This window comes from Syngnathus acus, chromosome 9 (assembly GCF_901709675.1).
Source record: "Syngnathus acus chromosome 9, fSynAcu1.2, whole genome shotgun sequence".
Lineage (NCBI taxonomy): Eukaryota > Metazoa > Chordata > Actinopteri > Syngnathiformes > Syngnathidae > Syngnathus > Syngnathus acus.
The window spans coordinates 19,216,753-19,322,203 of record NC_051094.1 but is presented as its reverse complement, the minus strand read 5'-3'; the positions used below and the strand labels follow the sequence as shown (position 1 = coordinate 19,322,203).

Sequence of the window (105,451 nt, the reverse complement as noted above, 5' to 3'; positions counted from 1 at the left end):
TGTTGTTAGCATCACGGCTGTGTACGTGCCTCCTAGCGCTAACACTAAAGAGGCCATGAGGGTTCTCTATCGGACGATCAGTGAGCTGCAATCCACGCACACAGAGGGGGTTTTCATCATTGCTGGGGACTTCAACCAGGCTAGCATGAAGACTATTCTCCCTCATTTTTACCAACACGTGGATTTTCCAACTCGGGGAGAGAACACTCTGGACTTGGTTTACACCAATATAAAGGATGCATTCAGAGCAGCCCCCCGCCCCCACCTCGGCTCTTCAGACCACCTATCTGTTATGCTAATCCCTGCATACAGGCCCCTGCTGATCAGAGCAAAACCCACAGTGAAGCAGGTGAGGGTGTGGTCTGAGGGGGCCATGGAGGCACTCCAGGACTGCTTTGAGTGCTCTGACTGGGACATGTTCAAATCAGCAGCAACATATGACAATCAGATCAACATTGATGAGTACGCCATGACTGTGTCAGCCTACATCAACAAATGCTCCGAGGACGTCAGCACCACTAAGAACATCATCACCCGAGCCAACCAACGACCCTGGATGACTGAGGATGTACGTCATATGCTACGAGCACGGAACTCAGCCTTCAAGTCTGGCGACAAGGAGGCACTGAGGACAGCGAGAGCCAACTTGAACCGTGCCATCAGGCTAGCGAAGCGAAGCCACAGTCGGAAAATTCAGGATTTTTTCCACGACGCCAATAACACCAGGAGTATGTGGCAAGGCATACGGGCGATCACGGACTACAACTCACCCTCCCCCCCGGTGGGTGAGGTTGATGCTGACTTCCTAAATGGTCTAAATAACTTCTTTGGGCGTTTTGAGGCACTAAACAGCACTCCGGCAGTTAAAACTGTTCCCCACCAGGAAGAGGAGGTCCTCTGCCTTGACTCAGCCGACGTGTGGAAGACTCTGAGAAGAGTCAACCCACGTAAGGCCCCAGGCCCCGACAACATACCTGGGCGGGTGTTCAAGGAATGTGCAGGCCAGCTGGCTGGTGTCATCACAGACATTTTTAACATCTCGCTGGACCAAGCCAAAGTGCCAGTGTGCTTCAAGGCTGCCTCCATCATTCCGGTGCCGAAGAAACCTCAAATCACCTCATGGAATGACTACAGACCTGTGGCACTGACTCCCATCATGATGAAGTGCTTCGAAAGGCTGCTCAAAGATCACATCGTCTCCAGACTCCCCCCAACATTCGATCCGTTCCAGTTTGCCTACCGGCAGAACCGCTCCACTGAGGATGCCATCTCCTCCGTTCTTCACCTGAGCCTGGCTCACCTGGAGGAGAGGAACACCCACGTGCGGTTGCTGTTCCTGGACTTCAGCTCAGCGTTTAATACCATCATTCCACAACATCTGGTGGAAAAACTGGAACACCTGGGCTTCAGCACCCCCCTTCGGAACTGGCTGCTAGACTTCCTCACCAACAGACCTCAGTCAGTCCGGGTCGGACAGAACACCTCCGATGTCATCACCCTCAGCACAGGCTCCCCTCAGGGCTGCGTCCTGAGCCCCCTGCTGTTCACCCTGATGACACACGACTGCGCCCCCAGGTTCACCACCAATCACATCGTGAAGTTTGCAGACGACACAACGGTGGTGGGCCTCATCAGGGACAACAACGACCTGGACTACAGAGAGGAGGTGGAGCAGTTGGTGGGCTGGTGCAGAGAAAATAGCCTGATCCTGAATGTGGAGAAGACGAAGGAGATCATCGTCGACTTCAGGAAGAACCAGCCTCACCACGCTCCACTGATCATCAACAGCTCAGCTGTGGAGGTGGTCAGCAGCACTAAATTCCTGGGAGTCCACATCACAGACGACCTCACCTGGACTGTGAACACCACAACACTGGTCAAGAGGGCACAGAAGCGCTTGTACTTCCTGCGGAGGATGAGGAGAGCCCACCTGCCCCCACCCATCATGAGGACGTTCTACCGAAGCACCATAGAGAGCATTCTGACAAGCTGTCTCTCGGTGTGGTGTGGAGGTTGCAGCGCCTCCGATTGGAAGAACCTGAGGAGAGTGGTGAGGACAGCAGAGAGGATCATCGGGGCTCCTCTTCCCTCCATTCAGGACTTGTCATCCCAGCGCTGCGTGTCCCGAGCCCGAAATATTATCAGTGACCCATCACACCCCCACCATGGACTGTTCTCCCTGCTGCCCTCTGGGAAGAGGTTTCGCAGCATCCGCTGCAGGTCCACCAGGTTCTGCAATAGTTTTTTCCCTGCTGTCGTCAGACTGCTGAACATTCAAACGTAGCATTCCTCTGCACACTTGTAAATACTGTTTTTGTCTCCTGCACTGTTCACATACTTTATCACTGCTGCACTTTGTACTTTATAATTATCTTATCTCATATTTTTATATAGAATGTCACTTTTTTTTTAACCAGCCGAAATACCTCTACATTGCTGAAAGCCGTATGCAACGAAATTTCGTTTTGTACACACCTAGTGTTGACAAAATGACAATAAAGTTCTGTCTAAGTCTAAGTCTAAGTCTAAGAAGCGAACGTGCAGCGATCTGATGTGCTCCATGACAAGCCGCTCAAAGCACTTCATGATGATGGGCGTCAGTGCCACGGGGCGGTAGTCATTGAAGCAGGACGGGGCAGGTTTCTTCGGCACAGGTACGATGATGGCAGCCTTGAAACACGAAGGGACGACGGCTTGCTGCAGGGAAATGTTGAAGATGTCCGTGAAGACACCCGTCAGCTCCCCAGCGCAGTCCTTCAGCGCTCGACCCGGGATGTTGTCAGGGCCCGCCGCCTTACGAGTGTTGATAGCGGCAAGCGCCCTCCTCACGCTATCAGCAGAGAGGCACAGGGGCTGCTCGTGTGGAGGGGGAGGGGCCTTCAGCGGGCAAGTGCTGTTCTGAGCGTCGAAGCGAGCAAAGAAGTGGTTAAGATCGTTGAGCAGACGGACGTCGCCCTCACAGCTCTGCGGCGCGGGCTTGTAGTCCGTGATGGTCTGAATGCCCTGCCAAAGGCTCCGTGCGTCCTTGCTGTCCTTGAAGTGGGCGGTAATCCTGCAAGAGAACGCCCTTTTCGCCTCCTTGATGACCCGGGACAGGTCGGCCCTCGCTGTCCTCAAGCCAGCCTCATCCCCCGCTCTGAAGGCTTTGTCCCTGGCCCTCAGCAGCCTGAGGACAGCCCCTGTCAGCCATGGCTTCCAGTTAGCCCGAGTGACGATGGATTTCGAGTGGGTCACATCATCAATGCACTTCGTGATGTAAGATGAAACAGAGTCAGTATACTCCTCTATGTCTGTCCGATCGTTGCAAGTGGCCGCCCGCTTAAACATGTCCCAGTCAGTAGTGCCAAAGCAGTCACGAAACGCATCAGAGGCACCCTCAGGCCACACCCGCTTGCGAACCGGCCTGGATGCTTTCACCATTTGTCTGTATGCGGGCAAAAGCATAACAGTGAGATGGCCAGAAAGTCCAAGATGGAGGAGGGGGGCGGCTTTGAAAGCTCCTTTATGTGTAGAGTAGACCAGGTCCAGGAAGCTGTCACTACGTGTTGGAAAATTAACATGCTGGTGAAGCCTCGGAAAAACAGTACCGTAATTTTCGGACTATAAGTCGCTCCGGAGTACAAGTCGCATCAGCCATAAAATGCCCAAAAAAGTGAAAAAAATATATATATAAGTCGCTCCGGAGTATAAGTCGCATTTTGGGGGGCAATTTATTCGACAAAATCCAACACCAAGAACAGTCATGAACGAGCAACAACAGGCTAAACGATAGGTATGCTAACGTGACATAAACACAAACTAAGAGCTGAGAACGGCCCTGACGTAAAATTCAGAGTTATTCAAAAAACTATTACATAAATAACACGTTAATAAAACCATCTGTGTCACTCCAATTCATTAAATCCATCAATCGTCCTTTGTCAACAATGGGTGCGCGCAGCTGACGCCGCTTGCACTTCAAAATATTCCACAGGCCCATATAACGATATATAAATCAGATATCAAATAACTATTGTATAAGCAATAGTATTATCAAGCCATCTGTGCACTCTAAATCATTAAATCCATCGATCAAATTCCTCGTCCTTCGTCAACAACGCCGCGCGTGCGCCCTGATGTCAGCCTCGTCGTTATTCCACAGATCTACTATATAACTATATTGTAGTGTTAACAAAGTTCAAGGAAAGACGTGGGTTTGGTAAACGGCTCTTTATTTAACAAAACAAACTTCCAGGCGTGTGGCGGCGTGGACTTCCAGCCACGGACGTGGAAGAGAGCTCCATAGAATAGGACCGGGCGTACGTAAAAGCCATGACCGAGCCCCATCCACCGTCCCCAGACAGCCACCCGGCCGAGCGCCGGCCCTCGACTTCCATCCACGGAGGTGAAAAAGAGCTCGGTAGAGTAGGACCGGGCGTGCGTAAAAGACATGTCCGAGCCCCATCCACCGTCCCTGGACAGCCACCCGGCCGAGCGCCAGCCCCCGACTTCAATCCACGGAGGTGAAAGAGAGCTCCGGAGAGTAGGACCGGGCGTGGGTAAAAGCCATAATAGTTTTTCAAACCTTCTGTGTCACTCCAAATCCTTAAATCCTTCAAACTCTTCGTCCGCCGTGTCACTTAGAAACAAAGCCGCTAATGATGCCGGTAGTACGTGGGGCCCTTCGTCATCTTCGTCATCCCGTGATCAATCTTTGTCCTTTATGTAAACAACCGCCGCGCCACGACGCGTCGCGCTGCTGACGTCACTCTATAGAAATTGTCAAGCCGTGAAAATTTGTGCCCCCCTCCAATTTTGAGAACGGTGAGTCCTGGACATCGACTGGCTTTTTTTCTATCTTCCCGGGGGTCTGTTCAGGTTGTGTGGCAAATTTGAACAGAATCCCTCATTCCCAGGCCAAATTACAGGGGGGAACACATCCTCACGGCTGCCCCGTGAGGATATGTTCCCCCCCCTTAGTTTGAGAACGGTGAGTGCTGGACTCCAGCTGTTTTTTTTCTGTCTTCCTGGGGGTCAGTTCAGGTAGTGTGGCAAATTTGAACAGGTTCCCTTATTCCTAGGCCAAATTACAGGGGGGAACACATCCTCACGGCTGCCCCGTGAGGATATGTTCCCCCCCTTATTTTGAGAACGGCGAGTGCTGGACTCCAGCGTTTTTTTTTCTGTCTTCCTGGGGGTCAGTTCAGGTAGTGTGGCAAATTTGAACAGGTTCCCTTATTCCTAGGCCAAATTATAGGGGGGGAACATATCCTCACGGCTGCCCCGTGAGGATATGTTCCCCCCCCTTATTTTGAGAACGGTGAGTGCTGGACTCCAGCTGTTTTTTTTCTGTCTTCCTGGGGGTCAGTTCAGGTAGTGTGGCAAATTTGAACAGGTTCCCTTATTTCTAGGCCAAATTACAGGGGGTGAACACATCCTCACGGCTGCCCCGTGAGAATATGTTCCCCCCCATTTAAAACGGTGTATATGTAAATAAATGATTTGTGCACTGATAACTATACAATATTGGATGTTAAATAAATAAATAAACAAATAGATAATGTTTTCTTTCCTTTGTTGGTCAAACAATATTGTCTTGAATTCAAACTTGTCACCAAAGCACCCATTTTACCCCACCTTGTAAGTGCGCACTTCGTGTCATTTCGCCATTGTTTTCTGACAACAATACGCTGCCGCACAATGGACCCAACTATTTACCAACAAATTATTGCCTACAAAACAAAACAAGAATACCCAAATGGTATTACGAAGAAGGAGAAGTACGTATTGAGAATAAAAGCTTCTTTTTACGACGTTGAGGGTAAGATACACAATGTACATAAATCAAGCAAATTAGATCCAGAGACGCACCAAACATTCACATTGCAGAACCTGCTCATTTCTACACTAACGTCAGAAACTCAAGTTTTAGAGTAATTACTCTATAAGACAAATAATTGACTTATAAAATGTTGGAAGCAATATATATAACACACCTCACTATGAAGGAAATTGTTGAATTTGTTGAGTACAACTCAAGCTATGTTTTTTTTTCAAGTAACTAGTATTTGTAGATCTATTGAGTACTGTAATTTTCGGACTATAAGTCGCTCCGGAGTATAAGTCGCATCAGCCATAAAATGCCCAAAAAAGTGAAAAAAAACATATATAAGTCGCTCCGGAGTATAAGTCGCATTTTGGGGGGCAATTTATTCGACAAAATCCAACACCAAGAACAGTCATGAACGAGCAACAACAGGCTAAACGATAGGTATGCTAACGTGACATAAACACAAACTAAGAGCTGAGAACGGCCCTGACGTAAAATTCAGAGTTATTCAAAAAACTATTACATAAATAACACGTTAATAAAACCATCTGTGTCACTCCAATTCATTAAATCCATCAATCGTCCTTTGTCAACAATGCGTGCGCGCCGCTGACGGCTCTTGCACTTCAAAATATTCCACAGGCCCATATATAACGATATATAAATTATATATCAAATAACTATTATATAAGCAATGATGTTATCAAACCATCTGTGCACTCTAAATCATTAAATCCATCGATCAAATTCCTCGTCCTTTGTCAACAACGCCGCGCGTGCGCCCTGACGTCAGCCTCGTCGTTATTCCACAGATCTACTATATAACTATATTGTAGCGTTAACAAAGTTCAAGGAAAGACGTGGGTTTGGTAAACGGCTCTTTATTTAACAAAACAAACTTACAGGCGTGTGGCGGCGTGGACTTCCAGCCACGGAGGTGGAAGAAAGATCCATAGAATAAGACCGGGCGTGCGTAAAAGCCATGACCGAGCCCAATCCAGCGTCCCCGGACAGCCACCCGGCCGAGCGCTGGCCCCCGACTTCCATCCACGGAGGTGAAAGACAGCTCGGTAGAGTAGGACTGGGCGTGCGTAAAAGCATTGTCCGAGCCCCATCCACCGTCCCTGGACAGCCACCCGGCCGAGCGCCGGCCCCCGACTTCTATCCACGGAGGTGAAAGAGACCTCCGTAGAGTAGGACCGGGCGTGCGTAAAAGCCATGTCCGAGCCCCATCCACCGTCCCTGGACAGCCACCCGGCCGAGCGCTGGCCCCCGACTTCAATCCACGGAAGTGAAAGAGAGCTCCGTCGAGTCAATCTTTGTCCTTTATGTAAACAACCGCCGCGCTGCTGACGCGACGTTGCGCTGCTGACGCGCGACCGCGACGTCGCGTCAGCAGCGCGGCGGTTGTTTACATAAAGGACAAAGATTGACTCGACGGAGCTGCTGCTGACGCGACGTCGCGCTGCTGACGTCACTTGAAATTCAAATTACAGTAATCCCTTGCTACATTGCGGTTCATTTATCGCGGTTTCACTTTTCTTTTTTTTTTTTTTTTTTTTTGAAAGTTTTTGAAAAAAAACATAAGTCGCTCCTTATTATAAGTCGCCCCCCCACCCAAACTATGAAAAAAAAACGCGACTTATAGTCCGAAAATTACGGTAAATATTTGATAACTTATCAAACTAAAGTAACATATTTGGTTGTAGACCCATTGAGTGAACATTTGATATATTATGAAACTAATGTTTTTCTTTTGTCCAAGTAGCAAATTTGCAATTAGGTGTATTGAGTGAGCACTTAATGAATTACCACAAGTATGGTGCTAATTCAACGTTTTATTTTTACTTCTACTCAGGAGGGGAGCTGTATTATTGCCGCCAAAAAGGCACAGACCAGGCAGTCCAAGTGAAGGTTGTCTGTGGTGCTGAAGAGGCAAATTACATTTTTAAGAGTTTTCATGCCAGCCCGGCAGGGGCACACACCGGGCAAAATAAAACAAGACAGCATCTCTCTGAGATATTACTGGCCAGCGATGTCTGTTGACATTAATGAGTGGGTATGTAAACAATACAAAAAGAGTATACTTGTTTGTTCATTTTTTTTAGCCTGCAAACGTAATGAATGAAACTATTCCTTTGTATCTTTTGCAAACAATTCAAAATGATTATCTAAGATCTTGCCCTTTTTGCATGCATTTATTAACAATGACTACTTTTCCACAAACCTTGTCATTGTCAGGTGTCCCAGTGCACCGAATGTCAGGCAGCCGGCATATCAATAAAAAGCCCAACAGAGGTCATGCCTATACAGGTCAGTTACCGTTTTTTTCCGTGTATGCGCCCCCCATGTATAATACGCACCCTAAAAATGGCATGTTGATGCTGGAAAAAAGCCTGTACCCATGTATAATACGCACCCAATTTTTTTTTTTTTTTCTTTTTTTTTTTTTTTAAGTCCCAATGATCGTCACACACGCAGGGAGGCAATGGGTCCCATTTTTATAGTCTTTGGTATGGTCTTAACTAGGCTGGATGTATTTTTTTTTGTTGCCGTTGATTTCTCCGACTGCCCGTAAAGGCACCACCGCGATCAGATGAAAAGAGAGGAAAGTGACGTGCGGACATGTGAAAAAGGCGGCTCTGTATGGGAGAGACGTTGAAGAGGAATAAAAACACCCTTGGAAACCAAAACTTGCCCCTCGTCGTGACTCGGAGCCGCAACAAATGTTTCGGATTTGTGTAGGGTACATTGTGACAGCAAACGAGCAGGTGATCGATCAAGCGTCTGATACGAGAGCATTGCGTTCGTATGGAGCGTGTTTGAAGTGAACAGCAGAGACGAAAGGAACAAGGCAAAGTGTTGTGAAATAAAATATTACCTGTAATACGCATTTTGTTATTTGCTGATTGTATTAAACTATCACATTCATTGTCAGTCAAGAAGAGAAGAGGACTATTATCCCTTCTTTGACGAAATGACCAGAGCACAGTACAAACACACTATTGTTCTTGTAACGTGTTTTGTATTTAAGTCCTGTCTGCCCCTCGCTCACCGTCGGATCATTGCATGTGTTACTGTCATGATGTCTGTTTGGTTTCTGTTCCTGTCTTTGGTAATGTCACCCTGTCTTTTTGTTCCACGTCTTTGTCGGTCAGTCCTGTTGTTGGTTTTGTTGTACCATGATTTTCTTAAAACAAAAACAAAAATTTAAAATTAAAAAAATAATAATAATAATTAAAAAAAAAAAAAAATTTAAAAATTTGTACCCATGTATAATGCGCACCACAGATTTTAGGACAACAAATTAGTTAAATTTTGCGTATTATACACAGAAAAAAACGGTAATCCAAATAATGTTCTCTATTTTGACCCAAGGTCTATATAGTATTTTGTATGTGGCATACTTTATATAACTATTTTTCTCAGCAACATCAGTTTAACACAATTTGTTTTTATAAATATTTATTTATTAGGTGTCTCAGCCATTCGAACTCTTGGGGATGGACCTCATTGGCAAACTGGCTCAGACAAAAGATGGATACCAATATATTTGCGTGATGGTCGATTATTTCACGAAATGGCCTCAAGCCTATCCATTGAGGTCGAAGTCTGCTGCTGATGTTACCGCCTGTATCCTAAAATTCGTCTACCAATTTGAGTCGCCAAAAAGGATCTTGACAGATCAAGGCAAATAATTTGTCAATGCAGTAAGTACAACAGTGTTTGGCAGAAATTATCTTCACCATAGCTGTCAAATACAAGTCCCTGAGGGCATATCTGGCCTGCAACTTTATTTTGTGTGGCCGATGAAAGCAACGAAAGGATGTCGAACTTCATAAAATAGCTGGAGTAAAATAAAAAATAAAATGTTTCTTACTGCTCATTGTATTTTGTCCGTGTTTTGTGACTGTTGCAGTTGTGGGTGTTGTATTTTCCTTCTGTGTATTTGTGATGCAAAGCCAGTATAGTGATGACTTTAAGCTCACATTCTCAAACACTATTTCTGTTAGAAAAATGTACATATATGTTATCATGCGTTCTCTAATCAATGCTTTCCCGCAATATTACTGCAATATATGCTTGCTGTTTGGCCTTGCTGTTTTTATGATGTACCACAGAAGAGAAAGGTTACGGCTGGGTCAGGAGAGAGGTTACAGCTGGGTCAGACAGGACGCAGCTGACAACTCAGCAAAAAGAAGACATCTACCGAGACAGTTCCTTTTTAACAAAGACCATTTTGAGAAACAACATGCCTCATCGCTGTCTTGCACCCCCGATGAACCTACAAGTGACCATCATTGTCAGGGTTTTCCAAACTATCTTGATCGGATGCTTATGTTGGTGCGTATCCAGTAATAAATAACCTAGCTTGTCCCATCCTACACAATGTTGTAAAACATCCCCTGCTATGTTTTGACTAGAGGTCAAGGGCTTTCTCTTCTCTATCCAGTCCACTCAAACTCCTCTTCCCACATGTTCTTATCAGTATGTAACACCTTGTGATTTTTGCTTACGAGGTAAAGCCCACGTGCTTTCCCCCTTCCCTTTAGGGGCTTTTGTCTCACGTTGTGGGTAGGGCTAATCCAAATAAAAAGAGCGGGAGTGCATACAGATATTTAGTGTAGTGAGATTGTTGTAAGCGATCTGTACTGCACTCCTCGCGAGAAAAGAATTAATATTCTGTCTCACTTGTGGTTTGTTTGCTGTTGCTCTTCTCTTAACAGTTATTCAGTCAGCGAATTAAACCTGACAATTTCACTGCAAAATTGCCCAACTCAATTACTTATTCTTTCCCCTGGCAACTGCAGATCAACAAGAGAGTATGTGAAATGCTTGACATAAAAAGAAGCCTTTGCTCACCATACCACCCTCAAACTAATGGGTTGGTGGAAAATTTAAATGGGACAATTCAAAGGTGAGTATACTTCGTTTACCCACATTAATCTTTGACAATTTCTTGTTATGATGTTGCTCGTGAGTTTGTTTTTGTTTTCAGGGCACTTTCAAAGTAAATAACATGCCTATAAAAACTGTTAGGTCAGAAAAAACACATTTTGGTTTAAAAATTGTTATTGGAGTCATTTATATACAATTCTCCAAAATTAATAAAAAAACAACAACACTGTCACCAGCGCAATTTTAAAACTGATTTTGTTTTTTAGAGCTCAGAGCAAAGTGGTTTGTCAGCATCCAGAAAGCTGGGATGAATATTTGGATGCAGTTATGTTTGGTCTGCGGACCAAAAAACAAATGACGACAAACTACTCGCCTTACTTTCTAATGTTCGGCAGAGAGGCATGCTACCCCATTCAAGTGCCAGAACACTACGAGGTAAGATTTTGGCACATCAAGATCCATGATCCATTACAAGGATATACAGTATCATGGAGAAGTTTTTATACGATCAAGGACAATTTGCTTGTTGAATTTGTTGAGTTACATCTTAATTGTAAAACACAAATATAAAACTAAAACTTGTTAACACTTTAATCATGACAGCAAATGTTTGCTTTTTCTGAAGGTTGATGGCACTGTGGAGGATGTGGTGGGGATGGAAGTTATGGCACAAGACCATAACGAACAAGACCAACTATTTGAGCAAGTTAGAGAGCACATTAGAAAAGCGCAGGAAAAAACAAGGCACCCAAAAACAACCTCAGGGACCACACCAACTGTACACATCGGAGATCTTGTTCTAAGACAAAATATCAGGTCTCAACAAAGAAAGGGAGGAAAATTGAACCCCAATTCTTTGGGGCCATACAAAATTGTGGCGATTGAGGGCAAGACAGCTGACCTCCAGGATGAGAATGGAGCCTTGGTCCCCAAAATAAACATTGACCACCTAAAACCATACAAAGAAAATAAACAAAGAGTGCCTCATAGGTATGAAAACAAAAAAGGAGCATCCTCCTGGATGACACAGTCACCATCCCCACCAGCCTCAGCTCCTCCAGCCTCTGCTCCTCCAGCCACTGCTCCTCCAGCCGCAGCTCCTCCAACCACCGCTCCCACTTCCACTGCTCCTCCAGCCTCAGCTCCTCCAAGCACCGCTCCCACTGCCACTGCTCCTCCAGCCTCAGCTCCTCCAGCCTCAGCTCCTCCAGCCACAGCTCCCTTTTCCCCTGCTCTTAATACCGCAACACCACCACGACTGTCTTTGACTTTTAGACAAACGAGGGAAAATGTGGACAAATGTAATTTTCACGGCTTGACAATTTTTATAGAGTTCCTGTTACAATTTTTATCCCCCCTCCCCACCACCTGTCACTTTCCTTGGGACAAAAGGAGCCTTCGGAACTGAAATTTCTTCTCAATTACCGTTTCTTTCCATGTATAATGCGCCCCCATGTATAATACGCACCCTAAAAATGGCATGTCGATGCTGGAAAAAAGCCTGTACCCATGTATAATACGCACCCAAATTTTGACTTTTTTTTTTTTTTTTTTTTTAAAGTCCCAATGATCGTCACACACGCATCTGGGTGTGGTGAAATTTGTCCTCTGCATTTGACCCATCCCCGTGTGATTTTGATCCATCCCCTGGGGGAGAGGGGAGCAGTGAGCAGCAGCGGTGCCGCGCTCGGGAATCATTTGGTGATCTAACCCCCCAATTCCAACCCTTAATGTTGAGTGCCAAGCAGGGAGGCAATGGGTCCCATTTTTATAGTCTTTGGTATGACCCGGCCGGGTTACTTAAGTCCGTAAACATAAAATTATTTCAGAAAAAGATCATCTTTGGGAACAACCGGCTCTTTATTTAACAAAACAAGAGTTCAACGAGCCAACAACTACTGAACTGTAACGATAAAAACATCTACAAGTTGCTACACGAAACAAAATATATCAAATAACTTTAACATAAATAGTTCACCACCACACGGCCCCAAGCACTGGCGTCAACTTCCAGGCGTGTGGCGGCGTGGACTTCCATCCCCGGAGGTGGCACTTCCAGCCACGGAGGTGGAAGAGAGCTCCATAGAATACCGTTTTTTTCCGTGTATAATGCGCCCCCATGTATAATACGCACCCTAAAAATGGCATGTTGATGCTGGAAAAAAGCCTGTACCCATGTATAATACGCACCCAATTTTTTTTATTTTTTTTATTTTATTTTTTTTTTAAGTCCCAATGATCGTCACACACGCAGGGAGGCAATGGGTCCCATTTTTATAGTCTTTGGTATGGTCTTAACTAGGCTGGATGTATTTTTTTTTGTTGGCGTTGATTTCTCCGACTGCCCATAAAGGCACCACCGCGATCAGATGAAAAGAGAGGAAAGTGACGTGCGGACATGTGAAAAAGGCGGCTCTGTATGGGAGAGACGTTGAAGAGGAATAAAAACACCCTTGGAAACCAAAACTTGCCCCTCGTCGTGACTCGGAGCCGCAACAAATGTTTCGGATTTGTGTAGGGTACATTGTGACAGCAAACGAGCAGGTGATCGAGCAAACGTCTGATACGAGAGCATTGTGTTCGTATGGAGCGTGTTTGAAGTGAACAGCAGAGAAGAAAGGAACAAGGCAAAGTGTTGTGAAATAAAATATTACCTGTAATACGCATTTAGGTAGAGAACTGAACTCTCGCTCTTTATATAGCTGACGTGTCAAAAAAAAAAAAAAATTAAAAACAAAATTTAAAAAAAATAGTACCCATGTATAATGCGCACCCCAGATTTTAGGACAATAAATTAGTTAAATTTTGCGCATTATACATGGAAAAAAAACGGTATGAATTTTACTGACTAAGTGTGTTGGGCAGGATGGCTGAATGCGATGCGCGATTGACAACAAACAAGAAAGGTGATTTCAAGTTTTATTTCGAGGGAGATTTGTCATGTCTCGTCCCCAGTTTTGCTATGTGTCTAGGTTGCCATAGTTTCTGTTCGCGTCGCCCTTCTCTTCCTGTGTCACCTCAATCAATGTAACCACGGTCACCTGCCTCGTGTTTCGTGTTTTGTATTTAAGTCCTGTCTGCCCCTCGCTCACCGTCGGATCATTGCATGTGTTACTGTCATGATGTCTGTTTGGTTGCTGTTCCTGTCTTTGGTAATGTCACCCTGTCTTTTTGTTCCACGTCTTTGTCGGTCAGTCCTGTTGTTGGTTTTGTTAGAGAGTTATGTTAGTTTACCAAGTCTGTGTTTTGAGTTCCTCCAATGAACCCTGGTCCAAGCTGCACTTGGTCGCCCTGCTCCTTTCCACACTCCATCCGTGACAAGATTTTCTTCAAAAATTGTTGTACCATGATTTTCTTAAAAAAATAAAAATAAAAAATAAAAAAAAATAAAAAAATTGTACCCATGTATAATGCGCACACCAGATTTTAGGACAATAAATTAGTTAAATTTTGCGCATTATACACGAAAAAAAAAACGGTATTCATTCAAATCAATTCACTCAAATCATTCTCGTTATGAAAGATTTGATCATAAAACGTGTGTGGCTTTTTCTTAAATGAACACGTTTGACATTGCTATAGTGTCAGCTTTTAATTATATGGCGCTGTCATTTTAAAGCAAATTAATAAATGCAACAATATTAATTTGCTTTGAAAATACCTGAGTAATAAAATGGATGGATGAATGATGATCACAATTAAGTAGAAAGTCTCCTTTGTAATATATACTCCTTGTAGCATGTAACGGTACCCAAAAAGAGGAGTTTCTTTGCATCGAGGTTTATGCAAAGAGCTCACGTAATTATATTGTTGCTTTTTGGTGAAGTGAATGCGTGTTCCGTCTGTACGACTGGTCTTTGAATGCACCCCGCTTCAATGGCAGAACGCGGATGAATTTAAAGACATCAAATGAGAATAATCCTTTCTAAAAATTAAAATTGACTGACCCAAACGTGAGTTCTTCATGTTTTTATTGAAAACAGCATAGTGCTGACGCCGTACGACATCGGTTTTTCGCTTTCCAAATAAGGCGTGCGCGCTCCCGCGGCAGGGGGAACAAAATCTCACGGGGGAACCAAATCTAGCACAACACCGGGCTAATAGAAGGATATGGTTTTTTATTTATTTATCATCATTATTATTATTAAGCATTTAGTCTGTAACTGCCGTATATCTTGTCACACCTTCGACCCAGCAACGCCCCATAGATTCGGAGGTATACTGCCAAAAAGCAGGAAAGAAGAAGAAGCAGCAGCAGAAGAAGAAGAAGAAGAACTGTCGATACAATAATATGCCTCGAATATTGAACGGTATTGTGGCAATGTGTCCAGATCTGGGAATAGGCAGAGACGGACATCTCCCATGGCACCCCACAAGACTAAAGTAAGTGGGAAAAAAAACTGTGCGGATCTTTGTAGTGTTAAAAACGTGTTCCCATGGCACCCCACAAGACTAAAGTGAAGGGAAAAAAAACTGCGGATCTTTGCAGTATTAAAAACGTGTTCACAGATTGAGTGAACGCGAGGAATGATGGTTGGTTTGAATGTATAAAAATGATTTCGAATTGACAACAAAAGACAAAGAAAGAAAGAAAGAAAATAGCCGTTTTAACGAGATAGTTTTCACGAGGCACGTGACGTAGCCGACCGCTCACCCCCTTTTTTGCAAGCTCGATGCACTTTGTTCCCATCGAAAAATGAGTGTCCGCTCCATGAATGATTTTCAGAAAGACAAATGAAATATTTAAACTAGTGCCGTAATAGTAAACGTAACACGTTTAATAAAGTTAATTTTATTAAAGTTTATTTATCGGGTATAATACAACCTGCATCCGAGCACTCTTGGGAAACCATGTTTCGTTTGCTTGAAGGGTGACTTGCATAAAATCCATGATACAAAAGTAGATACAAATATACTTATTGAGGAATAGGGAATGAGTGAATCTCCCAGCCTTAATGCTACCTTTTCTTCATATTTTTTGTGATATAACTATTCAAGATGAAAAGGTGCTTGCCTTCTAACAACAGCTCTGTTTCAAATGAGGGCGGCGCACGCACACACACACACACACACACACACACACACACACACACACACACACACACACACACACACACACACACACACACACACACACACACACACACACACACACACACACACACACACACACACACACATTCTATTTACTCACCTACTTGGACAGTGAGCAATTGTTTAACGCTTGCACTTGCTTCCGACTGGAACCATGGAGACAAAACTGACGACTTGCTTTGTTAATTTGTTTTAACCAGGGCTGTGGACTCGGTCGGATTTTTGCACCGAGTCCGAGTCCGGCCTCTTGACCACGAGTCCGAGTCCGGCTGTCCATTTTTTTCTGTTAATTCATGTGACTGCTTAGTCTTTATTCAAGGCTAATTTAGATCAAAATCTAAATAATTACAACAGTTTTGTGATGGCTTTGTCTTTATTAAACATATAAACAAATACAATAAACAGATACTTTCAAGTTTTACTCATTAATTACACCATTATAGCTCAGACATTTATCTAAACACAAATAATTAGTGACGACCCCACAACTATCGAAACACATCAATAATATAAGCTGGGTGACATAATCGTCCTTGACATTGGTACATAATGTAAACATTAGCCTAAGTGCAACTCAACGTGGCCGCATTGATTGTAACTTACGCTCGGTCTTGTACGTGCACGCACGCAGGCAGGCAGGCGCGGGCGCGCACGCAACAACTAAATTTGTCTTCATAACAAGCAAGCAGGGCTGTGGACAGTATTCCTACGCGCATTCTCAGCAGCATGATGAAAATAAAATTCAATAACGTCACTGAGGCATATTTTAACGAACTCCACTTCATTGTATGGCTTTTTAGCCCGTGCAATGTTCCAAGCCAGTTGAAACAATGCAAGTGTGACAGTCTCTGAGTGCTTCGTAATTTTTTTGAAAAACTGTACCTATTTTTCTGCCTGACTTTTCAAAGTCTCCAAACTTGTGCTTGCGAAATTCAGTCCCTTTTGCAAAGTCCTTATCGATATTGGCATGAAGTGAGCTGAAGTGGCGCTGACCATTTGAAGCTTTTAAATGCGCCAATGACGTCCGACATATCAGGCAGAATGGCTTGCCATAGCGTTCAACAAAAAACAACTTTAACTCTGTTAAAAACGTCCTGTGTTCATCGTCATATATTCGTTTAGCTGTGCATTTTTTCCTTGCCATTTTGGCAAGCGTCTTGTCAGCTTTTCTGGACCTAATGGGCCCCCGTAGTCACAGTCGCCATTCATTAAAAAGCCAGCAAAACCAATCGCTCTGTTTGTCCCTCCTCCTTTGCGGGATTTCCCCTCACGCGCATGCGCGTTTGACCGGTTGGCGAGGTGGCGGCCGACAAACGCCGGCGGCGCTCAATGCTGTCAAGTTCTTTTTCAAACTTGATCGTAAGCAGGGCTGTGGACAGTATTCCTACGCGCATTCTCAGCAGCATGATGAAAATAAAATTTAACGTATTTTTTTTTATTGTCGGACTCGGTGGAGTCAAAATCAGCACCGAGTCCGAGTCCGGCAAAAATGACCGAGTCCCCGAGTCCGAGTCCACAGCCCTGGTTTTAACTAATTTTATTGGAGCCCCAACCGCAGTCCAGGGAGCAGATTGAGTTGTTTGCGAATCTTGTATTTACTTTGCAGGTTGATGATTGCTGTCTGGGAGAGTTTTGTATCATGTCTGTAAAAATGTGTTAATGCTAACCCTTTGCTTTTTGTGAATGGGATGGTTTTCAGGCTCCAGTTTACAATTACTGTAATTTCACAACCATAGGGCGCACACCTTTAATTTTCTCAAAAAATGAAGGTGCGCCTTTTAAGAAGGTGCGCCTTTTGAGTGGACCAAATTAAAAAATCCGTAAAGTTGTTTTGTGTGGCTTCCGTAATATACAAGCGTAGACGTAGATCGGGACAAAAAAAACCATCAGAGGACTAGACGTAACACGTAGAGGAGTACGTACCTTTGCCGCCATTGTTTAGTGTGGCTTTCGCCACGTAGATCGGGACAAAAAAAACAATCACAGGGCTAGACGTGTCACGTAAAGGAGTACGTACCTTCGCCGCCATTGTTTTGTGTGGCTTCCGCCACACAGAGTCATAATATACAGGCATCCGATGAACCAATCAGAGGACATTACGTTTTACGTTGGTCGGGGCGGTAAACCAATCAGACGACTGGATGTAACACGTAGAGGAGTACATACCTCTGCCGCCATTGGCCTTTGCTTTACAGAGACGTGGTATACAGGCACCCGTTTGCTTACGTTTACGTTTGCTTACGAGGCACAATCAGAGGACTGGACGTGACACGTAGAGGAATACGTACCTCTGCATAGACAGAGACATGCTTACGAGGCACAATTCAAGGTTCCTGGAAAGCCGGGATCATTGCCGAAGAGCAACGTGACAACGACGAGATAATGACAAGGGAAATTGGTGCGCCCTATGTGTGTGAAATACAGTAATGACACATAATTGAGACTGCGCCTTTTAGTACGGTGCACCCTTTGGTTGTGAAATTACGGTAACTCTGATTGGATATGTTTGATGAGTGTCCTTATATAGGTTGTCTTTTGTGTAACATTGTAAATTTTACTAGTACACTTGTACCTCGATAGAACACGCTTCGATTCTTTGTGACTTTCTGATGTTCATTAAAAAAAAAAAATCCACTTCCATTGTGTCAGTATCCCACCGTACCAATAGCCCAATGTTACCAGGGCTGCCTTTTATTATTGGTTTTTAAAATAAGAAAAACTAAACTCGAAACCCTTTTATCAATAAGATGCTTTAGAAATTATGAAGGAAAGCATGTGGTTTATATGCAGAAGCTGGTGCAAGCTATGCACTTTGTTTTAAAAAAATGTGTTTGAATTAATATATATCTCCAATAAATGCTTTTCTCTTCCAGTGATGAATTCAAATACTTTCGGAAGATGACTGCCACGGCATCTGTGGAAGGTAACTATCGAAGTCTTCAAGTGTAAGGGAGGGCCCAAGGGATATGAACACGTAGAAGCAGAGAACAAAGAGAGAGGCGCTCGGTGCATTATAGCAGCCGAGGTCTCTTTAAATATTTTCTGAATCAGGCTGACGTGACAGCAGAAGTAACTACATTGTACCGTAATTTCCGGACTATAAGTCGCGTTTTTTTTTTTCTTCCATAGTTTGGGTGGGGGGGCGACTTATAATAAGGAGCGACTTATATGTGTTTTTTTTTCAAATATTTTCAAAAAAAAAAGTGAAACCGCGATAAACGAACCGCGATGTAGCAAGGGATTACTGTAATTTGAATTTCAAGTGACGTCAGCAGCGCGACGCGGCGTGGCGCGGCGGTTGTTTACATAAAGGACAAAGATTGATCACGGGATGACGAAGATGACGAAGGAGCTCTCTTTCACTTCCGTGGATTGAAGTCGGGGGCCGGCGCTCGGCCGGGTGGCTGTCCAGGGACGGTGGAAGGGGCTCGGACAATGCTTTTACGCACGCCCAGTCCTACTCTACCGAGCTGTCTTTCACCTCCGTGGATGGAAGTCGAGGGCCGGCGCTCGGCCGGGTGGCTGTCCGGGGACGGTGGATGGGGCTCGGTCATGGCTTTTACGCACGCCCGGTCCTATTCTATGGAGCTCTCTTCCACTTCCGTGGCTGGAAGTCCACGCCGCCACACGCCTGGAAGTTTGTTTTGTTAAATAAAGAGCCGTTTACCAAACCCACGTCTTTCCTTGAACTTTGTTAACACTACATTATAGTTATATAGTAGATCTGTGGAATAACGACGAGGCTGACGTCAGGGCGCACGCGCGGCGTTGTTGACGTAGGACGAGGAATTTGATCGATGGATTTAATGATTTAGAGTGCACAGATGGTTTGATAATCATCATCATCGGTTTAAAGTCCATGTTCCAGGCGCCGCTGGGTTGGACTGGATTCTCAGTATGGCTTTCTTCCACCGGGGACAGTCCATGGCCATCTCGTGGTTGAGAGTCCTATACCGAGAACATTTTTGGAGCAAAACATTTTACAGGCGGATGCCCTTCCTGACACCAACCCAAGGGGAAATTGATTTTCTGTAGGGGTTGACTCCCTTAGCCCATTCCTCTCCCGAGGAGCCCACTGGGCAGTGGTACTATTTAACCCATAGTTGGGGGCTGGTTCGTGGGCACCAGGGCGTGTCCACACACCGGTGGGCCTGCGTGCCGCACGTCTAGGGGCCAAACCTCCTCCGAGTCCCTTGTAGTTTAGCCTGGGTCCGTGTTGTACCCAGTTACCATGTGTCGCCGCGTGGAGGCACTACATAGGGCTTGCTGTTAGAGAGGCTTTGTACTGGCAGGGAGAGACTTACGCACTCGGCTCTCCCGTTCGCATACTGCTAGCCAGCGGTGAGGATTGACAGTGAGAAGTGACATGCACTGGGCACTCCACCAACACACTAGACGCATCATAACAACCCGACTTGGTCTTATGAAGTCAGACATTGATAATACTATTGCTTATATAATAGTTATTTGATATCTAATTTATATATCGTTATATGGGCCTGTGGAATATTTTGAAGTGCAAGCGCCGTCAGCTGCACGCACGCATTGTTGACAAAGGACGATCGATGGATTTAATGAATTGGAGTGACACAGATGGTTTTATTAATGTGTTATTTATGTAATAGTTATTTGAATAACTCTGAATTTGAGGTCAGGGCCGTTCTCAGCTCTTCGTTTGCGTTTATGTCACGTTAGCATACCTATCGTTTGGCCTGTTGTTGCTCGTTCATGACTGTTCTTGGTGTTGGATTTTGTCGAATAAATTGCCCCCCAAAATGCGACTTATACTCCGAAGCGACTTATATGTTTTTTTTCACATTTTTGGGCATTTTATGGCTGATGCGACTTGTACTCCGGAGCGACTTATAGTCCGAAAATTACGGTACATACAATATAATGGTATCATATATTATTATTTGTGTTTTCTGTGTGAATACAATGAAAATGGCAAAGCTAGTGATTGTATACCAGAGGTGTCTAAATGAATGAATCAATCAACAACTAATCTATTATCAAAATAATTGAGAACCATTGAACTATTTGAGTAATGGTTTAGACTCTTAACTTTAGATCCATAGTTTATTTTTAAATTTTCCAAATCCTCTGATTTTAGCCTCTCAACAGTAACAATTCTCAGATTCCTTTAGTCCTTCATAAAAATTGTCAATTGTCTTTTGTGTTTAATCACACCAAGACATTTATGCAATATTCACTTTTACTTTGGAAAACAATGACCAAACCTGTAAGTTGATATATTTCAGAAAGGCTGGAGTACAACACAAATCCCTCTTGTGTGATATTGCGTTTTGTTGTTTATCTGGTCTTGTTTGGTGATTAAAAACAACAACAACTAATTAACAGTAATCAGGAAAAGTGACTTGGTAATACATTTTGCCGAATAACATTTTATCAGATAATCCAATTAATTGTTGGAGTAATTGATAGGTGTCAATTAGTGGTGCTCACAGTTCAAAGTCAACACAGTGAGTGCGTGCGCACACACACAGGGGCCAGGCAAGACTAACAACCGATAGTCGAATAATTTAACCCAACACAGACACACACTATACAGTAATCCCTCGCTACTTCGCGCTTCACCTATCGTGGCCTCGCTCTATCGTGGATTTTTTTTTTTTTTAAGCAAATATTGCGGATAGATTCGGTGCATCGCGGAATTATATATATTTTTTTGGTTTGCCACTCTCACCCACACACACACGCACATTGTGTTTGTGGACATACCGTATTGGCCCGAATATAAGACGACCCGAGTATAAGACGACCCCCTCATTTTCAAGATTCAAGTTTGAAAAAGGACTTTTTGAACACCAATTTTAATTTTTCTACAGAAAATAATTACCGTAATTTTCCATGTATAATACGCCCCATGTATAATACGCACCCTAAAAATGGCATGTCGATGCTGGAAAAAAGCCTGTACCCATGTATAATACGCACCCAAATTTTGACTCCTACTTAAGTCCGTAAACGTAAAATTATTTCAGAAAAAAGATCATCTTTGGGAACAACCGGATGTTATTCTGCCGGTCAGTATCACTGCACATGCGCTAGCAAACTCGATAGCGAAGAAATATGTGAGACACTCAACGGGATCACTAATATTTGAGTGATGTTCCAGTTATTTATTATCTTTCTGTGTGTTCACAATTGTCATGGTGATCTTTCTGGTGATTTCTTAACTAGGCTGGATGTATTTTTTTTGTTGGCGTTGATTTCTCCGACTGCCCAGAAAGGCACCACCGCGATCAGTTAGGTTAAAATGAAAAGAGAGGAAAGGGACGTGCGGACATGTGAAAAAGGCGGCTCTGTATGGGAGAGAAGTTGAAGAGGAATAAAAACACCCTTGGAAACCATGATTTCAAAAAAAAAAAAAAATAATAAAATATTGTACCCATGTATAATGCGCACCCCAGATTTTAGGACAATAAATTAGTTAAATTTTGCGCATTATACCGTAATTTTCGGACTATAAGTCGCACCGGAGTGTAAGTCGCACCAGCCATAAAATGCCCAAAAAAAGTGAAAAAAAACATATATAAGTCGCTCCGGAGTATAAGTCGCATTTTGGGGGGCAATTTATTCGACAAAATCCAACACCAAGAACAGTCATGAACGAGCAACAACAGGCTAAACGATAGGTATGCTAACGTGACATAAACACAAACTAAGAGCTGAGAACGGCCCTGACGTAAAATTCAGAGTTATTCAAAAAACTATGACATAAATAACACGTTAATAAAACCATCTGTGTCACTCCAATTCATTAAATCCATCAATCGTCCTTTGTCAACAATGCGTGCGCGCCGCTGACGGCTCTTGCACTTCAAAATATTCCACAGGCCCATATAACGATATATAAATTATATATCAAATACCTATTATATAAGCAATAATGTTATCAAACCATCTGTGCACTCTAAATCATTAAATCCATCGATCAAATTCCTCGTCCTTTGTCAACAACGCCGCGCGTGCGTGCGCCCTGACGTCAGCCTCGTCGTTATTCCACAGATCTACTATATAACTATATTGTAGCGTTAACAAAGTTCAAGGAAAGACGTGGGTTTGGTAAACGGCTCTTCATTTAACAAAACAAACTTCCAGGCGTGTGGCGGCGTGGACTTCCAGCCACGGAAATGGAAGAGAGCTCCATAGAATAGGACCGGGCGTGCGTAAAAGCCATGACCGAGCCCCATCCACCGTGCCCGGACAGCCACCCGGCCGAGCGCCGGCCCTCGACTTCCATCCACGGAGGTGAAAGACAGCTCGGTAGAGTAGGACCGGGCGTGCGTAAAAGCATTGTCCGAGCCCCATCCACCGTCCCTGGACAGCCACCCGGCCGAGCGCCGGCCCCCGACTTCGATCCACGGAAGTGAAAGAGAGCTCCGTCGAGTCAATCTTTGTCCTTTATGTAAACAACGCCGCGTCGCGCTGCTGACATCGCGCTGCTGACGTCGCGCTGCTGACCGCGACGTCGCGCTGCTGACGTCACTTGAAATTCAAATTACAGTAATCCCTTGCTACATTGCGGTTCGTTTATCGCGGTTTCATTTTTTTTTTTTTTTTTTTTTTTGTTTTTGAAAGTCGCCCCCCCACCCAAACTATGAAAAAAACCGCGACTTATAGTCCGAAAATTACGGTACATGGAAAAAGACGGTACAGTACATCTGAAACAAATGATTATAACAATATATTCGAGAGAAAAAGCATGTTATTTTGCCTCATTCAAATCATGCAAAAACTGTCTATCACATCTTAATATCTGAACATTTAAATATGTAAACTAAAGTGCAATCTCATTTGTAAATGAATGGCTTCTGGGTTTTGAACTGTAAATGAACCAATCTACCGTGATAAAAAAACAAAATTGCAATAACTGCATTAACATCAAAGTGAAGTCTAACTGTAATTGTAGTCTTGAAACAAATCTGAATAAGGAAAAACATTGCAATAAAATAATGCAAACTGGTTTAAACTTGAGAGTAGCTGAGATCTGTCATGTCAGAACATTACTCCTCACAAACATCCTCTGCCTCGCTGTGCTCCAGTGTCACTGTCCACGTACGTGCACACCCTCCTGTCGAACTCTTGAAAGCGGCCGCTCTGAGGAACACGGAAAACTTTTCTCTGTGTGATTGTGAGCATTTCTTAGGCGGTCTTTTTGAGCTCTCTATCTCCATACATTACACTCTGTGACAGCATATTTCATAGCCGCTTTGCAATTGTTTGAAGACTCTGCCTCAATTATCACCATCATCTTGAAGTTTGCATCATAACTTCTCCTCAGCTGCCGGTTAACCTGGCCGATCTTCGACCCACTTTTCTCCCGATTGTTGCTACGTTTCTCCATTTTCTGTTATCTCTTCTCTGATTTTCTTCTTTTTTCTTTCTTACCGCTATTTTTTATTTTTCTTCTTCGTGCTATCGCTATTTTTATTTTTATTCTTCGTGACAGGGGTTCGCTTTGGCCTGGGGTGTTAAGTTCAGCATTCGCTTTAAAGATATCTGGCGCCATCTAGCGTTATGAATGGGTATAATGTCTAGACCCCGAATGTAAGACGACTCCCACTTTTTCAGTTTTATTTCAATGCGAAAAACACCGTCTTATATTCAGGCCAATACGGTATGTATATATATTAGATGATTATATTAGAGATAGATTTTGGTTGTTTTTTTGTCCTCTATAGTGTCCCACCTTCATAGATCTTTTATTTGACGATGCTCCAATGGTTCTCAATTTTAAGGTCAGGACATGAGATTATTATGTATTAACGTGCATGAAAACAATTTTGCTACAGATAGCACAGTTGTTTTTAGGTAGAAATTTGTCATTCAGAAACCCCACATACTTTAGAGAGGTAATTTTAACAAGGACGTCCAGACGTCCTCTTTTTTTTTTTTCCCGGACATGTCCTACTTTTGAGACCTAAAAAAATGTCAGAGGAGAATTTTTTGAAATTGTCCGGGATTTTCTTCGACTGCCACAAACATAATATATATGTACAGTACATTGTCAATAGGATTGCCACTTCGTTCCATTTCGCTCAATTCCAGGTTTCTCTGTATCATACGCAAATAAGTCACGCCCTTCTCCCCAAATCTAGTCACTTCCCTACGAAGTAGGGTGGGCTGGCCAGTCTACACCGAATGTTTACAAGCAATGCCGAAACCAAAATGCACGTTCACGGAGGAGTTGAATAAAAAATTCCGTGCCTTCGTCAGGGTCGTGATCCTTATGAAGGTGAGTGCTTGACATGTAAGGCAGGCACTTGCGTGTCTCTGGCAAATAAAGGTGCCACTTGCGTGTCTCTGGCAAATAAACGTACCAACGCACCCGCAAGAGGAGGACTGAAGAGGAGCCCTTTCTTCTTTTCTTTAAATGCTGCTGTCAGGTTTAATTCGCTGACTGAATAACTATTAAGAGAAGAGCATCAGCAAACAAACCACAAGTGAGACGGAATATTAGTTCTTTTCTCGCGAGGAGTGCAGTACAGATCGCTTACAACAATCTCACTACACTAAATATCTGTATGCACTCCTGCGCTTTTTATTTGGATTATCCCTACCCACAAAATGAGATAAAGCCCCTAAAGGGGAGGGGGAAAGCACGTGGGCTTTGTCTCGTAAGCAGAAAAATCACAAGGTGTTACATACTAAAAAGGAACAGTGTGATGAGGAGTATGAGTGATCAGCAACCATTCTTTGTGTCTGTGATGAAATCAGGAAACATGAGTGATCACTTGCAGGTTCATTGGGGGGTGCGAGATAGCGATGAGGCATGTTGTTGATCAGATCAAAAGGGTCTTTGTTAAAAAGGAACTGTCTTGGTAGATGTCTTCATTTTGCTGAGTTGTCCGCTGCGACCTGTCGGACCCAGCTGTAACCTCTCTCTTCTGTGGTACATCATAAAAACAGCAAGGCCAAACAGCAAGCATATATTGCAGTAATATTGCGGTAAAGCATCGATTAGAGAACGCATGATTACATATACCGTATTTTCCGCCCTAAAAGGCGCACCTAAAAACCTAAAATTTTCTCAAAAGCCGAAAAACCTTATAGGCCAGTGCGCCTTATATATGGATCAACTGATGAATTTGTTGATCCATACTGGTTGTACACAGTGCTCTGCCAAAATGTTTCAGTACGTTTTAGTACGACTAGTAAATTACAAGGTCGCATCGCTTCCCAGCATTACGGCAACTGTAGTCAGGGGGCGTCACCGAATAGCTGTTGTACCCGCGAGGCTATTTCATGTCAAAATAGGCTGCTCTGTTAATGTTTCGAGTAAATCTACGGATCGATATGGAAGGGAAACATAGGTAAGTAGTACCAATGCGTTAGATCGAACTTTAGTCAGTTCCGATCATTTTATGGGAGATCGTTTGAGAAACGCGATTGTTTACACTTTGCTGAGGCTCATGGGAGATTGCGAGCTGAGGCTCGTGAGACTTTGCGGATGGCTAATGCTATTGCGATAGCTGCTATACGTACCAGGCTATTTCATGTCAAAATAGGCTGCTCTGTTAATGTTTCGAGTAAATCTACGGATCGATATGGAAGGGAAACATAGGTAAGTAGTACCAATGCGTTAGATCGAACTTTAGTCAGTTCCGATCATTTTATAGGAGATCGTTTGAGAAACGCGATTGTTTACACTTCGCTGAGGCTCATGGGAGATTGCGAGCTGAGGCTCGTGAGACTTTGCGGATGGCTAATGCTATTGCGATAGCTGCTATACGTACCAGGCTATTTCATGTCAAAATAGGCTGCTCTGTTAATGTTTCGAGTAAATCTACGGATCGATATGGAAGGGAAACATAGGTAAGTAGTACCAATGCGTTAGATCGAACTTTAGTCAGTTCCGATCATTTTATAGGAGATTGTTTGAGAAACGCGATTGTTTACACTTTGCTGAGGCTCATGGGAGATTGCGAGCTGAGGCTCGTGAGACTTTGCGGATGGCTAATGCTATTGCGATAGCTGCTATACGTACCAGGCTATTTCATGTCAAAATAGGCTGCTCTGTTAATGTTTCGAGTAAATCTACGGATCGATATGGAAGGGAAACATAGGTAAGTAGTACCAATGCGTTAGATCGAACTTTAGTCAGTTCTGATCATTTTATAGGAGATCGTTTGAGAAACGCGATTGTTTACAGAGGGCTCGTTGGTTATTGGCTAGTGGATGCATACCGCAACCCTAGTCAACCTCAGTTTGATGCAGTATAGCTTCTATTTTATGCGCCTTATAATCCGGTGCGCCTTATATATGGACAAAGTTTTAAAATGGGCCGTTCATTGAAGGTGCGCCTTATAACCCGGTGCGCCTTTTAGGGCGGAAAATACGGTATATACATTTTTCTAACAGCTGCACTGATGGCCGTATTTTGTCTTTTTTTACTTAGTGTACCACTACAAAACTAAAAAATGTCAGTGTACATAGTATGTTTTTGTTAGTGTATTCGGCCCCCTTGAACCTTTCAACATTTCGCCACATTTCAGGCTTCAAACATAAAGATATAAAATTTTCATTTTTTGTCAAGAATCAACAAGTGGGACACAATCGTGAAGTGGAACGAAATTTATTGGATAATTTAAACTTTTTTAACAAATAAAAAACTGAAAAGTGGGGCGTGCAATATTATTCGGCCCCTTTACTTTCAGTGCAGCAAACTCACTCCAGAAGTTCAGTGAGGATCTTTGAATGATCCAATGTTGTCCTAAATGACTGATGATGATAAATAGAATGCTCCTGTGTGTAATCAAGTCTCCGTATAAATACACCTGCTCTTTGATAGTCTGAGGGTTCTGTTTAAAGCGCAGAGAGAACCATGAAGACAAAGGAACACACCAGGCAGGTCCGAGATACTGTTGTGGAGAAGTTTAAAGCCGGATTTGGATACAAAAAGATTTCCCAAGCTTTAAACATCTCAAGGAGCACTGTGCAAGCAATTATATTGAAATGGAAGGAGTATCAGACCACTGCAAATCTACCAAGACCCGGCCATCCCTCCAAACTTTCATCTCAAACAAGGAGAAGACTGATCAGAGATGCAGCCAAGAGGCCCATGATCACTCTGGATGAACTGCAGATAACTACAGCTGAGGTGGGAGAGTCTGTCCATAGGACAACAATCAGTCGTGCACTGCACAAATCTGGCCTTTATGGAAGAGTGGCAAGAAGAAAGCCATTTCTCAAAGATATCCATAAAAAGTCTCGTTTAAAGTTTGCCACAAGCCACCTGGGAGACACACCAAACATGTGGAAGAAGGTGCTCTGGTCAGATGAAACCAAAATCTAACTTTTTGGCCACAATGCAAAACGATATGTTCGGCGTAAAAGCAACACAGCTCATCACCCTGAACACACCATCCCCACTATCAAACATGGTGGTGGCAGCATCATGGTTTGGGCCTGCTTTTCTTCAGCAGGGACAGGGAAGATGGCTAAAATTGATGGTGTTAGGTCTAAATACCATCAGACATTAAACCATACGCTGGAAGGAAGAGGAGAAAAGAACCGGAACAGGTTTACTCGCGAGGAGAACGATAGAGAGAGAAAACTCAGTTACAATCTCCATCAATTCTGAGTTCTCACTTCACGTGCTCCTCTATTTAATGTTTTGGTTGCCCTGGTTACAGAGGCGTTGCTACACTAAAGGGAGGGGAGATAGTGTCTGTAGCAACGCTTATCAGCTAAGGAATGTAGTGTGGTGTGAATTAGCACTTCATTGTTGGCCCGTGACCCCCGCAGACTTCGTCCTCCTTCCTCAACCAGCTGTTCTTCTCATGGTTGGCTGATTTGTCCTCGAGTGGGATCAGATAACTTGAATTGCCGCTTTCCTGTGGAACAATGCAACTAAACCTTGGCTAACTTTATCTACTTGGTAAATTAACACACAATAATAATAAGTAACTTGTCCTAAACACTTCAACACACATTAAGTAAATGTAAGGTAACTGGTATGCAGTTCCTTAAACGAACATTGAGTAAATATAGGATAACTTGTACGCAACTACTTCAAACTGTATATAACACTTAACAAAGAAAAACAGTTCTGACCAACAACTACCTATGAACCAAACCTACAGTTAGATAAAAGGAATGAAGTTCCTCTGAACCAAATAAGAACATTTCGCCTATGCAAATAAGCTCGGCTCATTGTTAGTGAAAGCCTCCTACAGGAACAAAAACACACAGATAACATAAGGACAGGAAGGAGACATATGGCTGACAGGGATCAAAAGACATCCCTGTCACTTAAAAGGAAAAACCTAGATTAAAGGAAAGTCATAAACAGTAAAGACAAGGCCTCCAGGTCTGGCAGGCCAAGGCTTCACTTAAATTATCCCAACATTTCCCTCCTGTTTATCACATATTTGCTCAATTTTCACATCACCAAAAACAACCACTTCTCTCGATTTTCAGTTGTCGGATCACAAGTATGAGCACCAATATGTTTACACCAAAAAGGATAAATGTTGCGACATTATCATTCGGAAACACACAGATCTGGGAAGAAGTCTGTAAACTCAAGTGCAAAAATTGCATCATCATCATCATCGTTATCATCAACATGCTGGCGTTCAGACATTAGGCATACCCGGCCCATCTTGTCGTCCATGGGCGATATTGCTGTAGTGATGAGACGATTAAACAGAGCACGGAGACATGGAATATAACAACATCCACACAAGGTGAGTATAGCAGTAATTGAGGACACAAGGGCTTTATACTTCCCAAAAGCAGTCATCCACTCTTTCATCCTCGTGTTGAGGGATTGCAAGCTTGCAATCGCCTTCGTCAGGCTCCCATCAGGGGCGGTGTCGTTCTGGATGAAGGTGCAGCATTGTTCTCTGAACATTGCGCAGACCCTTCCTTTCTCAGACACCAACATAACAAGAGCATTGCGGTTCTGGATTGACATTAGGGAAGGCGTGGCTAGCTGTCCATGCACTGCCTCAAGTCCCGCTTGTGTCCGTTTGCCCAATTTCTGCATGTTGCAATGGATGTAATTTATCCTGTCAACGTTCTTGTTCATCGTATACCAGCAGCAAATGGAGGACTCCCATCGCGCTGCAATTTGGTCAATTGATTCTTATTAATCAGGAACTCCTCTGGGGACTCTAATTGCATCAATTTCAGTCAGATCATCGTCGCCTCTCAAATTTAAAGACATTTTGTTTGTTTGTTTTTTCAATTTCCAGCTTTTTCCCAGATCTTGGCATGTCGAAACATATACAATTTTGGTTGACTACATTCCCTAAAAGCAATGGTTTCTTTTCTTTCTTTCTTTTTGTTTTCCAACGGATATTATATAGAACACTGTCGCACATTTCACAATCAGCAGACGTGACAGATTTCACACAATCTTTGGTCAATGGTAATGGTACAACATAAAGAATCGATCGTAGACCCATACATATGGCATTCATTATTTATTTTTTCTTTTTTTTCTTTGCAGCTTGTTTTGCCATTAGCAATCAATTGCTTCTTTTACCAGTTACTCTTATAGTCAGCTGAAACAAACTATCCACATTCATTTTAGATATATATTAATTCCATTCTTTATCGTCTACAGCGGTTGTTGACAAAATATTATTTCTTTACATAACGTTTTTGCCACTGTTAAGGCATTCAGTCTTTATTTTGAATCCATTTTGAGAATGCATCTATTATGACCAGGCATTATAACCCTGTGGATTGTGTTTAGCACATGTTAAACAAGCTCTACAAATTGTTTTTGTTTATAAATGTTTTGAATATGAATCAAATCCATATGTTGTATAAAGCTGACTGACCTGCCCCATTATCCCTCCTCTTGAGCCATGCGACACACACCATGGCTCAATAGTGCTGCCCATTTGTATAGGTTTTTTCGTAGGATAGGTCAGTCTTCTGGTCATTTATAGATGCCATTCTCCACTCTTGCCCCTCTTTTCGTCCATAATTGAATTTCAGTCTATGGACTTTGTCGCTGCACATCTTTAAAAACGTTTCAGTAATTTAATCTGCTTCTTGTGTGTATAAAATTTGAAGCGTCTTTTACACTACAGCTATGCGGTTCCGTCTGCAAGCTTGTTACCTCTTGACACCTTATCAGTCTCGTGTGTGTGCCCTGCACACGTGCATCTGGCTATTTTTCGTGGCAATTAGACTGCTTCAACAACTAGCTTAGTTGTAGTTTCTTGTAGTTTCTTTAGTTACTTTTCAATCATTTCCTCATCGTTTATCACAAGAATCTTAGCAATTTGAATAAAAATCAATATGTATGTTTTATTTTACTCAATTGTACGATATAGAGAATCCATATGTAGTAAAATGTATTACTACATATGATTTCATCTTCATTTACTTTGACACACCTTTCAAAACGCTTCTCAGTGTCCCAGTGCACACGTTTTGCGTGTGTAACCGGTTGTCTCAACCCGTGTTCCTCATCCTAATTTTTCCTTCCTCAAGGTGTCAAACCAATCAAGACAAAAAGATAAAAACCAACAAAATAACCGTCAGTAAATTAATATAATAGTTAATTGATGTTGTTTCTTAACTTCAACTCAATCGCTCTCATTCTCAAATGTAAAAACTTGTATAGTCTTGACACAACCAATCGACTATTCACTTTAAATTTTGCTTCGAAATGTCGTTATTTCATAATTTTTCTTCATCCAATTCCAGAAAGCAAGTTCCTTTCATCTCTCAAATTTTGTTTCATCAAGGCTAGGCCTTAATGCAGTGTGGACCAGTTTCTGCCCATAAACAAATTGCTTGCTTTTTTTACTTCCTATTTTTACAAAATCGTTTTTGTTTTGCGGTGCAAATCAGATAGACTACAGTCTAAGAAATTCTTTTGTGCACCTATATTAGCCAATTTCATCCTTTTAACACATAACACTTACAGCACACAGACAACACAAAAACAGCAGAGACACAGCTCACAAACAATACCAACAAACAACGCTGCGCAAACGTCATCCTCTCTTTTGATGTTTTGGTTATACTTTTTTCTCTTTTTTTTTTCATCAGTGCCTTTTATCCTTCATGCAAATACTGTCACATCTTCCTTAAGCATCACCCTGCTTCAAATATTCAAACATTCTCTGAGAAACCCACACTTTCCCTGCTTCACCCGCAGCCATAGCACCCCCGTGCGAGGGGGGGCGCGGCATCAATGTTGATTGGTCACAGGCTGGCCATTTCCTGCAACAATCATGATGCCGGCCCACCGCCCACACGAGCATAGCAAAGGCCCAAGCGCACAGCCCCGCCCCACGACTACGCGCGAGCGCAGGCATGCTTATCAGTCTCACCCTCTCAAAGGGCAGGCCAACTTTGCTGTTGCCCCCTTCATCATGTTCACATTCGACATCTTTCACTGTCTTCTACACAACATTTGTTGTCTCTTATTCTCATCCTATCAAACCACCGTTCTAGTCACTTTCTGCCACACACGTCTTATTTTCTCTACTTCCACACACTGCTCATCTTAGTTTCTCCAACCAACTTAAACACATCATTGTCTACTTCTCAATTTCCCTATTATCGCTTCAACAGCCTCTTGAACATTCTCCATTACTGATTTCTTCCATAGGACACACATCTCACTCACACTCATACACACAACATTCATGAGGATCCTCTGCGCGCACACGCACACACACACACACACCAGCACAAAAGGATGACGCACAACATATAGAACACACATCGATCCCATTAACACACCTTTTTGTTCGTCTTACTTTTCTGATCTATTCACTATTTCACTTTTAGAAGCTATTTGTAATACTTTTCCATCTATTTAGCAAATTTTAACTTCAGTGTTTCTTTATCTTTATCCTAAATATCTCCTGTATACTTAAACTACTTTCTCTTTAATTTTTTGCAGCCAGGTTTCCACTTCATTACATGGAAATCTGATTTGATTTGATTTCGGCCTAGTCATAACTGTCTTTGTTCATTTGTGCAGTCACGTGCCATGTGACCGTTTTCCCCGCAACTCCAGCATTCTATTGGAGGTTGCACAACTCCTCTTCCTCGGCCTCTAAAGCCTTCTCTGTTGGACATTGCTCATCAGATGCCTTCTTTAATTTCTTTAAGATTTCTTTTTGTTGTTTCGTTTATGGCACCTCTAAGTCCTAATAATTTGTTTGTTTCTAGTTGTCTCTCAAATTTGCAATTTTTTAACCCATTTATCGAAATCTTTTTTAAGTCGGTTGGGATCCTGCCTTTCAATTATTTTCCAATCTTTACATTTTAGAGTATCTCGGATATTAGTTTTACTCTTCCCGTTCCCCATTTTAATCAATTTGGTCCCAACTGTAAAACCATAGGGGTTTCTAAAGTCGGGTGTTTCCAGTGGGATAACGAAAAGATCCTGTGGTGATTCTCACTTCTACCAGCGTTCTGGTGGAGAATCCTTGCCTATTGCGTCCACAGAACCACGTTATGTGTTCCCCACTGCTTTAATATGGAATACTATATCTAGTGATACGTATTCCCATTCACACTCTCAATCACACAGTTTTAGACGGACGTCTCCGTTCTGTACTTTTACTGTTACTGTTAGACGGAATTTACATTTTCAGCTTTTCTGTGGCTCCGCAACCTACTACTTGGACATCACTGTCCTACGCGGAATTTCAGTTATGCAGGGTCTGTGGACTTCCGTTGTCCTACTTACACACCTAGGTTTTTACAGGGCATGACGAGCCCTTGGCCGCACCACACTTTTTTACAAAAAAAAACTCACCCTCTGGTTCTCTTCACCTCTGCACCTCGGATTGCCTTCAACCTTCAGATCCCAGCTGACGGAGCGGACAGCCAGCCCTTAAAAAGGATTCTAGGACCCCACCTAGGGAGGTCCTGCCGCGCGCGGTCTTTCTGGATCTCCGCTGCCGCCCGCTGGAATCCTCAGGTGTATTGGCATCCGGCTCGAAGGACCAAAATGTTAGGTCTAAATACCATCAGACATTAAACCATACGCTGGAAGGAAGAGGAGAAAAGAACCGGAACAGGTTTACTCGCGAGGAGAACGATAGAGAGAGAAAACTCAGTTACAATCTCCATCAATTCTGAGTTCTCACTTCACGTGCTCCTCTATTTAATGTTTTGGTTGCCCTGGTTACAGAGGCGTTGCCACACTAAAGGGAGGGGAGATAGTGTCTGTAGCAACGCTTATCAGCTAAGGAATGTAGTGTGGTGTGAATTAGCACTTCATTGTCGGCCCGTGACCCCCGCAGACTTCGTCCTCCTTCCTCAACCAGCTGTTCTTCTCATGGTTGGCTGATTTGTCCTCGAGTGGGATCAGATAACTTGAATTGCCGCTTTCCTGTGGAACAATGCACCTAAACCTTGGCTAACTTTATCTACTTGGTAAATTAACACACAATAATAATAAGTAACTTGTCCTAAACACTTCAACACACATTAAGTAAATGTAAGGTAACTGGTATGCAGTTCCTTAAACGAACATTGAGTAAATATAGGATAACTTGTACGCAACTACTTCAAACTGTATATAACACTTAACAAAGAAAAACAGTTCTGACCAACAACTACCTATGAACCAAACCTACAGTTAGATAAAAGGAATGAAGTTCCTCTGAACCAAATAAGAACATTTCGCCTATGCAAATAAGCTCGGCTCATTGTTAGTGAAAGCCTCCTACAGGAACAAAAACACACAGATAACATAAGGACAGGAAGGAGACATATGGCTGACAGGGATCAAAAGACATCCCTGTCACTTAAAAGGAAAAACCTAGATTAAAGGAAAGTCATAAACAGTAAAGACAAGGCCTCCAGGTCTGGCAGGCCAAGGCTTCACTTAAATTATCCCAACAGATGGGAAGATGGATGGAGCCAAATACAGGACCATTCTCGAAGAAAACCTGTTGGAGTCTGCAAAAGACCTGAGACTGGGACGGAGATTTATCTTCCAACAGGACAATGATCCAAAACATAAAGCCAAATCTACAATGGAATGGTTCACAAATAGACGTATCCAGGTGTTAGAATGGCCAAGTCAAAGTCCAGACCTGAATCCAATCGAGAATCTGTGGAAAGAGCTGAAGACTGCTGTTCACAAACGCTCTCCATCCAACCTCACTGAGCTCGAGCTGTTTTGCAAGGAAGAATGGGCAAGAATTCCAGTCTCTCGATGTGCAAAACTGATAGAGACATACCCCAAGCGACTTGCAGCTGGAATTGCAGCAAAAGGTGGCGCTACAAAGTATTAGCGCAAGGGGGCCGAATAATATTGCACGCCCCACTTTTCAGTTTTTTATTTGTTGAAAAAGTTTCAATTATCCAATAAATTTCGTTCCACTTCACGATTGTGTCCCACTTGTTGATTTTTGACAAAAAATTTAAATTTTATATCTTTATGTTTGAAGCCTGAAATGTGGCGAAATGTTGAAAAGTTCAAGGGGGCCGAATACTTTCGCAAGGCACTGTATATACCATGTCATTTGTGTCATAACATCCACCGATACACCGATGAATCCCCCTGGCCCCCCAAAAAAGGTGTCCTATTTTTCAGAAACCCAAATCTTGTCAACCTATTTTAACACCTTCAGAGACTCTAATGGGGCTGACCATTTCTATCATGATTCAGGAGAGGATGATGGTTACAGCTTCAGATTGTACATTTTCATGCATGAAAATAATTTTGCAACAGAAAGCACGGTTTCTTATTTTTGTACCATGATATAAATTGGTCATTCAGAATCTCCACATATATACTTTAGAGAGGTTATTTTAACACTAAACTAAATACTAAAGCCTAAAGGGGATGACCATCTCGCTCCTCATGATTCCAGCCAAAAACTGGACCTCCTTTCTGATGTCGTAGCCCTGTTGAGACATGGTAGTAAGGACACCTACCAAGCATCCACCACTTCTTTCATTTGGACCATCCAGGGTTGCATGGCACTTAATGGTGAACAAGACAGTTCGGAAGTTAGTCTTCATGTATTTCTGGGCCCGCTGGAGTCACTTCTGTTTGCGAGCATTGGATAATGGTGGCCAAATAGAAGGTTCATGCTGTTTATGATGTTGATTTTTATTTTGTTCACGGGACTCCAGAGGCACCAGCAGCTTCAAACACCTAGCTGCCTTCTTAATCCAGTGCAATTGTCTGGCAGAAGCAGCTCTCATTTTTCATTTAGCTCGACGCACCTGTGCGTGTTCTAAATCAGCAACAAATAGCTTAATTGTACAATGAGCCTCCTTTAGTTTCTTTTTATTATCTATGGTTTCATACCTAACTTTTACTGCTTTTCAGCATCAGAGAAATCCTTTTTCTTTCCCATGTTGCTTTAAAATGGTGATCTGCTTAATACAGGACTGTCTCAGAAAATTAGAATATTGTGATAAAGTTCTTTATTTTCTGTAATGCAATTAAAAAACCAAAAATGTCATACATTCTGGATTCATTACAAATCAACTGAAATATTGCAAGCCTTTTATTATTTTAATATTGCTGATTATGGCATACAGGTTAAGAAAACTCAAATATCCTATCTCAAAATATTAGAATATCATGAATAAATAACTAGTAGGGTATTCAACTAATCACTTGAATGGTCTAATTAACTTGAAACACCTGCAAGGGTTTCCTGAGCCTTGAAAAACACTCAGCTTCGTTCAGTAAACTAAATCACAAGTATGGGGAAGACTGCTGATCTGACTGCTGTCCAGAGGACCATCATTAACACCCTCCATCAGGAGGGTAAGACACCAAAAGAAATTTCTCAAAGAGCAAGCTGTTCGCAGAGTGCAGTTTCAAAGCACATCCACAAAAAGTCTGTTGGAAGGGGGAAATGTGGCAGGAAACGCTGCACAACCAAGAGAGATGACTGCAGCCTTAACAGCATTGTGATGAAGAGTCGCTTTCAGAATTTGGGGGAGCTTCAAAGACAGTGGACTGAAGCTGGAGTCTAGGTATCAAAAGCCACTGTTCACAGACGTGTCCGGGAAATGGCCTACAATAGCCGTATTCCCATGGTCAAGCCACTTCTGAACTCAAGCCAACAGAAGAAGTGTCTGACTTGGGCTATGGAAAAGAAGCACTGGACAGTTGCAGAGTGGTCCAAAGTCCTCTTTTCAGACGAAAGCAAGTTTTGTATTTCATTTGGAAGTCAAGGCGCCAGAGTCTGGAGAAAGGCTGGAGAGGAGCAAAATCCAAGTTGCTTGAAATCCAGTGTGAAGTTCCCACAGTCAGCGATGGTTTGGGGAGCCATGTCAGCTGCTGGTGTTGGTCCACTGTGTTTCATCAAGTCCAGAGTAAATGCAGATTTTAAAGCACTACATGCTTCCTTCTGCTAAAAAGCTCTATGGAGATGATGATTTCATTTTCCAGCATGATCTGGCACCTGCCCACAGTGCCAAAACCACCAGTAAATGGTGTACTGACCATGGCATTACTGTCCTCGATTGGCCTGCCAATTCCCCTGACCTGAACCCCATTAGAGAATTTGTGGGGTATTGTGAAGAAGAAGCTGAAAGACACCAGACCCAACAATGCAAATGAGCTAAAGGATGCTATTGAAGCATCCTGGGCATCCATAACACCTCAGCAATGCCACAGGCGGATTGCCTCCATGCTACGCCGCATTGGTTGCAGTAATCAATGCAAAATGATTCCCAACCAAGTACTGAGTGCATTAATGGACATTTTCAAATGTTTGATTTTTGTTTTGCTGTTTTAAATCATTTTTGTTTTATTTGGTCTGAGGAAATATTCTAATATTTTGAGATAGGATATTCGTGTTTTCTTAAGCTGTATGCCATAATCAGCAATATTAAAATAATAAAAGGCTTGCAATATTTCAGTTGATTTGTAATGAATCCAGAATATGTGACATTTTTGTTTTTTTAATTGCATTACAGAAAATAAAGAACTTTATCACAATATTCTATTTTTCTGAGACAGTCCTGTAATGTGGAACAACCTTCTAAAGTACTTATTCCTTCATTTGTACTCACCTGGCAAAATAATTCGCTCAGGTGTCTCAGATTGATTTCAGTAAACCAAAGTGTAACTGACAAGATTTTACCTTTATGAACACAGTTTGTATTATAACTACGGACGCAGTGTAATTACAATGACATTTGAAGTCATGCCACAGAATTCTAAAAATATTTTGAAGGTTTATGAATGACAGACAGTGCTGTGTTGAAGTGTCTTTTCATAATCTGTTGTCTACTGCAGCTAAGAAAAATGTGGTGATAATGGGCAGGAAGACATGGTTTTCCATCCCAGAAAAAAACAGACCTTTAAACAAAAGGATCAACATCGTCCTCAGTCGACAACTGAAGTATGTTTTGCACGCACGCACACACACGCACAAATTTACCGTATTTTTCGGACCAAAAGTCGCTCCGGAGTACAAGTCGCATCAGCCATAAAATGCATAATAAAAAGGAAAAAAACATATATGTCGCACCGGAGTTTAAGTCGCATTTTGGGGGAAATTTATTTGACAAAATCCAACACCAAGAACAGACATGAACCAGCAACAACAGGCTAAACCATACGGTATGCTAACGTGACATAAACACAAACAAGGAACTGAGAGCGGGCCTGATGTAACATTAACAGTTATCCAAATAATTATAACAAATAACACCTTTATCGAACCATCTGTGTCACTCCAAATCATTAAATGCATCGATCAAATTCTTCATGCTTTATGTAAACAACACCGCGTGTGCGCCACGCCGCTGACGTCGAACTCGTCGTCAGTTGCTGTTCAAATTATTCCACAGGCCCATATAACAATATAGATACTAAATATCAAATAACTAATATATATAACACCATTATCAAACCATCTGTGTCACTCCGAATCATTAAATCCATCCATCCATCCATCCATCCATCCTCTTCCGCTTATCTGGGGTCGGGTCACGGGGGCAACAGCTTTAGGAGGGACTCCCAGACTTCCCTCTCCCCAGCCACTTCATCCAGCTCATCCCGGGGGATCCCAAGGCTTTCCCAGGCCAGTCAAGAGACATAGTCTCTCCAGCGCGTCCTGGGTCGTCCACGGGGTCTCCTGCCGGTGGGATATGCCCGGAACACCTCCCCAGGGAGGCGTCCAGGAGGCATCCTGATGAGATGTCCGAGCCACTTCAGCTGGCTCCTCTCAATGCGGAGGAGCAGCGGCTCTACTCCAAGTCCCTCCCGGATGACCGAGCTTCTCACCTTATCTCTAAGGGAGAGCCCGGACACCCTGCGGAGGAAAGCTCATTTCGGCCGCTTGTATCCGGGATCTTAAAGTTAAAAGTTAAAAAATTAAAGTCCCAATGATCGTCACACACACATCTGGGTGTGGTGAAATTTGTCCTCTGCATTTAACCCATCCCCGTGTGATTTTAATCCATCCCCTGGGGGAGAGGGGAGCAGTGAGCAGCAGCGGTGCCGTGCTCGGGAATCATTTGGTGATCTAACCCCCCAATTCCAACCCTTAATGCTGAGTGCCAAGCAGGGAGGCAATGGGTCCCATTTTTATAGTCTTTGGTATGACCCGGCCGGGGTTTGAACCCACAACCTTCCAGTCTCAGGGCGGACACTCTACCACTAGGCCACTGAGCTGGATCTTGTTCTTTCGGTCACGACCCATAGCACGTGACCATAGGTGAGGGTAGGAGCGTAGATCGACTGGTAAATTGAGAGCTTTGCCTTTTGGCTCAGCTCTCTCCTCACCACGACGGACCGGTACATAGTCTGCATTACTGCCGACGCTGCACCGATCCGCCTGTCGATCTCGCGATCCATCCTGCCCTCACTCGTGAACAAGACCCCAAGATACTTGAACTCCTCCACTTGGGGCAGGATCTCATCCTTGATCCGGAGAGGGCATTCCACCCTTGGCCTCGGATTTGGAGGTGCTGACCCTCATCCCGACCGCTTCACACTCGGCTGCGAACCACCCCAGTGAGAGCTGGAGATCACGGCTTGAAGACGCCAACAGCCACATCGTCTGCAAAAAGCAGAGACGCAATGCTGAGGTCCCCAATCAGGACACCCCCAACGCCTCGGCTGCGCCTAGAAATTCTGTCCATAAAAGTTATGAACAGAATCGGTGACAAAGGGCAGCTTTGGCGGAGTCCAACCCTCACTGGGAACAAATCCGACTTACTGCCGGAAATGCGGACCAAACTCTGGCATCGGTGATACAGGGACCGAACCGCCCTTATCAGTTGGCTCGGCACCCCGTACTCCCGAAGCACCCTCCACAGAACTTCCCGAGCGACACGGTCGAATGCCTTCTCCAAGTCCACAAAACACATGTGGACTGGTTGAGCGAACTCTCATGCCCCCTCGAGGATCCTGCCGAGGGTGTAGAGCTGGTCCACTCTTCCACGGCCAGGACGAAAGCCACACTGCTCCTCCTGAATCCGAGGTTCGACCTCCTGACGGACCCTCCTCTCCAGCACCCCTGAATAGACCTTACCAGGGAGGCTGAGGAGTGTGATTCCCCTATAGTTGAAACACACCCTTTGGTCCCCCTTCTTAAAGAGGGGAACCACTACCCCAGTCTGCCAATCCAGAGGCACCGTCCCCGATGTCCACGCAATGCTGTAGAGGCGTGTCAGCCATGACAACCCCACAACATCCAGAGCCTTTAAAAACTCTGGGCGGATCTCATCCACCCCCGGGGCCTTGCCCCCGAGGACTGTTTTAAATACCTCAGTGACTTCGACCCCAGAGATTGGAGAGTCCCCCTCAGAGTCTGCAGGCCCTGTTTCCACAACGGAAGGTGTGTCTGTGGAATTGAGGAGGTCTTCAAAGTACTCTCCCCACCTACTCACGACGTCCCGAGTCGAGGTCAGCAGCACGCCATCGCCACTGTTAACAGTGTTGACGGTGCACTGCTTCCCCCTCCTGAGACGCCGGATGGTGGACCAGAATTTCCTCGAAGCTGTCCGGAAGTCGTTCTCCATGGCCCCGCCAAACCCAGCAACCGCCGAAGCCGCGTTCCGCTTGGCCATCCAGTACCTGTCAGCTGCCTCCGGAGTCCCGCAGGCCAAAACGGCCCGATAGGACTCCTTCTTCAGCTTGACTGCATCCCTTACCGCCGGTGTCCACCTGCGGGTTCGGGGATTGCCGCCACGACAGGCACCAACCACCTTACGGCCACAGCTCTGGTCGGCTGCCTCAACAATGGAGGCACGGAACATGGTCCCCCGCATCCTCTGGAATGCGGGAAAAGCTCTGCCGGAGGTGGGAGTTGAAGCTCTTCCTGACAGGGGACTCTGCCAGACGTTCCCAGCAGACCCTCACAATACGTTTGGGCCTGCCAGGTCGGACCGGCATCTCCCCCCACCATCGGAGCCAACCCACCACCAGGTGGTGATCAGTTGACAGCTCCGCCCCTCTCTTCACCCGAGTGTCCAAAACATGCGGCCGCAAACCCGATGACACGGCTACAAAGTCGATCATCGAACTGCGGCCTAGTGTGTCCTGGTGCCAAGTGTACACATGGACACCCTTATGTTTGAACATGGTGTTCATTATTGACAATCCGTGTTGAGCACAGAAGTCCAATAATAGAGCACCGCTCAGGTTCAGATCACGGGGGCCATTCCTTCTAATCACGCCCTTCCAGGTCTCACTGTCATTGCCCACGTGAGCATTGAAGTCACCCAGTAGAACGATGGAGTCCCCAGAAGGAGCGCTCTCCAGCACTTCTTCCAAGGACTCCAAAAAGGGTGGGTACTCAGAGCTGCTGTTTGGTGCATAGACACAAACAACAGTCAGGACCCGTCCCCCAACCCGAAGGCGGAGGGAGGCTACCCTCTCGTTCACCGGGGTGAACCCCAATGTGCAGGCGCCCAGCCGGGGGGCAATAAGTATACCCACACCTGCTTGACGCCTCTCACCGTGGGCAACTCTAGAGTGGAAGAGTGTCCAGCCCCTCTCGAGAGGGCTTGTACCGGAACCCAAACTGTGTTTGGAGGCAAGTCCGACTATATCTAGTCAGAACATTTCTGCCTTCCACACCAGCTCAGGCTCCTTTCCAGCCAGAGAGGTGACATTCCATGTCCCAAGAGCCAGCTTCTGCAGCCGGGGATCGGACCGCCAAGGTCCCTGCCTTTGGCGGCTGCCCAGCTTACACTGCACCCAAACCCTTTGGCCCCTCTCACAGGTGGTGAGCCCATGGGAAGGGGGACCCACGTTTCCTTTTCGGACTGTGCCCGCCCGGGCCCCATGGGCGAAGGCCCGGCCACCAGACGCTCGCCTTCGAGCCCCACCTCCAGGCCTGGCTCCAGAGGGGGGCCCCGGTGACCTGCGTCTGGGCGAGGGAAAACGAAGTCCATTTATGTTTTTCTTCATAAGGGGCTTCTGTGAGCCGTGCTTTGCCTGGCCCCACACATAGGACCCTTTTGCCATGAATGACCATACCAGGGCATGAAGCCCCAGACAACATGGCTCCTAGGATCATTGGGGCGCGCAAACCCCTCCACCACGATAAGGTCACGACTCACGGAGGGGATTATTAATTCTTCGTCCTTTATGTAAACAACGCCGCGTGTGCGCCACGCCGCTGACGTCGAACTCGTCGTCAGTTGCTGTTCAAATTATTCCACAGGCCCATATAACAATATAGATACTAAATATCAAATAACTAATATATATAACACCATTATCAAACCATCTGTGTCACTCCGAATCATTAAATCCATCCATCCATCCATCCATCCATCCATCCATCCATCCTCTTCCGCTTATCTGGGGTCGGGTCACGGGGGCAACAGCTTTAGGAGGGACTCCCAGACTTCCCTCTCCCCAGCCACTTCATCCAGCTCATCCCGGGGGATCCCAAGGCTTTCCCAGGCCAGTCAAGAGACATAGTCTCTCCAGCGCGTCCTGGGTCGTCCACGGGGTCTCCTGCCGGTGGGACATGCCCGGAACACCTCCCCAGGGAGGCGTCCAGGAGGCATCCTGATGAGATGTCCGAGCCACTTCAGCTGGCTCCTCTCAATGCGGAGGAGCAGCGGCTCTACTCCAAGTCCCTCCCGGATGACCGAGCTTCTCACCTTATCTCTAAGGGAGAGCCCGGACACCCTGCGGAGGAAAGCTCATTTCGGCCGCTTGTATCCGGGATCTTAAAGTTAAAAGTTAAAAAATTAAAGTCCCAATGATCGTCACACACACATCTGGGTGTGGTGAAATTTGTCCTCTGCATTTAACCCATCCCCGTGTGATTTTAATCCATCCCCTGGGGGAGAGGGGAGCAGTGAGCAGCAGCGGTGCCGTGCTCGGGAATCATTTGGTGATCTAACCCCCCAATTCCAACCCTTAATGCTGAGTGCCAAGCAGGGAGGCAATGGGTCCCATTTTTATAGTCTTTGGTATGACCCGGCCGGGGTTTGAACCCACAACCTTCCAGTCTCAGGGCGGACACTCTACCACTAGGCCACTGAGCTGGATCTTGTTCTTTCGGTCACGACCCATAGCACGTGACCATAGGTGAGGGTAGGAGCGTAGATCGACTGGTAAATTGAGAGCTTTGCCTTTTGGCTCAGCTCTCTCCTCACCACGACGGACCGGTACATAGTCTGCATTACTGCCGACGCTGCACCGATCCGCCTGTCGATCTCGCGATCCATCCTGCCCTCACTCGTGAACAAGACCCCAAGATACTTGAACTCCTCCACTTGGGGCAGGATCTCATCCTTGATCCGGAGAGGGCATTCCACCCTTGGCCTCGGATTTGGAGGTGCTGACCCTCATCCCGACCGCTTCACACTCGGCTGCGAACCACCCCAGTGAGAGCTGGAGATCACGGCTTGAAGACGCCAACAGCCACATCGTCTGCAAAAAGCAGAGACGCAATGCTGAGGTCCCCAATCAGGACACCCCCAACGCCTCGGCTGCGCCTAGAAATTCTGTCCATAAAAGTTATGAACAGAATCGGTGACAAAGGGCAGCTTTGGCGGAGTCCAACCCTCACTGGGAACAAATCCGACTTACTGCCGGAAATGCGGACCAAACTCTGGCATCGGTGATACAGGGACCGAACCGCCCTTATCAGTTGGCTCGGCACCCCGTACTCCCGAAGCACCCTCCACAGAACTTCCCGAGCGACACGGTCGAATGCCTTCTCCAAGTCCACAAAACACATGTGGACTGGTTGAGCGAACTCTCATGCCCCCTCGAGGATCCTGCCGAGGGTGTAGAGCTGGTCCACTCTTCCACGGCCAGGACGAAAGCCACACTGCTCCTCCTGAATCCGAGGTTCGACCTCCTGACGGACCCTCCTCTCCAGCACCCCTGAATAGACCTTACCAGGGAGGCTGAGGAGTGTGATTCCCCTATAGTTGAAACACACCCTTTGGTCCCCCTTCTTAAAGAGGGGAACCACTACCCCAGTCTGCCAATCCAGAGGCACCGTCCCCGATGTCCACGCAATGCTGTAGAGGCGTGTCAGCCATGACAACCCCACAACATCCAGAGCCTTTAAAAACTCTGGGCGGATCTCATCCACCCCCGGGGCCTTGCCCCCGAGGACTGTTTTAAATACCTCAGTGACTTCGACCCCAGAGATTGGAGAGTCCCCCTCAGAGTCTGCAGGCCCTGTTTCCACAACGGAAGGTGTGTCTGTGGAATTGAGGAGGTCTTCAAAGTACTCTCCCCACCTACTCACGACGTCCCGAGTCGAGGTCAGCAGCACGCCATCGCCACTGTTAACAGTGTTGACGGTGCACTGCTTCCCCCTCCTGAGACGCCGGATGGTGGACCAGAATTTCCTCGAAGCTGTCCGGAAGTCGTTCTCCATGGCCCCGCCAAACCCAGCAACCGCCGAAGCCGCGTTCCGCTTGGCCATCCAGTACCTGTCAGCTGCCTCCGGAGTCCCGCAGGCCAAAACGGCCCGATAGGACTCCTTCTTCAGCTTGACTGCATCCCTTACCGCCGGTGTCCACCTGCGGGTTCGGGGATTGCCGCCACGACAGGCACCAACCACCTTACGGCCACAGCTCTGGTCGGCTGCCTCAACAATGGAGGCACGGAACATGGTCCCCCGCATCCTCCGGAATGCGGGAAAAGCTCTGCCGGAGGTGGGAGTTGAAGCTCTTCCTGACAGGGGATTCTGCCAGACGTTCCCAGCAGACCCTCACAATACGTTTGGGCCTGCCAGGTCGGACCGGCATCTCCCCCCACCATCGGAGCCAACCCACCACCAGGTGGTGATCAGTTGACAGCTCCGCCCCTCTCTTCACCCGAGTGTCCAAAACATGCGGCCGCAAACCCGATGACACGGCTACAAAGTCGATCATCGAACTGCGGCCTAGTGTGTCCTGGTGCCAAGTGTACACATGGACACCCTTATGTTTGAACATGGTGTTCATTATTGACAATCCGTGTTGAGCACAGAAGTCCAATAATAGAGCACCGCTCAGGTTCAGATCACGGGGGCCATTCCTTCTAATCACGCCCTTCCAGGTCTCACTGTCATTGCCCACGTGAGCATTGAAGTCACCCAGTAGAACGATGGAGTCCCCAGAAGGAGCGCTCTCCAGCACTTCTTCCAAGGACTCCAAAAAGGGTGGGTACTCAGAGCTGCTGTTTGGTGCATAGACACAAACAACAGTCAGGACCCGTCCCCCAACCCGAAGGCGGAGGGAGGCTACCCTCTCGTTCACCGGGGTGAACCCCAATGTGCAGGCGCCCAGCCGGGGGGCAATAAGTATACCCACACCTGCTTGACGCCTCTCACCGTGGGCAACTCTAGAGTGGAAGAGTGTCCAGCCCCTCTCGAGAGGGCTTGTACCGGAACCCAAACTGTGTTTGGAGGCAAGTCCGACTATATCTAGTCAGAACATTTCTGCCTTCCACACCAGCTCAGGCTCCTTTCCAGCCAGAGAGGTGACATTCCATGTCCCAAGAGCCAGCTTCTGCAGCCGGGGATCGGACCGCCAAGGTCCCTGCCTTTGGCGGCTGCCCAGCTTACACTGCACCCAAACCCTTTGGCCCCTCTCACAGGTGGTGAGCCCATGGGAAGGGGGACCCACGTTTCCTTTTCGGACTGTGCCCGCCCGGGCCCCATGGGCGAAGGCCCGGCCACCAGACGCTCGCCTTCGAGCCCCACCTCCAGGCCTGGCTCCAGAGGGGGGCCCCGGTGACCTGCGTCTGGGCGAGGGAAAACGAAGTCCATTTAGGTTTTTCTTCATAAGGGGCTTCTGTGAGCCGTGCTTTGCCTGGCCCCACACATAGGACCCTTTTGCCATGAATGACCATACCAGGGCATGAAGCCCCAGACAACATGGCTCCTAGGATCATTGGGGCGCGCAAACCCCTCCACCACGATAAGGTGACGACTCACGGAGGGGATTATTAATTCTTCGTCCTTTATGTAAACAACGCCGCGTGTGTGCCGTGCCGCTGACGTCGGACTCGTCAGTTGCAGTTCAAATTATTCCACAGGCCCATATAATGATATATAAACTATATATCAAATAGCTATAATATAAACAACAATTTTATCAAACCATCTGTCACTCCAAATCATTAAATCCATCGATCGAATTCTTCGTCCTTTATGTAAACAACGCCGCGTGTGCGCCGCACCGCTGACGTCGTCAGTTGCAGTTGAAATTGGCAAGTAATCCCTCGCTACATCGCGGTTCGTATATCGCGGTTTCACTACATCGCGGATTTTTGAATTTTGAAAATTTGTGAATAATTTCACATATAAGTCGCTCCTGAGTATAAGTATCCCCCCCACCCAAACTATGAAAAAAGCTGAGACTTATACTCCAAAAAATACGGTACCCTTTTTTTTTTCAGTGCCTTAAGTGATGGTAAAGTCAAGATGGTTCATTTTTTCATTAACGAGCCCAATTTCTGTATTTTTTTATCAGGAAAATTTAATAGGTTAGCATTTTCTATTTTATCCATTCATTTTGAACAAATAATGAAACAATGAATGCCTTTAGAAAAGCCCACTTTTAATGAGGAATCGGGCCACACACCCCATCCCATGTTTTGGTTGATGACGTCACAGAAGGAAGCGATCACAACTTCCTCATTGGACTATCATTTAAAATGTCCAAAAACAGTTATCAATTGGCACCAAACTTTACATAGACATCTCAAATTATGACTACTTTAACATATCGCATGGATTAGCCCCTTCGTGACTGATTTAAGAGCAAGAAATGAGAAGTCCACGTATGGGGTACCACCTCCACCGCCTATCCGAAAAGGAGGCGCTTTAAACGGCCACACTCATCTGAAGGGTCGGCCTCCTAGCTGGAAGTCACGTGCTCCCAGTCTTTCCCAGCCAACAACTGGGGATTGTGACGCAGTATGGGGTGAGCCTTGAGCTGGCTGACACTTTTGTGTTTTTGGACATTTTAGCTATAGTCTGTACATTAATTTCCAGTGAGGAAATTGTGATCGATCATTATGTTGTTGATAATTAATGATATTGACTTGGGTTGTAACAAAAACTAATTTGTCACAATCACAATGTCCCATCACTGGGTAAGTAGTTTTAGAACAGGTCAGCGAGCTATTCCCGTGGTCCTTGGAGTTTATCCTGTGGTGGCATGTTGGTGACCCCTGCGTTAGGAGTTTAGGGTTAAGTATCTGCTCCAATTATGCAATGATTAATTGCAATGGTTTGGTTTAATATAGTACATTTAAATGTAATGAACCTTTCTCTGTTTCAACAATAATGTTTCTTGACCGTCAGGGTTCCCCCTACTGGCGCCCATCATCTGGCTCCTGATTTTTGCTCAGCTCTCAGGCTGATTGACACTGAACTGTCAGACCAGGCTGATCAGGTCTGGGTTATAGGAGGTAGCTCACTGTACAAGGTAACCATATTTATTTGATGGGTTCAATTTTTTTTACTGTCTTTCTGGTGTGGGTCTCGGTGCAGGCAAAGTGATACGCCCTCTCCCTCTCGTCATTGGTGCGAGAAGTCAATGAGGGGTACATAGGCTTGGCATTGCACTGCTCATTACTCTAAGTGATGTTAATATATTATTATAACCCTGTCTTAAAATGAACATTTGCAACCATCAAGCATTAATGTGTCAAAAAAATACTATAGACTCTATAATGAAGCAGATAACTAGCATTGAAATTTTCTGAGAAATAATCAGTTACTGTTGCACTAAGGTTTAATTTACTTTTCCTATTTTTCTTATTGCTGTGGCTTCAATGATGTTTTTTTTTTTACAGAAACGTATCAAAATTAAACGCCAAATATGTTTTGCTCACGGTTATCATACCATCAGAATCTGATACTGACCCATGCCTACAGTCAGCATTATAATACAAGTTGAAGATTCAAGTCAAGTTTATTTATATAGCCCTAAATCACAAGCAGTCTCAAAGGGCTTCACATATACAAAACAAATTTACAATTATTCTCAAAGCATCCCCTGATCTTAAGCTCCCAAGAGGGCAAGGAAAAAAAAAAAAAAAAAAACTACTAGGGGAAAAATGAGAAACGTTGAGAAGGGACCACAGATGGGAGGATCCCCCTTTCAAGATCACCAGGCTGCAATGGATGCAGAGAGGACACATAAAATACATAATATTAAAAAAATCAAAGAAAGTGGATGTCCAAGTCAAAGCAAAGAGCTGCAGGAGGTGCCCTCGATTGTCCTGGCAGTGTCTTTGAGGAGGGTAATCCGCTGCAGTTCCCTCATCTTGATTGGTCCACGAGAATCCAGACAGCCGCTGTCAGTTGGGTGTCACCTAACCACCTCCCCAGCCGGGGAGGGGTGGGGGGGACGGGGGGAGGGAGCGAAAACACAAACTCCAGCCGAATCGGCCACTACAAGTTAATTAAAGGCCATATCATAGAAATGTGTCTTTAAACGTCTTAAATGTTTCTACTGAGGTAGCAGTTCTAATATGCATTGGTAGGGCATTCCAAAGTTTTGGAGCCCGAATAGAAAATGCTCTAGACCCTGCAGACATTTTTTTGGCCCTCAGGGCCACCAAAAGACTAGCGTTTTGCGAGCGGAGGTTACGAGACGGAACGTAAGGAACAACTACGGTCGACGAGATATGAAGGCGCTAAGTCATGCAATGATTTGTAGGTTAATAGAAGAACCTTGAAGTCACATCTTAAATGGACCGGGAGCCAATGTAAGTTGGCTAATATTGGGGTAATGTGATCAAATTTTCTTGACCGTGAGAGCAGCCTTGCAGCAGCATTTTGTACTAACTGTAGACTTTTTATACTGGATTTAGGAAGACCAGAGAATAATGCGTTACAGTAGTCCAGGCGCGACGTAATAAACGCATGTATAATAGTTTCCGCATCACCGGTCGAGAGGATCGGACGAATCTTAGCAATATTACGAAGGTGAAAAAACACATCTCTAGTTATGTTCTTAATGTGCTTTTGAAAGGAGAGCGTTTGGTCAAATATTACCCCGAAATTAGCTACAGTATCGCTCTGAGTGATAGTGTGGTTATCCATAGTTATATTGGTTTCCTTAAATAAGTGGTGATAACGAGCTGGACCAATTATCAACATCTCAGTTTTATCTGGGTTAAGACGAAGGAATTTGAGACATCCATTGCTTGAGCTCCGCAAGGCACGCCTCAAGATTACAACAGTCCCGCGGATTTGTCATCGATAACGGCATATTGAGTGTCATCCGCGTAACATTGATAACTAATATTATATTTTCGTATTATGTCCCCAAGCGGAATCATATAACTATTAAATAGAATTGGTCCGAGTACCGATCCCTGTGGGACACCACACGTAACATTATAGAGCTCAGAGGCTGCATTGCCATGGACCACGCGGTGCATCCTGTCTGATAGATAGGAATAGAACCAGCCTAGTGCTGACCCTGAAATACCAACACAGCTTTTAAGACGCTCTAATAAAATATCGAAGTCTACAGTGTCGAAAGCAGCACTAAGATCGAGTAATAACAATACCGATGAAGTGTTTGAATCCATAGCTATGAGGAGATCATTAGTCCCTTTAGCAAGTGCTGTCTCGGTGGAATGATTAGCTCTAAAACCAGACTGAAAAGATTCATATCGGTTATTGGCGACCATGTAATCAATAAGCTGCTGTGCTTCTATTTTTTCAAGAAGTTTTGCTATGAATGGGAGATTTGAAACTGGCCTATAATTACTGAGACAGTCCGGGTCGAGATTTGGTCGCTTAAGTAGCGGTTTAATGATAGCGGTTTTAAAGGCTGTTGGCACTATCCTAGAGGAGACAGACAGATTAATTATATTTAAGACGGACAGTCCTAAAATTTGAAATAATTCTTTAAATAGTTTGTCTGGAAGCGGGTCGAATAAACATGTTTGTTTAGCCGCACTAACCAATTGCGAAGCCTTTCAAGGGACACGCTTTTAAAATTTGAGAGGGTTATTGCATGATCATCAGCGGCGGTCTCGACTGAGCAATTGGAATGGTCATCTTGATCTCATCCCTAATGGATTCAATCTTTCGAGCAAAAGATTTCATAAACCCGTCACCTTAGTGGAAGGAGCTATCGGGGGTCGGAGTGTTAGCTTTGCCACTGTATCAAATAATTATTTAGGATTGTTTTTATTGAGATCAATACTTGCGAGAAATAATTAGATTTTGCTAAGATTAGCACATCTTTATATTTCAGGAGGCTGTCACGCCATGCCTGATGGAAAACCTCAAGTTTGGTTAAACGCCATTTGCGCTCATGCTTTCTACATAATTGCTTAAGCCTACGTGTTTCATCTGTGAACCACGGAATAGCCATACTACGGCGAGTTTTCAGACGTAGTGGCGCTACAGAGTCGATGGCATTTAACAATGTCGCATTGAATTCATTTGTAAGATTATCAATAGAGCCGATATATGCGGGAAATATGGCAGTTGCCGGCGACAGTAACTCGGATAGCGCAGTCGCAGTTACGGAGTTAATATTACGGCTGCTGTAATTCTGATTGCACTCTTGTCTTTGACAAAGAACTGAAATTTCAAATTTTATTAAGTAATGACCAGACATAACAGTAGTGTATGGCAGTACTGTTATATTTGAGGTTGCCAGTCCTCGGCATAATACTATATCTAAGGTATTTCCATTCTTATGCGTTGCTGCCTGTATGGCTTGCGTAAAACCAAACGTATCAGTTAAAGTCTGAAACGCCGGAGTAAGTGGCTCTGACTGTAAATTCATATGGATATTGAAATCGCCCATAATTATTATATTATCCGCATTAGTCACTACATCAGCCACGGATTCTGAAAATTCATCCAGGAAGCCAGAGTAAGCCCCTGGTGGACGGTAAATAACAGCAAGATAAAATGACGGTAAAGCTATGGATCGGACAGTGAGAACTTCAAATGTTTTAAATACGTTAATCGAACGAGGCCTAAATCTAAGATCGGAAATAGAGATGAGGGCGACATCCCCACCCTTTTTTCGAGGACGCGCCAGCGAGGCCTGCTCTAAAGTGACCTGTCATGAATGGCTCAAACAGAAATCTATATTCCATGAAAGAGTGAAGGCGCCTTCACGGTTAGGATGAAGGCCGTCCTTCCTCAGCAGGTCGGGGCGGCCCCAGAATGAGGACCAGTTATCTATAAAATACAGTCCCTGCTTCTTACAGAAACCAGCCTTCGATCGATTAAGGGAGACTAATCTACTAAACCTCTAATCAGTGCCTCTCTCAGGCAGGGGGCCAGAGACAAATACTCGATGCCGACTCATCTTTCTGGCGAGATCACAAGTCCTCGCTATGTTTTTCTTTGTGATCTCTGATTGCCTCATCCTAACATCATTGGAGCCAACGTGTATCACTATATCTGAGTAGCTAGTGTTGTTGGACCTACGCTGTTGACTAGACCTATTGCGAACAAGCTCCCTAAGATTAGCTTCTATGTCGGGTGCTCTACCTCCAGGGATACACATTACCGTGGCTGGATTTGTAAGCGTGATGTTTCGGGTAATGGAGTCACCTATGACCAAGGTGCGAGAGCCAGTAGACCGAGATGGCTTAGGACGACTATGCTTTTTAACTGGCTCATCGCAGTTAGCAAACCGCTTTGGGCTAATGCTAACTGGGCTAGCGGGCTGACTACAGCCCGCATCTGTGTCCGCCACATCTACGGTTATCGCACTATTCTGCTCTTGCTGGCGGACACGTCCTCTCTAGCAGGGACAACCTCTCGAAGAGATCTCTAAGATCTTGTTTAAATCTGGCAAATATTTCCCAGCTTCAGCGGTAGCTGTCTTTGTAATGCAACTGTGTTAATTGTCTGATTTGAAAATTGGATAAGACAGCCAAAATAATGTCAAAATTTGAAAACCTTGTTTAATTCAAGCAGCTCACTTTTTAGGAATACTATTGGTAGTGCACTGTGGAATGTCCTGTATTAAAAAGACCTGTAAAAAGTTGTCTCACTCGCTATTGTTGCTTTTTATGATGATAATGTTGTAGGAGTTGATGCAGAGCCAAGGCACCAAAAGGTTATTTGTCACGCAAGTCCTGAAACAGTTTCCATGTGACACATTCTTCCCTGAATTCTGCTCAGACAAGTACAATCTTCTACCTGGGTAAGATGAGCATGGTAGTTAGCACTTCGAGATTTCTTTGAACTGTAAAGGGCATTATAAATTAAATGTGTTATATACGTACGTATGTATTATTTTGAATGTGAAAGATGCGGTTGGTCACTTCATTTTTCAGTTGTGATAAATTCCAACACAAGGCTTAAAACATTATTTTTCTTTGCAGGGCAGTTTTGCAAATCAATGACTTCATTTGAAGCAAGTTTCTAATTTTGGAGAGCATTATTTCTTGCAGGTTAATCCCAAGAACCTGAAACAAAGGTCTTTATTAAACAGTAAATAAAATACTGTTTAATTTATTAAACAGTAAATAAAATACAATACTAAGAACATGTCCGGTTGCGGCACGTGAGGCACGAAAAGCGGAGCTCCACATACATTTTACTAATACTAATTCTTGGTATAGAAACAATTTTGATGTGAGAAAAGATGGAATAGAAAATGGAATAGTATAGCAACTAAAGTGACTTGAAGTAGCACAATGACAAAAGGAAGGAAGAATAAAAAGAATGACAATCCGATGGACTGGTCTTGTGCATCTGAGGACGCACCTGTGACTAATCAGTGCCCGCAGGTAACAATGGCAACATCAGAAAATAGTTTCAGCGAAACTCGAAGTAAAATGCAGATTTCTATGAGAGCGATCATACGGGAGGAAATTACTGCTGCAATTAATGCCATCCAGCCGCAAATTGCAGCAGTGAAAGCAGAAGTGAAGCAATGTAACGAAAGGCTCACTCACGCTGAGGAGCGCATTGCACGCTTGAGACCTCACAGGAGCAACTTCAAAGAGAGAATGAGAAGCTGAAAGATAAAGTGGAGAAACTTGAAGAAAAGCCTGAAAAGTTGGAAGCACATAATCGTAAATATAATGTGCGAGTGTTTGGACTGAAACAGAATGTGGAAAAGGGCAACCCAACTGAATATGTGGCACAACGTTTCAAAACAATCTTTAATGAGAAACTTTGAAATGAGCCGGTAATGGAAGTAGCCCATAGAGTTGGCCCAGCCAATCCATCTGGAAAGAGCAATGATTGTCACATTGCAGACACAGTCGTCACGAGAAGCCATTGTAAAAATGGCAAAAGAAGAAGGAGAAATTGCGTTTGAGGACATGAAAATAAGGATATTCCCTGATCTGACGACTGCAGTTGCCAAGCAGAGAGCCCAGTTTAAGGATATAAGGAAGAAACTACGAGATCAGAACATTAGAAATGGAATAATTCATCCAGCCACTCTCGTTGTCACCTACAAAGAAGAAAAGAAATACTTCAAGGATTATGAGAGCGCGGAGAAATATTTCCACACTGTGATCAAGCCCATCTAACAGTGAGTGTCGGTGTTTGTGAGTGCTACCCCCTCCCCCTTCTGTGCCCAACTTCATCCCCCTTATCCTCTGTTCATCTGCAAACATCGGTCAGAGACCACTCTTACCCCCGCCCATCCCAGCCCTGTCCCATCCACCTTACCCTGGAACTGTAAAACAATGGAAGAGACGATTGAACTTGGCCAAAAATATCTGACTGCTACCCCGCCCCCCTTCTGTGTCCAATTTCATCCCTTATCCTCTGTTCATATGCAAACATCGGCCAGAGACGACATTACACCCGCCCTCCCCAGTCCCGTCCCATTCACCTTTCCCTGGAACTGTAAAACAACGAAAGAGACGATTTAACTTGGCCAAAAATATCTGATGGACACGGGCATCTGATGGTGAATATCAATGGACACGATGGAGTGAGTCGAGTTTTTCTTCTTTTACTCTTCTTTCCGGTAATAATTTCCTAATGAGTTCAAATGTAAAGAAATAATGGTCAAAGGTAAAATAAACGATGAAAAAGTTATGTGGATAGCAGAGCTTCAACATGGACAAATATGTCAATGCAAGACTTCATGTTCAGAATTATTTTATTAAATGTTTAATAGTGTATGTTCTGTATGTATGTGAGTGTTGTACAGAGAGCTCCAGTATGGGTTGGCTTGATGGTTGTGAAAGTTACCGTATTTTTTGGACTATAAGTCGCATTTTTTTTTTCTTCATAATTTGGGTGGGGGGCGACTTATACTCAGGAGCGACTTATTTGTGAATTTTTTTCACAAATTTTTACTTGATCATTAACACTTTACTTACTAGTATCACTGGTCACTTCACAAGTTATTTTCACTTTAAACTGCATGAGGGTGCACTATGGCTGTGGAATAATTGGAGCCTCACTGACAATGAGTTCCATTCACTGACATCCGAAGTCGGAGTGACACAGATCATTCGATAAACTTGTTATTTACAGTGCCTTGCGAAAGTATTTGGCCCCCTTGAACCTTTCAACATTTCGCCACATTTCAGGCTTCAAACATAGATATAAAATGTAAATTTTTTGTCAAGAATCAACAAGTGGGACACAATCGTAAAGTAGAACAAAATTTATTGGATAATTTCAACTTTTTTAACAAATAAAGAACAGAAAAGTGGGGCGTGCAATATTATTCGGCCCCCTTGCGCTAATACTTTGTAGCGCCACCTTTTGCTGCAATTACAGCTGCAAGTCGCTTGGGGTATGTCTCTATCAGTTTTGCACATCGAGAGACTGGAATTCTTGCCCATTCTTCCTTGCAAAACAGCTCGAGCTCAGTGAGGTTGGATGGAGAGCGTTTGTGAACAGCAGTCTTCAGCTCTTTCCACAGATTCTCGATTGGATTCAGGTCTGGACTTTGACTTGGCCATTCTAACACCTGGATACGTCTATTTGTGAACCATTCCATTGTAGATTTGGCTTTATGTTTTGGATCATTGTCCTGTTGGAAGATAAATCTCCGTCCCAGTCTCAGGTCTTTTGGAGACTCCAACAGGTTTTCTTCCAGAATGGTCCTGTATTTGGCTCCATCCATCTTCCCATCAATTTTAGCCATCTTCCCTGTCCCTGCTGAAGAAAAGCAGGCCCAAACCATGATGCTGCCACCACCATGTTTGACAGTGGGGATGGTGTGTTCAGGGTGATGAGCTGGGTTGCTTTTACGCCAAACATATCGTTTTGCATTGTGGCCAAAAGGTTCGATTTTGATTTCATCTGACCAGAGCACCTTCTTCCACATGTTTGGTGTGTCTCCCAGGTGGCTTGTGGCAAACTTTAAACGAGACTTTATATGGATATCTTTGAGAAATGGCTTTCTTCTTGCCACTCTTCCATAAAGGCCAGATTTGTGCAGTGCACGACTGATTGTTGTCCTATGGACAGACTCTCCCACCTCAGCTGTAGTTATCTGCAGTTCATCCAGAGTGATCATGGGTCTCTTGGCTGCATCTCTGATCAGTCTTCTCCTTGTTTGAGATGAAAGTTTGGAGGGACGGCCGGGTCTTGGTAGATTTGCAGTGGTCTGATCCTCCTTCCATTTCAATATAATTGCTTGCACAGTGCTCCTTGAGATGTTTAAAGCTTGGGAAATCTTTTTGTATCCAAATCCGGCTTTAAACTTCTCCACAACAGTATCTCGGACCTGCCTGGTGTGTTCGTTTGTCTTCATGGTTCTCTCTGCGCTTTAAACAGAACCCTGAGACTATCAAAGAGCAGGTGCATTTATACGGAGACTTGATTACACACAGGTGCATTCTATTTATCATCATCAGTCATTTAGGACAACATTGGATCATTCAAAGATCCTCACTGAACTTCTGGAGTGAGTTTGCTGCACTGAAAGTAAAGGGGCCGAATAATATTGCACGCCCCACTTTTCAGTTTTTTATTTGTTAAAAAAGTTTAAATTATCCAATAAATTTCGTTCCACTTCACGATTGTGTCCCACTTGTTGTTGATTCTTGACAAAAAATTTAAATTTTATATCTTTGTTTGAAGCCTGAAATGTGGCGAAATGTTGAAAGGTTCAAGGGGGCCGAATACTTTCGCAAGGCACTGTATGTTATAATTATTTGATATAGGGTTTATTTAGAGTAGCAACGTGTATGTTGTTAGACTTCAGTAATTTCCGACTTTCTAGGGAGGCCGTGAAGGCAACAGGGGGGGGAAAGAGCGATCCAGGGCGCTTGTGTGTGTTGGCTCACATGTTGAGCTCATGATTTGTGAAATAAAGAGCCGGTTACAAAACCCGCGTCTTGCCTGGTACTTTGGTAACGCTACAATATAGTTACATACGTAGATCTGTGGAATAATTGGAGCCGCCAACTGACAACGAGGCTGACGTCAGCGGCGCACGGACGTCCGGAATCAACAGCTGTGTTTTTTGGTTCTTTTTTGACACAGAGGATGAATATTCCGGTGGATTTAATGATTTGGAGTGACACGGATGGTTTGTTAAAATTGTTGTTTATATTACATTTATTTGATATATCTAGTCTGACGTCAGCAGCGCACGTAATTCCGGTGTCAACAGCTGTTTTTTTTTGTTTTGTTTTTAAGTGACACAGAAGACGAAGATTCTGATGAATTTATTGATTTGGAGTGACACGGATGGTTCGATAAAATTGTTGTTTATATTACATTCATTTGATGTATCTAGTCTGACAACAGCGCGCACGTAGTATTTCCGGCGTCAACAGCTGTTTTTTTTTTTTTGTTTTTTTTTCAAGTGACACGGAAGACGAAGATTCTGATGGATTTATTGATTTGGAGCGACACGGATGGTTCAATAAAATTGTTGTACATAATTGGGAAAGAATCGCCATTTTTTTTTAAACATTTTTCAAAATAAATGTTTACTAATTTTTTCTAGCTTTGCGGGCTCGACTGGGGAAACATGTCACGTGACCGGGACGAGCGTCTTGACCTAAATTAATTGATCGTCCAAAAAAAAAAAATTCTGTGCGGCTTGGTACCGGTCCGCGGACCGGGGTTTGGGGACCACTGGATTAGATGGTAGACTGCTGAAAATGGTGGCAGATTTGATTGCCCCGGTTATTTGTCATATTATTAATCAAAGCTTAATAAAAAAAGTTGTGTCGACAAGAATGGAAAAAAGCAAAAATAACACCACTGCCAAAGAATGCAAAACAGTCATTTTCTGGACCAAATAGTCGCCCTATAAGTTTGCTCCCTGTGTTGAGCAAAATCATGGAAACTGTTGTTTGTGATCAAATGTTATTTTTCTTTGAATGATTTAAACACAGAATATCAACATGCATATAGAGCAGGGTACTCCACAGCTACGGCCCTAACTCAAATGACAGATAATTGGTTGATGAATATAGAAGAAAGGAAATTAGTTGGAGCAGTTTTGTTAGATTTCACAGCGGCTTTTGATATTATTGATCATGAATTATTAGTTAAATTTGGAATGTTATGGTTTCTCACATGCAGCAATAACATGGTTTAAGAGTTATTTAACAAAGAGAAAACAACAAGTGTATTTCAATGGTAGTTATTCTGATGAGAGGGAAATCAGCTGTGGAGTCCCTCAAGGGAGTTGTTTGGGACCTTTATTGTATACTATCTTTACAAATGACTTACCACTGGTATTAAACAAAGCCCCAATATCAATGCATGCTGATGATTCTACTGTATGGTTGTCATCAACTAAATGTTCAGAGTTAAATATGTACTTAAAGTATGAATTACAATCGATGGTGGAGTGGATTAGTAAAAACAAGCTGGTTCTTAATGTCTTAAAAACAAATTGGATAATATTTGGCACAACCCATATCTTAAAAACAACAGCCTGAACTACCGTAATTTTCGGACTAAAAGTCGCTCCAGAATATAGGTCGCATTTTGGGGGGAAATTTATTCGACAAAATCCAACACCAAGAACAGACATGAACGAGCAACAACAGGCTCAACAACGAAGAGCTGAGAACGGGCCTGACGTAACATTCAGAGTTACTGAAAAAAACTATTACATAAATAACACGTTTATAAAACCATCTGTGTCACTCCAATTCATTAAATCCATCGATCGTCCTTTGTCAACAATGGGTGCACGCCACTGACGGCGCTTCCACTTCAAAATATTCCACAGGCCCATATAACGATATATAAATTTTATATCAAATAACTATTATATAAGCAATAATATTATCAAACCATCTGTGCACTCTAAATCATTAAATCCCTCGATCAAATTCCTCGTCCTTTGTCAACAACGCCGCGCGTGCGTGCGCCCTGACGTCAGCCTCGTCGTTATTCCACAGATCTAGTATATAACTATATTGTAGCGTTAACAAAGTACAAGGAAAGACGTGGGTTTGGTAAACGGCTCTTTGTTTAACAAAAAAAACTTCCAGGCGTGTGGCGGCGTGGACTTCCAGCCACGGAAATGGAAGAGAGATCCATAGAATATGACCTGGCGTGCGTAAAAGCCATGACCGAGCCCCATCCACCGTCCCCGGACAGCCACCCGGCCGAGCGCCGGCCCCCGACTTCTATCCACGGAGGTGAAAGCGAGCTCCGTAGAGAAGGACCGGGCGTGCGTAAAAGCCATAATAGTTTTTCAAACCTTCTGTGTCACTCCAAATCCTTAAATCCTTCAAACTCTTCGTCCTCCGTGTCACTTAAAAACAAAGCCGCTAATGATGCCGGTAGTACGTGGGGCCCTTCGTCATCTTCGTCCTCCCGTGATCAATCTTTGTCCTTTTTGTAAACAACCGCCGCGTCACGCCTCGCTGCTGACGTCACTTGAAATTCAAATTACAGTAATCCCTTGCTACATCGCGGTTCGTTTATCGCGTTTTCTTTTTTTTTGGAAAATCTTTGAAAAAATTCACATATAAGTCGCTCCTCATTATAAGTCGCCCCCCACCCAAACTATGAAAAAAAACGCGACTTATAGTCCGAAAATTACGGTAAGTCTCATAATAAATAACGTAGGTGTGAAACAAGTACAAGAAACAAAACTACTTGGTGTTGTGTTAGATAAACTGTTGTGGACTAAACATATTGATATGATGGTATCAAAATGGGAAGGGCTGTTCCTGTTGTAAGAAGATGTGCAGCTTTTATGTCATTAAGGTTAGCTAGGATAGTGGTACAGTCTTTGGCTTTGTCTGTTTTAGATTATTGTCCAATGGTATGGTCTAACACAGTGGTCCCCAAGCACCGGGCCGCGGACCGGTACCGGTCCGTGGGTCACTTTGTACAGGGCCGCCAAGCCACACAGAAAAAAAAAAAAAATTGTTTTAATCGACGATCAATTAATTCAGGTCAAGACGCTCGTCCCGGTCACGTGACATGTTTCCCCAGTCGAGCCCGCAAAGCTAGCAAAAATGAGTAAGTATTTATTTTGAAAAATATAAAAAAATTGGCGATTCTCTCCCAATTACATTCGTCGGTTCAGGTCAAGACGCTCGTCTCGGTCACGTGACATGTCACCTCAGTTGAGCCCGCGAAGCAAGCAAAAATGAGCAAGAAACAGAGATGTTTGGAAAGCTTCTTCGGAAAGGGAAAAAAGCCCAATGAGGAGACGGAAGAAGAAGAGGCTACGACTTCTAAGAAAAGGAAAGCTGCATTTAAAAGACTATGACGCGCCAAGCCCACTCTGCATAATATGTGGCGACAGGCTAGCTAACGAGGCAATGAAGCCCTCAAAACTGCTTCGGCACATGGAGACCAAGCATCCTGCATTAAAAGACAAACCTTAACCACTTCGGGTGTCATTGTCTCCGATTACGCCTAGATGGGACCGGCTTGTTTCTGAGAAACAAGCTCAGTGCTCCCACTAATTCAACGTAATGGTGAGTTTTATTTTTGTCATTTGTACTTGTTTTTATGTCAGTCGTATCATTTTATTTCATCGTATTTATATATTTATTATAAATGTATTATTTATTTATTTATATAAATGTATTATTTATTTATATAAATGCCGGTCCGCGAAAATATTTCTGACATGTAACCGGTCCGTGGCGCAAAAAAGGTTGGGGACCACTGGTCTAACACATCACAAGAAAACATTAAAAAATTACAAACTGTGCAAAACAGAGCAGCAAGAACAGCCGTGCATTGCAATTATAGAACAAACATAATAGTTATGCATAATCATTTGGGCTGGCTATTGGTTAAGAATAGATTACTTTATTCACTGATGGTTTTCTTTAAAAACATTCTAACAACAAAAAAGCCATCAATCATATACAATAAGTTATATTATAGTTCCGATAGACATAGCCATGAAACTAGACATGCTATGAGAGCAAAGTTTACACTACCAACAGCGAAAACAAATGCAATTAAACGAATGGTAACCTATAGAGCGATGAATCAATGGAACAAATTACCACATAGTATAACAAGAAAAATTGTAAAATCATGTTTAAAAAGTTAATTAAAGAGTATCTGTTTGCTATGGAAATATAATGAAGGATAAGTATAAGCGTATAACATCTTAGAACAGAAACAGTTCTTTGTAAGTTATAATGTTGTTGTCAAGTCTGTATTTGTTCTGGGCCAGATTGATTTGGAAATTATGATGGTAAAGTATATATACGATTGGGCTGTTGAGGCGTGTAAGGTATGTGAAAGAAAGAAAAAAAAACTATTGAATGAGTAACAAATGTATTATGTAAATTGACTGAGGGAGCTCTGTGTTGTCTGTGTAGTGTGTTGTGTAACTATGTATCTTTATTTTAGTGTTGTTAAGTTATGAATGTGACTGTGTTGTATTTGACTATGTGAAGAATGGTTTAAGGACCCCAGAAGAGTAGCGCTGGCATTGCCAGAGCTAATGGGGATCCTAAATAAAACAAACAAACAAACAAACAAACAAACAAACATCAGTGTAACGAATGATTTTTTTTTTTTTAACTATTTTTACTTCTTAAGTTCATATTGTGTATAGCAGCAATATATGGGGTGTTCCATTCTTGGGCACATTTCATGTACTCGTATCTGCTGAACTAAGAATGGTAATAAGATACAACTGGTACCATTTTAAAGCTATTTTTTGTAATGCCAATGATTTTCTTATTTTTAACATCCAGTTATGGCATTCACTCAAGCAGAACACGCATTTTGCATGTGGCCAATGGTGCTCACATTGAACAGCTTTAAACATTCCATAAAATACTTGAGATTGCAAGCGTTCAAAATTTCTCACATGCATTTTTATATTCTTAATAGTTTTTTACATCTTCAATGTGGCCAAGACTTCTAAAACACTCCATATTATTATTTGTATGTAGAAAAAATTAATTTCCTTCATTTATTTAACCAGATAAAAAACTCATTGAGATTAAAAATCTTGTTTCCAAGAATGACCTGGCCATTTTTCAGTGGAACAATTTCAAACAAATATGAATTTCAGTTTAGACTTAGTATTTCTGAATGTGTTTTATGGTACAGTAAAGCGAAGTTGATTTAAAAAAGTCAATTTAGTCAATTTATTTTATCTCTGCAGTTTGTCTGCAACATTGTAAGCAGTGAAATCTGGTAACTTAATGTAAATGGAAGAAAATACTGACTCTCAAAGTTGGTCAGCGTTTGACTATTTGGCTTGACCATGCTTTCTGAAAAGAACCGAGGTCTAGTCTGCAACTACAGGAAGCATTTTTCTGAGGTCATAGCTGCCAAGTGGCTCAAGCAGTTTAAAGACAAACATTTAAATTTTTCCACAATGCAATTGACTTTTGCATGTCATGTTCAGTAAAAACACGGAAACATTCAGTAAAAACATGGAACTGCAATAAAATTTGATTTCTTATATGAAGCCTCTGCAGTCAGACGGAAGTTGAAACTATTATTTCACAATATAGTACATAAAATATAGCGCATTTTTGGTATAAAACCAGAAGTATTTCTATAGATTTTTACACAAGTTCTGATTCATAGTTATAAAGGTTAGTTGGATTTTAAAATCGATATGAAACCCTAAGTGCAGTAAGTTTTATTTTGCTTACAGGTTTCCAGGAGTGCCACATGGCCTGCAAGAAGAAAATGGTATCCAGTACAGATTTGAAGTCTATGAGAGCATTGCACATTGATGTCAATTATACAGTAAAGAAACCTCTGAAAAGCTGAAAATTCGTCTTTGTACTTATTGTAGCCGTTTATTCTGTTATAAATGGTAACTTTAAATGAAAGGAAAAGTATTTTTTGCAGATATGTCGTATGATTTCCACAATATACCGTATTTTTCGGACTATAAATCGCGTTTGTTTTCATAGTTTGGGTGGGGGGGGCGACTTATACTCAGGAGCGACTTATATGTGTAATAATTCACATTTTACTTGATCATTAACACTTTACTTACTTACTAGTATGTATGCATGTTATTTTCACTTTAAACCGCATGAGGGCGCACTATGGCTGTGGAATAATTGGAGCCTCACTAACAATGAGTTCCGTTCACTGACTTCCGGAGTCAGGAGATTTTATGATTTGGAGTGACACAGATGGTTCGATAAACTTGTGATTTATGTTAGTTATTTTATATATAGTTTATTTAGAGTAGCAACGTCTATGTTGTTATATTTCAGTAGTTTCCGATTGTCTAGCAAGGCCGTGAAGGCAGTGGGGGGAGGGGGGGACGGGAAGCGCGATCCAGGGCGCTTGCTCATAGCACTGTGTTGGCTCATATGTTGAGCTCTTGTTTTGTAAAATAAAGAGCCGGTTACCAAACCCACGTGTTGCCTGGTACTTTGGTAATGCTGCAATAACGTAGTTCTGTGGAATAATTGGAGCCGCAACTGACGACGAGGCTGACGTCAGCAGCTGTTTTTTTGCTACACAGCGGATGAAGATTCCGATGGATTTAATGATGTGGAGTGACACGGATTGGTTCGTTAAAATTGTTGTTTATATTACATTTATTTGATATATCTAGTCTGACGTCAACAGCTGTGTTTTTTTTTTTTTATTAAAGTGACACATAACGAAGATTCCGATGGATTTAATGATTTGGAGTGACATGGATGGTTCGATAAAATTGTTGTTTATATTATTGTTATTTGATATAGTTTAAATATTGTTATATGGGCCTGTGGAATAATTTGAGCTGCAACTGACAAGTCCAACGTCAGCGGCGCGCCACACGCGCCGTTGTTTACATTAAGGACGAACAATTCGATCGATGGATTTAATGATTTGGAGTGATACAGATGGTTTAATAAAATTGTTGTTTATATTATAGTTATTTGATATATAGTTTATTTATCGTTATATGGGCCTGTGGAATAATTTGAACTGCAACTGACGACGAGTCCGACGTCAGCGGCGCGCCGCACATGTGCCGTTGTTTACATAAAGGACGAAGAATTTGATCGATGGATTTAATGATTTGGAATGACACAGATGGTTTGATAAAATTGTTGTTTATATTGTGGAATAATTTGAACTGCAACTGACGACGAGTCCGACGTCAGCGGCGCGCTGCACACGCGGCGTTGTTTACCTAAAGGACGAAGAATTCCATCCATAGATTAATTGATTTGGAGTGATACAGATGGTTTAATAAAATTGTTGTTTATATTATAGTTATTTGATATATAGTTTATATATCGTTATATGGGCCTGTTGAATAATTTGAACTGCAACTGACGACGAGTCTGACGTCAGCGGCGCGCCGCACCCGCGGCGTTGTTTTCAGAAAGGATGAAGAATTTGATCGATGGAGTCAATGATTTGGAGTGACACAGATGGTTTGATAAATGTATTATGTATGTTATAGTAATTTGAATAACTGTTAATGTTACATCAGGCCCGTTCTCAGCTCCTCGTTTGTGTTTATGTCACGTTCGCATACCGTATCGTTTAGCCTGTTTTTGCTGGTTCATGTCTGTACTTGGTGTTGGATTTCGTCAAATAGATTTCCCCCAAAATGCGACTTAAACTCCGGTGCGACATGTTTTTTCCCCCTTTAATGTGCATTTTATGGCTGATGCGACTTGTTCTCCGGAGCGACTTTTAATCCAAAAAATACGGTACTTCATTGGTGCCAATATTGGTGAGCAGGACTGTATTTTGGTGGCTATTTTTCTCACCCAGAAGTTGCCTGGTTCACAATAAGCCCCTCGTGGCTGAAGTCAGAAGGAAGCTGCACTGTGACTGACTTTTTTTTTTTCTTCACTGAAAACCATGTTCTATTACTACATTCATAGTTATTTATAAATATTAGATGTTTTGGAATTAAATCAAATATTTTTTTAGTTAGCATAATAGTATAATGCATAACTAAATATAAGTATGGTCAGTCAGTTGGGACATGTACGTTTACTATATTGTGCACTGTATATATCATAAGCTGTAAATGCGATATGAGATCGACAGAAAAATTATATGCACCTGAACCTTGGTTTTACGCGCTTTGGTTTGGTCCTAGACCCGAGTTTATAAAGATATAAGGACCGTACGAAGCTAAATGATTAGCGCGTGGACCTTAGAGCGCTAGTGATTCAAATTCCGTGACTAATTTAAAGGCGTTTGATAAGACGTCGGAACAGCACTCCTTTGTACGACCACAGATATATCGGTAAGGGCGGTGAAGGAATGGGGTCGAAATACAAAAAGGCCTGCCTAGCAACAAAAACAGATATGCTCAAACCTCATTGAATAAAGTACATAAGCAGAAAAGTATATTCACATATTAAATCAATAAAAGAAACATTTTAAGCATATAATTATACCTACACACCAAATCAATAAAGAAGACATAACTAGACATTTTTGATAGGTGGTAATGACAAAGGTTTTTATAACTTTATGATCTGACATATATTTCTGAGCACTTTGAAATAACAAATGTTTTTTGATATATTGCCTGAATAGCTTAATGACCCTTAAGGAACTGTTTAATGCATGCCTGATGATTTTCTAAACCACGGACACTGCCAAAGTCGTCTAAAAATGTTCAGTACTTGATTGTATTTTATGTTTTGACTAATGCTAGACGCCAGTTTTCGATTACTACTGAACGTTCTGCACAGAGGGAAATATTTTGCCTAACAAAGAAAAGATACGGTTGGAAGCATGATTAAACTAAGAATATAATGACGTCAGCAAAGACATGGAGTATCAAAAGAACAAACTTTGCATAGTCAGGGAACATTAATAGATTAATGATGTCACAGCCAAAAAGCTCACATAATTTCGTACAAAATGACAAAATTGAAAGAATGATGAAAGAATGAGGTGCGACAGTGTATGTGCAAGAATGGAGGAGAATGTTTACAGGAAGGTCACTTGGAGATAAAAACCAGCAGGTGCCAGAGGGAGTCAGCCAAGGACTCGGCCAAAGATGATCGCCAAGGCCGAAAGACGGGATGAAAGACAACAGCCCCCACCCAAGGACTCGGCCAAAGATGATCGCCAAGGCCGAAAGACGGGATGGAAGACAACAGCCCCCACAGCCCACACACACTGAATCGCCCATAACCAGCACCCACTCCCATGGAATCAGAATCTCCTGCGAACTTGCCACACCCCCTGACTCATCACCCATCAAACTCGGCCCACACCGGCATGTGCAACTGAATATAAGCTGACCAAAGAACCTTGAACGTTGCCTTTTCTGAATGGAGACTTTCTGCTCTTGAAAGGCCCAGCGCTGTATTGTACTTTCCTGAAAACAGAGCTTTCTTAACAAGAATTGTGATTGAACTCAACCAACCTGTGTAAGTCTAATTTCTGCTTCAGTGTCTTGGCATTTTCCTAAATCTGAAGAAATCAAACGAGCATGCAGTGAGTAAATTGGATAACAGGTGATTGGCAATGGCTTTTGCCGTGAGGCGCAGATAGCGCGCTCCCTAATTTGTGGACAAAATCCAACAGCTGTTTGGTCTTTATGACTACTTATGCTAATAGATAGGGTGTCCGTACATGATCGCTACCCTGATTGGTAATCTAATCATTTTTAATAATTATATCGTATTAATCTTGTCCAGAATAATGACATTATTCCCTAAATGCAAACACGTGTATCATAGTAGGTAATTCCCTACTGCAATTTCCCCATACACTTGTATGCATGGCTCTGATTTTATTACATTTCAAAGACTTTCTAAATCACGTGCTTTTGGGATTAACATGATTCCCAAATACTGGACCCCAAAGTCCTTTTAAAATCGAGGTTCAGCTGCATTGATAATGTGGGGAACATTAAAGGTGTCAATACTTCTTCCTACTCATTTAGTAACGTCTACAGTGGGATAAAATAGTATTAATTCAGCCACCGATTGTGTAATGATTACCACTTAAAATTCTGACAAAGGTCTGTAATTTTCATCATAGCTACATGTCAACTGCAAGAGACAAGATGTCCAAGTTCTCCCACTTAAAATGATGAGAGAGTTCTGCAATTTGCACCACAGAGTACACTAACTGTGAGAGACAGAATGTAAAAAAAAAACTACTGGAAATCACATTTTAGGATTTTTAGAGCTTGAATTTGCAAAATATAGTGAAATATATGTATTACATAAAAGGGCTTGGGGCTCCATGCAAGATAACCCTGTGCAATGAAATTATCATTAGAACAGTGAGCAAAAACCCCAGAACTAAACTGGCCAATGACCTGCAGAGAGCTGGGGCCAAAGTAACAAAGGTTTTCCATCATTAAAAGGACATAAAAGCGAAGCAGGTTCATTTGTCACTATTTAGCCCAGTTTATCCATTTTTTCAACAGGAAAATGAAAACAATTAGCTCAAATATTAACTATCAAATTCCTATGGTCGTATCTTCCCGCCGCGCTAATAAACATTTTAGAGATAAAGTCAAACCTCGGTTTTCGAACGTCCCGGTTCTCGAACAAAAAAAAAATTGACATTTTTTTGCTTCGGTTGTCGAACAAAAATTCGGAGGTCGAACCTCGTGAGATGAGCCGAGAGGACCCGAAAAAACCCGACCACGCGACCCGAATGTCGACTGACTGCGTTCGTTGTTTTTGTATTTTTGTTACATTGAGGATCGTATTGACCCCTAATCATGCCTCCAAAGAAAGCAAGTGGGAGCAGTAAAGCCATCCTAAAATACAAAGACGCTCTTAAAGCAATGCGACAGTGAGCGCCCGGCGCGCTGCAGTTGCGCGATCGGACCAAATTAAGCTCCCTGCGCACTGAGGTCCACTGAGATTTTGGAAAGTACATCAGGACTTTAAAAATATTTTCTACATTTCAGCGACGGCTCTGTCACAATAATGCGACCAGCGCGGTGCAGTTGCGCGGTCGGCGGCGCGATACGGTTGCGCGGTCAGCGGTAGGGGTGTAACGATTCGAGACACATCGATTAATCGATATAATGCTCTACGATTTGTTGGCATCGATGCTAAACGTAAACATTGATCTATATCGCCCGTTTTTTACCTCGGACATTAGACGCGACTTTATTTTGAAATCCAGTTCATTGTTGCTTGCTTCCTCTTTCCGGGAGCAGTGCGCGGCGTGTTGTGTTGTGAGCAGAGCAGGCACGTGAAAGGGGAGCCGACAACTACGCGGCTCCTGGGCTGGTGCTATGGCTAGTGTCCAAGAAGACGAGGAAATTCGCTCCCCTTTGGGCTTCAAGTCATTCGTTTGGAATAAAATAAATACTTTGTATACTACAATACTCTTGTAATTTCCTAAATAAAGAGTTTGCAGTACCTTGTTGATTTTGCGTTTGAATTGTTATAAATCAGGATATTGTTCTATATCGATCGTAGAGCACTATATCGTGATGTATCGTGAATGAATCACAGCAGGCTTTAAGATATCGGCAAATATCGTATCGTGACAAAACCCGCGATTTACACCCCTAGTCGGCGGTGCACTGCAGTTGCGCGATCGGACAAAAATGCGCAAATGAAAAAATGCTTAAAAATGTTTTTTTAGTCTTGAAACGGATTACATTTTTTTCCATTATTTGTAATGGGAAAAATAGATTCGGAATTCGAACGATTCACTTCTCGAACCGCCTTCTGGAACGGATTGTGGTCGAAAACTCGTATTTCGTTTAAAAATCCTCCGATAGATACGAACTCTGATCTACCGATTAGACTCAAACTCGGTTTTATGAATATTAGATCACTTCACACGAAAGCAGTACTCGTTAATGAGTAAGTACCGTATTGGCCCGAATATAAGATTATGTTTTTTGCATTGAAATAAGACTGAAAAAGTGGGGGTCGTCTTACATTCGAGGTCTAGATATTATACCCATTCACAACGCTAGACGCGCCAGATATCTTTAAAGCGAATGCTGAACTTAACTCCCCAGGCCAAAGCGAACCCCTGTCACAAAGAAGAAAAATAAAAATAGCTGTTAGAAAGGTTCCTATGTTGATGTTAAAATGTTGGAAAATTACGTCACCCTGCCTTAAGTCTCGCGTGAGTTACCTCAGCTTATCACGATTGTTGGAGCTTGTGCGCAGCAGTAAGTCAAAGGTTGCTGGTATTGACTGAGTATGTTGCTGTGATCGTGTGCATCTTTGACACAAGATGAGTACATACATTTCATTTTTACTACTATCCACTGTTGTGAGTTTTGAGTTTTTCCAGAGTTTTGAGTTTTTCCTTGCCCTCTTGGGAGTTTAAGATCAGGGGATGTTTGAGAATATTTGCCATTTTTCACATGTCCTGAGTGTTGTTAGTCACCTAAATGTTGAACAGAGGCTGTGATTTACCGAAGTCAAATTCCTTGTTTGGCACGCTCAAACATGGCGAATAAAAACTCTTGAATCTTGTGCCGTTTGTCCGATCGCGGTTTGCTTTGTGTGCGCACCATTTGATGGACAGCTCCGGCACGCTCCTTTAAGTTTGCCTTGCATCATACGAGTAGCCGTTACGCAGCGGCACGGTGACTAACGGTCGCCAGCAAATGTATTTTGTTGTCTCGATGACTTATGTTTGGTGTGTTGTTGAGAGTATTTCATTTATGGTTATTTACGTAGTATAGCGGAACCATTACGCGCAGTTAGTAACGTTAATGTGTGCCGTCTACTAGTGTAGACACAACAGTGTGACGTCAGAAGTTGAGCGTTGACTTACGTGCTGTATTTCTGTCTGTTGCAGAACCACACGCACACGCACCACACACACACACACACACACACCACACACCCTTCACACGCTTCATATAATAATCACACACAAGAATCACATTCACACACCCAAAGACTCACCCATGTACACTACACACACCTGCTCTCACATCCTAACGACCAAACATGTGCCTATATCCTTTTGCCAGTTTGCCTGTATGAGCCACAGTGCCGGTTACTTTTTTGCCAATAATTCAGTAAAGCAATCAAAACTGAACCACGTCTTCCCTCCTGTGTTCTGACCGACACCCGGGAGCGAAAAGAGCATAACCATCCGAGCCAACCCAGTCCTCAGGCTCCCCAACAGAAACCGTAGGTTGATTTACATTTCAAAAACCAGAAGCCATTCATTTACACATGTGATTGCAGTTTAATTTACATATTTAAATGTTCAGATATTAAGATGATACACAGTTTTTGCACGATTTCAATGAGGCAAAATAACGTGCTTTTTCTCTCGAATATATTGTTATAATCATTTGTTTCAGATGTACTGTATTTATTTTCTGTATAAAAATTGGTGTTCAAAAAGTATTTTTACAAACTTGAGTCTTGAAAAAGAGGGGGTCGTCTTATAATCAGGGTCGTCTTATATTCAGGCCAATACGGTACTTAAAGAATTATTTCAGATTTTAGGACCATCCGTCTTAAACATAATTAATTTGTCTGTCTCCTCTGGTATCGTGCCAACACCATTTAAAACCGCTATCATTAAACCGCTACTTAAGCGACCAAATCTCGACCCGGATTGTCTCGGTAATTATAGGCCGGTTTCAAATCTCCCATTCATTGCAAACAATTCTTGAAAAAGTAGTAGGGCAGCAGCTTATTGATTACATGGTCGCCAATAATCAATTTGAATCTTTTTAGTCTGGTTTTAGAGGTTCCACCGAGACAGCACTTGCTAAAGTGACTAATGATCTCCTCGTAGCTATCGATTCAAACACCTCATGGGTCTTATTATTACTCGATCTTAGTGCTGCCTTCGACACTGTAGACTTCAATATTTTATTAGAACACCTTAAAAGCTGTGTTGGTATTTCAGGGTCAGCGCTACACTGGTTTGATTCCTATTTATCTGACAGGACCCACTGAGTGGTCCGTAGCAATGCGGCCTCTGAGCTCTATAACGTTACATGTGGTGTCCCGCAGGGATCGGTACTCTGACCAATTCTATTTAATATTTATATGATTCCGCTTGGGACATAATACGTAAATACGTATAACATTAGTTTTAAATGTTACGCGGATGACACTCAATTATATATGCCGTTATCGATGACAAATCCGCGGGACTGTTGTAATCTTGAGGCGTGCCTTGCGGAGATCAAACAATGGATGTCTCTCAATTTCCTTCGTCTTAACCCAGATAAAACTGAGATGTTGATAATTGGTCCAGCTCATTATCACCACTTATTTAAGGAAACCACTATAACTATGGATAACTGTACTATCACTCAGAGTGATACTCAGAGGCGTAGCCAAGCCGGGGCGAGCCGGGGCGGCGCCCCGGTTAGGACTCCCTGCGCCCCGGTTGAAAAAAATCGAGCTTTTTCGATTCTTCATTTTCATGCCGTTTTTTTCTTTCGGTCTTGCGCGAATGTGCTTGCGCTATTCTATGTGCGCGATGTTATCCATTCACCTTTTGCCTCCCGGACCCGGATGTTGTTTTAGCGATCAGCGAACGGCGTGGGTGATGTTCGATTTTTTTTCCTGGCTACGCCTCTGGTGATACTGTAACTAATCTTGGGGTAATATTTGTCCAAATGCTCTCCTTTCAAAAGCACATTAAGAACGTAACTATAATTGCGTTTTTTCAACTCCGTAATATTGCTAAGATTCGTCCGATTCTTTCGACCGGTGATGAGGAAACTATTATACATATACTGTAACGCATTATTCTCTGGTCTTACTAAGTCCAGTATTAAAAGTCTACAGTTAGTACAAAATGCTGCTGCAAGGCTGCTCTCACGGACAAGAAAATTTGATCGCATGACCCCAATATTAGCCAACTTACATTGGCTCCCGGTCCATTTAAGCTGTGACTTCAAGGTTCTTCTATTAACCTATAAATCATTGCATGGTATAGCACCTTCATATCTCGTCGACCTAGTTGTTCCTTAGTTTCCGTCCCGTAACTTCCGCTCGCAAAACGCTAGTCTTCTAGTGACCCCGAGGGCCAAAAAGATGTCTGCAGGGTCTAGAGCATTTTCTATTCGGGCTCCAGAGCTTTGGAATGCCAGGGATGAGAATTTTCCATGGATCCGCAGATTTCCGTGTTTTATTCCGTCGAAGGTATTTTCGGGAATCGCCCGTTGAGAAAATTATTTTTTTTATATGTGTGGGGGAGCGGCCGGCCAGCTGGCCGGGCAACGTTAGCCTCGGCGACTCGCGAGCATTCCCCCGCCCGCCGCGACGGCATATACCGTATTTTCCGGGCTATAAGGCGCACCTAAAAACCTAAATTTTTATCAAAAGTCGACAGTGCGCCTTATAGTCCGGTGCGCCTTATATATGGATCAATACAGTAAGCAGCCGCTGGCTGATTTCATTTTCCCCCGTAGAAGAAGAAGCGCGCGGTGCATGCTGGGATATATGACTGCGCGTCCCCCGTAGAAGAAGAAGCGCGCGGTGCATGCTGGGATATATGACTGCGCGAGGCGCCGTCTCATTCCATTTGTTTGTTTACGTACAGACCCCAAAATGGCTCCTACTAAGAGACACGCCTACGACGCAGAGTTCAAACTCAAGGCGATCAGTCACGCAGTAGAACACGGGAATAGAGCAGCAGCCAGGGAATTTAACGTTAACGAATCAATGGTGCGGAAGTGGAGGAAGCAAGAAGACGACCTGCGCCAAGTAAAGAAAACTAAACGGAGTTTCCGAGGGAGCAAGGCGAGATGGCTACCGTTGGAGGACAAACTCGAACAGTGGGTTGTTGAACAGAGAGCAACAAGTAGAAGTGTCAGTACAATCACTATTCGAATGAAGGCAACAGCACTAGCAAGCGAACTTAACATTAACGATTTTAAAGGCGGTCCTTCTTGATGCTTTCGGTTCATGAAAAGACGTAATCTCTCCATCCGCACACGGACTACTGTTTCACAGCAACTGCCAAAAGACTACCAAGAAAAGCTGGCCACTTTCCGCGCATATTGCAAAAACAACATTACTGAAAAAAAGATCCGGCCAGAGCACATCACCAACATGGACGAGGTTCCACTCACCTTCGATATTCCTGTAAACCGCACTGTGGATAAAACGGGAGCACGCACGGTAAACGTTCGCACCACAGGGAATGAGAAGTCCTCCTTCACTGTGGTTCTCGCTTGCCAGGCTAATGGCCATAAACTTCCACCCATGGTTATTTTCAAGAGGAAGACCTTGCCAAAAGAAAACTTTCCAGCCGGCGTCGTCATCAAAGCTAACTCGAAGGGATGGATGGATGAAGAAAAGATGAGCGAATGGTTGAGAGAAATTTACGTGACGAGGCCGGGTGGCTTTTTTCACACAGCTCCGTCCCTATTGGTCTACGACTCCATGCGCTCCCACATCACAGATGGTGTCAAAAAACAAGTGAAGCACACTAATTCAATACTCGCCGTCATTCCGGGTGGATTGACAAAAGAACTCCAGCCGCTAGATATTGGTGTCAACAGGGCATTCAAAGCTAGACTGCGAACTGCGTGGGAACAGTGGATGACAGAAGGCGAACGAACACACGTTCACCAAGACAGGGAGACAGCGCCGGACGACATACGCCAATATCTGCCAGTGGATCGTAAAGGCCTGGGCTGATATATCAGTCTCAACTGTGGTCCGAGCTTTCAGGAAGGCAGGAATTGTCACTGAACTGCTCAGCAGCGACACTGACTCGATTAGTGACGACGCCGACGAGACGGATGTTGGATCCCGTAATCGCCCCACTGTTTAATTCGGACACTGAAGATGAAGAATTCGAGGGATTCAAGGATGAGGAATAACTTGATAAAGTGAGCTTTACATGTTTATTTTGTGTGCTGTGTTGTGTGACGTTAGACGTTAACGTTTGAACAACGTTGAGTTATTTATATATTGTTATTGCTTTGCACTATTTCGAGTGTTACTATATTGTGATAGCGCTAACGTTTGATTTACCTTAACATTATCAGACTGTTTTTTACGTGTTTATTGAATCCAGGAAAAGTTCCCCTCCATTATGTGATATAAATGTTGCACTACATGTTATACGCTGCTGTTGTTAAAAGATAAACGAAATACCACATCACATAAAACAGCTGTTTATTCATATTGGAAGTAAACGGAGTTGTCAGAACGCTGGTTTGTAATCTATAAATGAAGTTTAACTGACCTATCTGACTGTTTTGTTGACATTCCCTTTACCGCAGCTTTACATGTTTATTTTGTGTGCTGTGTTGTGTGACGTTTGACGTTAACGTTTGAACAACGTTGAGTTATTTATATATTGTTATTGCTTTGCACTATTTCGAGTGTTACTATATTGTGATAGCGCTAACGTTTGATTTACCTTAACAGTATCAGACTGTTTTTTACGTGTTTATTGAATCCAGGAAAAGTTCCCCTCCATTATGTGATATAAATGTTGCACTACATGTTATACCCTGCTGTTGTTAAAAGATAAACGAAATACCACATCACATAAAACAGCTGTTTATTCATATTGGAAGTAAACGGAGTTGTCAGAACGCTGGTTTGTAATCTATAAATAAAGTTTAATTGACCTATCTGACTGTTTTGTTGACATTCCCTTTAGCGCAGCTCCATCTAATGAATGCATAACGTAACCCCAGCCTCTACTGTAGCGTCTATTCTATGCGCCTTATAGTCCGGTGCGCCTTATATATGGATAAAGTTTTAAAATTAGCCATTCATTGAAGGTGCGCCTTACAGTCCGGTGCGCCTTATAGCCCGGAAAATACGGTATATATTCAAGATTCAAGAATCATGAATATATACGTATATGCCGTCGCGGCGGGCGGGGGAATGCTCGCGAGTCGCCGAGGCTATACGTATATGTATGTGTCCCCCCGCTTCTTTTCCGTGCTTTTTCACATTTGCCATTCTCATCCCTGGAATTCCCTACCGATAGATATGAAAACTGCTACCTCATTAGAAACATTTAAGACACGTTTAAAGACACATTTTTATGATATGGCCTTTAATTAACCTGTGGTGGCCGATTCGGCTGGAGTTTGTTTTTTCGCCCCCCCTCCCCAGATTGAAAGGTGGTTAGGAGACACCCAAACTGACAACGGCTGTCTGTATTTCTCGCGGACCAATCGGGATGAGGGAACTGCCCCCCTCGAAGACACTGCCAGGATAATCGAGAGCACCTCCTGCAGCTCTTCCCTTTTAATTGGACATCCACTCTTTCTTTGGGTTGTTTTATATTATGTGTTCTATGTGCCCTCTCTGCATCCATTACAGCCTGGTCATCTTGGAAGGGAGATCCTCCCATCTGTGGTCTCTTCTCAAGGTTCCTCATTTTTCCCCCAGTAGGAGTTTTTTGAGTTTTTCCTTGCCCTCCTGGGAGTTTAAGATCAGGGGATGTTCGAAATTGTTAATTTTTTGACATGTGAAGCCCTTTGAGACTTGCCTGTGATTTAGGGCTATATAAATAAACTTGACTTGACTAGCATTTTCTGCTTTAGCCATTCAATTTTGAGAAATACTGAAACAGCTACTGTGATTTACTATAAACTGCACCTGAATACAAGACGCACCAGGTAAAATTAAGGAAAATCCCGTTTTGTTTATATACTATAAGCTGCACAGAACTATAAGCCGCAGGTTCTTTAAATGAATTGTTTTCAATTTTATGATCTGTATTACCAAAACAAATCCTTTTACAATATCACAGAAATCATGAAATCATAGATAAGCCGAACTATAAGCCACGGGATTTAAAGCTTGTGCAAAAAGTAGCTCCTTATAGTCAGGAACTTACGGTAATGCAGACATGCCCATAGTCCGGCCCACGGGCCCAAACCGGCCCATATCTAAATTTAGACCAGCCCGAAGCATCGTGTCATAAATCAATAATATGTGGCCCACTGGCACTGTACTGGGGACCTGTGAGCCACAGAAATGAAACGCGTACAAACGGGAACGCGCACGTGAGCAAGCACTTTATCCCCCTTCCCTTCCCAGTTTACGCGCACACAGGTGCTAGATAATCAGTGACACAGACACTTCCTCATTCAAATGTCCGCACACCAAGGACTAAGGCGACTCTAAGATCAGAGACGCTGCCAGTGCCGCTACACAGCGAAAGGCAAAACAACCCACGGACTACTGGTGAGAGCTCAGTCTACTTATTACTAACTCTACAAACACTACGGGGTGTCCACACAGTGATCTTACACAACAAAAAGACTATGGAATATTATTTTGGATAATGAAGTATTTTGTTGTGAATGAAGTTAAAATAAAGACAAAATGGAGAATGATTTAATTTGGATTACAAATCTCTCATGATACAACCTGGCCCGTTTACTGCAGTCGAAACACCAATATCACACTTCTCATTAATACAACTGTTAGGGTTGATAGATTAGTTTCATCCTATGCTTATGTTGGAATGTAACCTGTAATAATTAATCAAACATGGCCTGTCTTAACAAAATAGTAGAATAAAGTGCTAAGATCCTTTGAATTGATTGACCAGCTGCAAAGGAAGCAATCTAAGTTGTTCTGTTTCCCCAACTTCGTAAAAGACCCCCTGCTATGCTTTGACCAGAGGCCAGGGGCTTCAACCCCATCCTGTCCACTCTCACCCCCACCCTGCTTTCTCTCAATAAATACTCTCTTGCAAGAATCCAAAGTCAGACTTCGTTCAATCATCGTTGTATGCACAGCGACGAACGAGCTCTCCACTTGCAAGTGTTCAAAATGCATACTGTCTCCTGTGTGGTTCTTGCAAAATAAGTTAGAGTGAGCACCACTCTATTTTGGTGCCGTGACCCGGATCCCTCACATACCGCTGCTGGTGGACGGAGGACGACGTGCTGCATTGTCGACAAGCCAGCGTCCATGAGGAGGACCTGGTAAAGAAAGACCTGGGAAGAAAATTCTTTGCTGGGCCAGCATCTTAGGTCTGCCTTCGTCTGACAACAGTGGATTGACGGGATCTGGAAGTGCAACGAACCAGGGGACAAGTAAAAGCCCTAAAGTAAAAGATGTGAAACGTGTAAAAGTAAAAGTGCACAGGAAAATATACAAGTAAATAGGGAGGACAGAAGATCTTAAGTCTTGTGAAAGGAGGGCGTGTTGTAGAGTCCCTCTCCGGATGAAGTGGCTCTTCTGGAGCAGTGGTTCTCAAACTGTTTTATATATTTTTGTAAAATCTCACGTACCCCCTAGAGTACCTCCGTGTACCCCCATTTGACAACCACTGTTCTAAAAAGTACTACTTCGCGTTGGCGGGGCTGGGTAACAGGACTGTTGTCTTTAGTTCCCAGGGAAGGAAGGGGTGTTGTAGAGTCCCCCCTCCGGATGAAGCAGCTCTTTTTTTTAAAGAGGACTTCGCGTTGGCAGGGAAAAAAAACTTGTGTGGTTGAGAGTGTGACTGGTAGGATAAATCGACTAAAAACAGTTCTAGCATTAATTTTTTGTTTGTTGAAAGGTCAATTTAAACCTGCATTGAGGATCCTCAAAGAAAAAAATTGAAAACAAATTGTAAAAACTAAAATACCAAATTAAGATGAGAAATAAAAACGGTAAATCTGATGAGAAGTACCGTAATTTTCGGACTATAAGTCGCACCGGAGTACAAATCGCACCAGCCATAAAATGCCCAAAAAAGTGAAAAAAAACATATATATGTATATAAGTCGCTCCTGAGTATAAGTCGCCCCCCCACCCAAACTATGAAAAAAAACGCGACTTATAGTCCGAAAATTACGGTACATGGCGAGTAGATTTTCTAATTGTATGCAATACATGCCGAAGTGGAAGAAAAAGTATGGAGTACAAGGAAAGTTGAAATGTGGAACGTAGTGGTAGAAATTTTGGAGGAGAGTGTGGCTAAGAAGCCAAAGGGATTGAGAAAGGAAAGAAAAGAGAGAGAAGTGCAATGTGCTAGAGTGTGGTTGAAAGCTTTACAAGAGAGAAGAGAACAAATTCAAAAGACAAAGAATAGGAAGATAAAAAGTGATGAGGCCGCCATTCAATTAAGATTTGAAAAACAATTTAGGTTGCACAGTGGCATCCCATTCAATGATGCAGCTGAGAGTGCTTATCAGCAACATCTTAAAAATGCGCTCCTCATTGGTTTCCCCCTTGAATTACGCAACTGGATGAGGAAACACTTGGTGGAAGCGGACACTGCTTGTGTTACAACAACCATGCAGTGGGGCAGAGACGCTGACAAAGTGATCAAAAAAGGCGAAAGTTCTGATGTATTTCATCTAGATCAGGGGTCTCAAACTCCAGTCCTCGGGGGCCGCATTCCTACATGTTTTCCAAGTTTCCCTCGTTAAACACACCTGATTCAATTATCAGGCTCCTACAGAACGTGGGGATGAACTGATCATTTGAATCAGGTGTGTTTAACGAGGGAAACTTGGAAAACATGTAGGAATGCGGCCCCCGAGGACTGGAGTTTGAGACCCCTGATCTAGATAATGATCTAGATGAAGATACAACGGTCTTCTTCCAAAGTTCCTGAAGGGGCAGAGGAAGAGTTAGAGGCCAACAAGGTCGCAAGCCACCATTCAAATCAAAACCCCCATAAGATTCAGATAACTCTTGAATCTTGAATCTTGAATCTTGAAGAGAGTGTCGTCATAAAAAACAAAACCCATCAAAGGGCGAAGGAAGAGGCAGAGGAAAAGTCAAATTTTCAGCATGACAAGCTTCCTCCGCTTTGACCGCTCATGCTCCTACAGATAAAGAAATAATAGATGTCCATACAGCATGAGTCATTCTGAGTGCATTTGTAGTGTATTTTTATTTAGGTCTCATGTAATGTATATTTCATTTCTAAGCTTAGAGGTGACTAGGTCACGCGCGCATGGGATTTTATGGGGCCTGTGCCAGGAAGGCAGACTTCCTGGCACCAGGATACAGGAATCGGCCATTTGGTTAGAATCAACAAGGCAGGCTGGGGGGTCAGAGGACATCCAGCAGCCCTCATGTGCGTGCGCCCGAGTAAGGGGGGGCACGGGGTATAAGACCCAAGGCGGGAGAAGACAGGGGGGCTTCTTTTTTTGGCTAGAGAGAGACACTTCAATTCTGACATCGGTTGAATAAAATCTTTCCCCAATCAGCCGTGTGTCACTGAAGTTTTCCTTCCCTGAGCCAGCCACCTATCCACCGTTTGATCTTGGAGACCAGCAGAACATCGAAGAAAATTCACCACACATTAAAAGAAAAAAACACGCGTTACTTTTGGGTTAGATTCATTGTCAGATTACGGAAGGACAAATGACCAGGGATCAAATTGTGTGTCCACACTAAAGTTAAAATTTGCAAATCAAGTGGTAAAGAAATACAACTTGCTTCTAAAAGATAAATAAAGAATTAGAATGTGCTGTCCTCGTGTGGGTGGGCGTGAACCAGCTCATGATCGACTGCAGGAAATGGCCAGCCTGTGACGAATCATTGGTGCCGGGGCCCCACCCTTCGCGTGCGAGAGCTGTGCATGTGTGTGCCTATGTGTTAAAATGATGAAATTGGCTAAACTTTTAGGGCAAAGAAATTTGCTAGACTTTGGTCTATCCAATTTGCACCGCAAAACAGAAACCATTTTGAAAAATAAAAATGAGAGGAAAAGAGAGAAATCTGTTTGCGGGCAGAAACTGATCCACACTAGTGCATATTAGTGTCAAGCCCTCATGAGAAATTCGGAAAAAAACGTCAGGACATGCTTTCAGGAATTGGAAGAAGCAAAATTATGAATTTAAGACATTGCAATGCTACATTTAATAGGAATAATTGATTGGTTGTGTTATAAGATTATACAAACTTCTATATGTGAGTTAGATCCGAGAGATTGAGTTCTTTAAATTTAAAAAACAATATTCTGATTAATGTGCCAGCAGTTTTTTTGTGCTGAGTTTTTTTTGGATTGGTGGATTGTTCTATCAGGAACCTTGAGTGTAAAATGGTATATGAATGTTGTGTGGAGAGCTTGGATAAATTGGGACCAATGTGATGGAAAGACTCCTTTTTGGAGAATGTGTGAGATGCAAATGAGCATTTATGAATGATTGCCTGAATGAAAGGAAAATACAGGTTGAATGGTTGAAGTTGTTGGAGACTACTATGGAAAATTATTAGAGCGACTTTGAAGAAAGAGTGATTTTGAGTAAGTTGAATGCTAAGAGAAAAAAAAGGTTGCTTTTGGATTGATAATTAACTAGAGAAAAAACTGGAGAACCAGTAACACATGCAGAAGATGTGTGAACTGGGAAATTGAGAAGCGTTTTGGAAAGAAAGTCAAATTAAATGGTGATAGAATCAGCCATCCATCCATCCATTTTCTGTACCGCTTAGTCCCCACGGGGGTCGCGGGTGTGCTGGAGCCTATCCCAGCGTCATCGGGCAGTAGGCGGGGGACACCCTGAACCGGTTGCCAGCCAATCGCAGGGCACACAGAGACAAACAACCATTCGCACTCGCACTCACACCTAGGGACAATTTGGAGTGCTCAATCAGCCTACCAAGCATGTTATTGGGATGTGGGAGGAAACCGGAGCGCCCGGAGAAAACCCACGCGGGCCCGGGGAGAACATGCAAACTCCACACAGGGAGGGCCGGAGGTGGAATCGAACCCGCACCCTCCTAACTGTGAGGCGGACGTGCTACCTAGTGGTGATAGAATCCATCCATCCATCCATTTTCTGAACCGCTTAGTCCCCACGGGGGTCGCGGGAGTGCTGGAGCCTATCCCAGCCGTCAACGGGCAGTAGGCGGGGGACACCCTGAACCGGTTGCCAGCAAACTCCACACAGGGAGGGCCGGAGGTGGAATCGAACCCGCACCCTCCTAACTGCGAGGCGGACGTGCTACCCAGTGCGCCACCGAGCCGCCGTGATAGAATCATATGTAGTAAAAAACACATCCTCCCCAAAAGTTTGTCAAGGTGTGAGGCATGGGCGTTGCCAAGCCTCAGAAGGGGGGAGGGAGTTGGACAGATTGTGAAAGATAGTAATTATACAACACTTTACGACATATGGATTCTCTAATACATTTGGCGTCATACCATTAAGTTAAAAGTTTCTCAAGCTTTTCAAACTTTTGCTTGAAGCAATCGGAAGATGATTGAAAAGTGACTAAATAAGCTATGAGGAAGTGGTGTAGCTGTTAAGGGCACGCGCTTATGCGCTTCCCTGGCTAATCAACACTTGTTTGAATGAAAAGAAGGAGGGGGAATTGGCTGGGCTTCCTGAAAACTTGTGGACAAAGGGCCCATCTGATGTAGGACTTTTAATGTCCATTACCCCAGTACAAATCCAACCAAGATCAGAGAATCTCCTTTAAATCAGGAGGCAATAAATGGGATAGCCCCTGTCATAAATGGCCTTTGGTTAAGAGGAATCATTAGGAAGTGCTCAAACTCTTCCCGCAAACACTCCTATTTGCCCAGTTCAAAAGGGCAATAAAATTGACTACAAGAGTTGCAAAGAACAGATGAAGAACAGTCCTTGGCAGATAGCATGATCAGAGCACTCAAACTGAAAGATGTCAAATGGAAATTTACTGCCGCCTGATCTTTCTTCCCCACAGGTCAACAACCGCTCCAAGCCAGGAGACTGAGACGACATAAAGGTCGGCAAAAAGGACAAACTGGGCCAACCATGGTGGGAGGGGCCATCCCAAGTCTTGCTGACTACCACCACTGCACTAAACATTGCTGGAAGGCCCAGCAAAGTTTCACCTCAGCCACTGGACGTTACAGAGAGTGCTGTACCCCATTTTCGGAGTGGGGGGAGGTCTGACTACAAAGGGGCCTCGTCGTTTAGGGCGGGGCGTCTCAATGTTGGTGAAGAATGGAATCCATAAGATCCCCACTCTGACTAGGCAATGGGAAATATCGGCGTCTCTGCCATCCTAGTAGCAACGGGGCTCCACATGCCAGGTGGATCCTCTGCTGTGTTGTGGTTGGAGCATGCTATGGTCTATGGCAGGGGTCCCCAAACTTTTTCCTGTGAGGGCCACATAACTTTTCCCTTCTCTGATGGGGGGCCGGTGTCAGTTTGTAACAGAAAAAGTGTGACGATCGTAGGGGAGCTTAAAAAATGTATTGTTTTCCAGAAAGCCACACATAACCAAATAACGGTTATTTAATAACCCTTTCCAGGTTCTTTACAGAAAAAAAGTCAGGAAACAAATAATAACACTATTAATGAAATAAATAATAACTAAATAACCCTCTCTGAGTTCTTCACAGAAAAAAACGGAAATAAATAATAACTAAATAACTCTCTCTGGGTTCCTCATAAAAAAAAAAGCCATGGAACATTAACTTTCTGTTGTGCCATGCACAATCTTAACAGATAAAAGTTCAGCTCAGTTGTCAGAGCAGAATCTCTCTGACACATATGAGCAGTCTCTTAAAGTTCTTGTGTTCCTTCCTTATAATCCTTTTGTAGGTTCCAGTAGGCTTGTAGACACCGCTGTCTTTTTTGTTAAAGTTTGCTAGTGCGTCATAGTCTGGAGTAAAATTTGTTGTGGCAATTCTTAGGCGAAATCCGAGGTGTTGGTCCGTTTACCTCGATCTGTGACGGGTTGATGTTGACGTTCATGTGGCTGAACGTCACGTCGCGTACGTCGAGCCAAATTGGCCACTCTCTTTTAAACGCTCGGCACTGTGTCCACCTTGCTTTTCCTTGGGCGACTCATTTTAATGGAAGGATTCCAGGGGAAGGTTTGTGGGTGGCTTTAGCGCAAAACTGCATCTGAAAGCTCAGCGCGCGAATTACAAGAATGCTGTCGTCACAGCCCACGCTCTAAATTCGGGACTGATACAAATAGAGCGCGAGTGCGCCATGTCCGTACTACTGAGTACGTACACGCACTTGTAAGTGTGCACCGAGCTTTCTGACACGGCTTCCGGTAGTAAATGCGCAGGCGAGCGCTTCCCCATCTACTGGGGAAACGCAGTCATTGCAGGCAAAATGACAAAAAAAAAAAAGTTTAATAATACAATTTGTTCAGGGTTGGCGGGCCGGATTAAACGGTCCCGTGGGCCGTATCCGGCCCGCGGGCCGTAGTTTGGTGACCACTGGTCTATGGACTCATCTGAACAGACCAAGTGACAATGTTGATCGTGGAAAAAGATGGTTACATGATGAGAACTTTGAGGACTGGTCATGGGACCCCAGAAACCCATACGAAACCAACACTTGGTACCGGTACGTTAAGTTCACTGTGAGATCACACACACAGGAGGGTTGCTATGTGTGTTCCAAACTCCCCCCTTCCTCCACGCAAGTTCACCTGGAGGCCAGAGCAATGACTGTTACTGAAGCAAAATGCATGGCCTCTATGGGTGGAATTAGGCCCATTTCAACCTCGGAAAACCTCGTTAAACGATTCGCCTTTCCATGGCTAAATTAAGAGCAAGAAATAAGCAGCCTCCCTACAGCTAAAGTGCCCTGTAACGTCTGTCAATTTCCTATCACCAAAAAACGATTTCATTTCCTTTCACCCAAAAAAAAAAGTTCTGAAATTTCCTTTTTGTGTTCCTTTAAAAGTCGACACTCAGCTGAAGGGTCCTCGCTGGAAGACTGGTTATTGCAATATTTGCAACAAGCCGACCTCCTGAGATTGTTTTCTAGCTATTTACCCGAAATTAAATTGGAACGCGGTCAACACAGTCCACGGCAAGCCTCATCACTGTACAGTGGATCGACCAACACCGTCCGCGGTGAGCCTCCTCGCTGAGCGGCGGGCAAGCCGACGTGGTCCACGGCAAGCCTCTTTGATGAACGACAAACCAAATTTTTTATCCTTCGGGAATAGATGTACAGTGGAGCCTCGGTTTTCGACCACAATCCGTTCCAGAAGGCTGTTCGAGAAGTGAATCGTCCGAATCATGTTTTCCCATTACAAATAATGGAAAAAAAAAATCCGTTTTAAGCATTTTTTCATTTGCGCATTTTTGTCCGATCGCGCAACTGCAGCGCACCGCCGAATGCGCAACAGTAGCGCGTCGCCGACCGTGCAACTGCACCGCGCTGGTCGCACTATTGTGACAGAGCGGTCGCTAAAATTTAGAAAATATTTTTAAAGTCCTGATGTACTTTCCAAAATCTAAGTGGACCTCAGTGCGCAGGGAGCTCAATTTGGTCCGATCGTGCAACCGCAGCCCGCCGGGCGCTCACTGTCGCATTGCTTTAGGAGCGTCTTTGTGTTTTAGGATGGCTTTACTGCTCCCACTTGCTTCCTTTGGAGGCATGATTAGAGTTGATGCAATCCTCAGAGTAACGAGAATGTAATAACGAACGGAGTCAGTTGGCATGCGGGTCCTCTCGACTCATCTCGCGAGGTTCGACAACCGAATGTCGTCCGACATCCGAAGGAAAAAAAATCTCGAATCTTCTGTTCGAATACCGATTTGTTCGAGAACTGGGACGTTCGAAAACTGAGGCTCCACTGTATTATTATTATTAAAGGCTGCGTTGCCTAGCGATAGCCCCAAACATCACTGTTCTCAAAGAGATCTGCATGCAGGAATGGGCCAAAATACCAAATACAGTTATGTACAAAAGACTTATGAGGTAAAGTTATAAATTCATAAATAAAACTGTAGAAAGAACAAATGCTTTGTTAAAAAAATACCTTTTAAATCACTTTATTTGCAAATCACATTTATGATCAATATTAAATACATTGTAAACAAAGCTTGAGACACATCTCGCATGCTACATTACAAATATCAGGTAATGACAACATGGAGTAAAATCACTCAAAATTAGACATTTGTATAATAACATTATTGTTGAGAACATACCATTGGCTCTACTACTTAATTTTGTAGCATTCAGATTTCTTTCTTGAGAGAGTTTAAAATAACTTTCTACACATTACAGCCAGGCACCAAGCTTGCAAATGACAAGATGAATGGGCCCTTTATGAGTTGCTTTAATGATTTTCCAGGCATCATGATGCTTAAGACCTTCCACGGAGAATCCATTTATTGACAAAACCTCATCAACCTCCAGTCGACCAGACAGCTCAGCAGCCCCTCCTGTTGTGGAGTGCACAGCAATTCAGTATAAACCTGTATTCCCAAATGTGAGTTCCCCCAAATTAACTTTCAGCTTCCAATAACACCCCTCACCCTTCCAAAAATAATAATGATAATAGAACTAATCACCTTTACAGATACAAATTATCTATGGGGTTCAGGTCATGGGAATTGGCAGGCCAATCGAGGAAAGTAATGCCATGGTCAGTATACCATTTACTGGTGGTTTTGGCACTGTGGGCAGGTGCCAGATCATGCTGGAAAATGAAATCATCATCGCCATAGAGCTTTTCAGCAGACGGAAGCATGTAGTGCTCTAAAATCTCTTGGTACACAGCTGCATTTACTCTGGACTTGATGAAAGACAGTGGGCCAACACCAGCAGCTGACATGGCTCCCCAAACCATCGCTGACTGTGGGAACTTTACACTGGATTTCAAGCAACTTGGATTTTGCTCCTCTCCAGCCTTTCTCCAGACTCTGGCGCCTTGACTTCCAAATGAAATACAAAACTTGCTTTCGTCTGAAAAGAGGACTTTGGACCACTCTGCAACTGTCCAGTGCTTCTTTTCCATAGCCCAAGTCAGACGCTTCAGAAGTGGCTTGACCATGGGAATACGGCTATTGTAGCCCATTTCCCAGACACGTCTGTGAACGGTGGCTTTTGATACCTGGACTCCAGCTTCAGTCCATTGTCTTTGAAGCTCCCCCAAATTCTGGAAGCGACTCTTCTTCACAATGCTGTTAAGGCTGCGGTCATCTTTCTTGGTTGTGCGGCGTTTCTTGCCACATTTCCCTCTTCCAACAGACTTTTTGTGGATGTGCTTTGAAACTGCACTCTGTGAACAGCTTGCTCTTTGAGAAATTTATTTTTGTGTCTTACCCTCCTGATGGAGGGTGTCAATTATGGTCCTCTGGACAGCAGTCAGATCAGCAGTCTTCCCCATACTTGTGATTTAGTTTACTGAACCAAGCTGTGTTTTTCAAGTCTCAGAAAACCCTTGCAGGTGTTTCGAGTTAGTTAGACGATTCAAGTGATTAGTTGAATACCCGATTAGTTTACTTTTTCATGATATTCTAATATTTTGAGATAGGTTATATGAGTTTTCTGAAGCTGTATGCCATAATCAGCAATATTATAATAATGAAAGGCTTGCAATATTTCAGTTGATTTGTAATGAATCCAGAATGTATGACATTTTTGTATTTTTAATTGCATTACAGAAAATAAAGACCTTTATCACAATATTCTAATTTTCTGAGACAGTCCTGTAATAGTATTAAGGTTGGTTGTACAGTACATAGTAAACTAAGTGTTTTCTACTCAAAAGAGGAAAAAAAGATCAAATTCAAAGAAACATTTGGAGTGACAACTGCAGAGGTACAACTAATGCAGGAGATCCCTGGATTTTGAATTGCAATATTGTGTCAGCTTTTTATTTTATTTAAGTTTTTTTTTTTGAATAATGCACCAGGCTTAATTAGTTGGCTGATGTGCTTGACCTTTTTTCTTTTAGAGTTCATTGTCAGTCACACTTTATTAATAAAAATGTGGCTTTCAAATATTCTCATCTCTCTCATTCAATTGATTGTGTGTTTTTCTTTTGCATTTTTGAATAATGCGCCAGGCTTAATTAGTTGGCTGATGTGCTTGACCTTTTTTCTTTTAAATTTCATTGTCAGTCACACTTCATTAATAAAAATGTGGATTTCAAATATTCTCATCTCTCTCATTCAATTGATTAGTCATTCACTACAATTTTGTAACGTCCTAGAATTCAAAATCTGCATTTGTGGACTTTAATCAGGTATGAGAATAAAAAATTTTCCCCAGGTCTAAAGTGTCTATCTGACTCAAACGAGGCCCCGTTGAAGTGCCACTGATGAAACACCGTGGTTTAAATTAATTGCAGGCAATCACGAGTTAAGGTGGGCTGCAAAGGCTTGCAAACAGGCTGTTTTACAATATGGCAAGTGGTGGCAGCTGCCACTCCTACCTAATGTTTTGCCACTCTACTTGCCGTCTCGTTGGCAATTATCAGTACTATCGTATCAATACTAAATAAAAAAAATATATGATCAATGTTCCTTAAATTTTCTCCATGGTGTGCAGAGAAAGTGGGTTTAGAATTTACTCCTACTACAATGTACTTTCAAAACAAAATGCTTTCATCCTACACGCCACCTATAGAATTCTGAAAATCACGTGACATCCATGTTTATTGCTCATAGTGCAAGTGGGCATAGTGAATACAATAGTTTATGGTTCTAATTTCAAATACACTAAATTTAAACAGCTAAAAATGTTAAGGCCACAGTATCGCCTTCAATTTAAGTTGCACGATCATTTACAGGTGACCAGTCAACTAGCAAAATAATCATTTGTGACAGTAGTAGGTGAGAGTTGTTCTTGAATAGCCGACAGGGATTGGATTAATGCTCAAAATTAATTTGTTATTCACATTACGTGCATAAAATGTGTTGCGAAATGCAGAATATGATACCTGAATTAGAAATAAGTGTGTGTTAGAGAGAGAGAGAGAGAGAGAGAGAGAGAGAGAGAGAATTGATTGATCCCCTTTTTGATGCCGTAGTGGCCAACTGGACCAAGCTTGTAATGTTTAAAGTCTTACGAGTAATCTAATAAGATACAAAAGCGTCTACATGTTTACTTGTCAAATGTGAATTGATCTCACATGTGACCTGTGTGACCTGTGACTTTTTGTGCTGGTTAAATAGTGAGAACTGTAATAACCACTAAGATAAAAAAGGATAAAACACTGACTAGTGTTAGGCTACGGATTTTAGCTATTGATCTGACTCCAAATTATGATCAACACTTAACACATGAATTATGTCCTAATCCACACACTGGCGCACCTAACAATTTTGCGAGTTCGTTCTGTCAAAGAGAAGACCAGTAGCTCAATCAGACCGAATTTACCAATTGTTTATTCCTGACAAAGCAAGCTAATACAGGCCTGGGTTCCCCGGGTCCCTCACACAAAACTGGTGTGCTCTTGTAACCATCAAGGAACAACACATTCTTCCGGATTGCCCAGTTATAAAGAAACACAATATGAATATTCAAACATGCAAAACATTGTGAGATGATTGGTCGATGGCCGTCCCCTCCTCATGGGATGTTATCGCTGAGTGCAGCTGTTCTGGTGGTTGGGTTTTTTCCGACCACAACGACGAGATGTGATTCACACCTCTCCAATTTGGAGATATTTTTGACAGCTTGTACGTCGTCTTGGTCCCGCCTGACCGATGCTTGCACCCTGTGTACACAACACTTAGGAGAAAACATCTTGGTGCAGTTGTCTGCACACTTCCTCACTTTCCGGTTCATCAAATGCTTTGCATAAGTACAGCCACTACCGAAGATTATTTCGATGTGATTATATATGTTGTCATGTAACATGGAGTGGGGGGGGGGGAAACAAATGGTGCAAGAAGTGAGTATGGATTGCTCCCAGTAATAAATTGGCGGGGTTGAAATTCCAAATTTTAACAGCAGATGGTGCAAGATTAGGTGGGGAAATATTGAATGAATTGGCAAAGCTGAAATTCCAAAATTTTCCAAAAGATGGAGCCAAACCGGTGCAGGAGACCAAAGAGATAAAGGGGTCGGATTATGGGTCACACATGGAAGCACAAATATAATTTTTATTTTAATTTTATTTTACTTGCTTGGCTAAAATATATTCTGCAACCGCTTAAAGCGATATTATCACAGAATTAGAATAAGCTGCCCACCCATATAAAAATAGGGGTGTGTTAAAAATAGTTGGAAAGGGGAAAATAAATGAGTTTTTATTTTATTTTATTTTTAGTTTATTTTCTTTGCTTGGCTGAAATATATTCTGTAACAGCATAAAGCAATATTATCAAACAATTAGGAAAAGAGGCCCACCACGAGTGGTGTGTTAAGAAAATGTTTAAAAAATAAAATCAAGGGTTTTGATTTCTGATTTAAATGGTTGAGTAAAAAGTGTAACTTTGAAATATTGGTTTTATGAAAGGAGAAGTGAGGAAAGGAGGAAATAAGGTGCTTGCCAGGGTTTCTACAGGTTTTTGGTGGAAAGAGAGTGGGGCGGAAACAGCTGCTCAAAACCGCAAGGTTATGACTCATAACTTATGAGCGTGGGAAACTGGACAGTATAGAGGCCAGCGGAAACAGCTGCTCAAACCGCAAGGTTATGACTCATAACTTATGAGCGTGGGAAACTGGACAGTATAGAGGACAGTATAGAGGACAGTATAGAGAAAAGGGGGGGGGCCAGAGAGGTCTATAAAAAGGTCACCTTGGACATCTACGGGGCTCTCTCCCGGACCGCGTTCATACGTGAAGAAGCCCGTATGAGTTTCAAGACTTTTTCTACAGCCTTCAAGAGCCTTGTGTGAGACGCAAGATCGCTGGCCTGGATTAACTTGGATTTACTCAAAAGAATTGGACTGGACAACTTTGCGTGAGAAACTAGGTGAGGGGAGACTTCTTCTGTATGTCCGCAAGCGGAGGAGACAGTCATCGGGTAGTCTGTCCTCACGGGGCCTAACTAGTTTCCAAATTGGATTTTAGAAATAAAATCGAACTGATCACTCGACTTTATTTCCACCAAAAAGAAGATAACACCCAATTGGTAGCTACCTTTTCCCTCTTTTCTGATTTTTGTTTTGCAATCAAAAGTGCTCCGGGATTGAATGATTTTATTTGCAAGTGTATCAGTGAGTGGGATTGTTCAGTTTTTGGAGGATTGAGATTTGTAATTCTATTTCATGCTTCTTCAATAAATGTGTTTTATATACTCATTTAATTCGTGGTGCGCTAATTTGTATGCAATTAATTGTTTGAGGTTGGGTTGATAACTCAGTTTATAAATAGGAGATTATTATGGTATGCAAACATACCATATTAAATAAAAATAAGGAAGGTTTTCAAATTCGACTTTTCGGATTAGTGTTAGAGCTATAATTAGTAAATGTCCTTCGGGCACGAGCCCGTTCCTGTTTCTTCGGGCCGCGTCAGAGGTTACTTTGAATGATTTGGAGGGACTAATTTGCCTTCAAAATAAATAGCAAGATAATAATAATCCGATTAAATCATTTTAAATCGTATTAAGTAAAATATCATTTTGTTGGAAACAATCAAATTGGTGGAAGCACTCTCACGGTTAAGTGTTTAAACATATCATGTTAGAATTAGTGATTTAATGCATTAAAGTCATTCTCAAACACTATCATTGCCATACTTCTGCAAATGGGACTTTCTTCCGAAAAAAGGGAAGTAGGCTCGTTACTTCCTCAAACCCAGTAGAGCGGGGCCATATCAAAAGTTATTTCGACAAAACTAGTGCTAGGGTGCGCTAGACAAACGAATCCCTGAGGCCTTAACAAAGGCACCTAAAAAATATCCGTAAAGTAATACCAGCATCAAACAACCGAAGGGAGCCATCATTACGGCGCGGTCATATCGACGACTTGCCTCGAATCGAGTTACTCGGCTCGCGCGTCGAATGGCTTTAGAGGGGTTGGCGTCGTATAGAAATTAGATTGATTCTAATAGAATTAATTTAACGCGGGTGGTCAGCTACGGACTAGTCCCTTCACTCCCGGCTTATTGAGCCCGTTACCGGGGAGCCGGTGCCACTTTAATAAAGTGCGCGTTTGACAATGTCTAACGTAGCCTTTAATAAAATATGTTTGCAAGCTGCCAAAAAGCACATTTTCCTTTATTCCCTCTCATGACCTCATTTATGAGGTCATCACCTGTTACTCTAGCAAGCAGCGACCAGCGCACTGTCGGTTCTTTCTTCCCCCGGCAGCTCATGTTGAGTCACCAGGGTATATTGGCCATTCGGTGGTAACGGGCCAACGGTTTTCTCGATCAACCGGACAGTGAGTGATCTAATACATGGAATACAACAGCAGCCGCATAAAATCATTATTGCAGTAAAAATAGCCACAGCGACAAGCACAGACATGATGAGGCCTTTCCAGCTTCCGAACGTTTTCATCCAATCAGACCAAATATTGGTGTGTACACCGGAATGATCCTTCATCTTTTTGTTTAGGGTGCGGAGTCCCTCCAATGCCTTAGTTAGCCGCCCCCCAGGTGCGGTATTGTTTGGAATGAACGTGCAACAAGATTCACCGAACATGCCGCACACGCCTTGTTCTTTCGCCAATAGCATGTCCAATGCGATGCGGTTCTGAAAGGCCATGAGCGAGGTAGCCGCAAGTTGCTCATGGACCGCCGCAAATGATTCAGCGGTATAGTTTCCCAATCTCTGTACATTATAGTGGACATAATTGATTCGGTCCACATTTTTGTTCGGGATGACCCATATTAAAAATGCTTTCGAATCCCGAGGATATCTGATTGGCGAGTTTGTACTTATCTGGGACACCCCTGGGCACACCGATAGCGTCTATATACTGTATGTTGGGTCGTTTTCGCTTAGTTCATCCCGCAGCGCCAGTTCTGCTTACCAAAAGCTGTAGGTCGCGCCGTGCCCGCTGCAACAGCCCTGTCAACGGGAGCTCCGCGTTCCAGTTGATGCTCTGGAAATCAATGGGGACAACTAACACAGGCATAATCAGTGAGGCAAGCGCACACGCCCCCGAGGCGTTTGCTGGGAGGCGGTCGTACAATTCGTTATCACCAGTTCGTTCTGTCAAAGAGAAGACCAGTAGCTCAATCAGTTGTCTGCACACTTCCTCACTTTCCGGTTCATCAAATGCTTTGCATAAGTACAGCCACTACCGAAGATTATTTGGATGTGATTATATATATGTCTAACGTAGCCTTTAATAAAATATGTTTGCAAGCTGCCAAAAAGCACATTTTCCTTTACTAGTTTACTAGCGAAAGCCCCTTAAACCCTTGATATTTAACTAGCAAGTCTAAAAACATTTTACTTGGTACTAGTTATGCCCCAAATATCCACGAGCACTAGTGTGACATTTTGACTAGTCAGATTCAAAATGTCCACTAGTAGAACTAGTAGATGCCGACCTGCTCACTAGTAAAATAGTCAAAAGGCTATTTTGATTTAACTGCCGTATTTTCCGCCCTAAAAGGCGCACCTAAAAACCTAAAATTTTCTCAAAAGCCGACAGTGCGCCTTATAGTCCAGTGCGCCTTATATATGGATCAATTGATGAATTTGTTGATCCATACTGGTTGTACACAGTGCTCTGCCAAAATGTTTCAGTACGTTTTAGTACGACTAGTAAATTACAAGGTCGCATCGCTTCCCAACATTACGGTAACTGTAGTCAGGGGGCGTCACCGAATAGCTGTTGTACCCGCGAGGCTATTTCATTTCAAAATAGGCTGCTCCGTTAATGTTTCGAGTAAATTTACGGATTGATATGGAAGGGAAACATAGGTAAGCAGTACCAATGTGTTAGATCGAACTTTAGTCAGTTCCGATCATTTTATAGGAGATCGTTTGAGAAACGTGATTGTTTACACTTTGCTGAGGCTCATGGGAGATTGCGAGCTGAGGCTCGTGGGGCTTTGCGGATGGCTAATGCTATAACGATAGCTGCTATACGTACCAGGCTATTTCATGTCAAAATAGGCTGCTCTGTTAATGTTTCGAGTAAATCTACGGATCGATATGGAAGGGAAACATAGGTAAGTAGTACCAATGCGTTAGATCGAACTTTAGTCAGTTCCGATCATTTTATAGGAGATCGTTTGAGAAACGCGATTGTTTACAGAGGGCTCGTTGGTTATTGGCTAGTGGATGCATACCGCAACCCTAGTCAACCTCAGTTTGTTGCAGTATAGCTTCTATTTTATGCGCCTTATAATCCGGTGCGCCTTATATATGGACAAAGTTTTAAAATGGGCCGTTCATTGAAGGTGCACCTTATAATCCGGTGCGCCTTTTAGGGCGGAAAATACGGTAGTTAACTAGTGATGCCCAAATGTTCACTAGTAGAATAAATAAATTGAACACTAAAAGACGCTTCACTATTGTATTCAAAGCACACCCATTCGCACTGTAGTGGTGGAAATCTTCATGTGTAGTCACAGCTGTCCTGAGACAGGCTGGCTGAGGCGTGGCTGCCAGTGCCCCTCCGACCTCCATCTAACAGTGTGAGTGGCACTGGAGGTAAGGTGTGTGAAGTGTCCTGCCCAAGGACCCAACGACACGTGACTCGGACAGAGCTGGGTGTAACTCCCACCTCCAACAGAGCTTTTCCCACATCCTGGGGTAGGCCGGGGACATTGAGTCTGAGCGGACCACGTTCCGTGCCTCCATTGTTTAGGCGGCCGACCGGACCTGTGGCTGTAAGGTGGTCGGTGTCTGTTGTATCGGTCCGTTGTGGTGAAGAGCTGAGCCAAAAGGTGAACCTACCTATGGGTCAAACCGACCTATGGGTCATGACCAAAAGTACAAGAGCCCGGATACAAGCGGCCAAAATGAGTTTCCTCCGCAGGGTGTCCGGGCTATCCTTTAGAGATAGGGTGAGAAGCTCAGTCATCTGTGAGGGACTCTGAGTCAAGATGCTGCTCCTTGACGTTGAGAGGAGCCACATGAGATGGCTCAGGCATCTCATTAGGATGCCTCCTTGACACCTCTCACCAGCAGCAGACCCCGGTGACGACCCAGGACGCGCTGGAGAGACTGTGTCTCAGCTGGCCTGGGAATGCCTTGAGATCCCCGAGGATGAACTTGACGAAGTGGCTGGGGAGAGGGAGGTCTCGGCGTCGCTCCTAAAGCTGCTGCCCCCGCAACCCAACCCAGGATAAGCGGTAGAAGATGGATGGAGTTTACTTGATGGCGTGCGTCATCACCTCGGCTCACCTAAAAAAGATCATCGCTTGTGAAAAGCAACACAACAAAACACAGACACAGCCCTACCTTCTTATCTTTTATCACAAAACCAATTAATTTGTTTACATTATGAGGTTGGGTTTTCTCCGGGCATTCCGGTTTCCTCCCACATCCCAAAATCATGCTTGGTAGGCCGATTGAGCACTCCAAATTGTCCCTAAGTGTGAGTAGTTGTTCGTTTCTATGTGCCCTGCGATTGGCTGGCAACCGGTTCAGGGTGTCCCCTGCCTGCTGCCCAATGACTGCTGTGCTGTCCAGCACGCCCGCGTCCCCGTGGGGACAAGCGGTATAGAAAATGGATGGATGGTTGGATGAAGTGATGAAATCACAAATTTCCAGTATGTACAAAAGATTCACATAGATGAAAAATTAATTACATGGCGAATGCACAGTATCATTAATGCAATATTGAATAAACATATTCAACACAAAATAAGTGTTGTACACATTTTGTCTTTTTACAACTGAACAGTACATCTACTTTTTCACCCCATTGTCTTTAGAGAGAGATAGATTCATCATAAGTACATGTTTTTATATAACCACTATTCTCTGCAAGTGTTACTGGCACTTAAGGGTTTAAGTTTCTAGACTTGTCAACTGAATATTGACATATCAAAATTCTTGTCCCGTGCTGGTGTTTCAGTTGCAATAGAGCCATTGGTGGTCATATCTTACAGATTTCATATTGACTAGTAAGGGCTGGTTGCACCAGTTAAGTTTTTTCCTGATTCAGGTTTAGAATTGCTTACGAGTTCATGAGTAAGGTATAACATTTCCTGTCAAACCTGCACTTTTTATTAAAGCGACCGGCTTCCCATTAAAGGGTTGAATAAGCCGGGGGTGAAGGCACTCGTCCGAATGTTAACCAACTTTGTTAAATTAATTCTAAAAGAATCAATATAATCTCTTTATGACACCAATCCCTCTGAAGTCAAACGACACTCGTGCTGAGTACCGTAATTTTCAGACTAAAACTGGCTCCGGAATATAGGTCGAATTAGCCATAAAATGCACAGTAACGTGAAAAAAAGAACATATACGTATAAGTCGCTCCGGAGTACAAGTCGCATTTTGGGGGAAAGTTATTCGACAAAATCCAACACCAAGAACAGACATGAACGAGCAACAACAGGCTAAACGATAGGTATGCTAACGTGTCATAAACACAAACGAAGAGCTGAGAACGGGCCTGACGTAACATTCAGAGTTATTCAAATAACTATTACATAAATAACACGTTTATAAAACCATCTGTGTCACTCCAATTCATTAAATCCATCGATCGTCCTTTGTGGAAATGATGCCGCGTATGCGCCGCTGATGTCTAAATATTCTAAATATTCCACAGACCCATATAATGATAAGTCGCTATGGAGTACAAGTCGCATTTTGGGGGAAATTTATTCGACAAAATCCAACACCAAGAATAGACATGAACGAGCAACAACAGGCTAAACGAAAGGTATGCTAACGTGACATAAACACAAACGAAGTGCTGAGAACGGGCCTGACGTAACATTCAGAGTTATTCAAGTAACTATTACATAAATAACACATTTATAAAACCATCTGTGTCACTCCAATTCATTAAATCCATCGATCGTCCGTTATGGAAACGATGCCGCGTATATTCTAAATATTCCACAGACCCATATAACGATATATAAAGTATATATCAAATACCGTTTTTTTCCATGTATAATGCGCAAAATGTAACTAATTTATTGTCCTAAAATCTGGGGTGCGCATTATACATGGGTACAAATTTCTTCTTTAAATTCTTTTTTTTATCCGGATATCATACGGAGGCCGCCATTACAGATGCGCTTTCTTCTCTGCTGTTCACTTCAAACACGCTCCATACGAACACAATGCTCTCGTATCAGACGCTTGCTCGATCACCTGCTCGTTTGCTGTCACAATGTACCCTACACAAATCCGAAACATTTCTTCGCTATTGAGTTTGCTAGCGCATGCGCAGTGATACTGACCGGCAGAATAACATCCGGTTGTTCCCAAAGATTATCTTTTTTCTGGAATAATTTTACGTTTACGGACTTAAGTAGGAGTCAAAATTTGGGTGCGTATTATACATGGGTACAGGCTTTTTTCCAGCATCAACATGCCATTTCTAGGGTGCGTATTATACATGGGGGCGCATTATACATGGAAAAAAACGGTAACTATTATTTATACAACAATATTATCAAACCATTTGTGTCACTCCAAATCATTAAATCCATCGATCAAATTCCTCGTCCTTTGTCAACAACGCCGCGCGTGCGCCCTGACGTCAGCCTCGTCGTTATTCCACAGATCTAGTATATAACTATGTTATAGCGTTAACAAAGTACAAGGAAAGACGTGGGTTTGGTAAACATCTCTTTATTTAACAAAACAAGAGTTCAACGAGCCAACAAGTACTGAACTGTAACGATACAAACATACAAGTTGCTATATGAAATAAAATATATCAAATAACTATAGACTTAGACTTAGACTTAGACTTAGACAGAACTTTATTGTCATTTTGTCAACACTAGGTGTGTACAAAACGAAATTTCGTTGCATACGGCTTTCAGCAATGTAGAGGTATTTCGGCTGGTTAAAAAAAAGTGACATTCTATATAAAAATATGAGATAAGATAATTATAAAGTACAAAGTGCAGCAGTGATAAAGTATGTGAACAGTGCAGGAGACAAAAACAGTATTTACAAGTGTGCAGAGGAATGCTACGTTTGAATGTTCAGCAGTCTGACGACAGCAGGGAAAAAACTATTGCAGAACCTGGTGGACCTGCAGCGGATGCTGCGAAACCTCTTCCCAGAGGGCAGCAGGGAGAACAGTCCATGGTGGGGGTGTGATGGGTCACTGATAATATTTCGGGCTCGGGACACGCAGCGCTGGGATGACAAGTCCTGAATGGAGGGAAGAGGAGCCCCGATGATCCTCTCTGCTGTCCTCACCACTCTCCTCAGGTTCTTCCAATCGGAGGCGCTGCAACCTCCACACCACACCGAGAGACAGCTTGTCAGAATGCTCTCTATGGTGCTTCGGTAGAACGTCCTCATGATGGGTGGGGGCAGGTGGGCTCTCCTCATCCTCCGCAGGAAGTACAAGCGCTTCTGTGCCCTCTTGACCAGTGTTGTGGTGTTCACAGTCCAGGTGAGGTCGTCTGTGATGTGGACTCCCAGGAATTTAGTGCTGCTGACCACCTCCACAGCTGAGCTGTTGATGATCAGTGGAGCGTGGTGAGGCTGGTTCTTCCTGAAGTCGACGATGATCTCCTTCGTCTTCTCCACATTCAGGATCAGGCTATTTTCTCTGCACCAGCCCACCAACTGCTCCACCTCCTCTCTGTAGTCCAGGTCGTTGTTGTCCCTGATGAGGCCCACCACCGTTGTGTCGTCTGCAAACTTCACGATGTGATTGGTGGTGAACCTGGGGGCGCAGTCGTGTGTCATCAGGGTGAACAGCAGGGGGCTCAGGACGCAGCCCTGAGGGGAGCCTGTGCTGAGGGTGATGACATCGGAGGTGTTCTGTCCGACCCGGACTGACTGAGGTCTGTTGGTGAGGAAGTCTAGCAGCCAGTTCCGAAGGGGGGTGCTGAAGCCCAGGTGTTCCAGTTTTTCCACCAGATGTTGTGGAATGATGGTATTAAACGCTGAGCTGAAGTCCAGGAACAGCAACCGCACGTGGGTGTTCCTCTCCTCCAGGTGAGCCAGGCTCAGGTGAAGAACGGAGGAGATGGCATCCTCAGTGGAGCGGTTCTGCCGGTAGGCAAACTGGAACGGATCGAATGTTGGGGGGAGTCTGGAGACGATGTGATCTTTGAGCAGCCTTTCGAAGCACTTCATCATGATGGGAGTCAGTGCCACAGGTCTGTAGTCCTTCCATGAGGTGATTTGAGGTTTCTTCGGCACCGGAATGATGGAGGCAGCCTTGAAGCACACTGGCACTTTGGCTTGGTCCAGCGAGATGTTAAAAATGTCTGTGATGACACCAGCCAGCTGGCCTGCACATTCCTTGAACACCCGCCCAGGTATGTTGTCGGGGCCTGGGGCCTTACGTGGGTTGACTCTTCTCAGAGTCTTCCACACGTCGGCTGAGTCAAGGCAGAGGACCTCCTCTTCCTGGTGGGGAACAGTTTTAACTGCCGGAGTGCTGTTTAGTGCCTCAAAACGCCCAAAGAAGTTATTTAGACCATTTAGGAAGTCAGCATCAACCTCACCCACCGGGGGGGAGGGTGAGTTGTAGTCCGTGATCGCCCGTATGCCTTGCCACATACTCCTGGTGTTATTGGCGTCGTGGAAAAAATCCTGAATTTTCCGACTGTGGCTTCGCTTCGCTAGCCTGATGGCACGGTTCAAGTTGGCTCTCGCTGTCCTCAGTGCCTCCTTGTCGCCAGACTTGAAGGCTGAGTTCCGTGCTCGCAGCGTATGACGTACATCCTCAGTCATCCAGGGTCGTTGGTTGGCTCGGGTGATGATGTTCTTAGTGGTGCTGACGTCCTCGGAGCATTTGTTGATGTAGGCTGACACAGTCATGGCGTACTCATCAATGTTGATCTGATTGTCATATGTTGCTGCTGATTTGAACATGTCCCAGTCAGAGCACTCAAAGCAGTCCTGGAGTGCCTCCATGGCCCCCTCAGACCACACCCTCACCTGCTTCACTGTGGGTTTTGCTCTGATCAGCAGGGGCCTGTATGCAGGGGTTAGCATAACAGATAGGTGGTCTGAAGAGCCGAGGTGGGGGCGGGGGGCTGCTCTGAATGCATCCTTTATATTGGTGTAAACCAAGTCCAGAGTGTTCTCTCCCCGAGTTGGAAAATCCACGTGTTGGTAAAAATGAGGGAGAATAGTCTTCATGCTAGCCTGGTTGAAGTCCCCAGCAATGATGAAAACCCCCTCTGTGTGCGTGGATTGCAGCTCACTAATTGTCCGGTAGAGAACCCTCATGGCCTCTTTAGTGTTAGCGCTAGGAGGCACGTACACAGCCGTGATGCTAACAACAGTAAACTCCCTGGGCAGGTAGAAGGGTCTGCAGTTCACAGTCAAAAGCTCGATGTCCGAAGAGCAGAAGCTGGCGACAGATCTAGCATTTTTGCACCAGTTGTTGTTGATGTAGACACACAGCCCACCTCCTCGGGATTTACCGCTTAGCTCGCTGTTTCTGTCGGCGCGGAATGTAGCGAGCCCCTCCAGGCTAACGGCGTTGTCCGGCATTGATGAGTTCAGCCATGTCTCCGTCAGGATGAGAGCGCAGCAGTTTCTAACTTCCCTCTTTGAAGAGAGTTCCAGTTTTAGATGGTCCATTTTATTATCCAGCGAGCGGACGTTGGAGAGGAAGATGGATGGAAGCGGCGGTTTGTAGGGGTTAGCTCTCAGCTTAGCCGTTAGCCCACCTCGACAGCCGCGCTTTCGCCGCCGGTCACACCGCCTACGCTTACTCCTCCTCCGGCGTGTGCTGCCCGGCGAGCCCGCTGCGTCGTGAGCTCCTGGGGCTAGCGCCCTGAGCACTCCGAGGCTACGCAAACAGACTAGGGTAGTTGTGGCTACGTGTCCGAAAACACTCGATGACCGTACCTCCAGCAGGCGCTGGCGATCATACGCTAATCTACTGGATGGATAAACTAAACTTTGAGTTGTTTGTAGTGTCCTAGGCGACATATTTTGTGAATATCCTCGTCGAATGCTGAGACCCGTAGCGGCCGCGGCCAACAGGGGCGCCGCCATCTTGGATTTACATAAATAGTTCACGACCACACGGCCCCAAGCACCCGCGACAACTTCCAGGTGTGTGGCGGCGTGGACTTCCATCCCCGGAGGTGGCACTTCCAGTCACGGAGGTGGAAGAGAGCTCCATAGAATAGGACCGGGCGTGCGTAAAAGCCATGTCCAAGCCCCATCCAACGTCCCCGGACAGCCACCCGGCCGAGCGCCGGCCCCCGACTTCCATCCACGGAGGTGAAAGAGAGCTCCGTAGAGTAGGACCGGGCGTGCGTAAAAGCTATGTTCGAGCCCCATCCACCGTCCATGGACAGCCACCCGGCCGAGCGCCGGCCCCCGACTTCAATCCACGGAGGTGAAAGAGAGCTCCGTAGAGTAGGACCGGGCGTGCGTAAAAGCCATAATAGTTTTTCAAACCTTCTGTGTCACTTCAAATTATTAAAACCTTCAAACTCTTCGTCCTCCGTGTCACTTACAAACAAAGCCGCTAATGGTGCCGGTAGTACGCGGGGCCCTTCGTCATCTTCGTCATCTTCGTCATCCCGTGATCGAATCTTTGTCCTTTATGTAAACAACCACAGTGCCGCGCCACTGACGTCACTTGAAATTCAAATTACAGTAATCCCTTGCTACATTGCGGTTTGTTTGTCGCAGTTTAACTTTTTTTTTCTTTTTCTTTTTGTTTCCTTTTTTTTTTTTTGAATTTTGAAAATTTGTGAAAAAATTCACATATAAGTCGCTCCTCAGTATAAGTCGCCCCCCCACCCAAACTATGAAAAAAACCGCGACTTATAGTCCGAAAATTACGGTAATAATAAAGTAGAATAACAATGTGTGAAGGCCTTCGCCTACACAAAATAACAAAGTAGAATAACAGCCTTCACACAATAATAATAATAAAGGACAGGAATAACAATAGTGTGAAGGTCTTCACCTTTACACTAATAATAATAAAGGACAGGAATAACTAACTAGAAAATGCAATCTCTGAAGAAATTGTGTGTGAAGGCGAAGACCATGAATGGGAATTTTAAAAAGATTTGCGCCAAAATGTTTTTAAATTTGGAACAAAATGAAAACTACAGGTTCAAGAGGTTCACTTTGGAGTTCAAAAGTTGAAACGAGTTGAATCGGACAAAAATTGTAAAAGTTAGAGCAAATGTTATATTTAGGTAACTTCTGGTTTATTTTAAGGCACTTCTTGTTGAAATAAGGTGAATTCCGGTTTATTTGGGGCACTTCCGGTTTAACTGAGGTCACTTCCAGTTGATTTGGGGTCACTTCCGGTTTAAAAAGGTCACTTTCGGTTTACCTGAGGTCACGTCCTTTTTATTTGGGGTCACTTCCGGTTTGATTTGGGGCACTTCCGGTTCATGCTGAGTTCATTTGGGGGTAGGGGTGTAACGATTCATCGATACACATCGATTAATCGATATAATGCTCTACGATTTGTTGGCATCGATGCTAAACGTAAACATCGATCTATATCGCCCGTTTTTGACCTCGGACATTAGACGCGACTTTATTTTGAAATCCAGTTCATTGTTGCTTGCTTCCTCTTTCCGGGAGCAGTGCGCGGCGTGTTGTGTTGTGAGCGGAGCAGGCACGTGAAAGGTTAGCCGACAACTACGCGGCTCCTGGGCTGGTGCTATGGCTAGTGTCCAAGAAGACGAGGAAATTAGTAAGCATTTTTTTAATTCTAAGAATTGGCATCAACAAAAATGAGAACGATAGTCTTCAAGGTAAGTGGCAGGAGGAAGCTGTGTATATTGTTTTTAAACATTATTTTTGGTATCATTATTTTTTTAGGAGGGTCAGTTATGCTTGTGAGGAGATGAATGAAGGAACAAGGTAACAGTAAAAGGGAGTGCTCTATAAATTGTTGGTTCTTTGCCAGAGGTAGTTATTTGGAGGGATGAATTTAAACTGAAAGCAAAATGGAACTGTTTAGTGGAAGAAATATGGGAAGGTGGAAATATTGAAGTTACAGCTCAACACAAAGTGTCAAATAGTCTAAGTGTGAGATGTGAGCAAACTAAATGGGGAGTTAAATCATGTTCCAGCATTATGCATATTGGCAAACGATGAGAGGACAGGAGACCAGACAATTAGATATTAACTTTGGAATTAAAATAAAAAAGGGAAATTTTAATTGAGGAGAAAATTTTGCGTAGGGACGGTTCCTTTTTACAATTTAATATTGTATGGGGTTTTATGTGTGTGTTGTGGGATGACAGTTTGTCTGTAATGGTGTATGAATGTCAAGTCTGTGCTTGTGGTGTTTGTGTATTGTGAATGGTTAACATAATTCAAGGCTGGGGTGATGTGATCACAGCAGAGGATAACATTCCTCTCACCTGAAAAATATAAAGATACTACAGATTTGAAAAAGCACGATTGATCAGGGCTAATTTTGGACTAAATATGGGTTTAGGATTACTCAGGGGCACCATCGACAACAAAACAGTGCGATGGAGAAGGCCCATTTCAGTAATATGGTCAGACAAGACAAAACTAGTATCGAACATCTAGATTTTGGACGATTTGATGTGTGACGACTTTAAGCTCACGGACTAGGTGGACAGTGACCAAATGTTTGACGCTTGAGCTTGCTTGCGACAAGAGCACGCTCTGCTTTGTTTTTCTGTGTGACTTAATTTTTTTTTTTGCAGCAACAGCCACCAGCCAAGGAGCGGATTACGCGCTGCTTGCGTAACTTGTTTTCGTTCTTGCAGGTTGTCGATTGCGTTCGTGGAAAATTTGTGTTGAATTTACAAGAATATGTTAACCCTTGCCCTTTTGGTTTTTATGATGAACTTGTTGATGACATGGTTTTCAGGACATGATCCGCGGGCGCCAGGATTCATTTTATGACTGTTTTTATTTTGTTACTTGATGTCTGTTTTTGTGTGTACAAATGTCCGCTGCCAGCAGGGCTATAAGCTCACTGACAGGAGTGCGATGATTTTTGTTTGTGTTGCCGAGTATGTGGTGGACAGTCAAGTTTTAAGGACTTAGGGTGACGGTCCCGGGGCCCAGATGGGAGCTAGAGGTTCCGCGGGCCTGGCTACAATGAGTGTGGTGATGAGAGGGGACGCTTTGCAGGTTCCTTTTGATACGTAATGACACATTGGGTGAATGTGTCAAAAGGGGGAGTGGTAAAATAGAAATGGGTGAGTAGGTGTAAAATAGAAATGGGTGAGTAGGTGAGTAGGTGTAAAATAGAAATGGGTGAGTAGGTTTCAATTTGTAATTGTGATTTACAGTTTTTTTTTTCAAATTCACTTGTTTTTAAGCTTTAACAGGACTTGCCAGAATTCAACTAGCAGTGATGGAAGGAGCAGAGGAAGACCAGTGACATCTGGTTGTGGTGTGGTGACAACAAATTATATGATCGCTTGCCGAAGGATGCATCAGGTATCTGTGCCCTCGTGTCTTTGATAATGCCTGGAGTGGTTGTCCCCATTGAAATACAGAATCTCAATTGGAACATGGAGTCCCCACTGGCGGGGCTCCTGAAGCGAGCCAAAAGAGACGTTTTGCCCCCATGGTTGAGCGACAACGATCCAACATATATTGACGCCATAGGAGTGCCCCGGGGTGTGCCAGATAAGTATAAACTCGTTAATCAAGTGTCCTCGGGATTCGAAAGCATTTTCCTATGGATCACCCCCAATAAAAATGTTGACCGTATTAATTACGTTCATTACAATGTCCAACGACTGGGTAATTATACAGCTGAATCATTTGCAGCGGTCCATGAACAATTGGCTGCGACGTCATTGATGTCGTTCCAAAATAGAATTGCGTTGGACATGCTATTGGCTAAGGAACATGGTGTGTGCGGAATGTTTGGTGATGCATGTTGTATTTTCATCCCCAACAACACGGCACGAGGGGGCCGACTGACCCGGGCGTTGGAAGGACTAAGGACACTGAATAAAAAGATGAAAGATCATTCAGGTGTACGCACCGATATTTGGTCTGATTGGATGAAAACGTTCGGAAGCTGGAAAGGCCTCATCATGTCTGTGCTTGTTGCTGTGGCTATTTTTACTGCAATAATGATTTTATGCGGTTGTTGCTGTATTCCATGTATTAGATCACTCACTGTTCGGTTGATCGAGAAAACCGTTGGCCCGTTGTCACCGAATGGCCAATATACCCTGGTGACTCAACATGAGCCGCGGGGGGAAGAAAGGACCGACAGTGTGCTGGTCGCTGCTTGCTAGAGTAACGGGTGATGACCTCATAAATGAGGTCATGAGAGGGAATAAAGGGAAATGTGCTTTCGGCAGATTGCAAACATATTTTATTAAAGCTGCGTTAAACGTATATATAATCATATCAATATAATTTCCAGCTCAGTGGCCTAGTGGTAGAGTGTCCGCCCTGAGACTGGAAGGTTGTGGGTTCAAACCCCGGCCGAGTCATACCAAAGACTATAAAAATGGGACCCATTGCCTCCCTGCTTGGCACTCAGCATTAAGGGTTGGAATTGGGGGGTTAGATCACCAAATGATTCCCGAGCGCGGCACCGCTGCTGCTCACTGCTCCCCTCTCCCCCAGGGGATGGATTAAGATCACACGGGGATGGGTTAAATGCAGAGGACAAATTTCACCACACCCAGATGTGTGTGTGACGATCATTGGGACTTTAGTAGTGTACTCGTGTGGTCGCATAATAAGTGGAAAGGAATGTGCAGGCTACATGAACTTGTTTTCTACAAAGTATTGTGGAAAAGGATGTCCAGACAGGGAGGACATCTCAAGGCCGGTGAGGACCGCGAATAACAACTCGTCATGGTGGTCCAGACCCAACCGCCCACAACTGAGACCAGACACCTGCGCTGAGCAGCGGATGACCATCGACCAATCACCACACAATATTTTGCATGCTTGAATATTCATATTGTGTTTCTTTAAAACTGGGAAACCCGGAAGAATGTGTTGTCTCTTGATGGTCACAAGAACACACGAGCTTTAGTGTGTGAGGGACCCGGGGGACCTAGGCGCCTGTATTAGTTTGCTTTGTCAGGATTAAACAATTGGTAAATTCGGCCTAATTGATTTATTGGTCTTCTCTTTGACAGAACGAACTCGCAAAATTGTTAGGTGTACCAGTGAGTGGATTAGGACATAACGATTCATGTGTTAAGTGTTGATCACAATTTGGAGTCAGATCAATAACTAAAATCAGTAGCCTAACAACGTGAAAACGTGAAATTTTTGAATTTGGCAAGTTTGGGAATGTCCCCAATGTGATTTGACCCGACGCAAAGGAGTGCTAGGATAGGCTCCAGCATTCCCGCAACCCTCGGGAGGATGAGTGGTTTGGAAAATGGATGGATGGATGATTTATTAGATGGATGGATGGATGGATGGATGGATGGATGGATGGATGGATGGATGGATGGATGGATGGATGGATGGATGGATGGATGGATGGATGGATGGATGGATGGATGGATGGATTTATTCGACCAAATTTGAACAGACTCACATTAAAACAATCCGGAATATAGCAGGTACTATTTTACCTGGTTTAACCCAAATCCTTACCAGATGTTCCACTCCCAACATGGGCCAGACAGTTGAGATTGTTTTAGGTCATATCCCGAAATCTAGTCAAATGGCTTCCCAGAAATCTATTTCGTCTACATCAGGGGTGGCCAACCAGTCAGAGATTAAGAGCCACATTTTTTACTGTGTCATCGCAAAGAGCCACATCATACACATGAGCACACATTACCCCCCCCCACACACACACACAAACATGCACACGCGCGCACACACACACACACACACACACACACACGCACCCCTCTGCTCAGCCAAATTTATTGTGTGACATTATTATGTCACGCACCAACATGATAATGACAAATTGACTCCTACAGTACTAAAACCACAGACCAAAGACCACATTTTCAACAATGAACATTGTGTGCATTGTCTCACACAGACAAACTCTCAGTTCAACAAATTCCACAAACAAAAACATAAGTTTTTTCACTTACTATGTGTGGCGGGACAGACCATTTTTAGTTTGTCGTTTTCAGGAGACAAGATTTCAATAACGTCACTGAGGCATATTTTAACGAACTCCACTTCATTGTATGGCTTTTTAGCCCGTGCAATGTTCCAAGCCAGTTGAAACAATGCAAGTGTGACAGTCTAAGTGCTTTGTAATTTTTCTGAAAAACTGTACCTATTTTTCTGCCTGACTTTTCAAAGTGTCCAAACTTGTGCTTGCGAAATTCAGTCCCTTTTGCAAAGTCCTTATCGATATTGGCATGAAGTGAGCTGAA

The 105,451-nt window shown here is 43.6% G+C and overlaps 1 protein-coding gene and 3 long non-coding RNA genes across 4 annotated transcripts; all 4 read left to right on the top strand.

Moving 5' to 3' along the window:
- Positions 1–7,820: 7,820 nt before the first annotated feature.
- LOC119127566 lies at positions 7,821–10,827 on the top strand. Its single transcript, XR_005098851.1, has 3 exons — positions 7,821–8,122; positions 9,286–9,519; positions 10,621–10,827. It is a non-coding gene; the product is annotated as an uncharacterized LOC119127566 (long non-coding RNA).
- A 3,968-nt stretch (positions 10,828–14,795) lies between these two features.
- On the top strand, positions 14,796–62,345 carry dhfr (dihydrofolate reductase). Its single transcript, XM_037259560.1, has 6 exons — positions 14,796–15,091; positions 18,676–18,725; positions 38,040–38,145; positions 47,533–47,656; positions 52,254–52,369; positions 62,222–62,345. The coding sequence occupies exons 1-6, from the start codon at positions 15,000–15,002 to the stop codon at positions 62,301–62,303; spliced, it is 570 nt and encodes a 189-aa protein (XP_037115455.1). The 5' UTR covers positions 14,796–14,999; the 3' UTR covers positions 62,304–62,345.
- A 4,978-nt stretch (positions 62,346–67,323) lies between these two features.
- On the top strand, positions 67,324–90,039 carry LOC119127587. The gene is made up of 3 exons (XR_005098872.1): positions 67,324–67,335; positions 72,276–72,291; positions 89,869–90,039. It is a non-coding gene; the product is annotated as an uncharacterized LOC119127587 (long non-coding RNA).
- A 12,104-nt stretch (positions 90,040–102,143) lies between these two features.
- Positions 102,144–102,712, top strand: LOC119127564. Its single transcript, XR_005098850.1, has 2 exons — positions 102,144–102,321; positions 102,380–102,712. It is a non-coding gene; the product is annotated as an uncharacterized LOC119127564 (long non-coding RNA).
- The last annotated feature ends 2,739 nt before the right edge of the window (positions 102,713–105,451 follow it).

Excerpts from the sequence above, each read along its gene's own strand:
- dhfr (XM_037259560.1), top strand. The coding sequence starts at position 15,000 with ATGCCTCGAATATTGAACGGTATTGTGGCAATGTGTCCAGATCTGGGA. Across the intron at positions 18,726-38,039 it reads TGCCACGGCATCTGTGGAAG|CTAAGAAAAATGTGGTGATA; the intron begins GTAACTATCGAA and ends TGTCTACTGCAG. Across the intron at positions 52,370-62,221 it reads AAGTACAATCTTCTACCTGG|GTTTCCAGGAGTGCCACATG; the intron begins GTAAGATGAGCA and ends TTTTGCTTACAG.